The sequence below is a fragment of the Heterodontus francisci genome, chromosome 2 (genome assembly GCF_036365525.1).
Source record: "Heterodontus francisci isolate sHetFra1 chromosome 2, sHetFra1.hap1, whole genome shotgun sequence".
In the NCBI taxonomy this organism is placed as follows: Eukaryota; Metazoa; Chordata; class Chondrichthyes; order Heterodontiformes; family Heterodontidae; genus Heterodontus; species Heterodontus francisci.
This window is the reverse complement of record NC_090372.1, coordinates 110,043,240-110,187,418: the sequence shown is the minus strand read 5'-3', so window position 1 is coordinate 110,187,418 and position 144,179 is coordinate 110,043,240. Positions and strand designations below refer to the sequence as shown.

Here is a 144,179-nt window from a genome sequence, read left to right as displayed (position 1 = left end):
TCCAATTTTCCTTTGAAATCATTGAATCTGCTTCCACCACCCTTGCAGGCAGCGAGTTTCAGGTCATTAACACACCCTATGTAAAAAAGTTCTTCCTCATGTTCCCCCCTGTATTTCTTGCCTAAAACTTTAAATCTGTGTCTTCTAGTCCTTGTACCGTCAGCTAATGGGAACAGCGTTTCCTTGTCTACCTTAACCAAACCTGCCATAATCTTCTACACACCTCTACCAAATCTTTCCTTGACCTCTGTTGCTCCAAGAAGAACAATTGAAGCTTCTCGAACTTAACCTTGTAGCTAAGCTCCCTCATCTCTGGAAACATTCTGGTAAATCTCTTTGGCACCCTCTCAAGGACCCTCACATCTTCCCTAAAGTTTGGTTACCAGAACTGGATGCAGTACCCCAGTTAGGGCCTAACTTGATCTTTATAAAGGTTCAGCATAACTTCTCTGCTTTTGTACTCTATGCTTTTATTTATGAAGTCCAAGATCCCACATACTTTGCTAACTATTCTCTCAATATGTTCTGCCACTTTCAAAGATCTATGCACATGAACTTCTGTCCCTGCACACTCTTAAGAACTGTGTCATTAAGTCTATATTGCCTCTCCCTATCCCTTCTGCCAAAATGCATCACCTTATGCTCTATTAAATTCCATCTGCCACTTGTCTGCCCCTTCTCCTAGCCAATATATGTTCTGTTGCAGTCAATTGGTATCATCCTCACTGTTTGTCACACCTCCAAGTTTGGTATCATTGGCAAATTTTGAAATATCCAAGTAATTTGTATATATGAAAAAAAGCACAGACCCTTGGCGAACTCCACTATCTACCATCCTCCAGTTTGAAAAACAACAGTTTACCACGACTTGCTATTTTCTGTCCTTAAGCCAATTTTTTATCCACCAACCCTCCCGTGAGCCTCAATTTTGTTAACCAGTCTTTTATGTGGAACTTTGTCAAACATTTTCTTAAAATCCAGATAGACAACATCCACTGCATTCTGTTCATAAACCTTCACTGTTACTACATCAAAAAAATCAATTAGGTTCGTCAAACACAATCTGTTTTTTACAAATCCATTCTGGCTCTCCCTAATTAACTCAAATCTCTCAAAGTGCCAGTTGATTTTTTTCCTTTATTATTGTTTCTAAAACCTTATCCACCACCAGTGTTAAACTGACCAACCTGTAGTTATTAGGAATGTCCTTACTCCCTTTCTTAAATAAGGGTGTCACATTTGCCACTCTCCAATCCTCTGGCATCATCCCCAAATCTAGGGAAGATAGGAAGATTATGGTAAGCCCTTCAGCTATCTCCACTCCCACTTCCTTTAACAACCTGGGATCCAAGCCATTTGGACCAGGCGCTTATCCACTCTAAGCATAGACAGCCTTTCTAGTACATCCTGCCTATCGATTTCACCCATCCATTACTTCAACAATTTCTGCTTCTACCGATATTTTGTCAGTATCCACTTCCTTAGTAAAAACTGATACAAAGTACTCATTAAGTATTCTAGCCTAGTCCTGCATGTTGTTATGAACGAGGCGGGAGGAGTGCATTGTTTATTCTAGTCCCACTTCTCCACAGGTCACAACTTATTAAAAGAATCTTCCCACTTATTGATACAGGCAATCAGATACTCTATTTTTTTCCCCAGAATAGAACACACTAACCAGGTTTCTTTACTGAACAACAAAATGATAAGTTTATTATAAAACAAGTTTTAACTGGTAATGAAGTAAAACATAAACACAGATTTTAAATTTTAAAGTTCCGTTTTTACCTTAGTCCCTTCACACTCTCACACACACATATACATCGGTTAACTGAAAAAATAAAAGGGATTTTTTAAATTCAGAGTTCTGTTACAGACAAAAAATCATGGGCAGATTACTTGCTCATTTTTGAAGTAAACCGCAGATGAGATATGTTGTTCCAAAACTCGCATACCGTCTAACTTCTGAGTACACATAGACAGGCCACTGAGATTTTTAGAACAGTTCTTTTCAGGTGGCGTTGAAAAGTAATTTAGCGGGCTTTCTTCAAAGACAGGAAACAAAGGAATGGACTTCTCAGGGTCCCTCAGAGATTTTCTGGAAAGCGAGCTGGGTTGTGGTCTTCTGTCCTTCCTTCTGTCCTGACACTTCTTCAGTCAACTTGACTTTTTAAACATTCAGCAAGAATCGGGTCTCTTCCTCCAGAAAGTAAAACAGACACTGACTCACAACCAAAAAGCTTGTGAGTTTTCTGCCCATCCCAGGTGCTCTGTTGCTGCTGGGCATGTCCAATCAAAGGGGCGCTTGTCACTTCTCTTGCCCTGTTACCAGAGTTTCTATTCCAGCTTTAACTTGAGTCATGTGACAACCAGTAACATCGTTGCCAAATTAGTTCTTTCTGTGCCAGCTTGATTGAAAAACTGGTCCAACATTTATTCAGTTTAACTATAAATTCCTTAAAAATATTTTTACCAAAAAACAGAATTGCTTTCATAACAATCTCTAAATATATATTGCCTTCTTTCTCCCTAAAGGCCCCACCCCTCCTCTCACTACCCACTTACTATTTGCATGCCAAAAGATTTTTGTGTTCCTTTTTATGTTGATTGCCATACTATTCTCATATTCTCTCTTTGCCAGTCTTATTTTCCACTGCACTTCCCCTCTCAAATTATTGTGTTTGGCCTGGCTCTCACTTGAAGAATTCATCTGACATGCATCATATACCCTTTTTCGTTTCATCATATTTTCTATCTCCCTCATCATCCATGGAGCCCTGACTTTGGTTTCCCTACCTTCCCACTTGTTGGAATGTCTCTAGCCTGTATCTGAAATATCTCTTCCTGAAAGATTACCCATTGTTCCATTGCAGTTTTTCCATCAAACTTTGGTTCAGTTTTATTCTGGCTAAATCCCCTCTCATCCCATTGAAGTTAGCCCTCTTCCAATTTAGGAGGTCTACTTTAGGTTGTTCCTTGCTCCTCTCCATTACTAATCCATACGATGATCACTCTTACTCAAGTGTTCGCCCATAGCCGCTTGGTCCACTTGGCCCGCCTCATTCCCAGCATCAGATCCAACAATGCCTCCTTCCTAGTTGGACTGAGAACATACTGGTTAAGGAAGTTCTCCTGAACAGATTTCAGAAATTCCTCCCCCTCCTTTCCCTTTACTCCAACATTATCCTGATTGATATTCGGGTAATTAAAGTCCCTCAATATCACCACTCTATAGTTCTTGCACATCTCTGTGATTACCCTGCAGATTTGCTCTCTGTCTCTCTCACTATTTGGAGGCCAAAAGAATACCCCAATGTGATCAAACACTCTTTGTTTCTGAACTCTAACCAAATGGATTCTCAAGGAATCCTCAAGGACATCGTCTCTTTCAAAAACTACAATGTCTTCCCTACTCAGTACTGCCATCACACCTCCCTTTTTTCTTTCTCTACCTATTCTACACATTTTGTATCCGTGAATATTAAGCGCCCAGTCGTCACCATTTTTAAGCCATATTTCCATTATTACCACTTCATCATATTCCAATCTGCTATTTGGGCTTGTAGCTCACTAACCTTTTTCACCAGACTTTGTGGTTTATATACATGCAGTCTAAACCTGTCTTTGTATTTCTCATAGTGCTTCTCTGTCTGCTCCTATCGAATATGGTACTATTTCCTTCTCCAACATTCTCACTCCTTTATGCATCTTATTCCTCTTTTCTACTTCTATTTGCTGGTGCCCACTGTCCTGCCAATTTAGTTTAAACTCTCCCCAACCACACTAGTGAATCTTCCCGTGAGGACATTGGTACCAGTCCTGTTGAAGTGCAACCCATCCTTTTTGAATAGGTGCCTCCTGCCCCAGAACTAGTCCCAATGCTCCAAGATTCCAAAACCCTCGCTCCTGCACCATGCCTCAAGCCACGCATTGATGCTCTCTATCTTCCTATTTCTATCCCCACTAACGCGTGACTCTGGGATTACTATCTTTGAGGTCCTACTTTTTAACTTCCTCCCTAGCTCCTGAAAGTCTGACCGCAGGACCTCAAGGACCTCAATACCTGCCTTCTCTATGTTGCTGATACCGACATGTACCACAACTTCTGTCTCACTCCCTTCCCCCTGCAGAATATTTGGCACCCTCAATGATGTCCTTTACTCTGGCACCAGGGAGGCAACACTCTGGGATGGATTTTACCAGCCCTGTGGGGATGGACTGGGAGGCAGGGGGAGCAATTATGGCGCAGGAACGTGGCAGGATGTCGTGCCTATTATCTTCCACTTAAGTGGCCAATTAAGGTCCTCTTCCCAATGCCATTGGCATTTTACCTGTGGTGGTGGGCCCTATACCACATGGGCAGACAACCAGGTAAACTCTGGCAGCTTCCCAGCAGGTTTTGGGGGGGTGGGGGGTTGCCCTCCTATTCAGATACGCTTTGGTGCACAGAGCGTCCACCCAGCAGCAATGTTTGCCATCGCAGTGATGGTGCTGCCTGCCCCCACCAGCTGCACCACCACCACCTCGCTAGGGCACACCTGACTGGCCCCAGGACCCCCAGACCTCACCTACTTGGTTGTGAGGGTGCACATCTATCGATGCATCCTCTTCTTCCATGTGCAGTCCCAGCAGTGGCATTCTCTCCCGGTGGCACTGCTGAGGCTGCTAAGCTGCCAGCCTTCCGATTGGCCAGCAGCTCCTGGGATGAGTGGGCAGCCTTAATAGAGACAGCCACCCCAGTGGCAGTCAATTAATTGGCCGCCACCAGAAAAATGCGACTTCAGGTCCTACAGACTGCTAAAGCAGGGTCGACACCACCTCCTTCTGCTTTCGGACCCACTGGCGGGAAGCCCGCCGCAATAACCAGATCCAGCCCACCATGCGGGACTCACAGTGACAGTTACAGAAATGCCTGTCTGTCCCCCTAACTATGGAATCTCCCATAATGACTGCATTTCTACATTTTGCTGCTCCCCTTTGTGCAGTCCCTTGTCCATTGGTGGGTGGCATGGTCTGGGACTGCACTCCTTCAAGGTGTCATCACTCCTTTCAGTCCCCAAAGCTGAATACCAGTTTGAGAGTGGCACACACCCTGAAGACTCCTGCACTTCCTGCCTCTTCCTACTCTTCCAAATGGCCACTGATCTACTAACCTGAACTCTGTCTGTGGGGTGGCTATCTCCTGAAACGTACAATCCAGGAAACTCTCAGCCTCTCTGATGCTCCACAGTGACTCCAGCTGCCCCTCAAGTTCAGAAACTCTGAGCTCAAGTTCAAGCAGCTGGAAACACTTCCTACACACATGAGGCTGGATTTTACCAAGCTCTCAACATCGTGATCCGTGGCGGTGGCGGGGGGGTGGGGTGGGTGGTGGGGTTACCTGAAGATGGCTCCTGATAAGGCCCACCACTGACTTCGATACTGGGAGGGCTTAGCCCGATCCTTCTGGCGGTGGCGAGGCTCCATGGCAGCTCCGCACCCCTGCCACTGGGCGATGGGACCACAATTTAAATATGCAAATCAATACAATTAATAAATTTGAATACACTTAATTACAATCTTGAGGGCCCGCTGCGATCTTCGGTGTGGTGACCAGCACCCCCGCACCTTTAGATCCCCGTCCGGGGCAATGTGGCGCCACACTGGTAGGGAGGGGGGAGGAGGTAAGGTTGTCAGTGGGGGAGGGGGAACAGGGTCAAATACATGTAATGGGTGTAGGGGATGGTGGGAAGGGCTGAACCAGAAAAGTTGTGCTGTTTTGAGGGGGAGGTGAAGGTCAGATGTAAAAGGTAAGTGGTTGGGGGTGGGGGGGCAAATAGTTATTGTAATTGTTATTGAGGGGGTGGGGAAAGGGCATTAGAAATGTAATTCATTTAATTTTGGGGGGCATATTTCTTTGTAAATGTAAATATGCTGGGATTGAGGGGGGGAGGGCCTCCTGGCTATTTAAATGAGCCGCTGCGCTTGAGATTGGGGCAGCTCTTTGGCATGTGGCCCGCACAGGTGTGCCGTCATTTTGTGAGCTCACTGCCGAGATCAGCGGCAGGCTCTTAAAATCCAATCCATGGTTCCTCCAAGACACATGAAGTGTCCTGAAGTTTCCACATGGCACAGGAATTACAAACAACAGGTCTCAGCTGGCCATCCATGGTCTAAAAAAAATCTCTACTCCATCTTTTAGAATCTAGGTCAATACCTCTTTAAGCTATTAATTTTTTTAATGCCTCTAGACCTGCTCTGTCCTAATATTCTTATTACTAATGCAGTTACTATTGTATTGCCCCCAATTTAAATGTTTGATTTCCTGGGTCCGAGTTTAGACCAATGCCTAGTTTAGACCACAAAAAAGGGGAATACTCACCAAACAATCACTTACCTGCTTTCCTCTGACATCACACATTTATTTTTCGAATGTGGTCCACCCACTCTGAAACTAGCTTTTTCTATCTACTCTGCTCTCGCTGAGTTCTGACTCCTCCTGGTCTCAGGACAATTCTACCACCACTCTTTCTATCCACTCTGGTCTCGCTGAGCACCCGCTTCTGCTGGTTTCAGGCCTGCTCTGTCACCACTCTTTTATCTGCTCAGTCTCGCTGTTATGTGCACAGATTTTGTTTCTTGAATAATGTAGAAATGACACCATACAAATGGAAGATACATAAATTGTTCAGCTTAAATGATGTGATAATGACATGATGAAATCACACATCTCATTTCCCATCGTTACTCACTCAATTATGTGCAGTTATGTTCTCCCCTACATAAAATGGACATCCAGGGTTGCTAGGTACCAGAGAAAAGGTGAAGTGAATTTAAACCAGCCCACTAGCTACATTCTAAAGCTTTACCAAAACCTATTCCTCACACCATATCATTGATTTTGCTTTGCTACCGGCAATTTTTAACCTTTGTGCCTTTTGCTGTGGAGCTGCCATTTACTTCATTCCCCCACTTAGAGGGGGTGCTTTAACCCAACCTACAGTTCAGTGCCGTAACAAGTACTACAGTGCCAACTGCTGATGTTATGATATGGTGTTTTCCTCAGGCTTTCAGTGTGGCCATCATTGACATTAGTCAGAATTTCCTTCACAAATATTCCATCAACTGCAGCCCCTTCTTTATGGACAACAAATCACAAAGCTCTCATTCATGCAACTTTCCCAAAAACATGCACATCTTTAGTAATAACAACTTACATTTATATAGCACCTTTAACATAGTAAAATGCCACAAGGTGCTTCACAGGAGCATTTTCAAGCAATATTTGACACCCAGATAAGGAGATATTAACATAGATGACCAAAAGCTTGACCAAAGAGGTAGGTTTTAAGGAGCATTTTATAGGAGAAAAGAGAGGTGAAGAGATTTAGGGAGGGAATTCAAGAGCCTTGGGCCTCAGCTGTTGAAGGCACGGCCACCAGTGGTGCAGTGCTTAAAATTGGGGAAGCGCAAGAGACCAGAATTGAAGGAGCGCAAATATCTCAGAGGGTTGTGGGGCTAGACATTACAGACAAGGCCATGGACGGATTTAAAAACAAGTATTTAAAATCAAAGATAAAAACAGAAAATTCTGGAAATACTCAGCAGGTTTGGCAGCATCTGTGAAGAGAGAAACAGAGTTCATGTTTCAGGTCGATGACCCTTCATCAGAACTGGGAATGGTTAGAAGTGTAATAGGTTTTGAGGAAATCAAAGGGTGGGGGTGGTGGGAATAAGAACAAAAGATGAGGTCTGTGAAAGGGTGGAGAGCAGGAGAGATTAAATGACAAACGGTTTCATGATGGAAAGCCAAAGGGAGTGGTAATGGGACAAGTAAAGAAACAAAATATGTGTCTAGAGGAGGTGTGAATGGCAGGATAGCAGCCGTCCAAACGCAAAGTAAAGGAATTAAGAAAGAAATGAGAAAAAAAAAACAAATCAGCAAAAAACAAAACACAGAACAAAATGGGGGGCAGAGTTTATGATCTAAAATTGCTGAACTTAATCTAGAGTCCTGAAAGCTGTAAAGTGCCTAGTCGAAAGGTGAGGTGCTGTTCTTTGAGCTCACATTGAGCTTCATTGGAACACTGCGGCAGTCCAAGGACAGAAAGATCTGAATGTGAGCAAGGTGGAGAATTAAGATGACAGGCAACTGGGAGCTCAGGGTCACGCTTGTGGACTGAACAGAGGTGTTTGCGTTTGGCCTCCCCAGTGTAGCGGAAACCACACCGTGAGCAGCAAAAACAGTACACTAAATTGAAAGAAGTACAAGTAAATCTCTTTTCACTTAGAAGGAGCATTTGGGGTTTTGGACAGTGATGAGGGAGGAGGTAAAAGGGCTGGTGTTGCATCTCCTGTGCTTGCATGGAAAGGTGCTGTATGAAAGGGAGGGGGTGTGGGTGTTGGGGGTGGCTGAGGAGTGGACCAGAGTGTCACAGAGAGAGCAGTCCCATTGGAATGCAGGAAGGGGAGGGGAGGGGATGATGTATTTGGTGGTGGCATCATGCTGGAGGTGACAGAAATGGTGGAGGATGATCTTTTGAATATGGAGACTGGTGAGGTAGAAGGTGAGGACAAGGGGAACCCTATCATGGTTCTGGGAAGGAGGGAAAGGGGTGAGGGCAGAAGTGCATGAAATGGATCGGACACGGTTGAGGGCCCTGTCAACCATGGTGGGCGGAATCCTTGGCTGAGGAAGCAATAGAATGAAAGGTTACACCATCAAAACAGAGGCGATGGAGATAGAGAAACTGGAAGAATGGAATAGAGTCTTTACAGGAAGCGAAGTGTGAGGAAGTGTATGAGGAAGCTGTGAGAGTCAGTGGGCTTTATAATGAATATTGGTTGACAGCCTGTCCCTAGAAATGGAGACAGAGAAGTCGAGGAAGGGAAGGGAAGAGTCAGAGATGGACCATGTGAAGGTAAGAGAAGGGTGGAAATTGGAAGCAAAGTCAATGAAATTTTCAGTTCAGGGCAAGAACAGGAAGTGGCACCAATACAGTCATCAATGTGCCAGAAAAAGGAGGGTGCCCGAGTAGGACTGGAACAAAGAATGTTCCACCTATTCCACAAAAAGGCAGGCATAGCTAGGACCCATGCAGGTACCCAAAGCAACACCTTTTATTTGGAGGAAGCGAGTGGGGTTGAAGGCGAAGTGTTTCCAAGTGAGAACAAGTTCAGCCAGGCGGAGGAAGGTGGTGTGGATGGAAACTGATTGGACCTCCATTCAAGGAAGAAGTGGAGAGCCCTAAGAGCATCCTGGCAGTGGTTAGAGGTGTAGAGGGATAGGGCGTCCAAGGTGAATAGGAGACGGTTAGGGCTAGGAAGCTGTATTTCCAGCATTTTCTGGTTTTATTTCAGATTTCCAGCATGTGAAGTATTTTGCTTTTGTATTTAAAATCAAAGTGTTGTTGGACTGGGAGTAAACACAGGTCAGCCAGTATGGGGTGATGGATGAACGGGACTGGTGTGAGCAAGGATTCGGGAAGCAGAGTCTTAGATGAGCCCACAGTTACAAGGATTGGAATATGGTAGACCAGCCAGGAGAGCATTAAAATAGCCAAAGCTAGAGAGGTAAAAAGCTGTAATATTCTTGACTAACTTAATGGTACTTTAAGTGAAATTTGTGGTTGAGATTTGTGAAAGCTGTTCAAATCGGGGGACATTGACAGTTCAGATAAAAGGCAAAGTGCTTTTTGCTTTTGCCAGTTGTGCAGAAGTCTTACCAGCATGTTCTGCAAGGCCAAAAGAGAAATGCTGCAGGCTGCTTCCCACAGATAAACAAAGTCACTGTACTTTAATGAAAAACATCACTTTCAGGCTGTGGTATATCTGGCCGAGGGTCCCTTGCGTCGTGGGTTGAAACAACAAGCAGCCGTACTTCAAAGCTGTGCTTTGCTTTGATGCAAAGTTAGAACCTTAGTGAAACTTTATGTTATGGTAAGTCTGATAAGAAATGAAACTGGACACAAAGAACACAAAGCCAAAATGTCTGTTCCAGCAGGATTATAAAACCCAACTACAGCTTATTTAAGTGGTGCAAAGTTTACTTGGAAGCTACAAGAAGATAACACAAGCTAATATTGATTGATGATGTCAGGGTTTATCTTCTATTGAAATGCAAATAACTTCAGCTATGTGTGTTTTTCTGTGCATCCCAGAATCAGATAAACTCTGTCTTTAATTCACCAAGCAACAACTTGCAAGGAGTCAGCAATTTGGGGGACTCTGATTGTTTAATTATCTTGCTGGTCATGGAATGTGAGATCAGGAAAAGAAGTTTAAGGAAGATGTACAAAAACCATGGTTTGAACTAAGAATTAGATGTCCCATTGGACAATTGTAGCTGAAGGTAGATTTTGCTAGGACAGTATGGCCCTGTCAACGAAACATCCATGCTCAGCTTGAAGAAAAGGGTATAAAGATCATGTAAGGAATGATTTGACACTGCAGCCGATCAACCTGGTCAGTTACTGAAGAGTATGGTCAAGGGGAGGTGACTGCTCACTGGCTGATTGTATGTATAATTTATTGTAATGTATTTGTGCTTAACAGGTGTATTATATTGCTAACCGGTGTATTGCATTGCTAACGGGTGTATTGTATTGCTATCTGGCATTCCTACCCAGCCAAGTAAAGACATTAATGTTTAATTTGGACTGTGAGTGTTGTCTCATTGTTTCTCATGATTCATGTATCTGAACCATAGAGTAACCTGTCAAGGGTAGAAGGTTATGTCTTACAGAGATAACAAAGGCATGGAAGAAGATTTCAACAGCAGATGATCTGAGGCAGTGGCAGAGTCAGGCGATTTCATGGAGGTGCAAGTAGGCAGCCCTGGTGATGGAGCAGATATGTGGTCAGAAACTCACCTCGAGGTCCAGTACAACACCAAGATTGCGAACAATCTAGTTCAGCTTCAGACAGTTGCCAGGGAGAGGGAGGGAGTCGGTAGCTGGGAAATGAACTTTAGGCCCCCAAAATTTTATTGGCAACCCATACTGTGTGAGTGTGTCCCAAACTCTTATCACCATGATTTCCTTTGGTCCCAGTGTATGATGCATGTAACTCTGGAGGAGTCAGCCATGGTTCAGTATGTAGCTCTCCACTGCAGACAATTTAGCACAAAAATCTAGGCTGACACTCGAGTGTAATACTGCGGGTGAGCTGCACTGTTGGAGGTCCTGTCTTGCAGATGTGACATTAAACTGAGGCCCTGCCTGCTCTCTCAGCTGGACATAAAAGATTCCATAATAATATTTTGAAGAAGTGATTATTTGGTCATTATCACATTGCTGTTTGTTGGAGCTTGCTGTGTTTAAATTGCCTGCTACTTTTCTGTATTACAAAAGTGACTACACTTCAAGAAGTACTTAATTGCAAGAGCTTTGGGACAGTCTGAGGTTGTGAAAGGCACTATATACATGCAAGCCTTTCTTTTTCTTTATTAAACCTAATTTAGCACTTCTCTTAGGTGCTGCCTGAATTGCATGAATGCAGTACATGGCTGGCTGATGGGTTCTGATAGGAGCATTGCTCAACTGATATGGCCCTCAGCTCACTGCAACTAAATCCTAGAATGATACAGTTGCTGGCTGTATCTCTTTTGCTGCTGCATGGGGAACCTGTCCTTGCTGCCTTTCTTTCACATATGCAGACTACAGAGGGGGTTGGTAGCAGGGTGTGCTCCAAAGACAATATCATCATCCTTTGCCCATCCCAGCCATGCCACTAGAACTGGGCACAGATTATTCATGGCCACTGATCTTCAGGAAAGCAGACTTAATAAAATCAGGAAAGTCCCATGTGATACAAAAGTAAAATACGGCAGATGCTGGAAATCTGAAATATAAATAGAAAATTCTGCATTTGTGGAGAGAGAAATAATGTTTCAGGTCTGTAACCTTTCATCAGAACTAGAGAAATAGAGTTAACTTTTCAGGTCTGTGACCTTTCATCAAGTCCCATGTGATGTTTCTTTGCAGCTTGTAACCAAGCCTGTCAAAGCTGGTTCAGATCTGCAATATGGTACCCTAAGTCTCCTTACCAGAAGTTTAAGTCGAGAGTGAAAAAATACCACCCATCCTTAGTACCACTGTAATGAAGGCCTCCAGTACAGATGTTTTTGAAGGCCCAAATGTGAGAGAGGTGACCGGCACAGCTGGGGAAAAAATCGCAAAATGACGACTCTGCACAAGAAGAGACTGAGAGGGTAAGTTTACAGGTAAACATCTAAGTTAACCTACATATAACTTAATCTAAATCAAGAAATTAGTTTAATAACAAAAAAAGGCTGAATTGAATCAGAGATCCTAGAGATGACGGAGCGGGAGCGTTAGGGAGAAAGGTAATAAGAACAACTAAACTACTGTCAGCTATCTTGGCGGGAGAATGGGAAACAGGATGCAGCATTAGAAAGGAGAAACAAGGTGCTCAAAAGATTGACAGAGATTGATAGCGTAAAAAGTAGTAAAGTATTGGGTAGGGTCAGAGTGAGATGGAAAGCAATAAGAACAAAGAACAAAGAAAATTACAGCACAGGAACAGGCCCTTCGGCCCTCCAAGCCTGCGCCGATCCAGATCCTCTATCTAAACATGTCGCCTATTTTCTAAGGGTCTGTATCTCTTTGCTTCCTGCCCATTCATGTATCTGTCTAGATACATCTTAAAAGCCGCTATCGTGCCCGCGTCTACCACCTCCGTTGGCAACACGTTCCAGGCACCCACCACCCTCTGCGTAAAGAACTTTCCACGCATATCCCCCCTAAACTTTTCCCCTCTCACTTTGAACTCGTGACCCCGAGTAATTGAATCCTCCACTCTGGGAAAAAGCTTCTTGCTATCCACCCTGTCTATACCTCTCATGATTTTGTACACCTAATAAGGTCTAAATTCGGTTTACTGTGCATCTATATAAATGCACAAAGTGTGGTAAATAGGGTTGGTGAGCGCCAGGTACAGATAGCCATATTGGAATATGATGTTGTGGCAGTAACGGAGACCCAGCTCAAAAAAGGGCTGGCCTGGGTACTAAATATTCCTGGATACAAAGTGTTCAGGAAAGATAGGGATGAAAAAAAGGAGGCTGGGTGAGAGTATTAATTGAGGACAATAATACAGTTCTGAAGAGAGAGGATCTCCGGGGGATGGGGGTTTAGGTGGTGGTAAAAGACAAAATTTATTTGGTTAGAGCTAGGAAACAATAGAGGTACCATTACACTGCTGGATGTATTGTATAGGTCACCAAATAGTGGGAAAGATATAGAGAAACAAATTTGCAGGGAAATTACAGAGACGTGCAAAAACTATAGAGTAGTGATAATGGGGAACATTAATTATCCTAATATAGACTGGGATAATAATAGTGTAAAGGGCAGAGAGGGAGAAGAGTTTCTGAAGTGTATTCAGGAAAATTTTCTTGATCAGTATGCTTCTGGCTCAATGAGGAAGGAGGAATTCCTGGATCTGGTTCTGGGGAATAAGGTGGGTCAAATGGATCAAGTGTCAGTAGGGAAACATTTAGGGATCAGTGATCATAGTATCATAAGCTTTAGGTTAGCTACAGAAAAGGATAAAGAGCAATCCAGAGTAAAAAATATTGAATTGGAGGAGGGCTAATTTCAGTCAGGTGAGAATGGATCTGTCCCAAGTAAATGGGAATCAAGGATTGGCAGGCAAATCTGTAACAGAACAATGGAATGCCTTTAGATGAGATCGTTCGGGTACAGTCGATGTACATTTCAATGAGGAGGAAGGTAGGAAAAACAAAGCCAGAGCTGCCTGGGTGATGTATGTGATAGAGAGTAAAATGATGCAGAAAAAGGATGCATAGACAGATATCAGGTTGATGATACAAGTGAGAATTAGGAAGTTCAGAGGGGAAGTGAAAAAGGAAATGAGAGGCAAAGTGAGAGCATGAGAAGAGACTGGCAGCTAACATAAAAGGGAAACCAAAAGTCTCTTATCGGCACATAAATAGTAATTGTGTAGGAAGAGGAGGGGTGGGGCCCATTTGGGACTAAAAAGGGAATCTACGCATAGAGGCAGAGGACATGGCTGAGGTACTAAATTAGTACTTTGGATCTGTCTTTAGCAAGGAAGAAGATGCTGCTGAAGTCACAGTGTAAGAAGAGGTACTTGTGACACTGGATGGGCTAAAATTGATAAAGAGAAGATATTAGATAGGTTGGCTGGATTTAAAGTTAATAAGTCACCAGGACTAGATGGGATGCATCCAAGGATACTTAGGGAAGTAAGGGTGAAAATTATAGAGGCACTGTCCATAATTTTTAGTTCCTCATTAGCTACATGGGTGGTGTCAGAAGACGGAAGAATTGCAAATGTTACACACTTGTTCAAAAATGGGTATAAGGATAAACCCAACAACTGCAGGCCAGTCAGTTTAAGCTCAGTGGTGGGAAAGCTTTTAGAAACGATAATCCTGGCCAAAATTAACAGTCACTTGGACAAGTTTGGATTCCACAAGGAAGACCAGCACAGATTTGTTAAAGGCAAATAGTGTTTAACTAACTTGATTGAGTTTTTTGATGAGGTAACCGAGTGGGTTGATTAGGGTAATGCGGTTGATGTGGTGCACATGGACTTCCAAAAGGTTTTTGATAAAGTGCCATATAATAGGCTTGCCCTAGACCTGGGTGTACAGACCACAATTTCAAAATTTGCAGATGACATAAAACTTGGAAGTATTGAAAACTGTGAGGAGGATAGTGATAGATCGGTGGAATAGGCAGATACGTGGCAGATTAAATTTAATACTGAGAAGTGTGAAGTGATGCATTTTGGTAGGAAGAATGAGGAAAGGCAATATAAAATAAAGGGTGCAATTTTAAAGAAGTGCAGCAGCAAGATCTGGGGCATATGTGCACAAATCGTTGAAGGTGGCAGGGCATGTTGAGAAAGTGGTTAAAAAGGTAAACGGGATCTTGGGTTTTATAAATTGAGGCATAGAGTGCAAAAGTAAGGAAACTTTGATGAGCATTTATAAAACACTGCTTCAGCCTCAACTGGAGTATTGTGTCTAGTTCTGGGCATGACACTTTAGAGAGGACATGAAGGCATTAGAGAGGGTGCAGAAAAGATTTACTAGCATGGTTTCAGGGATGAAGGACTTCATTTATGTGAATAGATTGGAAAAGCTAAGGTTGTTCTCCTTACAGAAGAGAAAGTTGAGAGGAGATTTGATGGAGGTTATCAAAATCATGAGGGGTCCAGGCAGAGTAGATAGAGTGAAAGTGTTCCTATTGGTAGAAGGGCTGAGAACCAGAGGACATTAATTTAAGGTGAAAGGCAAAAGAATCAAAGGCGGCGTGAGGAAAAACATTTTTTGCCAGTGAGTGTTTAGGATCTGGAATGCACTGCCTGAGAGGGTGGTGGAGACAGATTCAATCATGGCTTTCAAAAGGGAATTGGATAAGAACCTGAACAAAAAAAAAATGCAGGACCAGAGGGGAAGGGCAGGGCAGTGGGACTAACTGAGTTGCTCTTGCAGAGAGCTAGCACAGACACGATGGGCTGAATGGCCTCCATTTGCACTGTAACCATTTATGATTCTGTACAATATACTCATAATGCTACTAATGGACTCCTTCACACAAGCTAGTACTCAGCATAGTGCCTGATAGAGCCCCGAATGCCTGCGCCAACATGATTCCCTGCCAGCATTGTTCTTTTAAATGCATGCTCCATGAACGGCATATCCCTAAGCTTATCAGTCATGGCTATTGCCCCTCTGACCAGCCATGTCATCCTCTTTAAGTGCCTTCATTAACTACTCCTGCTATTTCATGCTCTTTGCCACCCATACACTCCCCTCTCGCTTACCCCCTACTTCCCTGAATGGATATCTGTGAGCTTTTGCTTGGGATGGCAGATTAATGGTGTGTGCTGCCAACTACAGGCATTGCTGCAAACTGAAGGCTGTATATCTTCGAGATGTGCTGCAGCAAGAAGAGGGAAAAAAGGAACAGACAATACAATGGTTTCCAATTCCAGTCACTGTGGCATGAGTATTTCATGATATGCTTCACCGACAATTAAAGTAGAGTGCAATTTGAAGAGAAGCAGAATATCCTGATGCTCTCGTATCTGACATATGGGGCTGAATTTTACGTCGCCCCAGCAGGTCGGTTGGTGACATGGGGGCGGTGTAAAATTGAGCAGGAGGCCCCCGCCTTCCTGCCCCGCTCCGCCTCCGGCCAACTTTACGACAGTCAGGCGGGGGGGGGGAGGAAATGGCCTGCCTGCCCGAGGCCAATCAAGGCCCTTAAGTGGCCACTTAAGGGCCCTCCCCCGCCCCCTCCCCACCCCATGGGTATTTTACCCATGGCAAGCAGGCGTGCTGGGGATGTGAAAGGCCACTCAGCGATAGCTGCCGGCCTTTCCATGCGCCGGGGCGGGTCCCATGGCAGTCGATTGAGAACTACCCCTGCCTCCCAACCCACCCCCGGAACCCAAGACGCCCCCTCCTCCCCCCAAATGACCACCCTAGCCTCACCAGGGCACAACTGATCCCCCTGGTGAGGCATGCCCAACTTACCTTCCCTCCTGGCTCTGTGTCGTCAGCTGGGCTGCAGTCCCAACAGTGGCCACCGCTCCCGGTAGAGCTGCTGGGACTAAGAGCTGCTGGTCCGCTGATTGGCCGGCAGCTCACTGAGGCGGGACCTCCTCCCTCAGGCGGGTGGAAGTCCTGCTTCGGGACAATTAAAGCCCGGGGACCCGTAAAATTGGGGACAGATCTCCGGGCTAGGTGGAAGCGGGTTTCCCATCTGTCCAAGGCCTCTGACCTTGAGATCTCCAACACCCACTTTGGCCTCCTTCATGATTTCTAATATTTCCTCCTCATTCCAGCTTAGCTTTCAGGAAGGGGTCTAATCTTGTCACAGTTCTCTCTCAATTGTTACAGATTGTTGACTCCTTGAAAAAATTCAAAATTTAAGAGTAAACTATTATTATGATTTATAGTAAAACTCAGGAAACTACTAGTAGTAGTTTCAGGTGGTGTCTTTCATGATAAATTCGATGTAATAGTTCAGAAAGCTTGTTCTCAAAAATCAAATGTTAATCTAAAGGTTAAAGAATAAATTTATCTTCATTTGTACTGAACAGAGACTGTGCTTTTTGATGGAGGGAATTTTTTGTGTTCATCAACGTGAAGGATGTCACCATTGGGGAATAAAACATTTTTCCGCTTTGAGTACCAGAATTAGCATCACACACTCCCAAGTCAAACATAACAGCCCAGAATTTACTGGAGTAGGGCATCTCATGACTTTTTTTGCACCCTTCATCTCAAAGACTTTTTGCCCTGTAAGTTGCTGGAAGTGTGAGCTGATAACAGCGCAGTGAGGGCAAAAGTGCAGCTGGGAAAATGGTGATTGACAGGACCAACAGGGTATCTCCTTAGCCAATGAGAATAAAGGTTTGAGAAATAAATAGTGGAGGGATTGAGAAGGAGGGTGCTTTAGAATTCAATGTCAAATAAGGTACAGAAAGAGAAATAACAAGAGGGAAAGAAAGATTGGATTAAGACAGAGAAAAAGAGACTAACAGGAAAAGTTGTTAAAAATTCTAAAATTTTTAAATCTCCAATATTAGCACTTTTAATTGTTCACTTTTGGGGCCGGAGAAGTTGATTGGCATTTAGTAATAATTATCACATTGTTACAAAGGTACTTACACTATTAATTACTAGACTTAACTTCCTGTCATGAGTTTAATGGGTAATGTACCAATGAAAAGAAGAAAAAAAAGCTTGCATTTATATAGCACCTTTCACAACCTCAGGATATCCCAAAGTGCTTTACAGACAATGAAGTACTTTTGAGGTGTAATCACCATTGTAACTATGTAGGAAACATGGCAGCCAATTTGCACACAGCAAGCTCCCACAAACAGTAATGTGATAATGACCAATCAGTTTTTTGCAATGTTGAGGGATAAATATTGGCCATAACACCAGGGATAACTTCCCCGCTCTTCTTCCGAATAGTGCAATGGGATTTTTTACACCCATCTGAGACGCTGAAACTCGGGGTGAGGTCAAGACTGAGATGTTGTTTCCATGAGACTAATGACAGAGTGGTGCAAATCATCCAGCAACTTGTGGCAATTCACAATTCATGGAACATCTCTTCCTCGCCTCAGATTGCTGGCCAATTTGCACATTAATACGAATGCCTTTTTTTCACCAAATTCCAGCCCAATGTTAACTGAGGGGACACCCTTGCCATCAAACTCTCTCAGTGCATGACTAGACTCCCTTCTCATTACCAGGTGCAGAGAGAACACTGGACACAGTTGATTAAAATGGAAATATTGTATTAGAATGCAGGAGTCAGTTAGCACACTCCAGAAACAACACTAGGGTTTAAGTCAAAAATAATGGAAATAAGACAATTACTTGGCTGGATGTAAAGTAACATTTTCAGTAACTGGAATATGTTTGGCAGCGCTGTTACTTCTGATAATAGTTAGAAGGAGAGAGAAAGGGAAAGAAGAGGCTGTACCAGCAAAAGGAAACGAGAAATCAGAAGGAGTGTATCTGAAGCTATATCTTAGGGTGAGCCATAGGCCATCAAATAGATTCCACAAGGATAGCCTATCAATGCCCTCGCTGCTTTTCCTCCCAGGGTAGCTGTCTCCAGACCTTCACTTTGATTGCATTATTTCTGTGATTGCTTCATTCAGAATTGCAGGAATCAGGGTTTTGCCTGGCACAACAGTCTCATCAACACTTATTTCCCTGACATTCTCATAAAGGTGACTAGGTGGATGAATGCCTATTTGAGGTCAAAGGGGTAATTGACATCATATTCCAAACACTACACTTGAAATATTTCATCTTTTGAAATGCTTTGTTTTTTAAAATTTAAAAATTCATTTCACATAGTATGGTGTGACATTTACATTTTCTCCCTAGTCTTTTTTTGAATATTGAGACTTTGTTTTCTTAGGCATAGATGCAATAGTGTTTAGTTTTTGGTTTTATTGCAGTCATTTGAAAAGGCGCCTGAACAACAAGAAAATGACGTAATTTACCTATCTTTTAAAATAAGCACATGCTATTCTGTTCTGTGTGTAGTTAATAAGTAGTATAAGTTAATAAGTCTGAATTGAATTAATACTATTAAGGTTAATTGACCTGCTTAAGTTGAAGAACTGGAAATTTCATTTGTTGCCACAATGAACTTTCAAGTTTATTATGTCATGTTTTGGAGGAGTCTTCGGTTCCGGACAGAGGACTCACTCATATAACATTGGCAGTTTTGATTTTAAATATTATTGCAGTGAATTGGAATTTGGAATCATCTTTGTTAAAAAAAAACATTTAAAAAGGAGTTTAGTTCTTTTCCATTAAAAAAAAGGTTACGTAAAGCGACGCAGCGGAGAATGCTTTGCTCCGCCCCCTTGGAGACAAGCAAGAAATTAACCCTGCTGCAACCATCCTTATCAATGAGACAAAGTGCTTGAGAAGGAGAGATAGTTGCAAGCACTTCTGTCTTTAACGTACAAAAGGTACAACCAAGTCTGGGCATAAGAAATTGGGTTCGATAAACAAAATTAAATTGATATGAGTGGTTATTTAAAGCATTCAAAGGGAAATTTACTGTTATTTGAATTTGGAATAATCTGGGATGTCAAAAATCCAGTTTAATTTGGCAAGTTATTTAAGGAATTAAAATGTCATCGAAGGTAAAAAAAACATAAACAATATACACTAATGTCTGGAATCAAATGGAAATGTTTGATTTCTGTTTTAAGGAATTATTAATATTAATTGTAAAGGTTCTCCAGGGCTCAAAATGAGAGAGAATTATAATTAATGGGAATTGGCAATCAGATCTGGCTGATGCAAGCGCTAATAAAGGAATTCTGGGGATAAACAAATAGTGAAATAAACAGCTAATTTCCAAGAAGCCTCGAATTTTCCAGTGAAAGTCAGGAAAGTGTAGATAAGACTGGCAATTGATAGTTTTCTCTTGGAGATATGAGTTTTTAAGAGAGCTACATTTGAAAGTCTGGCCATAACCTGAGACATCAGGACCCTGCAGGGGGAGGTAAGCAAAGATCTCAGATCACCACCAGCAACCCCCCCCCCCGCCCCCCCCTTTTCATCACCGCTGAAATTTGGTCTTTTGATAAAATCACCTGAGAGTTCAGAATATGTGGCATGACAGTGGAATACCAGTATAAGTGTGCAGATGTGATTTGTTATTTTGAAAGCAGCGGAAGCATTTGTGGCATTTTTCAACTTCAAAGGCGAGCAACCCTAAGGATACCAAAAGGATTGAAAAAAAATAGATTAAAATGGAGTGTGGTTTTTTTCCGATCAGAGAAGGAAAAGGTTTTGTAAAGTGACGCAGCTGAGAACAATAGGAATAGTCTTTTGTCAGCGAGCCTGTCTGTCACAAATTGGAAACCTGAGCTGTGAAAGATTTTCTGATCATTTAAAAGAATGGTTAAACATCGTGCCCAATGCAGACCAGATTTCTGTTAGGTGCTCTGAGTCAGCCGAAAGCCCTGCCAGGAGTACAAAGTCAGAAAATGATGTCTGTTATATCACCTGAATTTTAGGAGTGTATCGCAAATCATGCTCTGATGTCAGCGTTCTTCCCGCGTGGTTGCGCCATGGCTGAGTCCCTGCGATATTTCGCACGGGGGCTCATTTAAATGAAGGGGGTGGAGCGGCTGCCCCCAATGACGTAGAGGGGCGGCCACTCCGTCCCCGACAACGGTGTCCAGCGCCACTGCGCAGGCACCACTGTGCCATTTTTAAAGGGCTTCAGGACTTTCACTCTCATTTACATTTTTAAAGTCCCATTTCAAAGAATACTGCAGAATACTTTAATTTCACTATGATTCCCCTGTCACAGAACCACCCCCCCCCACCCCCCCCCCCCGCCAGCTGAGTCTTCATTTAATAATTTGACATATCCCCAAAACAACACCGTTTGATATTCTGAACTTTCCCCCCCGACTTCAGCACCTTTGACCCTCAACCCCTTCCCATCATCCCCACAACCAATAACAACAGTTTTCCCTGCTGCCCCCATCCCCCCACTCCTCCCCTGAGAATTTCACTCCTCCCCACCAATGTCTCACCTCGGTTCCCCAAACGGGGATTTGACAGCACGGGATTCCGGCCACTGGCCAGAATATCGCCGTGGGATGGCTGACCGGTCCAGGTAAGTTATTTAACATTTATTTACATTCATTATAATACGCAAATGAAGGCTCTGCCGCCATGCGGCGGAGGCGGTGGGGCTGTAATGAGGTCTCACTGCTGCTGGTAAAATGCAGCAGAGCCTTCCCAGCATTGGAGGTTTTGGCGGGCCTCTCCCGGAGGAGTTTTCTTGGGCCCACCATCATGACCCCTGATTTCGGAGGGCGTATAAAATTCAGCTCTATGTATCACCATATATTTTAGGAACATCTAAACAGGTTGGTATACAAAACAGAATACATTTTAGAAATACAGCATATTACAACATATAATTAAATGTGACTACACTTCAAAAGTACTTAATTGGCTTGTGAAAGATGCTATATAAATGCAAGTCTTTGTTTCTTTATGTACGTGTAAATGTACTTTTCCCCACAGGGGCTGCTGGATAGAGATCAGAATTGGGTATCCAGTCTGTTGTTTCACCCTTCTTAATTGAAAGTGCTGAGGTCAATTATAATTTCTACACAGTACTATTCCAAATGATTTCAGCTTATTTGGCATGCAGTATTAAGTCTGGGATTTTTCTGGTCTGCATAGCTCAGTACTACACCTTGCAGTGTGTTCAAGAGAGCCCCAAATTGTGTAAATGAAAGTTAAATAGTTGTTTGGCCTGAAGGCACATATAACAAATATTACTTGCATCGCCATATCGATGTCAATACACATCAACATTGTCTTCATAAAATTAGATATTGAATGAAAAATAACTGTACAAATATAACAAAAATGATAGTGAATATCGATTTTAATTAGAAAACTAGTTTATTTTAATTCCCAAATGTTTATCTATCATTGGAAGATTTTTTGTGGGGCATATATACCAGCAAGTTGGGTTAGCAGAGTAATCCATTTAATATTCCAGAATGGGCCAGAGATTAATTTTGATTTTGTCGGTAATTAGCTACTGTTTAGATTTGTTGTGTCTGTATAAAGTCTGAATTTATATAAACTTGCTACATAGAAAAATCTTCCGTCTTCTTGGCATGAAAGTCACTTTATTTCTCAACAATTTAAATGTTGCCACATAATTACTTTAGTCGTAGTGAACTGAATATAGAGTCATAGAGAGATACAGCACCGAAACAGGCCCTTCAGCCCAAAAGGTCCATGCCAACCATCCATTTATGCTAATCCTACATTAATCCCATTTCCCCCTTATATCCCCACCTTCCCTCAATTCTCATACCACCTACCTACACTCGGGGCAATTTACAATTTACCTATCAACCTGCAAGTCTTTGGCATGTGGGAGAAAACTGGAGCACCCGGAGGAAACCCACACGGTCACAGAGAGAACTTGCAAACTCCACACAGGCAGTACCCAGAAACAAACTCAGCTCGCTGCAGCTGTGAGGCTACGGTGCTAGCCACTGCACCACTATGCTGCCCTGTATATATCATGCTCCAGTATCCACCAAGCTGTTACCCTTTGACTCATTAGGAGGTTTTTGGGGAGCAGAAGTTCTAAATCTATTCACAGACTAGATCAAAATGATTGCTCAAAATTGTAGATTTTACAATTTTTGGGGATTTTTTTGAAGAAGGTCACATGTTCAGTTGCAAATATGTACTGACATTCTTCCTGCTGCAGTCTACAGTGACAGGCTTACTGTCAGTAATCACACTCTAATCAATCCAAATTAGAATAACTCAATCCACATTAATATCCCATGTACCCTTTTCTGCCAGCAACGTAGAAGTGGAGAGAGACTCAGACCATTCGATATGAATAGACAATACTTGCACAAAAATAACTGGAGCAGGCTTGCTTGCTGTACCAATTCAAAAATAGAATACTTCAAATATCAGGAGAAATGAATGAAACTGAAACTGTTCTCTGCTTAGTAATTTGACAAGATATTAACATAAAACATGAAAACTCCCCCCACTTCGTTTTACTTGTCAAAAGAAAAGCTGTGCTCATAGCTATTGTAATACAGATTTTAAATCTGTTTTCTTTTCACTGGCTGTCTCCCAATTTCTAATGTATTGAGGGCATTCTATTCACGAGGATACAACTGATTTTACTTTATCCATCATTAGATAAATAGCATCATCACAAGCAGATATTTTCTTCCCTGCACCTCAGGATAAAACTTTTGGCTACCTTGTTTCCTGGAGGCAACATTTCATTTGTACTTTCTCCATGTATCATTTTTGGGCCTATAAAAGCACAGGATTGAAATAACATCACTGTAAAAAATACAGTAAAAACAGAATATTGTATTGCATAGTTTGTGCTCACATTATATCTATTTCATGTTAAATTAATCTCTATTTTATTTTGTGTTGTATTATGAATAATTTGTCACAGAAATCCAAAACCAATAATTTTGCATTATTCTTGCCCTTAACCTTGTCGATGGTTGAAATAAAAAGTCATCCAGTGAGAGACAGAATGGCCCCAGAGAGCAAGTACAACAGCATCTCAAAGGGAATATTTTGGGTGGAGGAAAAATACAATGGGTAACAGCGAGTAATTTGCTAGCAAGGAAAATAATACAGACTATAGTCTTATTCAGTCCTCAATTAGATGAAAAGTATGAGACATTTTTACCATCTACTTTATTTTTTCATGGTATGTCGGCGTCGCTGCTGCGGGCGGCACAGTGGCGCAGTGGTTAGCACAGCAGCCTCACAGCTCCAGCGACCCAGGTTCAATTCCGCGTACTGCCTGTGTGGAGTTTGCAAGTTCTCCCTGTGTTTGCGTGGGTTTCCTCCGGGTGCTCCGGTTTCCTCCCACAAGCCAAAGACTTGCAGGTTGATAGGTAAATTGGCCATTAGCAATTGCCCCTAGTATAGGTAGGTGGTAGGGAGATATAAGGACAGGTGGGGATATGTGGTAGGAATATGGAATTAGTGTGGGATTAGTATAGATGGGTGGTTGATGGTCGGCACAGACTCGGTGGGCCGAAGGGCCTGTTTCAGTGCTGTATCTCTAAAACTAAAGGCCAACATTTGTTGCCCATCCCTAATTGCCCTTGAGAAGGTGGTGGTGAGCTGCCTTCTTGAACTGCTGCAGTTCATCTAATGCGGATAAACCCACAGTGCTGTTCAGGAGGGAGTTCCAGGATTTTGACCCAGTGACAGTGAAGGAACGGCGGTATAGTTCCAAGTCAGGATGGTGTGGGACTTGGAGTGGGACTTGCAGGTGGTTGTGTTCCCATGCATTTGCTGCCCTTGTCCTTCTAAATGGAAGAGATTGCATGTTTGTAAAGAGCTGTCGAAGGAGATGTGGTCAGTTGCTGCAGTGCATCTTGTATATAGTACACACTGCTGTGCGTCGATGGTGCAGGGGATGAATGTTGAAGGATGTGAATGGGGTGCCAATCAAGTGGGCTGCTTTGTCCTGGATGGTGTTGAGCTTACTGAGTTTTGGAGTCGCACTCATCCTGGCAAGTGGAGAGTATTCCATTACACCCCTGACTTGTGCCTTGTAGATGGTGGGCAGGCTTTGGGGAGTCAGGAAATGAGTTACTCACTGCAGAATACTTAGCCTCTGAACAGTATTTATGTAACTACTCCAGTTAAATTTCTGGTCAATGGTAACACACAGGATGTTGATGTTGGGGAATTCAGCGATGCTAATGCTATTGAATGTCAAGGGAGGATGATTAGATTCTCTCCTGTTGGAGATAGTCATTGCCTGGTACCTGTGTGATGCGAATAGTATTTGTCACTTAACAGTCCAAGCCTGAATGTTGTCCAGGTCTCACTGTTTATGGACACGGAGTGCTTCCATATCTGAGGAGTTATGAATGGTGCTGAACATCGTACAATCATCAGCGAACAACGCCACTTCTGACCTTATGATGGAAAGAAGGTCATTGATGAAACAGCTGAAAATGGTTGGGCTTAGGACACTATCCTGAGGAACTCCTGCAGTGATGTCTTGGGGCTGAGATGACTTGCCTCCAAACTCAACCATCTTCCTTTGTGCTAAGTATGACTCCAACCAATGGAGAGTTTTCCCCTTGATTCCCACTGACTTCAGTTTGGCTAGGGCTCCTTGATGCCACACTCAATCAAATGCTACCTTGATATCAAGGGAAATCACTCTCACCTCACCTCTTGAGTTCAGCTCTTTTGTCCATGTTTGCACCAAGGCTTTAATGAGGTCAGGAACTGAGTGGCCCTGGCAGAACCCAAACTGAGCATTGGTGAGCAGGTTATTGCTGTTTAAGTGGCGCTTGATAGCACTGTCAATGACACCTTCCATCACATTGCTGATAATCGAGAGTAGACTGATAGGGCAGTAATTAGCCAGATTGGATTTGTCCTGCTTTTTGTGGATAGGACATACCTGGGCAATTTTCCACATTGTCGGGCAGATGCCAGTGTTGTAGCTGTACTGGAACAGCTTGCTAGGGGCATGGCTAGTTCTGCAGCACAATTATTTAGTACTATAGCTGGGAAATTGTCAGGACCCAAAGCCTTTGCAGCATCCAGTGCCTTCAGCCATTTCTTGATGTCATGTAGAGTGAATTGGATTGGCTGAAAACTGATATCTGTGATGCTGGGGACCTCAGGAAGAGGCTGAGATGGATCATCCATTCAGCCCTTCTGGCTGACGATGTTTGTGAATGCTTCAATCTTTTCTTTTGCACTGATGTGCTGGGCTCCCCCAACATTAAGGATAGGGATATTTGTGGAGCTTCCTCCTCCTGTTAGTTGTTTAATGTCCATCACCATTCATGACTGGATGTGGCAGGACTGCAGAGCTTTGATCTGATCCGTTGGTTATGGGATCGCTTAACTCTGTCTATTGCATGCTGTTTCCACTGTTTGGCATGCAAGCAGTCCTGTGTTGCAACTTCACTGTGTTGACACCTAATTGTTAGGTATGCCTGGTGCGTGCTCTCCTGCACACTTCATTGAACCAGATTGATCCCCTGGCTTAATGGTAATGGTAGAGTGAGGGATATGCCGGGCCAAAAGGTTACAGATTGTGTTTGAATACAGTTCTGCTGCTGCCTCACAGCGCTCAATGATGCCCAGTTTTGAGCTGCCAGATCTGTTCTGAATCTATCCCATTTAGCATGTTTTATTGCAACATTTAAACTAGACTGACATGACGGAGGGTATTCTCAGTGTGAAGAAGGGATTTCATTTTCACAAGGATTGTACAGTGGTCACTACTACCAATACTGTCATGGACCCTTGCATCTGCAACAGGTAGATTGGTGAGGACAAGGTCAAGTCGGCTTTTCCCTCTTGTTGGTTTCTTCACCACCTGCCGCAGGCCTAGTCTGGCAGTTATGTCCTTCAAGACTTCGCCTTCTCGGTCAGTAGTGGTATTACCGAGCCACTGTGGATGATGGACATTGAAGTACCCTACCCAGAGTACATTCTGTGCCCTTACCCCCCTGAATGCTTCTTCCAAGTGGTGCTCAACATGGAGGAGTACTGATTCATCAGCTGAGGGAGGGTGGTAGGTGGTAATCAGCAGAAGGTTTCCATGCCCATGTTTGACCTGATGCCATGAGGCTTCATGGGGTCTGGAATCAATGTTGAGGACTCCCAGGGCAACTCTCTCTCGACTGTACACCACTGTGCTGCCAGTCTGGTGGGTCTGTCCCACTAGTGGGACAGGACATGGCCAGGGCTGGTGATGGTGGTGTCTGGGACATTGGATGCATGGGATGTCAGGTTGTTGCTTGACTCGTCTATGGGACAGCTCGCCCAAACTTGGCACAAGCCCCCAGGTGTTGGTAAGGAGGACTTTGCATGGTCGAAAGAGCAGGGTTTGCCAATGTTGTTTCCGGTGCCTAGGTTGATACCGGGTGTTCCGTCTAGTTTTATTCCTTTTCAAGTATTGTGTCACGGTTTTGTACAACTGAATTTTTTGCTAGGCCATTTCAGAACGCAGTTAAGAGTCAACCACAGTGCTGTGGGTCTGAAGTCACATATAGGCCAAATTTCCTTCCCTGAAGGACATTAGGGAATCAATAGTTTTCAATTCCAGATTTTCATTAATTAATCAAATTTAAATTCCACGAGCTGCCGTGGTGGGATTTGAACCGATGTCCCCAGAGTATTAGCATGGGTCTCTGGATTACTAGTGCAGTGACGTTACCACTATGCTGCCATCTCAACCAGTAGAATACACTATTCAGTCTAGGTGTTAACAACATTGGTCAGTTTAGCTTAAGAACACAAGAAATAGGATAGGAGTAGGCCATATAGCCCATAAAGCCTGCTCCATCATTCAATAAGAATGTACCTGATCTTGTACATAAACTCCATTTTCTGCCTGATCCCCATATCACTTGATTCTCTCAGTGCCAACAAAAATATCAATCTCAGTCTTGAATATACTCAATGGCTGAGCATTCACAACCCTCTGGAGTAGAGAATTCCAAAGATTCACAAACCTCAGTGATAGAAAATTCTCATCTCAATCCAAAGTGGCCGACCCCTGATCCTGTGATTGTGAGCCCGAGTTCCAAACTCTCCAGCCAGGGGAAACAGCCTCTCAGCAGTTATCCTGTCAAGCGTACTAAAATTTTTATATGTTTTAATGAGAGCAGCTCTCATTCTTCTAAACTCCAGAGAATGCAAGACAATTCTGCTCAATCTCTCCTCATAGGACAGTCAGCGTAATTCTTAGCACACTGAGGACAAAAGACGTCCTGCTTAACACACAAATGAGTAATGTGATATATGAATTTCAATGCCAGTATTAACTTCAATGAATTTCAATGCCAGTGTGATGCTAGGTATATAGGCCGTACATCCCAAAGACTGGTGGATCGTATCAAACAACATGTCCCTTCTGCTGTTCACAACGGGCAAGGTACAGGCCGTACCCAACCAATCCGTTCTTGCAAAACTCAAAACACAGGGCTGAAGTTTATCAGTGCGCCACTCTCCACGGCGCGTGCTGCACAGTTGGTGGCCTTCCGACCCAGAAGTGCCGCCGCACAGCCCCCGTGATATTACACGCGGGACCTTATTTAAATGGAGGGGGCGGAGCGGCCACCCCTGATGACGAAGAGGGGATGGCCGCCACATCCCCGGCAACGGCATCCAGCGCCACCGTGTAGGCACCGGCGCAATTTTTAAAGGGCTTCAAACCCTTCTGGATATATTTGAATATTTAAAGGTGCTGGTGTGATAACAAAAATTTGTAAACATATAACTTAACTTTGAATCCCCCTCCCACCCCTTTCCCCCACTGAGTCCTCAATACATAAATTGACCTATCCCCCCAAAAATGCACTTTTTAAAATTCCAAACTTTCCCCCTCAACCCCTTCCCACCATCCCAACAACCAATAAGAATAATTTTCCCCGCTCCCCCCACCCCCCGCCCTGATAATTTTATTCCTCCCCCCTCCCCACCAGTCTCTCGCCTTGGAACTCCAATGGCTGCCAGCGGCAGGTAAGTTAATCTGCTATTTAATTATCCTGCTTTTAATACTTTAATGAAGGCCCTGCCGCTTGGCGGCGGGGGATCACAACAAGGCCTCTCCGCCGCCGCTAATATCTGGCAGGGCCTTCTCAGCATCGTGGGTCGTGGTGGGCCACTCCCGCTAGCATTTTATGGGCCTCCTCACCACAACCCATGGCATCGAGGGGCTGGTAAAATTCAGCCCACAGTGTCCAACTTTAGATGTGATTCCGCGATTGGACATTTGCTAAATAATCCTCAGTGTGCTAAGAATTACGCTGACAACCAATGTAAGATTGTCAGCAGGGCTCACAGTGTGGTGCATTTGCATGTACTGGAAGCTACATATATTATTACACAGGGCCCTGTTCTTTGCAGACAGAAAGAACATGTACAAACATTGTGCCTGTTTCAGCTAAACAAAATAAGTGGCAGCCATTCACTGGTTGATTCCTCAGGGCAATGCCTTGACCAATCAGAGTCAAGTTGCCTGGTTTAAATTTCAAACAAAGCTCGGCAGTTAACTGTCACTCACCATAAACTGGTGCATTCTCCATGGCAATGCCTCTACCAACCAGAGTTCACTTACCAACCAATCAGCATTCTCTTCTCATACAGTATAAAGTTGTTGTTTTCCCTTACATTGGTATTCTTGTGGATTGTCCTGATGAGTGCAAGATGAAACACTTTGACAACATGCCTCTAATTTCAGCAATACTCAAGGAAAATAAGGAGATGGCAGATGAATTGAACAGGTAATTTGTATTGGGCTTCATGATACAGGATACAAGTTACATCCCAGAAATAGCTGTAAATCAAGAAATGGAAGGGAGGGAGGAACTCAGGAAGATGCCAATCAGCAGGGAAGTGGTACAGAACAAATTGTTGGAGCTGCAGGCTGACAAGTCCCCAGGTCCTGATGGACTTCATCCTAGGGTGTTAAAAGAAGTGGCTAGCGAGATAGTTGATGTGTTGATTTTAATTTTCCAAAATTCCCTTGATTCAGGGAAGGTTCCATTAGATTGGAAAATAGTGAATGTAACTCCTTTATTCAAAAAGGGAGGGAGGCAGAAAGTAGGAAACTACAGGCTAGGGAAAACGTTAGAAGCTATTGTTAAAGACATTATAGCAGGGCACTTAGAAAAATTCAAGGTTATCAGGCAGAGTCAACATGGTTTTGTGAAAGGGAAATCATGTTCAACCAATTTATTGGAGTTCTTTGAAGAAGTATCATGTGCTGTGGATAAAGGGGAACCAGTAGATGCACTGTCCTTAGATTTTCAGAAAGAATTTGATAAGGTGCCACATCAAAGGTGATTGCAGAAAATAAAAGCTCATGGTGTAGGGGTAACAAATTGGCATGGATAGAAGATTGGCTGGTTAACAGGAAACAGAGAGTAGGCATAAATGGGTCATTTTCTGGTTGGCAAGATGTAATAAGTGGTGTGCCACAGGGTTTCAGTGCTGGGGCCTCAACGTTTTACAATTTACATAAATGACTTGGATGAAGGGACCAAAGGCATGGTTGCTACATTTGCTGATGATGCAAAGGTAGGTAGGAAAGTAAGTAGTGAAGAGGACGTAAGGAGGTTACAAAGGGATATAGATAGGTTAAGTGAGTGGGAAAAGATCTGGCAAATGGAGTATAATGTGAGAAAATGTGAATTTGTACATTTTGGCAGGAAGAATAAAAAACATCTTCTCTAAATGGTGAGAGATTGCAGAGCTCTGAGATGCAGAGGGATCTGGGTGTCCTAGTGCATGAATCGCAAAAGGTTAATATGCAGGTACAGCAAGTAATTAGGAAAGCTAATAGAATGCTATTGTTTATTGCGAGGGGAATTGAATGCAAAAATAGGGAGGTTATGCTTCAGTTATACAGGACATCGGTGAGACCACATCTGGAGTACTATGTACAGTATTGGTTTCTTTATTTAAGGTAGGATCTAAATGCACTGGAAGCAGTTCAGAGAAGGTTTACGAAACTAATACCTGAAATGGGTGGTTGTCTTCTGAGGAAAGGTTAGACAGGCTAGGGTTGTATCCGATGGAGTTTAGGACAGTAAGAGGCGACTTAATTGAAACATATAACATCTTGAAAGGGTGGATGTGGAAAGGATATTTTCCCCTTGTGGGAGAATCTCGGACTGGGGTCACTATTTAAAAATAAGGGGTCGTCCATTTAAGACAGAGATGAGAAGAAATCTTTTCTCTCAGAAGGTTGTGAGTCTTTGGAAATCTCTTCAAAAGGCAGTGGAAGCAGAGTCTTTAAATATTTTTAAGGCAGAGGTAGATAACTTCTTGATAAGCAAGGGGGTGAAAGGTTATTGGGGTAGGTGGGAATGTGGAGTCGAGGTTACAATCAGATCAGCCATGATCTTACTGAATGCTGCCCCAACGAGGGGCCTAGTGGTCTGCTCCTGCTCCTAATTCGTATGTTCGTATGCTTATGATATGTAGGCTAAACTGAATGCCTATCTTTAGAAGAGAACTATAATTCCATGCTTGTCAAATGAACATTTCAAGCAGATAATTTAAGGAGCTGTGATCTGAAAACCATTTGCAGCGCTGTCCCTCAACAGAGAAAACGGCTTTAACAATGTGGGAGGAGTGCAAGACTGTTTTCATGATTAGGTCCATACTTTGTATTTCACTCCCATGGCAGAAATGTAATTGATTTCTTAACAGTTTAAGTAGCTCTGGGCACCTGTCAGGGAAGTCCATTGACCCCTACCAGCTTGTCTTAAAGTTTTATCTCAGACAATCCAGAAATATCTTGTAATCTACTGGTTATGATGATTGGTGCAGCTGTTGGCCTGTTCAATAGCTCCCTTGCTTTTGCCTTCAATATCCTCATCTGCACAAACTCATTTGCGATCTTCTAATTCGTAGAATTACATATACAGCACAGAAACATGCCAATCAGCCCAATTAGACCATTATGATCCTCTCAAGCCATATCCCATCCTTTCTCATCTTAACTCCATCAGCACAACCCTCCATTCCCTCTCCCTCATATGCTCACCTAGCTTCCCCTTAAATACATCTGTACTATTTGCCTCAACTACTCCCCATGGTTGCTAGTTTCATAATCTCACCACTCTTTGTGTAAGGAAGTTTTTTTTAAATTCTCTATTTGATTTCTTGGTGACTATCTTATCTTGATGGCCTCTAGTTCTGCTCTTCCCCATGAATGGAAACATGCTCTGTCTACTCTCTAAAATGAAATCATAAATCCAATTCATATCACTGCACCCTCAAGTCTGAGGGCCACAGAATTGAGTACATTTGGTGGTCAATGGGCCTGATTATCTTCTACTAAGTTGGCCCACCTTAAACAATAGCGCATCTCTTTCTGTATGACCAAATTCCCCTACTTATTCCAGGATCAGCCTTGAAAGTAAGGATAATCTCAAAGTCACCTTCTCCTTTAGAGAAAAGAGGGAAGAATAAGCAAATAAAAGCACTTGTATCTCGCACATTCTGGAAATCAACCATGTAATATTTCTCCATGTGCACACTTTTTTGTGAAATCCAAAAAGACTAAAACAGATCATGTAAGTTGGCGAGGTTGGATAGTCATTTCATGCTTTTTTGTATATGTATTTTACAGATCTAACAAGTAAAGATGATGTAATAAACACAGAACAGCCTTAAAACAACATTCCAATGTGTTGGATATTACATTATGAACAAAATTATTGATTAATAAAATGACCAGTTTGACATTCTGATAGCTACAGCATAATGTATGAAGATGAAAACTGAATCAAATTCTGAACCTAAAATGACACAAAGTGTGTTAATTATATGACGCACCGTAGAAAAAAAACATTCAATTACTGTCTACTTTCGCAATGATCACATTGTGAAAACGAAGTTTGCAGCTCAATCATGTCTCTTACAGAAGGTTTGATTGTGTAAATAAAACTCAAGCTAAATATTTTTACCTATAGGAAAATAGGTGGCTATTTCTGTTAAAAACATGAAAATTCATTCTATTTAGGTCAAGCAGGAGGGAAACATGTGATGATGCTATTAAAAATTGTCCCTCTGGTGGATTTAAGAGAACAGCCCTCAAGTGAATGACTGCGGGGAAGTATGATTCACAGACAGAATTTTTGCCTGCATCTTCAATTCTCTTCCCATCTACTCCACATCTGCCAGAAATCAGTGACACTTCATTTAGCTTTCCCAGTGACTTAAGGAACAAGTTGGAGACATGGATCCTAGTCACCATACCACAAATGAAAATGACGTATTATGACATGAAGTGAGAAAAAGAGGGAAAAACAATGATCTTTATGTGATCTAGGCTACTTCAAACACCATCTCTGTGCTCAGAGCAACATGAATAGTTAAGTGTCCCAAACACAATTAAAGAGATGCTGACAAAAATGAATTTGTTCGCATCAGGGAAGGAGCCCGAGAAAGAGCATCAATTTTTTAATACTAGGGTTCAAAAATACTCTAATGGGCCGGATCTTGCTAGGAAAAAGACAATGTGCAATGACACACATCATTATTATTGCGCAAGTCAGCAGTTTGTCAGATACCCCATGAATTGCGAATCTCCAGAACTTGCTGGCCAATTTAAGCCTCTTGCTTTGTACAAACTGCATTCCGCCCTTAGCCTCCCTATTATTTTTAAGAACTTGCTGGAGTTGCACATTAATTTTCCATTAAGTTTACAGCAGAAAGTTAGAACTGGAACTTAACAGCACAAGTATCCTTTTAAACAAATAATAATTGTTAATGCAATGCTAATCAATCTCTGGCCCAGAAAGGTAATAATTTAAACTGCTAAATATTGCAATAGTAAATTGTTGATTGAGATGTTAAAAATGTCTAATTTTATTTAATTTTTCTTACATTTTTCTTTTTTCTCTCTCTCTTAATCCAATCTCTTTCTGATTTGGCTCTAATTCATCCACTCTAATTCACCTTATTTCTCTGGAGTTCCTGTTTCTTTTGCAATCCTTAACTCTCATTGGTTAAGGAGATTTACTGTATGCTTGCCATTCACTAAGGTCCCAGATACCCTATTGTTTTGCCGTGCTGTTATCAGCTCATACTCCCAGCAAGTTAGGGTACAAAATATTTGAGCTGAAGGGTGCAGAATAAGTTAATGCCACGTGCCATGAGATGTCCTGTTTCAGTAAGATCTGGCACATTATGTTATCTTGTTTGCCTGGAGTTTTAACTTGTTTACCTTTGGGAACCAGGAGTTATCTTTACTTGGAAGCTTTACCTGTAATTATTTAACTCCTTTGGGAGGTTAAATAAGTTAGAGAGAATTCATGACAATATACATCTTACGTCTGTTGGAATATTTTATACTTTCATGCACATTTTTGCATCCTGGAGTTTAAATACTGTATACCATATTTTTGTAACCTACATGAACCTAAAATCCCATGCTACTTCAAGTTCACTGATTTGAAAGACTAGATGTCTATAAATGACCCACTTAAATCAGATAAATATGAAAATATTCTATGTAAAGTTTACAATTACAGTAATATATGTGTATTCTAAAAAAAAGAGTGAAGCAAGGAGAATTTCAAAGTTTTATTGACATGATTGATCCATGTTACATATGTGCAATAGGCACAGCAAGCACATTTGATCATAATAGGAATTTTTTTGTGTTTCCAAAAATCAAGCTTAGTATAAAGCAGGTTTCTGAGCTTTAAACTCTTATTAAAAGAACACATGATCAATAAATGTAATCATTTAAAACACAATATGTTGTGCATCTGACTCTGAAAGATTTTGGCATTTCAGCAAAGATAGTAAGGCATTTTGGAAATCATTTAGAAGTCAGGGCCATTCTTCTTCAACTGTTTATAATCAGTGTTGACTGCAATAAACTGTCAAAATAAGAATAAAACAATCAGCAGGCATATTTCTCAATCATTTCACAGTTCATTTATTATGTTATGACTATTGCTTTATTATTTAGTTTTCTTAAATGCATGAGCAGAAGTAAATTTACTTCCAACAGTGCAACTGTAAGTAAATATTTTCAACAAATTCTCTCTCCACCAAGTTACCTTGTATTGCTGATTATAACCCAATTTATTCCATGGTTCAGGGTTGTTCTTTTTGTCCCAGCTAAAGGAAAAAATGAAAATATATAATTATATAGAATGATAACACAGGCCATTCGATCCATCATACCTGTGCCAGCTCTTTCAGAGAGCTATCCAATTAGTCCCACTTCCCTGCTTTCTCCATAGTCCTGCAAATGTTTCCATAAAGTATTTATCCAATTCCCCTTTGAAATTTATTATCGAATGTGCCTTCATCCATCCTTTCAGACAGTGAATTCTAGATCATAACTCGCTGCATAAAACCTTTTTCATTTTCTAATTTTCAAAATATTTATTCATTTATGGGGTTTGGAGTCACTGGCAAGGCCAACATTAATTGCCTATCCGCTAGCTACCCTTGAGAAGTTGATGGTGAGCTGCCTTATTGTGGGAAGGTACTCCCACAATACTGTTGGTTGGGGGTTTGGGGGGGGGGGGGGGGCGGGGTGAGGGGAGTATAAGGATTTTGACCCAGCAACAACGAAGGAACAGTGATATATGTCCAAGTTAGGATGATGTATGATTTGGAAGGGAACTTGGAGGTGGTGGTATACCCATGTGTTGACTGCCCTTGTCATTCTAGGTAGTAGAGGTCATGAGTTTGGAAGATGCTGTCCAATAAGCCTTGGCAAACTGTTACAGTGTGTTTTGTAGATGGTACACTGGTGGTGGAGGGAATGAATGTTTAAGATGTTGGATGGGGTGCAAATCAAGTGAGCTGCTTTGTCATGGATGGTGTTGAACTTCCTTAATGTTGTTGAAGCTGCACTCATCCAGGCAAGTGGGCAGTATTCAATCATATTCCTGACTTATGCCTTGTAGATGGTGGAAAAGCTTTGGAGAGTCAGGAGATGAGTCACTCGCCATAGAATACTCAGCATCCAACCTGCTCTTTAGCCACAGTATATATGTGGCTGGTTCAGTTAAGTTTCTGATCAATGGCCATTCCCCAGAATGTTGGTGGGAGATTTGACAATGGTAATGCACTGAATGTCAAGGGGAGGTGGTTAGACTCTCTCTTGAAGATGGTCATTTCTGGGACACGATAGTGCAAATGTTACTTGCCACTTATCAGCCCAAGCCTGGATGTTGCTGAGGTCTTGTTGCATGAAGTCAAGGATTGCTTCGTTATCTAAGGAATTGTGAGTGGAACTAACACTGTGCAATCATCAGAGTGTTCCCACCTCTGGCCTTATGATATAAGGAAGGTTATTGATGAAGCAGTTGAAGGTGGTTGGGCCTAGGCCACTACCCTGAGGAACTCCTACAGCAATATCCTCGGGCTGAGATCATTTCCCTCCAATAAACACATCCATCTTCATGTTGCATCTGGTTCTCTGTCCTCCAGTTACTGACCCTTCTGGCACTGGAAACTGTTTCTCCTTCTTTACCCTATCAAAACCCTTCTTGATTTTTAACACCTCTATCAAATCTCCCCTTAATCTTCTCTGCTACAGGAACCACTGCAGTTTCTCTAATCTCTCAACGTAACTGAAGTCTTTCATCTCTGGTACCATTCTAGTAAATTTCCTGTGCACATTCTCTCAGGCCTTGACATCCTTCCTAAAGTGTGGTTCCTAGAATTGGAGATAATACTCCAGGTGAGGCCTGGCAGTATTTTATAAAGGTTTAGTATAACTTCCTTGCTTTTGTACTCTATGCCTCTATTTATAAATCCATAAATATAGAAGAAACTAATATAAGCTATATGACTTCACATACCAGACATCAGGGCTGAACACTGCCAGACGTGACAGGTAAAGCCCAGCACCAGTCGATCCAAGTCCGATGAAGAAGAATAGAGGAATCAACTAAAGTAATAAAAATACATAAATATTACTTTTCTCTCTGGTGGAATAAAATTGTTTAAAACAGTTCTTTGAACAAACGGTGCTGTTTACACTTCACTATTAAAGGAGTCCTATTATCAGTTTTTAAAACAAAGTATTACAATTGAATAATTAATACTTTTAATTTAATTGCTGAGTAATGAAAACTAAAAAACTAACTTGAAAGAGTTACAACTTTTGCAAAGGTTATGCAGCCTTGCATATGAATTCAGAACCCCTTACAACATTGGGTTTAGTAACTCCTCCAGGCTAGCTAACCAAATAATTTTGCCATTATTCACTCTATTCTCTCTAAAATATTTCAACGTTTACCCTCTCCTGGAAACTGAACTTATTGGGGCAAGAGGGAAAAAGGAGGACTGGAAATTTGTGGCAAACTGTCAGTGGTTCCAGAAGCATAGAATTTAAAGTACAGATTGCAGCCATTCAACCCATTGGACCTGCACATAATCACAGAATTGTTACAGTGCAGGAGGCGGCCATTCGGCCCGCACCAGCTCTTCGAAAGAGCAATTCATTTAGTGCCATTCCCCGGCCTTCTTCCTGTAACCCTGCATATAACAGTCTAATTCCCTTTTGAATGCTTCAATTGAACCTGCCTCCAACACACTCTCAGGCAGCGCATTCCAGATCTTAACCACTCGCAGCATGAAAAAGTTTTTCCTCATGTCACTTTTGCTTCTCTTACCCATTACTTTAAATCTGTGTCCTTTCGTTCTCGATTCTTTTACGAGTGGGAACAGCTTCTCCTCATCTACACTGTCCAGACCCCTCATAATTTTGAATACCTCTATCAAATCACCTCTCAGCCTTCTCTTCTCCAAGGAGAACAGTTCTAACTTCTCCAATCTATCTTCATAATTGAAGTTCCTCATTCCTGGAACCATTCTCGTGAATCTTTTCTGTACTCTCTCCAATGCTCTCACATCTTTTCTAAAGTGCGGCACCCAGAACTGGATGGAGTACTCCAGCTGAGGCCCAACTAGTGTCTTATATAAGTTCAACATAACTGCCTTGCTCTTGTATTATCTCTCTTGGTATTTCTTCATGGACAAAGATTTTGGGAAAGTTGTACTCAACAGTTGCAAGCCCGCTGATGGCTAATCCGGCATATCCATGACCGTTAGATTCTCCCACAGCGGGTACAAGTGAAGGTATAGTCGCTGCTGGGCACAAATGGATCTATCCTTCTCCTCCTTTTCTCTTTCATGCTGGTTCTTTGCTCAGTCTCAAAGGTGTCTGTAGCCCTCTTGATGTAGCATCTCCAAGCATCACGATCTATGGCCTGCACTTCCCATTGGTGATGGTCGATGTGGCACACAGAGAGGGACTTCTTCAGGGAGTCCTTGAAACATTTGCATGGGGCCCCACTGTTCCTTTTACCAGTGGTCAGCTCTCCATACAACACGATCTTGGGCAGGCGACTGTCATCCATCTGGGCAATGTGACCCTCCCAACGCAGTTGGCTTTGCAGGAAGATAGCCTCGATGTTGGTGATGTTGGCAGTTTCCAGGACTTCAATGTTTGTGATGCGGTCCTGCCAGTGGACCTTGAGGATGCTGCGGAGGCAGCACTAATGGAAGCGCTCTAGAAGGCATACATGATGGCAGTATAGGATCCGTGACTCAGTGCCATACAGAGGGGTGGTGAGGACCATGGCTTTGTACACTTTGAATCTGTGCTCTGAGACTGTGGTTGCTTCACACTCGTTTGTAGAGTCTGCTGAATGTATTGTTTGCTTTTGAGAGTCTATTGTCCACTTCCTTGTCTATGGTGGCCTCAAACAAGATGACGGTCCCCAAATAAGTGAATTGCTTGACGGCATTCAGCTCGGTTCCCTCGATGACAATGCTTGGTGATCTATATTCTTCTTGGGGTACAATCTGATGCAGGACTTCAGTTTTCTTTAAACTGATTTTTAGTCCAAAGAGTTGTGCCACCTCGGAAAAACGTGTTGTTATATGTTGCAGGTCTGACTGACTGTGGGCCAGGAGAGCAGTCATTGGCGAAAAGAAGTTCACGGATGAGGTTTTCTTGTGTCTTTGTGTGAGCCTGAAGACGCCTGAGGTTGAAAAGGCCTCCATCAGTCTGGAAGCGTATGTAAACTCCCTCCTTAAGGTCTTTTGTTACCTGCTGCAGCATCATGCTTAAAAAGATGGTGAATAAGGTCGGGGCCAGCACACATCCCTACTTCACGCCACTGGAGATGGGGAAGGGACTCGAGAGGTCGGTGTTTTGCTTGACTTGTCCGTACTGATTTTCATCAAACTGTTTCACAATGGCCAGGAACCTGGGTGGGCATCCAAGTTTTTCAAGAATTTTTCAAAGTCCATCTCTGCTCACAGTGTCAAATGCTTTGGTTAGGTCTACGAAAGTGACGTACAGGCCTTTGTTTTGTTCACAACACTTCACTTGTAATTGTCTGAGTGCAAATATATTGTCTGTGGTTCCTCTCTTTGCTCTGAAACCACACTGGCTCTCTGGGAGGTTTTCTTCCGCAATGGTAGGCACAAGCCTGTTCAGAAGTATTCTAGCCAGGATCTTCCCAGCAATAGAAAGGAGGGTGATCCCACGGTAGTTGGAGCAATCTGATTTTTCTCCTTTATTTTTGTACAAGGTGATGATAATGGCATCATGAAGATCCTGTGGAATCCTGCCCTGTTCCCAGCAGGCCATGAAAAACTCATGAAGCTTGGCGTATAGGGCAGGGCCACCATGCTTCAAGGCTTCAGGTGGAATTCCATCAGCTCCAGGAGCTTTGCTGTTCTTCAGCTGGTTGACGGCGGTCACAGTTATCTCGAGAGTTGGGCCCTCATCCAGTTCTTCTTTGACAGGCTGTTGTTGGATGCAATTGATGGCAGTATCATGCACTGTGCACTTGGTGCTGAAGAGAGTTTCAAAGTGCTCTGACCAGCGATCCAGGACTGACTCCTTGTCATTGTGTAGGGTCTTGCCTACCCCTTGCTCCTCAAGGGGTGTTGGGTTTGATGCGCTGGTCCATACACAAATTTTAGTGCTTCATAGAAACTACTTATGTCGCCAGTACCAGCGTACAGTTGAGCTGCAGAAAAGCAGCTGTCCATAGCCAACACCTTCTTTAAAAAAAAAATCACTTCAAGACCGCATGGATGCATCCTCGCTCTAAACACTGGCACCTGATAGATTACATCTTGGTGCGCCAGTGTGACCTAAAGGAAGTCCTGCATTCTAGAGTCATGCCCAGTCCTAACTATAATATAGACCACCGGCTTAACTTCCACTTCAAGCCTAAGCCCAAGAATGTCCAGGACTACGTGCTGAGGGACGCATGAAAACTTGGGGCAGCCGCAGCAAAGGCTCAATGGGGAAAGACCACTGTGTAAGGTCCCCCCACCAAGCTGAACCGAGGGTTGGACCCATGGAAAACCCCCCGAACTGTATCGGGAAAATTTTCATTTGCTGTAAATGTAAAAATGTAATTGGCATGACAAATGTGAAATGGAAGGGTTGTGAAGCAACTCATGATTGTATTGAAGGAAACTTATCTCTCTTGCAATGTTTGTATTTTTTGGTGCTGTTTGAAACTGTTTGGCAGTGTAATTTTTACAGATTTTTATGAATAAAGTATATTTTGGAAATTTAAAAAAAGAACAGGCCGAGCGACAACCTAACAAAAGAAATTTCAAGTCATCAACCTGCAAACCTGCAGAGATAGATATCAAGCAACCTTACAGACTAGACTGGAACATCCTGATCTCACTGCTGAATGCACTCCAGAAGAACTCTGGGAACACGTCAAAGCTGTCATACTGGATACTTCCAACGAGGTCACTGGACCCAGCACCAAGAAGAATAGGGGCTGGTTTGATGAAAATGACAACGAAATTCAAGATTTGCTAAAAATAAAAAGGTCAGCTCATCAGGCTCATCTGGCTCAGGCGGCCAGCCAAGAGAAAAAGACAGCCAACCGTCAAGCATGCAGCACCCTTCAATGTAAACTGCAGAACATCCAAAATTACTGGTGGATAGAACTTGCAGAAAAAACTCAACTGTACACTCTTGTACTCTATGATAGAGGCCTGCTACCCGATCTGAACCCGACGGGACCCGACAACATGTGTCGGGTTCGGGTCTGGGTCGGGTCGGGCCCACCTTCCAGGGCCGGGTTTCGGGCTCGGGTCGAGTCAGGCTGAGTCCAGATCGAGTCGGGTCGGGTCGGGCCGGACACACAGGGTAAGTCCTCTGCTGATAAGTATTAAGAATAAAAAAAACTTACCTGAGCTGGGAGTCCGGGACGAAACTGAGTCTGCGCAGAGAGCGAGTGACGTCACTACGACATCTCGCGCGTGCGCTGCAGCTTCTTGCAGTTTCGATGTCAGGAAGGTAGGTAAAGGGATGGTTGGGTCGGGCCGACTAGTGGCGGGTTCGGGTCGGGTTGGGCTTGGGACAAAATCGGGGGGCCGGGTCGGGCTCAGGCCCGCTGTGGTTCGGTCGGGTTCGGGTCGGGTTCCTTTACCTGACCTAAAGCAGGCCTCTACTCTATGCCCCTATTAATAAAGCCCAGGATACTGTATGCTTTATTAACTGTTCTCTCAAGCTGTCCTGCCACCTTCAATGACTTATGCACATACACACTCAGGTCCTTCTGCTCCTACACTCCCGTTAGAATTGTACCCTTTATTTTATATTGTCTCTCCTTGTTCTTCCAACCAAAATGAATCACTTAACATTTCCCTGCATTGAACTTCATATGCCACCTATCTGCCCATTCCACCAACTTGTCTATGTCTTTTTGCAATTCTACACTATCCTGCTCACAGTTCACAATGCTTCCAAGTTTCGTAGTATCTGCAAACTTTGAAATTGTGCCCTGTACATTAAGGTCTAGATCATTAATATATATCAGGAAAAGCAAGGATCCCAACACTGACCACTGGGGATCTTCACTACAAACTTTCCTCCAGCCCCGAAAAACATCCATTAACCACTACTCTTTGTTTCCTGTCACTCAGCCAATTCCGTATCCATGTTGCTACTGTCCCTTTTATTCCATGAACTATAACTTTGCTCACAAGTCTGTTGTGTGGCACTGTATCAAACGCCTTTTGAAACTCCATGTGCACCACATCAACTGCATTGCCCTCATCAACCCTCTCTGTTTTCTCTTCAAAAAACTCCAGCAAGTTAGTTAAACATGATCTTCCCATAAGAAACCCATGCTGGCTTTCTTTAATTAACCCGCATTGGTCCATGTGACTATTTAATTTTGTCCCGAATTATTCTTTCTAGAAGTTTCCCCACCATCACTGTAGTTGCTGGGCTTGTCTTTACACCCTTTTTTGAACACGAGTTTAATGTTTGCAATTCTCCAGTCCTCTACACCACCCCCAAGTCTAAGGAAGACTGAAAAATTATGGCCAATGCCTCCACAATTTCCACCCTCATTTCCCTCAGTATCCATGAATACAACTCATTTGGTCCTGGTGCTTTATCCACTTTAAGTGCAGAAAACCTATCTAATATGCCCTCTTCATCAATTTTAAAGCCTTCTAGTGTCTTAATTACCTCCTCTTTCACCATTGCCTGGGTTGCATCTTTTTCCTTGGTAAAGACAGATGCAAAGTATTCATTTAATACCTCAGCTATGCCCTCTGCCTCCATGTATAAATCTCCTTTATGGTCCCAAATTGGCCCAACTCCTCATTTTACCACCCTTTTATTATTTATATGTCTATAGATAATAAACCTTGGTAATACAAATAAACCCTGCTACTACTAATGTTAATAACCCTATCAATAGTAATAATAACCTTACTACTGCTGATACTAAACTTTACCAATACTAAAATAAAAGCAAAATACTGCGGATGCTGGAAATCTGAAACAAAAACAAGAAATGCTGGAATCACTCAGCAGGTCTGGCAGCATCTGCCAGACCTGCTGAGTGATTCCAGCATTTCTTGTTTTTGTTTACCAATACTAATCTACCTTACCACTAATATACCTTACCAATACTGAAATATTAACAATAGTAGTAACAATCTCACCAATAGTAATAAATCTTATTTAAAAATAAAACTCATCAGATACCAGCTTGTGATTAATACTTAATATATTTATCGTTTTTAAATTCCCAGTTGTTTAGACTGACTTCCTAAGCAGCAAATACTCACCAGCCAATCAACTCACCGCTTTCCTGTGATGTCACGTTTTGATTTTTTTTTTTTCTCTCTTTTTCAAAGTCCTGCGTGTAGAGGTAGGTTCCTCACAGGTCTGCTACTGCTCCGGACTCTCTCCAGGTAAGTGGAAGGCCCTGAACCGGGGTCTAGATTTATTCTCTCCCTAGTAGTTTCCTCACAGGTCCGCTGCTCCCAACACACACTTCAATTTGACACTAATCCAACTTTCCTGCCTCTTTCCCATATCGTTTTTCAAATACTTATTCAGTTTCTTTAAATAATATTGCTTCAACAGCCATTTGTGTAAAACAATAACAACTTATATTTATATAGTGCCATTAACATAATAAAACATCCCAAGACATTTCACAGGAGCATTATAAAACAAAGTCATTCACTTTCTGCATTGAAAGCAGGTTTCTAACTTCTGCCATTTGTTCTTCAAGTTGTAATTTGGAATCTATGCTCTCTAGTTACTGATTTTTTAATGAGTGGAAACAATCCTTCGCTAATTGCTCTTTCATAATTTTGAAAACCTCTTAGATACCCCCCACCAACCTTCTCTGTTCCACGGAAAATGATCCAATTTTTCAAGTTTGTCTTCATAATTTTAAACTCTGATCCCTGGTGTTGACTGCTCCTGTTCCTTGGCATTAATGGTTAGATTTTGTGGACAGCAGTGAACTAATGGTGCCAGTCATTCATTACAGCTATGCTTGCACCTGCACACAGAAGGCTTAATTTTATTATGCCGACACTGGGCACGGCGGCGATGTGCAAAATGGTGGCGGTCCTGCCTTGATGTCAGCGGCTGCACCGTGGTCATTTAACATAACAATCATGTGACGGGGTAGCAATGGCGACGCCGTTCGCTGTGTCACTTGATGCTGAAGCAGGTGCTGGTTCTATCTTTAAAAGGCTGCCAGCCCTAAATTTGCACTAGTGTGCTTTTATCAATGTCTCCCTGTGGGTTCACTTCTGTGTTGCTTAATTGTTTTTGTTCTCTGCAAACAGCCCCTGGGCTCCCTCCTCCTTCACAGACAAGCCACTTGCAGAGTTTTCCTACCCATCCACTTCCCCTAGATAACACCAGTAATGTTACTTACCCTCTCAAGGCACCGAGGATTCTCAACTCGGTGGCACCAGCTTTTTTAAAGATGCGAAACTGAAGGCAGTTGAGTGCCACATGTCTAATACAAGATTGCGAATGCCTGGTAAGATTGCAATGAATAACATTCAAATGTATGCTAAATTGTATTTATATGTGAATGATCATGCTGTCATGTCAGGGCAGAAGTGCTGCCATGGCACTTCATCGCCTCCAACAGAATCAGGAAGTAGCATCATGGCCTCTGGTTTCTTGGCAGACGTTTCCACATGGATTCTCCGCGCCACCCCCAACACCCACCGCCTGAAATCCTGCCTTTCACAGGATCATAAAATCCAGCCCAGACTTTCTATGAGCTTTTGCACTGGAACTTGCTGCGATTTGAAATCTATTTCAGTGCAGCACCCTTTTACAAGGGATCTGAAACCTGTGTGAACAGGGCAAGCAATTGTGTATCTCCTTAACTAATCAGATTAAAGAATGGTTAATGAGATGTGTAGACTAAAGCAGGAAATGCAAGCTGGAATGTTTAATTCAATGCCAAATCATGTACTGGAAGCGAGAGAGAAAAAGAAAGATGGGATTAAGAGAGCGATGAAAGATATGGAAAAGAAAGCGAAAAAACATTTAATTTTTTAAACCTGCCAACAATAAATAAAATCTGATGGAATGAGACTACACATTTATAAAAGTTAATTTTCAGTATCAGAGAGTTGTTTCACAGTAATTAAGGCTCATCTTTCTTTTTCTTTTGGGCCTCCTTATCTCGAGAGACAATGGATACGCGCCTGGAGGTGGTCAGTGGTTTGTGAAGCAGCGCCTGGAGTGGCTATAAAGGCCAATTCTGGAGTGACAGGCTCTTCCACAGGTGCTGCAGAGAAATTTGTTTGTCGGGGCTGTTGCACAGTTGGCTCTCCCCTTGCGCCTCTGTCTTTTTTCCTGCCAACTACTAAGTCTCTTCGACTCGCCACAATTTAGCCCTGTCTTTATGGCTGCCCGCCAGCTCTGGCGAATGCTGGCAACTGACTCCCACGACTTGTGATCAATGTCACACGATTTCATGTCGCGTTTGCAGACGTCTTTATAGCGGAGACATGGACGGCCGGTGGGTCTGATACCAGTGGCGAGCTCGCTGTACAATGTGTCTTTGGGGATCCTGCCATCTTCCATGCGGCTCACATGGCCAAGCCATCTCAAGCGCCGCTGACTCAGTAGTGTGTATAAGCTGGGGGTGTTGGCCGCTTCAAGGACTTCTGTGTTGGAGATATAGTCCTGCCACCTGATGCCAAGTATTCTCCGAAGGCAGCGAAGATGGAATGAATTGAGACGTCGCTCTTGGCTGGCATACGTTGTCCAGGCCTCGCTGCCGTAGAGCAAGGTACTGAGGACACAGGCCTGATACACTCGGACTTTTGTGTTCCGTGTCAGTGCGCCATTTTCCCACACTCTCTTGGCCAGTCTGGACATAGCAGTGGAAGCCTTACCCATGCGCTTGTTGAATTCTGCATCGAGAGACAGGTTACTGGTGATAGTTGAGCCGAAGGTAGGTGAACTCTTGAACCACTTCCAGAGCGTGGTCGCCAATATTGATGGATGGAGCATTTCTGACGTCCTGTCCCATGATGTTCGTTTTCTTGAGGCTGATGGTTAGGCCAAATTCATTGCAGGCAGACGCAAACCTGTCGATGAGACTCTGCTGGCACTCTTCAGTGTGAGATGTTAAAGCAGCATCGTCAGCAAAGAGGAGTTCTCTGATGAGGACTTTCCGTACTTTGGACTTCGCTCTTAGATGGGCAAGGTTGAACAACCTGCCCCCTGATCTTGTGTGGAGGAAAATTCCTTCTTCAGAGGATTTGAACGCATGTGAAAGCAGCAGGGAGAAGAAAATCCCAAAAAGTGTGGGTGCGAGAACACAGCCCTGTTTCACACCACTCAGGATAGGAAAGGGCTCATCACACCATTACAAATTCACTTACACTAGAATGGACAAGCCTTACTTTTTACCAGCCAGTTTAGTGGGCAAGTATCGCAACTTCACACCCTTCCATGTGTTTCAATGTCAAGTTTCTGAGCAATATACTGTTACTGCGAAGCTTCTGGAGGAACAGGGCAACTTGGAGAGTAACTTCCTGACAGGCTCACCATTATTTTTAACTGCAAAGTGTGAGCCAATAGTACTGCGATGAAATGTCATAAAACTGTACACAGTTTTCCAACTGCAAACTAACCAATGTCTTGTACAAATTCAATATAATTTCCTTCCTTTTATATTCAATGATCCTAAAGATCTATGCATCTGCACCCCAGATCTTTCTGTTCCGATACTCTGTTAAGTATTTAAGAATTTAGGAGACATTTCATTTCACTGTTCCTCCCCCCGCCAAACGTACTACTTCATATTTCTCTGCACTGAATTACAGTTGCCACCTATTTGCCTAATTTGATAAGCTGCCGTCTTCCTCCATTCACCTCATAGGTCCTCACAGTTTACCACCCCAATTTGCTATCATTAGCAAACTTTTTGATATAATTCCACTTGTGCCTATGTTCAACTCACATATAAATAGAAAATATGAGCTGATCAAAGAGTTTCAGCAATGTTTGTGAAGGGAATGGTTGATTAATCTAGTTTAATTTTTTTGACAGTTACTAATGGTGGATAGGGGAGCATCTATGGGTGTTGTCTATATGGACTTCCAGAAGGCATCTGACAATATTCTGCACAACAGATTATCAACAAAGGTAAAATTTCCTAAAATCAGAGGTAACCTAGTGCCAAAGGGCAATAATTGGTTGGAACATAGGAGATAGGGGCCAGAATTTAACACCTCCCCCCCCCCCCCCCCCCCGAAGCAGGCTAGGAAGTTGGGGGGGGGGCGTAAAATCGGGTGGGAGGCAGGGGGTGCCATGTCTGTTGCCTACCCGCTCCGGCTGCTATTTTAACAACAGCGGGGTAGGTGGCAGGTGGCCCACCCTTAGGCCAATTGAGGCCCTTAGGTTTTTGACCGAGTATGGCATCAAGGAGCCCTAGCAAAACTGGAGTCAATGGGAATCAGGGGGAAAACTCTCTGCTGGTTAGAGGCATACCTAGCACAAAGGAAGATGGCTGTGGTTGTTGGAGGTCAATCATCTCAGCTCCAGGACATCACTGCAGGAGTTCCTCAGGGTAGTGTCCTAGGCCCAACCATCTTCAGCTGCTTCATCAATGACCTTCCTTCAATCATAAGGTCAGAAGTGGGGATGTTCGCTGATGATTGCACAACGTTCAGCACCATTCGTGACTCCTCAAATACTGAAGCAGTCCGTGTAGAAATGCAGCAAAAATGGGCAAATGGAAGAAAAACTTCCCCAAAGAACCACATGTTTATTGGGATACCAAAAAGTGGGTAGTTAGAGCAGCACTGGCACCAAGAAAAGACGGGCTGTATTACATTTTAGGATTTATGAATGAATGTGAACGAATGAGAGAGAGAGAGATGCATGCTTTTTTCCTGTATCTTATATTTTCTCACAAGACCCTTTTTAATGAAATGTGCTTTTCTCAAATCGCATTTCATTCCGCTGGGTGTGAAGGTGTTGTGCAGACCCCCACCTACCAAGAATGAGGCATATTAATGTTGTCATATGAACATTGATTTTAAACTGTTGCTGGAGTGAGGAAATGACTTGTTAAACAGATCAGCCGTGGCTGGAAAAAACATTTACATACTAGCAGACAGTGCTTGTGTAGACAAAGGACCATTCCTTGACACATTCAACCCACAATGGACTTTATCACCAGACACTGAAGGTAAGGAAGGGCATTCCAGCGACTGCTAAGGTGATATAATCCACAAAGCCAGGACTGGTTAAACCAGCTGGTCACATGACTAACTGGCTGGTCCAGGGTTTTTTGAAGTAGCCACAGACAGTTTGAGCTCCTGGACTGAGAAGACCTCTCCTGTCTGCTCCTATCTCTTTCTCACAAGCCTCTGGACCCACTGAAGACATGTGAACCTCAAGAAAGGAAAGTCTCCTACGTCGAACAAGGTTTAAGAAGAATACTGGGCCCCAATGAAAAGCAAGACCTACCTACAATCAAGGACTTTCCAGCGAGCTCAAAGAACAGTAACCAAAATCATCTTTACATATTGCCTCAAACTCAAACTTTTCCACTTTACTTCTTCTGCTCTTTTCTGTCTCTATCTGCATGTGTGTATCGCGTATGCATGCCAGCATGGGTGCATCATGTATCCGTAGGCGTTAACCAAATTAGAGTTTAAGTTTAATAAATTTCAACTTTTCTTCTTTAAACCTAAGAAAACCTGTTTGGCTGTTTTTTTTGCCTTACAATTGGAAAGCAGTGAATAAGGATTCACCAAGGGGGAGTTTAAAAACAAGCTGTGTTTAAAATTAAACCCTGTTACGGTAAGACCAGGTGAAGGCTGAGAGGGAACCCTGGACCCCTTCTCACCTGGTCATAACAGAAGGCTAATGGAATGTTGGCCTTTATCTCAACAGAGTTGGAATTCAAAAATGAGGAAGTGATGATCCAGTTATAAAGCCTTGGTCAGGCCTCATCTGGAGTACTGTGTTCAGTTTTAAGCATTGAACCTCAGGTAACATAACATGTACGGGGCACAGCATAGATTCGCCAGAATATCGGACTTAAAGAGTTAAATTATCAGGACAGGTTTCATAAACTTGGATTGTATTTCCTTGAGTTTAGAAAGTTGACAGGTGATCTAATTTAAGGTACTTAAAATCCATAAAGGCATTGGATAGGGTATATTTCTTCTGGAAGAGGAATCCCAAATAAGATGGCATTATCATACAATTAATTAGGCTATTCAGGAATAAATTCAGAAAGCATTCTTCCACAGAGTGGTGGAAATCTGGAGCTCTCTCCCCGAAAAGACATTGCATGCTAGATCAATAGATCATTGGTGGGGAAAGGTATCAAGGTATATGGTGCATAGGCTGATAAATGTAGTTATGATACAGATCAGCCATGATCTAACTGAATGGCATTACAGGCTCCGGGGCAGAATGGGCAACTCCTGTTCATATGTTATAATTTTTAGGTCTGCCTTATATCACGTGTACCAGAAGTGCGACAATGGAAAAAATACAGACTAAATCTGAAGAGTTATAAAAATTGACTTTACCTTTTTAAAAAATGGAAAATGCTGCTAAAAATGGCCACTGAAGGTAAACAACGTGGCTTTTGTATATTCAAACTATCTGATAGGGACAACGGAATAACTTTTGAGCTGGGAGGGGTCAATTACGCCCATCCTGAAACATTCCTGAATTGAATAGGTTCTTCTGAAACATAGAAGGTATAAAGTGGAAACATCATAACCAGATTATTCTCATCCTGAGCCCATCAAGAGATGCTTTTGAATTGAATGGGATCTTCTGAAACAAAGAAATTGTGAAGTAGCCACATTCTAAGCCATTGTTGGTCACCACAGGGAGGCAGATTCACATCTCCCAATAGAAACCATTTTTGACCTTACAGATAGCTTCCTGAAGAGAGAGAGGGAGACACCCAGAAAGAAGCATCACCAAGAAGCTTGTTTCCAGCTAAGGGGCTAGGAAAAATCCAGCAGGCCAGAAGGGAAGTGCCCTGCAGTAGCATTCTACATCTTTACTTATGCAGCAGTAAATTAGAAGTGATCCACTGTCTTCAACTGAATTTTCAACCAAGAGGGAGACCTCCAAACACCTCAGGCCTACAACTGACGAGAACTTGACTTCCAAGAGAATTCAACAAGTTTAACATGACCCCCGAAACCTACCCCACTTAAAACCACTTACCCCTTTTCCTCTCTGTCTCTTTTGTGTGTGTGTATGCGTGCCATGAGTGAATGTGACAGTGGATGTGGTTGTGACAATTTCAGGATAAGGCATATTGCTAAATAAATATTAATCTTCTGTTTTAAGTCTAGAAGAAAACCTGTCGTCGTCTATTTATTTAAACCCTTATAACCCAAAAATATTTGCTGCAGTCAGTTGGGCGTTTAACAGTGGGAATCACCCACACCCCTCACCACGTGGCCGTAACACTCATGTATTTTCCCAGGTGCAGCAGTGCTGGTTACTCCTTCAAACATCGTACATTCAGAAGTGTGCCCATCCTAGGCAATATATAATTAAATTATAGCATAATAGGTGAGTACAACAATAGAACCCCCTTGTCGTCTGAACTAGGTATCATGGCCGCAAAATTCGGCTCCATAGAACCCATATTTTCAGCACTACAGGTGCCATTTTGGTTGCAAAATGACGCCACACTGCGCACAAGCACTTTCAGCATGGCTAAAGACAGATACCAGTTTGATGAGGGCATTAACGCAGACATTTGAAGCGTGCGCCGGAAGTATGCAGAATAGGCAGAAGATCATTGCTGACAACGTGTACTGCTGATTTGACACTAGTGGAACCATTTTGGACCTTGACACCCAGCTAACATCTTCTCAAATACACACAGGTGAACATGCATTCAGCAGCAAGAAGGAGCCTCCACCAATTATATTTAAAGGGATCACCCACTACTTTCAGGTTAGTTGCTGATTGATTTCCACAGGCTCTCTCCGAGTTTGTACAAGTGCTGTGAGTTTTCTACAGCTATTTAAAGTTGGTGAATTCAACAGGGAGTGATTTTTGTACAAGGTGAAAGTTTTGGTTCTGACTTTAAGGGTTCTGGTCAGAACTGTTGCTCCCAGTCATGAGTGCCGTAGTTACCATTGCCCTTGGCCTGCAGCATGACAGGGAGATTGAGCAAAGGAAACACAAAGGAGGACAAGCTGCTCACAGAGAGAGGAATAAGAGGGGGAGAACGGCTCTCAGCAGGAGGCCTTATCCATCCAGGGAGCATTTCTCTTGCATCAACATCATCGATGAATAGTGTGTGCAACATTTCTGTTTTACAAAGGAGCTGCTTATGAAATTTGCCACCTCCTGGGATGCAGACCTGCAGCCTCAGAGCAGTGCATGGACGGAATTGCTGGGGCTGTCAACTTCACATCGGGATCCTTCCAGGTTGGACTAGGCGACATCTCTAACATTTTCCCATTTGTCATCCACTGCTACATAAGGGAGGTGACTGACGCTCTTTATGCCAGGAGAGGGGAGTGCATAGCGTTCTCTCTGGCCAGAGAGATGCAGGTGGACGATGCACGTGGTTTTGCCAGGATAGCCGGCTCCCCCATGGCTCAGAGTGCCATCGACTTAGACGTGGCTTTGCTTGCACCACATCTAAATGCAGAGATGTATTGCAACTCCAAAGGGTTCCACTCCCTGAATGAGCAGTTGGGTGCCACCATGCTCAGCACATCATGCAGTGGATTCCCAGTACTCTAACAGCAATCATTCTGTGCCAGACCACTGTAACATTGGTATTTGAGGCACCATGTCAAACCAGAGGGTGGCTGCAGAGGGTGACAAGGGATATCTGCTGACCATCTGTCTCATGACTCCAGTGCGCAAACCAAACACATGTGGGTAACTTGCATATAATGAGAACCATGCTGCCACAAGAAACATCATCAAGCAGACTATTGGAGTTCTCAAGCTATGGTTCCACTGCCTGGATCTGTCTGGAGCAGCCCTATAGTACTCACCAGAGCATGGTCTTGATTCGTCGTGGTAGGCTGTATCCTGAAAAACCTTGCCATCATGAAGCCACAGCGTTTGCCACCAGGTATACAGTAAGCAGCTACGGAACAGGAGGAAGAAGAGGAGCAGCAGGAATAATAGGAGGCAACCAACATATTCCCTTTCTGAATAGACTGTCCATGATCGGCTCATCTGACTGCAGTACCAGTGAACATGACCCAATTTCCCATTCAACATCAGCCCCACACCTAACCTTCCCTCTGTCACTGTACATCAGTGGCCCCTTGGCCACAATGTTGAAATAAAAGTCACCACAAAACAACCATTCCAAACCAACTTTATCAAACAAGTAAACCAACGTTACACAAAAAAGTTAAATAATCACCCTTATGATAGGTGTGGGTTGACAATGAGTTTTGTTTTGGCAACATTCAAGGACAGGCAGAGTCTCTCGTATGCAGATTTGAAGAGATTGAGAATGGCTTGCAAACCTGGTGCAGAGTGGATGACACTGCAGATATTGCATACTGAAGATCATGTATATCTATGCTGGTCAGTTTAGTTTTGGCACGGAGGTGATTGAAGTAAAAGAGTTTTCCATCTAGGCAGTACTTAATACGCACACCAGAGGGCAGTTGATTATTGACCAGGTGAATAGTCACCATCAGGTAGACTCTAAATAGTATGGGGGCTATCACAAAGCCTTGCTTGACCTCGGTCTGGATTTTGAAGGTGTCTGTTTCAAATCTCCCACTCAAGACAGTTGCAGTCATATCATCATGGAGCAATTGCAAGATTGTGATGAAGTTTCTTAGACATCCAAATCTTTGGAGCACAATCCACAAAGCCTCACGATTTACTGAGTCAAATACTTTGGTCAGGTTGATGAATGCAATGAATAGTTCCTGGTGTTCTCAACATTTTTCTTGTATTTGTCTGGCAACAAATACCATGTCAAAGGTTCCTCTGGAAGGTCTAAAGCCATACTGTGTCTCTGGGAAGATTTCCTCAGCCACAGTAAGTAGGCAATTCAGGAGAATGCATGTTAGGATTTTCCCTGCTACGGACAAGAGGGAAATACCTCGATAGTTTCCATAGCATGATTTATCTCCCTTCTTGAAGATAGTTACAATTGTCGTAGTCCTGAAGTCAGGGGCCGGGGGAGGGGATGGTGGATGGGGGAGGAGTTCTTTTTCCTCCCAAATCCGTAGAACGATGCATGGAGTCTTGATGTGAGCAAATGCCCACCAGCTTTAAAGACCTCAGCTGGAATACCATTAAGGCTGGAGGCTTTGATGTTTTTCAACTGCTTGATTGCTTGTTGCAGCTCTCCCATTGATGGTGGTTCACCCATGGATTCTACCACAGGGTACTGGGGGAATAGCCTGAAGAGTATCAGCTGCCACTGTGGATTCACGGTTGAGGAGTTGTTGAAAATGTTCTTTCCAGCGTTGGCGGATGACATTGTCATCCTTAAGAAGGGAGACACCATCCTGTGCATGAAGGGGATTTTGTGCATTTGACCTTGGTCTATAGATGGGGTCTTGGTGGCTTCAAAAAAGCTTTGCATGTCATGATGATTGGAATATTGTTGGATCTCTCAGGCTTTCTCTTCCCACCACTTGTTGTTTGTATTCTGGATTTGTCTTTGGGTGTCAACCTTGAGTTGTTGGAATGCTGCCTTCTTGACTTGCAACTTTGGGTTGGTCTGCTAGTTCACATATTTCAGCATTATTTTCGTTGAAACAGTCCTGGTGACGACGATGCTTGAACCCAATGGTCTGGACATAGGAATCTTATACAGCTGACTTTATTTATTCCCATTGTTCTGAAATTGAATTTGCTGTGTGAAGATTTTCCAGATTGGTTGTGGGCTGCAATTGGAATTCCTCGCTTCAGTTGGGCTGCTTTATGGCTGAGACATTGATCTTCTTCCTCTTGGACTTTGGGTCTTGGTGCTAGGTGAATGCTCATCATGACTGAACAAGTCGATGATTTGTCCAGTGGGCATCAGTCCCCCACATGGATCGAGTGATACAGACATCACTTAGATCTTTGACTAGAACAATGACATAATCTAGAAGTGCCAGTGCTTTGATCTAGGATGCCTCCATATGGTTTTGTATTTGTCCTTCTGTTGGAAGAGGGTGTTTGTCATAATGAGGCTGTGCTGAGCACACTTTGTCAGCAGGAGGACACCATTTGCATTGGCTTTTCCCAACGGTTTCTCTCCAGACATCGGAGTCACGGCCAACCCTGACATTAAAGTCCCCCAGAAGGATGATCTTTTCTTCTTTTGGGATTTCGGGATGGCAGTGAAGACTTCAGCAAGGTCAGAATAGAACTTTGCCTTAATATCTTCATTGGAGTCAAGAGTTGGGGCATAAGCGCTGATGAAGGTGGCATATTGATTACGGCTGAGCTGTAGGTAAAGTATAAAAAGCCTTTCATTTATACAATTGGGGAGTTCTGGCAGTGCATCCAAGATCCTATTCCAGACTCCGTGAACACGAAGGTTTCTGTCAGCCTTTCCTTTCGAGTAGAAGGTGTATCCCCCTGCTTGTTCATTCAGCTGCCCCTCCCCAGGAATTTGAGGGTGGCGATGTCAATTTGGAGTCTTGATAGCTCACATGATACAATTGCAGTTCTTCTTTCTGGCCAGTCACTCTTGAGATTATTCATGAGTGTTCTCACATTCCAAGTTGCAAAATTTAAAGTTTTCTTTCTTTGACCACAAAGATGGTGATCCCACAGGGTGTGGTCCCCAGCCAGGAGAAAGTGGGACAGCCTATTTTTAGGGCACCTTTTCTAGCACCGCCCTCCCTCCCCATTTGGGGTGAGCAGAGGACTACTCAGTTACAGATCCTACTGCCCAAAGACACCTCTGTCCCAACACAGGTGTCCAATGACCTTCATGCATCTGTTGTCTGTGTGCAGATTCCTGACTAGGGACTCCCAGGTTCATAGGCCTGTCCCCGTTGCCAATTCTCCATTGCTACAGGACTTGGCAAATGGATCCTGGGGAGCTGTCATTGTCCACATGATCTTGACAGGTTGGTGGTCAGATTTTGGTGACGTGCTGAACCACGATGACTGGGACCACCTTGCTGCTGCAGCCCTCTTCTGCCTTCATGGCCAGTGAGACACACCATCTTCCTTTGCCTGTTCTGCCATTGAGGACTTTTTGGACCACACTTTGTCTGCTACCTCCCCCCTGACCCTACCATGGATCGTTGGAGTGCACAAGCCTCTCCACCCCGCCAAAGTGGTGATCCACAAAGGGTGGTGTCAGCAGTTGTAAAAACTCCCATCAACCCACACTTGGTCAGCCAAATACTCCACCTCCCATATATGCTGAAGGGTAGACTCCGGAATACGTCGAGCACTTCCCATACCTTGGCAACCACCTCTCTCAAAAGGTCACCAGGGATGAGGAGATCCAACACCGGATCAACTGCGCCAGCTCAGCCCTCGACAAATGACAGCAGTGAGTGTCTGACTACAAAGACATCCGCAAGTCAACAAAAGTCCTTGTGTATGGAGCGGTTGTCGTCACAACACTCCTGTACTGCAGTATGACCCTGACTGTGCATCAGTGACACATAAGAACGCTCGAGAAATTCCACCATCATTGCCTCCGCGGCATCCTTCAAATTCAATGGGAGGACCGTCGAACCAATGCTAGTGTCCTTCTTGAAGCCAGGTCTACAAGCAAGCTTTGAACTGCATAACCTCGGCATGGGCAGTAGCAGTCTGGACTGGCTTTCGGGCTGACAGGTAAGACACTGGCAGATTGGCAGTGTGGGATAACTTTCTTATTCTGGCTTAATTTTCTTTCTAGAAAAGTTCTAACTGCAAACAATGACCTCCTGCATTTTAGGCTTCAGTTCTGGGCCCTAGGCCTATAACTTAGTCACTTGGTTAAAACATGTCAGCACGCGCATGTGTCTCTTTATTCCTATACTCATGTTATTTATAAGTGGAATGGTAGGCCATCCTACTCCTTTCCTATTCAAGGATTTGGCAGTCGGCCTATCAATGAAACTGATCACCCTTCTGCGAAGAATATCTCAGCAGACACTGGTATCAACCATAGAATCACCCCACCATAAGATTTTTCTGAATTATCAGGCCATAGACAAAGTAACAAATATCTCTGGTCATCATAAACCATAATAATAGATGACTCATTATCACAACAAACCTCCTCAGATTACAGTATTTTTAAAAAAGTGCAAATTCACTTTTTTAAAAACATAACTTACTCTCAAATCCTCCCCGTGAAAGGGCAGATGAAAAAGTATGACAGAAAACCAGGTGAAAGAGGTGAGTATTGAGCTAGTTTTTAAAGGTTATGAAAGCTGGAGTTTGTAGTATGGTTATGTTTCAAAAACTGAGATCTTTAATGCAGTGTAAAATTGAATCGGAGGAGACATGTGACCTCACACCAATTCTACCCAGAAATAAGCCAGGGATGAGAACCAGGAACCCAGATCAAAGACTCCTTTGAAATCAGGGTGGAAGGTTGTAACACCTAAAGGAAATGGCTTTCGCTCTCCCAGACTCTCAGATTGTAATAGGGAGACAGGGGCTCTAAAAATACAAATTTAAATTGTAATTTTTAACACCTGGAAACAAAGTAAGGCTCAGGTGATTTTGCTACGGTCAGACTTATGGACTAAAAGGCAAACAACTATTGACTTTTTTCTCTGGGTGAATTCAACAAGCTTTCCTAGATCTGGAGGCAGGCTGAAAGGAAAAAAGGAAGACAGTAAGCAGTGATGTGCGGTCTAGAGAGAGCAAGAGAAAAACAGCTGCTCTCAGATCACCAATACAGCAAATAGCTGCTAAGACTTGAACCCGATTCGTAATTTGATGTTTGCGAACGAGAAAAGATCAACAGGGTCACCAGAGATTGCCATATTAACGGAAGACAAGTTGAATGTGTTTGGAAGAAGTGAGCGAAGAGGACATTGGCTTTGAGAAGGACAGAGATCTAACCCATTGCAACTTGGAGGAGTTTGGGACTTTTAATTGTAAGGATACCTTTCTCGTTGAGAACACTGTAACATATAAAAAGGGTGTGGGGTTTTCGAGTGTGTTAATAAATTAGTGGGAAATACCTTTCTCTGTAATTTAATATATTAGCTACCTGCTAAGTACTGTTCAGTTAATGTTGATTTTTAGTTGAATTGTTAGAGTAAAAGTCTTAAAATGTGAAACCTTATGCAATTCTTTAATCAGTTCATATCTCTTGTTTTAAATTTAAGTCTCTATTGAGGTCTTAACAAGGTGAATAAGGTAAGAGGCAGAGCAGTTTAAGGACATAAGTACAATAGAAATAGGCCTCCTCCTGAAGTCCACACCATCACAGATGCCAGTCGTCAGCCAATTCGATTCACTCCATGTGAAGAAATGAATGAAGGCACTGGATACTGCAAAGGCTATAGACCGTGACAACATTCTGGCAATAGTAGTGTAGACCTGTGCTCCAGAACTTGCCGCGCCCTAGCCAAGCTGTTCCAGTACAGCTGCAACACAGGCATCTACCAGGCAATGTGGAAAATTACCCAGGTATGTCCTGTACACACAAAGCAGGACAAATCCAACCCGGCCAATTACCGCCCCATCAGTCTACTCTCGGTCATGAGTTAGGAATTCAAGCGGCACTTGCTTAGCAATAACCTGCTCAGTTTGGGTTCCATCAGTGCACTCAGCGCCTGATCACATTACAGCTTTGGTTCAAACATGGACAAAAGAGCTGAACTCAAGAGGTGAGGTGAGAGTAATTGCCATTGACATCAAGGCAGCATTTGACCAAATATGGCAACAAGGAGCCCTAGCAAAACTGGAGTCAAAGGGAATCAGGGGGAAAACTCTCCACCAGTTGGAGTCATACCTGGCATAAAGGAAGATGGTTGTGGTTGTTGGAGGTCAATCATCTCCGCTGCAGGACATCACTGCAGGAGTTCCTCAGGGTCGTATCCTAGGCCAAACATATCCAGCTGCTTCACCAATGACCTTCCTTCAATCATAAGATCAGAAGTGGGGATGTTCGCTGATGATTGCACAATGTTCAGGACCATTCACGACTCCTCAGATACTGAAGAACTCCACGCAGAAATGCAGCAAGACCTGGACAATATCCAGGCTTGGGCTGATAAGTGGCAAGTAACATTCATGCCACACAGGTGCCAGGCAATGACCATCTCAAACAAGAGAGCATCTAACGATCTCCCCTTGACATTCAATGGCATTACGATCGCTGAATCCCCCACTATCAACATCCTGAGGTTACCACTGACCAGAAACTGAACTGGAGTAGCTATATAAATACCATGACAAGAGCAGGTCAGAGGCTAGGAATCCTACTCACCTCCTGATTCCCCAAACCCTGTCCACCATCTGCAAGGCACAAGTCAGGAGTGATGGAATACTCTCCCTTTGCCTGGATGGGTGCAGCTCCAACAACACTCAGGAAGCTCAACACCAAGCAGGATACAGCAACCCATTTGATTGTCACTCCCTCCACCACCAACGCACAGTGACGGCAGTGTGTACCATCTACAAGATGCACTGCAGCAACACACCAAAGCTCCTTAGACAGCACCTTCCAAACCCGTGACCTCTACCACCTAGAAGGACCAGGGCAGCAGATGCATGGGAACACCACCACCTGCAAGTTCCCCTCCAAGTCATGCACCATCCTGACTTGGAACTATATTGCCGTTCCTTCACTGTCGCTGGGTCAAAATCCTGGAACTCCCTTCCTAACAGCACTGTGCATGTACTTACCCCACATAGACTGCAGCGGTTCAAGAAGGTGGCTCACCACCACCTTCTCAAGGGCAACTAGGGATGGGCAATAAATGCTGTCCTAGCCAGCGACACCCACATCCCATGAACAAATAAAAAAAAGAACAGGATTAGGCCATTCGGCTCCTCAAGCCTGCTCCGCCATTCAATAAGATCATGGCTCATCTGATTGTGGCCTTAACTCTACTTTCCTGCCTGCCCCCATAAACCTGGACTCCATTTGTCAATCAAAAACCTGTCTAACTCAGCCTTGAATATATTCAATGACCCAGCCTCAACGGCTTGCTGGGGAAGAGAACTCCAAACACTAACAAATTCCAAAAACAGTAAGAGTGAAGCAGCTGAATGCTCTGCCACCAATGGTAGGATGAAAAGGGAGGATGAAATGCACAAAAGGCCGGCTCTACCTCACTGCTCCCTCTCTCGACTTCTCCACTGTTGCTAAATTAACAGACTGCATATCCGACATCCAGTACTGGATGAACAGTAATTTCCTCCAATTAAATATTGGGAAGATGGAAGCCATTATTTTCAGCCCCCACTCTGAATTTTGTTCCCTAGCTACTGACACCATCCATCTTCCTGGCAACAGTCAGACACTAAACCAGATTGTTCGCAATCTTGGTGTCATATCTAACCCAGAGATGAGCTTCTGGCCACATATACTTGCCATCAGTAAGACTGCCTATTTCTACCTCTGTAACATCACCCGACTTCCCCACCACCTCAGCTCATTTGATGCTGATACCCTCGCTCATGCCTTTGTTATATCGAGACTTGACTATTCCAACGCACTCCTAGCTGGTCTCCTACTCTCTACCTCCATCAACTTGAGGCCATCTAAAACTCTGCAGCTCGTGTCCTAACTCGCACCAAGTCCCATTCACCTATCACCCCTGTGGTTGCTGATCTACATTGGCTTCTGATCAAGCAACACCTGGATTTTAAAATTCTCATCCTAGTTTTCAAATCCCTCCATGGCCTTGCCCCTCCCTATCTCCATAATCTCTTCCAGCTCCACAACCCTCTGAGATATCTGCACTCAAACTCTGGCCTCTTGAGCATCCCCGATTTTAATTGCTCCACCATTGGTGGTCGTACCATCAGTTGCCTAGGACCTAAGCTCTGGAATTCCCTCCCTACGCCTTTCTGCTTCTCTCACTTTCCTCCTTTAAGATGCTCCTTAAACCCACCTGATTGACCAAGTCTTTGGTCAACTGACCTAATCTTATGTGGATTGGTGTCATATTTTATTTTATTTTGTAATGATCCTTTGAAGTGCCTTGGGACACTTTATTGCATTACAGGGGCTATTTAGAATCATAGAATGGTTACAACACAGAAGGAGGTCGGCCCATCGAGTCCATGCTGGCTCTCTGCAAGAGCAATTCACCAGTCACACTCCCCCACCTTTTCCCCATAGCCTAAATATAAGTTATTCTATTTGCATTTGTAGAGATAAAATGCATCATATTTTACAAAAATAGCTTCTAACTTTCTTAGTGGTTCAGTGTGCAAATATATCATAATCATGGAATGTAACTCACTGTTACCATTTGATAATCTTCATAAAAACCTTCTGATGTGAGCTTTAGCCCTGCACAGTATCTGAAGGTTTTCTGGTTGATACTACTAAACAACAACAACTGCCATCAATGTTTATTTGAACAGCCTCTTGTAATGCAATTTGCATTTATATAGCACCCAGAACATAAAACAAATTCCAAGGTGCTTCATGGAGGTGTGTGAAAATGGGCACCAAGCCAAAGGAGGAGATTGCAGAAAGGATGTCCTAAAGCTTGGTCAAAGAGATGGGCTTTAAGGAAGGTCTTAAAGAAAGGGTGGAAAAGCTTTGAGAGGGAAATCCAGAGAGTGGAGTTAAGTGGTTGAAGACACAGCTGCCAATGGTGAGCTGAAGGGGGAAATGCTTGAGATCAGGCTCAGAGGAATGGAGAGTTTGAAGGAGTTGTAGGGTTGGAGGAGGTTACAGGGATAGGGAGGAGAGAGGTCTTGGAGGGATTTAAACATGGGAATGAGAATTTCCAATTGGATGGAGTTGTAGGGGGCAGTCTTGGAGCCAATGTAGGTTAACGAGAATGGGGTGGATGAATTTTCTGAGGCAGTGGCTAGGGAGGGATGGATTCTGTGGCAAGGAAATGGAGTTTGTAATGAAGGTTGAAAAGGATAGCTTTGGTCTTCTGTTTCTGCAGGAAGTTAAAACTCTTCCAGGGCTGGATGATAGAGGAGCAGATTGGTGGGGGATGGGAGGATGTAGGGGAAGGGGGAAGGAGAGGGTAACAATTATTGGGGTACTAATCTTTCCCTTCAATAACTCTCACTAAAATATTACTGTACTTTTCTACAGTCTCTCAGTAAGGTTCTACGTCATACATCTTAACTGATCATAAAAATTACATTCAAAATTCAAAACAAAAACAGGAGATGAAAGCTGTTTACTTCAAGGCCTATTGCATTTACTCACCATAATGTACAGGTAATAAAGAGATTCAAGAAAGGTGTAAATAAAATTCTAACGTAAAATCATATTCTCTTTGCATTCCTTCCGCTGCCCAAAAAATTGGAGTAATATAGATTCTGCTGATTGAGGCAGAAAAACAAGTGTGTGTAAGTTTAATCAGTAAGTTATAATGACAGAGCCAACATTATTCTTGAATTGCACCTTTTAACTCCAAGAACCTCAGATTTCCCTTTAATGTTACATGTATTCCTGCCTCCTAACTGGATAAAATGTCTTTTCTTCCTCTTCTTCTTTGGCCTCCTGGTCTCAAGAGACAATGGGTAAGCGCCTAGAGGTGGTCAGTGGTTTGTGAAGCAGCGCCTGGAGTGGCTATAAAGGCCAATTCTAGAGTGACAGACTCTTCCACAGGCGCTGCAGATAAAATTGGTTGTTGGGGCTGTTACACAGTTGGCTCTCTCTTTGCGCTTCCGTCTTATTTCCAGCCAACAGCTAAGTCTCTTCGACTCGCCACTCTTTAGCCCCACCTTTATGGCTGTCCGCCAGCTCTGGTGATCACTGGCAACTGACTCCCATGACTTGTGGTCAATGTCACAGGACTTCATGTCACGTTTGCAGATGTCTTTAAAGCGGAGACATGGACGGCCGGTGGGTCTGATACCAGCGACGAGCTCGCTGTACAATGTGTCCTTGGGGATCCTACCATCAGCTACTAGAATTTTAGACTTGGGTAAGGCTGACTTTACCGGGATGAGACAGAGACAGAGACAGAGACTGGTACGGTAAACTGGGTAGATCTGTTAATGGGTCAAACGACTGAAGAACAGTGGAGAATATTTAAAGAAACATTTAACGAAATACAGAGCGAGTATATACCCCTGAGAGGAAAAAGCTCCACTTCACAGAAAAAACAGCCATGGACAACTAAAGAGATTAGGGATAGCATAAAACAAAAAGAAATGGCTTACAAAAATGCAAAACGCAGCACAGATCCAGCCGAATGGGATCGATACGAAGACCAGCAAAGGGTCACAAAGCAGCTTATAAGAGCTTCTAAAAGAGATTATGAAAGGAAACTTGCAAGGGGCAGCAACATCAGTAAGAAGAAATTTTATAGTTAAATAAAGGGAAAACAGGTGGTCAAGAGCAATGTAGGCCCACTAAAAGCTGAAACTGGAGATATTGTCATTGATAATGGGGAAATGGCAGACATGTTGAACAATTACTTTGCCTCAGTATTTACAATTGACAAGGAGGATAACTTGCCAGAAGTCCCGAAAAAATTAATACCTGATAGGGGACAGGGACTTAATACAATTAACGTAAGTAAATCATCAGTAACAAGGAAATTAATGGAACTGAAGAGTGAGAAATCCCCAGGACCTGACGGTTTCCATCCGAGGATGTTAAAGGAAGTAGGGGAGCACATTGTAGATGCCCTAATTATAGTCTTTCAGAGTTCCCTAGATTCAGGAGTGATCCCTCTGGATTGGAAAGTTGCACATGTCACTCCACTTTTTAAGAAGGGTGAAAGGGGGAACCAAGGAAATTACAGACCAGTTAGCCTGACATCTATGGTGGGCAAGTTGCTGGAGTCTATAATCAAGGATAGGGTGAATGAACACCTAGAAAAATTTCAGTTAATCAGGGACAGCCAACATGGATTCATGACGGGAAGGTCATGCCTGACAAATCTCATTGAATTTTTTGAAGAGGTGACTAAGGTAGTGGACAGGGGAGTGTCCATGGATGTTATTTATATGGACTTCCAGAAGGCATTTGATAAAGTCCCACAGAAGAGACTGTTAACTAAAGTAGAAGCCCATGGAGTTGAGGGCAAATTATTGACATGGTTATAAAGTTTGTTGAGTGGTAGGCGACAGAGAGTGGGGATAATGGGTAACTACTCCGATTGGCAGGATGTCACTAGTGGTGTCCCGCAGGGATCTGTGTTGGGGCCTCAATTATTCACATTATTCATGAATGACTTGGATTATGGCATAGTAAGTCATATATCCAAATTTGCTGATGATACAAAGTTAGGCGACATTGTAGACAGTCTAGATGATAGTATAAAATTGCAAAGAGATATTGACAGACTAGGTGAGTGGGCAAAACTGTGGCAGATGGATTTCAATGCAGGCAAGTGTGAGGTTATCCATTTTGGACCAAAAAAGGATAGAGCAGGGTACTTTCTAAATGGGAAGAGGTTAAGTACAGTGGATGTCCAAAGAGACTTGGGGTTCAGGTGCATAGATCTTTAAAGTGCCATGAGCAAGTGCAGAAAATAAACAAAATCGCTAATGGAATGCTAGCCTTTATATCTCGAGGATTGGAGTATAAAGACACAGAGGTTATGCTGCAGCTGTACAAAACCCTGGTTAGACCCCACTTGGAGTACTGTGAACAGTTCTGAGCACCACACCTTAGGAAGGATATATTGGCCTTGGAGGGAGTGTAACGTAAGTTTACAAGAATGATACCTGGACTACAGGGGTCAAGTTACGAGGAGAGATTACACAAATTAGGCCTGTTTTCGCTAGAATTTAGAAGGTTAAGGGGTGATCTGATTGAAGTCTTCAAGATCTTCTTTGGCCTCCTTATCTCGAGAGACAATGGGTAAGCGCCTGGAGGTGGTCAGTGGTGTGTAGAGCAGCGCCTGGAGTGGCTATAAAGGCCAATTCTAAAGTGAAGGCCTGTTTTCGCTAGAATTTAGAAGGTTAAGGGGTGATCTGATTTGAAGTCTTCAAGATATTAACAGGAAAAGACAGGCTAGATAAAGACAGACTATTTCCACTGGTTGGAGATTCTAAAACTAGGGGGCATAGTCTAAAAATTAGGACCAGACCATTCAGGAGAGATGTTAGGAAGCACTTCTTCACGCAAAGGGTGGTAGAGGTTTGGAACTCGCTCCCACAAACAGCAGTTGAAGCTAGAACAGTTGTTAATTTTAAATCTGAGATAGATAGATTTTAGTTTAGCAAAGATATTAAGGGATATGGGCCAAAGGCAGGTATATGGAGTTAGGCCGTGGATCAGCCATGATCTCATTGAATGGGACAGGCTCGAGGGACTGAATGGCCTACTCCTGTTCCTATCTTCCTATGTTGCTATCTTCCATGCGGCTCACATGGCCAAGCCATCTCAAGCGCCGTTGGCTCAGTAGGGTGTATATGCTGGCCGCCTCGAGGACTTCTGAACTGGAGATACGGTCCTGCCACCTGATGCTAAGGATTCTCCGGAGGCAGCGAAGATGGAATGAATTGAGACGTCACTCTTGGCTGACATAACCTGTCCAGGCCTCGCTGCCATAGAGCAAGGTACTGAGGTCACAGGCTTGATACACTCGGACTTTTGTGTTCTGTGTCAGTGTGCCATTTTCCCACACTCTCTTGGCCAGTCTGGATAAAATTTAATACACACAAAACTTGCACATGTGAAGTATTACCCATTAGCAAAGGTGAAAAAAATATTTATGTACAATTGGTGACAATACACAGTCAAAGTATCAAGCCAATGTATAACTGTTAGCATCAAGTCTTAAGTTCTTGGATAAAGTACCACATAGTAGTCTCGTGACTAAGGTCAGAGCATGTGGAGTCAGGGAACAGAATGGTTAGCAAACTGGCTGCCAAACAGTAAAGAAAAGGGTAGGGGTTAAAGGTATTTACTCAGACTAGTGGAAAATTGGGAGTTGTGTTATACAAAAATCAGTGCTGGGCCAATGTTCACTATTTACATCAAGGATGCAGACTCAGAAGTACAATTTCAAAATTTAGAATTACACCTTTTTTTTGGGGTGGGGTAGAGGCGGTAGATTTAAAACTGAGGAACACTGTGATAAAATACAAGATAAAGTTAATAACCTTGCAGAATGGAAAGGTAAATGGTGAATTAATTTCAATGAAGGGAAGTGTGAGGCAGTGCATTTTGGCAGGAGAAATAACGTTCTATAATCCTTGGAAAATTAAGTCCAAATGGTATAGAGGAGCAAAGAGATATAGGGGTACAGATTTACAAATCATTAAAAGTAGCGATGCAAATTAACATACCCATAAAAATTGCAAACAAAGCACTGGGGTTCATTTCCAGAGCAATACAATTGATGGGTTTAAAAGTGGATAAATCCCCAGGCCCAGATGAGATGTATCCCAGGCTGTTATGTGAGGCAAGGGAGGAGATAGAAAGGGTTCTGACACAAATTTTCAAATCCTCTCTGGCCATAGGAGATGTGCCAGAGGACTGTAGGACAGCAAATGTGGTACCATTATTCAAGAAAAGTAGCAGGGATAAACCAGGTAATTACAGGCCAGTGAGTCTAACATCAGTGGCAGGGAAACTATTGGAAAAAATTCTGAGGGACAGGATTAATCTCCACTTGGAGAGGCAGGGATTAATCAAGGACAGTCAGCATGGCTTTGTCAGGGGGAGATCATGCCTAACAAACTTGATTGCATTTTTTGAGTAGGTGACTGGATGTGGAGATGAGGGTAAAGCAGTTGATGTAGTCTATATGGACTTCAGTAAGGCTTTTGATAAGGTCCCGCATGGGAGATTGGTTAAGAAGGTAACAGCCCATGGGATCCAGGGCAATTTGGCAAATTGGATCTAAAATTGGCTTAGTGGCAGGAGGCAGAGGGTGATGGTCGAGGGTTGTTTTTGCGATTGGAAGCCTGTGACCAGTGGTGTCCCGCAGGGACCGGTGCTAGGACCCTTGCTGTTTGTAGTGTACGTTAATGATTTAGATGTGAATATAGGAGGTAGGATCAGTAAGTTCATAGATGACACAAAAATTGTTGGTGTCGTAAATGGTGAGGAGGAAAGCCTTAGATTACAGGACGATATAAATGGGCTGGTAAGATGGGCAGAGCAGTGGCAAATGGAATGTGATCCTGAGAAGTGTGAGGTGATGCATTTTGGGAGGACTAACAAGGCAAGGGAACATACAATGGATGGTAGGACCCTAGGAAGTACAGAGAGTCAGAGGGACCTTGGTGTACTTGTCCATAGATTGCTGAAGGCAGCAGCACAGGGAGATTAGGTGGTTGGGGAGGCATATGGGATACTTGCCTTTATTAGCCGAGGCATAGAATATAAGAGCAAGGAGGTTATGATGGAACAAAAACAAGAAATGCTGGAATCACTCAGCAGGTCTGGCAGCATCTGTGGAAAGAGAAGCAGAGTTAACGTTTCGGGTCAGTGACCCTTCTTCGGAACTGACAAATATTAGAAAAGTCACAGATTATAAACAAGTGAGGTGGGGGTTGGGCAAGAGATAACAAAGGAGAAGGTGCAGATTGGACCAGGCCACATAGCTGACCAAAAGGTCACGGAGAACAGGCAAACAATATGTTAATGGTGTGTTGAAAGACAAAGCATTAGGACAGATTAGGTGTGAATACACTGAATATTGAACAGCAGCAAGTGCAAACCTGAAGAAAAACAACCTGAAAAAAACAGTGGGTAAGCAAACTGAACAAACTAAGATGAAATGAAATAAATGCAAAAAAAGATTGTAAAAAATGTAAAAAGGAAGAAAAAATAACTAAAAATGAAAGTAAAATGGGGGGCTGTCATGCTCTGAAATTATTGAACTCAATGTTCAGTCCGGCAGGCTGTAGTGTGCCTAATCGGTAGATGAGATGCTGTTTCTCGAGCTTGCGTTGATGTTCACTGGAACACTGCAGCAATCCCAGGACAGAGATGTGAGCATGAGAGCAGGGGGGAGTGTTGAAATGGCAAGCAACCGGAAGCTCAGGGTCCTGCTTGCGGACTGAGCGGAGATGTTCCGCAAAGCGGTCACCCAGTCTGCGCTTGGTCTCCCCAATGTAGAGGAGACCACACTGTGAGCAGCGAATACAGTATACTACATTGAAAGAAGTACAAGTAAATCGCTGCTTCACCTGAAAGGAGTGTTTGGGGCCTGGGATAGTGAGGAAAGAGGAGGTAAATGGGCAGGTATTACACCTCCTGCGATTGCAGGGGAAGGTGTCCTGGGACAGGGACGAGGTGGTGGGGGTAATTGAGGAGTGGACCAGGGTGTCGCGGAGGGAACGATCCCTTCGGAATGCTGACAGGGGAAGGGAGGGGAAGATGCGACTAGTAGTGGCATCACGCTGGAGGTGGCGAAAATGGCGGAGGATGATCCTTTGGATATGGAGGCTGGTGGGATGAAAAGTGAGGACAAGGGGAACCCTGTCACGGTTCTCTCACCTTTACATGGTCCATCTCTGACACTTCCCTTCCCTTCCTCGACTTCTCTGTCTCCATCTCTGGGGATAGGTTGTCTACCAATATCCATTATAAGCCCACTGACTCCCACAGCTACCTCGACTACACTTCTTCACACCCTACCTCCTTGTAAGGACTCCATTCCATTCTCCCAGTTTCTCCGTCTCCGACGCATCTGCTCTGATGATGCTACCTTCCATGACGGTGCTTCTGATATGACCTCCTTTTTCCTCAACCGAGGATTTCCCCCCACTGTGGTTGACAGGGCCCTCAACCGTGTCCGACCCATTCCCCGCACCTCTACCCTCACCCCTTCCCCTCCCTCCCAGAACCGTGACAGGGATCCCCTTGTCCTCACTTTTCATCCCACCAGCCTCCATATCCAAAGGATCATCCTCCGCCATTTTCGCCACCTCCAGCGTGATGCCACTACCAGTCGCATCTTCCCCTCCCTTCCCCTGTCAGCATTCCGAAGGGATCGCTCCCTCCGCGACACCCTGGTCCACTCCTCCATTACCCCCACCACCTCGTCCCCGTCCCAGGGCACCTTCCCCTGCAATCGCAGGAGGTGTAATACCTGCCCATTTACCTCCTCTCTCCTCACTATCCCAGGCCCCAAACACTCCTTTCAGGTGAAGCAGCGATTTACTTGTACTTCTTTTAATGTAGTATACTGTATTCGCTGCTTACAGTGTGGTCTCCTCTACAATGGGGAGACCAAGCGCAGACTGGGTGACCGCTTTGCGGAACATCTCCGCTCAGTCCGCAAGCAGGACCCTGAGCTTCCGGTTGCTTGCCATTTCAACACTCCCCCCTGCTCTCATGCTCACATCTCTGTCCTGGGATTGCTGCAGTGTTCCAGTGAACATCAACGCAAGCTCGAGGAACAGCATCTCATCTACCGATTAGGCATACTACAGCCTGCTGGACTGAACATTGAGTTCAATAATTTCAGAGCATGACAGCCCCCCATTTTACTTTCATTTTTAGTTATTTTTTCTTCCTTTTTACATTTTTTACAATTTTTTTTGCATTTATTTCATTTCATCTTAGTTTGTTCAGTTTGCTTACCCACTGTTTTTTTCAGGTTGTTTTTCTTCAGGTTTGCACTTGCTGCTGTTCAATATTCAGTGTATTCACACCTAATCTGTATTAATGCTTTGTCTTTCAACACACCATTAACATATTGTTTGCTTGTTCTCCGTGACCTTTTGGTCAGCTATGTGGCCTGGTCCAATCTGCACCTTCTCCTTTGTTATCTCTTGCCCCACCCCCACCTCACTTGTTTATAATCTGTGACTTTTCTAATATTTGTCAGTTCCGAAGAAGGGTCACTGACCCGAAACGTTAACTCTGCTTCTCTTTCCACAGATGCTGCCAGACCTGCTGAGTGATTCCAGCATTTCTTGTTTTTATTTCAGATTTCCAGCATCCGCAGTATTTTGCTTTTATTTTAGAGGTTATGATGGAGTTGTATAAAATGCAAGTTATGCCACAGCTGGAGTACTGTGTACAATTCTGGTCGCCACACTAAAGGAAGATGTGATTGCACTGGAGAGGGTGCAGAGGAGATTCACCAGGATGTTGCCTGGGCTGGAGCATTTCAGCTATGAAGAGAGACTGGATAGGCTAGGGTTGTTTTCCTTAGAGCAGAGAAGGCTGAGGGGGGACCTGATTGTGGTATACAAAATTATGAGGGGCATCGATAGGGTCGAAAGGAAGAAACTGTTTCCCTTAGCAGAGGTGTCAATACCAGGGTGCATAGATTTAAGGTAAGGGGCAGAAAGTTTAGAGGGGATTTGAGGAAAAATCTTTTCACCCAGAGGGTGGTTGGAATCTGGAACACACTGCCTGAAGGGGTGGTGGAGGCAGGAACCCTCACAACATTTAAGAAATATTTAGATGAGCATATGAAACGCCATAGCAAACAAGGTTACGGGCCAAGTGCTGGAAAATGGGATTAGAATAGATAGGTGCTTGACAGCCGGCACAGACACAATGGGCTGAAGGGCCTGTTGCTGTGCTGTATAACTCTATGACTAAGAGCAGACAAGTTATATTATGCTTGTATAGAACATTGGTTTTACCACTCTTGGAGTACTGTGCACTGCTTTGGTCTCCATATTACTGAAAAGGATATAGAGGCCCTGCAGAAGATGCAAAAAAGATTTACAAGGATGACACCAGAACTGAGAGGGTATCCCGATCAGGAAAGATTGAACAGCCTGAGCCTGTTTTCTCCAGAAAAGACAAGGCTGAGGAGTGACCTTACAGAAGTCTTTAAAATTATGAAAGTGCTTGATAGAGTAAATGTAGAGAAAATGTTTCTGCTTGTGGGGAAATCCAAAATTAGAGGCTACACAAATAAATCCAGTAAGGAATTAAGAAAAACTTCTTTACCCAGACAGTGGTTGGAATGTGGAATTTCCTTCCACACAGAGTAGTTGAAGCAACTTACATAGATGTATTTCTAGTCAAGTTATTTATGGCACAGAAGGAGGCCATTCGGCCCATCAAGTCCATGCTGGTTCTTCACAGAGCTATGCAGTCAGTCGCACTCCCTGGGGAAGTTAGACAAGTACATGAGGGATAAAAGAATAGGAGAGTATGCTAATAGGGTTATATATAGTAATATGGGAGGTGGCTTGTGTGGAGCATAAACATGGGCATGGACCACTTGGGCCAAATGGCACATTTCTATGTAAATTCTATGTAATCTTCTTGCTTTCTTAATTCCCAATCTGCCTGCATGCCATGCATGTTGTACAGTAGTTTCTACTGGCTAATGTATTATCTAACACAAGGGAAAAGAGGCAGATCTGTCCCAACAGCCAATAAGTCATAGTAACTGCAAGTCCAAGATTTGATGTAAGACAAGCAATTTGACACTACTGGGAAGGATGCTCTTTTCCAGCCAGCACAGGCACAATGGGCCGAAAAGCCTCCTTTCGTGCTGTAAAACTTTCTAGCTTCTATCTGCGTACATGTCCAGCCTAACCCCTTCTTCATGTCACCAATTCCGTCCACTTCCCTGCCTGTCCCTGCCTCAGCTGATCTGCTGCTGAAACCCTCATCCAACCTTTTGTTACCTCAAGACTTGACTATTCCAATGTACTCCACGTTAAAGGCACAGTTGTTGTTGTTTGCTTAGGCTGAAGTAGGCTGTACAAAAGCTTGTTTTTTCAGACCCAACATATCCTTTCCATCACCAAGACTACTTACTTCCACAATGCCAACTCCATCTTTCACTTACTCCACTACCATCAAAAACCCTCACTTAAACTTGTCATCTCTAACCTTATTTTTTTCAATGCCCTCCTTGTTGGCTTATCAACCTCTTCCCTCTGAATTGTCCTTAGCTATTACTCTCATCCTTGTTGCCACCCAATCCCCCAAAAATTCTCATTTCAAAATTCTCTTCCTCGACAAATCACTTCCCAGCTTTGCCCCTATTGTATCCTTGTCTTTTATCAATCATACATCCCCTTCTGTGCTCTCCAAACTGCTGACTTTGGCCTGCTGGTCACACCCCTCCCATCCAGCTTTGACGGCACAGCATTTTGTTGTATTGGCAATCCTTCAGCAAACCTTTCTTTCGCTCTAACTCTGTCACTGCCTTTAAAAGCCAGATTTGATGAAAGATAAATACTTGAAATGCCATAACTTGTCTTTTTATTCATCCTGACTGACCTGCTCTGTATTTCCAGCATTTTTGGTTTTTATTTCAGATTTCCAGCATTTGCAGTTTTTCCTTTTTCTCAAAACAAATTTATTTGACTAAGCTCTTGGTTGTCTCTCCTAATCCTCCCGCAAAGTCTTGGCATCTGCTCTTTTTCTGCTCTGTGAAGCATGTTGAGATTTTTTTTCTAAGTTAAACACTCTATATGAATGCAATCTTTTATTTGTGTTATAGAGTAGAAATCTAAGAAAGATACATCAATTTGTAGTTGATATGAGTTTTCAATGGCATATGCTACTCTGCTTAGTATTCTAGTAAACAATATAAAGTTGAAGCAAAAGTCATATTGAAAATATTACTAAGCTTCACTTTTCCTTTTTTTTGGGTGGGGGGGGGGGGGGGGGGGGTGGTGGTGAGGAATAGGGAAGAAAGAGAGCTGAAGAAAAACAATTAACTATCAGACTGAGGTTTGACCATATCCAAACCGCTAATGGGCAATTATATGATACAATGAATATTTCCTTGACTAAGCTGGCTTAAAAAAAGCAAGTAAGTTTGCTCACAAACTGATTTATCAAGATCACGTAATCAATCACCCATTAATTTTTTTCCATTGTTTTGACTTGCTTTGTTTATAGAGTTTCACATTTTTAAAATAATTTTGGGAAACACGTTTGTATTGGGAGTAGTTTGGTATTCCCAATCAGATCATGAAAACTGTATCTCATGGCCCTTTGGAGATAACCATCAACACCTTGCAACATCCTTAATAAAGGATGAACTATTAAATTCATGAGGAGTTACAATTCCACATACGACTAAAAGCACAATAAACATTTTAGCCTCATAATTGAATACTGATTAAAATTTCTGTATTCAAATTGATAAATCAGTTCATTTTAACATTTAGGCGCTATACAAGAACAGTGTCAACAGACCAGCAAAATCTAAGTGTGAAATTATAAAACGTGGTCCCAAACAAGTGTACTTGTACACCTTTTTTGACCATTTAAAAGGTTAAGGACACTCCATGATGTCATATTTCAAGTGTTTCTAGCTATACCACACTCTTGAGGAGTTCTAACATTTCTGGTCAAATAGGGATTGATTTCTTGCTCAAGTGACATCAGCAATGACTGCCAACGAACAACATGGGAAATAATATCTCTTTTATTCTGATGTGGGCTGCGCTGATCACGAATGGCCCAGAATTTGCGGCAGCAGTGCATCTCACAACGTGTGCTGTGAGTTGCATTTTTTCCTCACCCTTTAGCTACAATAATTTTTATGCTGCAAACTGCTTGAAGTGCAAATTGATAATGGCGTATGAGGACAATGAGGCCTTTGGGATGAATAAAATTTAAAGACAGAGAAAGAAACAAAAATGATTGAAAAGGAATAGGGTGAATTAGAGTTAAATTAGATACTGAAGGAGAAATGAAGAGAGGGAAAGAAAGATGGCATGAAGAGAGATAAAGAAAAAAGTGACAGAAAAGTAAGAAAAACTTTAAAATTTTAAAAATCTCTAGTGTCACAAAAATGTGCTACGTTGAATGATTATTATTTTAAATCCACTGGCTGGAAACCTGAATTAAATTTAAACGAGAAAAGAAACCGATAAAAGGTGACTCTACTAGCAGCTAAATTCTAATGCATTTAAGTGCAGAGGAATTGTCTGCACAGTCCCAGCAAGAACAATGAACTGAGGAATCTGAGTGAACTACCTATCCTCCTCCCATTAGCAAGACATTGCCAACATTTGGACATTAACCTGGTGAAGACAAACAATTCAAACCTAATCAAGTGAACAATGGGTCCCTGGTTGAAACTACTGGAAAACATTCTGAGGGACAGGATTAATCTCCACTTGCAGTGGCAGGGATGAATCAAGGATAGTCAGCATGGCTTTGTCAGGGGGAGATCATGTCTAACAAATTTGATTGAATTTTTCGAGGCAGTGACTAGGTGTGTAGATGAGGGTAAAGCAGTTGATGTAGTCTACATGGACTTCAGTAAGACTTTTGATAAGGTCCCGCATGGGAGAGTGGTTAAGAAGGTAAGAGCCCATGGGATCCAGGGCAATTTGGCAAATGGGATCCAAAATTGGCTTAGTGGCAGGAGGCAGAGGGTGATGGTCGAGGGTTGTTTTTGCGATTTGAAGCCTGTGATCAGTGGAGTACTGCAGGGACCAGTGCTGGGACCCTTGCTGTTTGTAGTGTACGTTAATGATTTAATCGTGAATATAGGAGGTATGATCAGTAAGTTCATAGATGACATGAAAATTGGTGGTGTTGTAAAGCCTTACATTACAGGACGATATGGGCTGGTAAGATGGGCAGAGCAGTGGCAAATGGAATGTGATCCTGAGAAGTGTGAGGTGATGCACTTTGGGAGGACTAACAAGGCAAGGGAATATATAATGGATAGTAGGACTCTAGGGAGTGCAGAGGGACCTTGGGGTGTTTGTCCATAGATTACTGAAGGCAGCAGTACAGGTAGATAAGGTGGTTGGAAAGGCATATGGGATACTTGCCTTTATTAGCCGAGGCATAGAATATAAGAGCAGGGAGGTTATGATGGAGCTGTATAAAATGCTAGTTAGGCCACAGCTGGAGTACTGTGTACAGTTCTGGTCGCCACACTATAGGAAGGATGTGATTGCAGTGGAAAGGGTGCAGAGGAGATTCACCAGGATGTTGCCTGGGCTGGAGCATTTCAGCTATGAAGAGAGACTGGATAGGCGAGGGTTGTTTTCCCTCGAGCAGAGAAGGCTGAGGGAGATGGCGACCTGATTGAGGTATACAAAATTATGAGGGGCATCAATAGGGTAGATAGGAAGAAACTTTTTCCCTTAGCAGAAGTGTCAATAACCAGGGGGCATAGATTTAAGGTAAGGGGCAGGAAGTTTAGAGGGGATTTGAGAAAAGATGTTTTCACCCAGAGGGTGGTTGGAATCTGGAACACACTGCCTGAAGGAGTGGTAGAGGCAGGAACCCTCACAACATTTAGGAGGTATTTCGATGAGCACTTGAAATGGCATGGCATACAAGGCTACGGGCCAGGTGCTGGAAAATGGGATTAGGATAGGTGCTTGATGGCCGGCACGGACACGATGGGCCAAAGGGCCTGTTTCTGTGCTGTATAACTCCATGACTCTAAGATAGCCACTCCAATTTGCATCACTGTACTCCACATTCCAATGCATTTGGGTGGAGACAAATTCTCTGCACAGTCCCAGCAAGAACAATGACCTAAGGAATCTGAGTGAACAACCTATCCTCCTCCCATTAGCAATTAAGGTCATCACTTGGACATTAAACTGGTGGAGACGAACCATTCAAACCTAATCATGTGAGCAATGGGACCCTGCTTGAGAACGGAATTCCTAGACATGGACTGATTAAGCTGCAAGAGGGAATGCAAACTGGTAGCCATCATGCTGAATCATTGGATGACCGTCATGTGACAGGCCCACAATCTGTGTGCTTAAGCTGGTGTTTTCTCTGCAGCAATCAAACAAGCAGCTAGAGACTGACAAGAGAAGACTGAAACTGGGGTTCCTCCTTTCTCTCTCACTCTCTCCAATCCACCTTGCAAGCTTCGAACCCTGACTGCTGGCTGAAACCACCTATTTTTTTAATTCATTCATGGGACGTGGGTGTCGCTGGCTAGGACAGCATTTATTGCCCATCCCTAATTGCCCTCGAGAGCGTGGTGGTGAGCTGCCTTCTTGAATCACTGCAGTCCATGTGAGGTAGGTACACCCACAATGCTGTTAGGAAGGGAGTTCCAGGATTTTGACCCAGCGACAGTGAATAACGACGATATAGTTCCAAGTCAGGATGGTGTGTGACTTAGAGAGGAACTTGCAGGTGGTGGTGTTCCCATGCATTTGCTGCCCTTGTCCTTCTAGTTGGTTGAGGTCGTGAGTTTGGAAGTTGCTTTCGAAGGAGCCTTGGTGCGTTGCTGCAGTGCATCTTGTAGATGGTACACACTGCCGTCACTGTGCGTCGGTGTTGGAGGGAGTGAATGTTTGCAGATGGGGTGCCAATCAAGCGGGCTACTTTGTCCTGAATGGTGTCAAGCTTCTTGAGTTGTTGGAGCTGCACCCATCTCGGCAAGTGGAGAGTATTCCATCACACTCCTGACTTGTGCCTTGTAGATGGTGGATAGGCTTTGGGGAGTCAGGAGGTGAATTACTCACCGCAGGATTCCTAGCCTCTGACCTGCTCTTGTAGCCACAGTATTTATATGGCTACTCCAGTTCAGTGTCTGGTCAATGGTAGCCCCGAGGATGTTGATAATGAGGGATTCAGCGATGGTAATGCCATTGAATGTCATGGGGAGATCGTTAGATTCTCTCTTGTTTGAGATGGTCATTGCCTGGCACGTGTGTGGCATGAATGTTATTTGCCACTTATCAGCCCAAGCCTGGATATTGTCCAGGTCTTGCTGCATTTCTACATGGACTGTTTAATATCTGAGGAGTTGCGAATGGTGCTCAGACTTGTGCAATCATCAGTGAACATCCCCACTTCTGACCTTATGATTGAAGGAAGGTAATTGATGATGCAGCTGAAGATGGCTGGGCCTAGGACACTACCCAGAGGAACTCCTGTAGTGATGTCCTGGAGCTGAGATGATCAACCTCCAACAACCACAACCATCTTCCTTTGCACTCGGTACGACTCCAACCAGCAGAGTTTTTTTCCCCTAATTTCCATTGACTTCAGTTTTGCTAGGGCTCCTTGCTGCCATACTCGGTCAAATGCTGCCTTGATGTCAAGGGCAGTCACTCTCACCTCACCTCTTTAGTTCAGTTCTTTTGTCCATGCTTGAACCAAGGCTGTAATGAGGTCAGCAGCTGAGTGGCCCTGGGGGAACCCAAACTTAGCATCACTGAGCAGGTTATTGCTAAGCAAGTGCCGTGTGATAGCACTGTTGAGGACACCTTCCATGACTTTACTGATGATTGAAAGTAGACTGATGGGGCGGTAGTTGGCTGGGTTGGACTTGTCCTGCCTTTTGTGTACAGGACATACCTGGGCAATTTTCCACATTGCCGGTTATATGCCAGTGTTGTAGCTGTAGTGGAACAACTCGGCTAGGGGCGCAGCAAGTTCTGGAGCACAGGTCTTCAGTACTATTGTCAGAATATTGTCAGTACCCATCGCCTTTGCAATATCCAGTGCCTTCAGTCGTTTCTTGATATCACGCAGAGTGAATCGAATTGGCTGAAGTCTAGCATCTGTGATGCTGGGGACTTCTGGAGGAGGCGAAGGTGGATCATCAACTCGGCACCTAAGCATATCGCTGCTGCAAACAGAGACTCTTTGAAGGAAACCTTCTGCATTGCTTCTCCAGGAGAACTACTGAATCAGCCGTCCACATCTGCTAAACGGAAGCCTCAGGACCACCAAATTCAGCTTGAAGCCAGCTGAGTCACCAACCTCCACAGACTGTATAGCCCTTTTTATTTCTCTGGAGAGAGAGAGAGCAGTTAAAGCGGTGATTTAAAAAGCGCGCCAAAGAGTCGGAGGCTGGAGAGAGAGAAAGACAGCAGCGAGAGTGAGAACGGCGCGGGGGGAATATTTGAAAAGTGACATTGAGTGACGGCACAATCAACTGAGAAAGCAGGGAAACAGAAAGCAGCCGGGGTGAGTAGACCAGTAAGCTTTTAATTTAATCTCAAATATAAAATAAGACTTAATTGATTCATTAGTATATAAATTAAAAACTAAAGCGGATTTTATAATTTATCATGCAAAGTGATAGAAAAAGACCAGCAGGGAGTGCATTCGTTCAAGTTAGGACAACTTAGTACAGAAGCTGTATTAAGTATTATTAGGGTTTATCAGTACTCATAAGGTTTACTAGCAGTAGCAAGATTTATCAGTATTGCCAAAGCTTTATTCACATTTGTAAGGTTTATTACCAGGAGGAAGGTTTAGAAATCTGTGTAATCAAGAAAAGTATAACATTAGTTGTAGGTGGTACTATCATTTGATAAGCACAGTAAATTCTACTGCACATAGGAATTATTCTAAGTTAATTAAGAAAGTAATTAAAGTAAATTAACTAATAACACAAGTAACAATGGAAGGACAGGTGTTATGTTGCAGCTGTGGTAAATGGGAGCTTTTGGATGCCAAGGCGATCCAGGACAAAAACGTCTGCAGAAAGTGTAAGCAGCTAGAGGAATTCTGGATCAGGATTATTGATCTGGAAGCTGAACTGCAAACACTGTGCAACATAAGGGAGGGGGAGAAATACCTGGACACTTTGTTCCAGAAGACAATCACACCTCTTAGAACAGGGTCATCTGCTTTGCTCAGTACTGAGGGACAGGAGGATGTGACCATGAGTGAGGCAGGTAAAGGGAACGAGCAGACAGTAGTGGAAGATCCTCAGAGTTTTCAATTGTCAAAAAGGTTTGAGGTGCTCTCAACCTGTGTGGACGAAAGCGAGGTCTGCAAGGTTAGTGAGCAGACTGGCCATTACACTGTGGTACAGGAAGCCATTCAAGTGGGGGGAGCAAAAAGGAATGTAGTGGTAGTAGGGGATAGTATAGTGAGGGGGATTTGACACTTCAGTGCAGCCGAAAGCGTGAATACAGAAGGCTGTGTTGACTTCCCGGTGCCAAGGTTTGGGACATCTGCTCAGGGCTTGACAGGAACTTGGAGTGGGAGGGGGAGGATCCAGTTGTTGTGGTCCATGTAGCAATCAATGACATAGGTAGGACTAGGAAAGAGGTTCTGCTTAGACAGTATGAGGAGCTAGGCACCAAATTGAAGAGCAGGACCTCAAGGGTAATAATCTCTGGATTATTACCTGAATTATGTGCCAATTGGCAGAGGGCACATAAGATTAGTGAAATGAATACATGGCTCAAAGACTGGTGTGGAAGAAGTGGATTTCTGTTTGTGGGGCACTGGCACCAGTACTGGGGAAAGTGGGGACTGTACCACTGGGACGGTCTGCACCTGAACTGTGCTGGGACCAGTGTTCTAGCAAATGGTACAACTAGGGAAGTAGAGAGGGCTTTAAACTAAACAGGGGGGACGGAGAGGGATCAAGCTTGGGTAGATGTAGCAAATCACAGGGTAGAGTCAAGGCAGGAGAGCATAACAGTAGTATGGGAAATGAAGGTCAGAGAATGGCAGGAAGGGACAGAGAGAAAAAACCTAAGAACACACCAACAGTCAAGTCTAGATGTTACAAATGGAACAAAAAGACAAAACTAAAGGCTCTGTATCTGAATGCAAGTAGACGAACTGATAGATCATATTTATTTACTTCACTGTGCGCTAATAGCCATTACGGAGACATGGCTGCAGAATGACAAGGATTGGATCCTCAATATTGAGGTTGGTTGATGTAAATGGGTGGTTGTTGGTCGGCACAGACTTGGTGGGCTGAAGGGCCTGTTTCAGTGCTGTATCTCTAAATAAATAATATTCAAGAAGAATAGGAAGCTCGGTAAAAATGGAGGGGTAGCACTGTTAATCAAGGATGTCATTGGTGCAATAGTTAGAGATGACCTTGGTTCAGGAAATCAGGATGTAGAATCAGTTTGGGTGGAGATAAGGAATAGTAGGGGAAAGAAGTCACTAATGGGAGTGGTCCACAGGTCCCCGAACAAGAACCACAATGTAGGACAAAGCATACAAGAAGAAATAATGTGTGCTTGCGATAAAAGGGTGGCAATAATCATGGGTGATTTTAATCTACATATAGACTGGAAAAATCAGATTGGCAATAGTAGCTTGGATGAGGAACTCATAGAATGCTTTTCAGATAGTTTCTTAGAGTTCTGGAACCAACCAGAGAGCAGGTTATATTAGATTTGGTATTGTGTAATGTGACAGGATTAAATAATGACCTCAGAGTAAAGACACCTCTAGGTAGCTGCGACCATAATAAGATTGAAATGTGCATCCAGTTTGAAAGAGAGGATTTGATACAAGACGAGCATTTTAAACTTAAATAAGGGCAACTATGTGGGCATGAAAGCTGAGTTAGCTGAAGTGAACTAGGTTACTAGGCTAGGAGACAGATCAATAGAGAAGCAGTGGCAGATATTTAAAGGAATATTTCAGAATACTCAAAATAAGTATATTCTTACTGTAAGGAAAAATTCCAAGGGGAGGACCCACCATTCATGGTTAATTAAATAAGTTAAGGAAAGCATCAAACTTAAGGAAAAAGCATATAATTGCACAAAAATGAGTGGCAGGTCATACGATTTGTCAGAATATAAAGAATGGCAGAGAATGACTAAAAGGTTAACAGGATAAAAAATTTAGAGTATGAGAGTAAGCTAGCTAGAAATGTAAAAACGGATAGCAAAAGTTTCTACAGGTATTTAAAAAAGAAAAGAGTAAGTAAAGTGAGTGTTGGTCCTCTGGAGGATGAAAATGGGGAGTTAATAGTAGATATTAAGGAAATGGATGAAATGAACAAATATTTTGCTTCCGTCTTCACTATAGAGGATACAAAAACATTCTAGTAATAGCTGTAAATCAGGAAGTGGAAGGAAGAGAGGAACTTGGTGAAATTACAATCACCAGGGATGCAGTACTGACCAAACCGATGGAGCTGCGGGCTGACAAGTCCCCGGGTCCTGATGTGCTTCATCCTAAGGTCTTAAAAGAGGTGGCTAATGAGGTAGTAGATGCATTGGTGTTAATTTTTCAAAATTTGCTAGTTTCTGGAAAGGTTCCATCAGACTGGAAAGTAGCAAATATAATCCCTCTATTCAAGGTGGAGGGGTGGGGGAGGGGGGGTTGTGGGGAGACAGGAAACAGGTAACTACAGGCCAGTTAGCTTGACGTCTGTTATGGGGAAGGTGTTAGAATCGATCATTAAGGCGGTTATAGCAGGGCACTCAGAAAAACTCAAGGTAATCAGGAATAGTCAGCATGGTTTTGTGAAAGGGAAATCATGCTTAACCAATTTATTGGAGTGCTTTGAAGGATTAACATACGCTGTGGATAAAGGGGAGCCCTTTGATGTACTCTACTTGGATTTCCAGAAGACATTTAACAAAGTGCCACATAAAAGGTTATTGCGCAAAGTAGGAGCTCATGGTGTAGGGGGAAATATATTAGCATTGATAGAAGATTGGCTGGCTGGCAGAAAACAGAGTATGCATAAATGGGTCCTTTGCTGATTGGCAGGATGTGACGAGTGGAGTCCCGTGCTGGGGCTTCAACTTCTTACAATTTATATCAATGACTTAGATGAGGGGAGCGATGGTATGGTGGCTAAATTTGCAAATGACACAAAGATAGGTAGGAAAGTATGTTGTGAAGAGGACTTAAGGAGGTTGAGTGAGTGGGCAAAAATCTGGAAGATGGAGTATAATGTGGGAAAATGTGAAGTTGGCAGGAGGATAAAAAAGCAGAGTATTACTTAAGCAGGGAACGACTGCAGAATTCCAAGGTGCATTGGGATCTAGGTGTTCTAGTGCATGAGTCACAAAAAGTTAGTATGTAGGTACAGCAAGTAGTAAAGAAGGCAAATGGAATGCTATCCTTTATTACGAGAGGGATTGAAAATAAAAGTAAGGATATTATGCTTCAGTTATACAGGGTATTGGTGAGACCACATCTCGAAAACTGTGTGCAGTTTTGGTCTCCTTATTTAAGGAAGTACGTAAATGCATTGGAGGTGGTTCAAAGGAGGTTTACTAGATTGATATCTGGAATAAACAGGTTGTCTTATGAGGAAAGGTTGGATAGACTGGGCTCGTTTTCACTGGAGTTTAGAAGAGTGAGGGGAGACTTGATTGAAGCATATAAGATCCTGAACAGTCTTGACAAGGTGGATGTGGAAAGGATGTTTCCTCTTGTGGGTGAGTCCAGAACTAGGGGGCACTGCTTTAAAATTAGGGGTTGCCCTTTTAGGATAAGAGAGGAGGAGAAATTTTTTCTCTCAGAGGGTTGTGTGACTTTGGAATTCTTTGCCTCAAAAGGTGGTGGAGTCGGGGTCATTGAATATTTTTAAGGTGGAGGTAGATTCTTGTGAGGCAAGAGAATCAAAGATTATCAGGGGTAGATGAGAGTGTGGAATTCAAGTCAGAAACAGATTAGCCATGATCTTATTGAATGGCAGAGCAGATTCGATGGGCCGAATGGCCTGCTTCTGCTCCTAATTCGTATGATCGTATGGACTCTAATTCAACCAATCTATCCTTCCCACTCTGTAAGCTATTTGTGAGTGTGTGTGAACCTCCAGTGTGTGAGAGAAAGTTGGAGTGTAGTTTATTTTACTTCGATTCGTTTTACAATAAAGCTAACCTCTTTTTGTGCAACTCAAGAAAACCTGTCTGATTGGTTCTTTTTATGATCATAGCACGTAAATAGCTAAACACTCACAGAATTGGCAAGTATATCCAATTTAAAAAAGAAATAAACCTGTTGTGGTCAAACAAGGAGAGGGAAAAGAGAGGAGCCCTTTGACCCCTCCTCACCTGATTGTAACACCTAGGAACCTGCAGAACAGAGACACCACAATTTCAATTGCTCCCTGTCTGAGTTTCCAACATTGTGTGGCACATCAGGACCATTGATCTCATCATTAACTGAGTCCTTACACTGTGGAATAGCAGCCCTAATTTTCTGTGGCAAGTTTAATTTGTATTTGTGGCCCAAACCAGCTATTTCTTGCCACACATGCGGAGGCTGAAGGCATCATCATGTTTTTGCCAGGCTAACGGTGGAGTAGTGCAAGTCATCCAGAAATTTGTGCTGACTTGTAACTCACTCCATATCTCCTCACTACAAATTGCTTTTTTTTTTACACACTAAGAACGGTGTACGCCATGAATTTACTGTTATTTTGCCAGCAAATTCTGGGCCATTTGGTTCCAGACCTCATTATAGCCTTGGCCCAAACATGGACAAAAGAGCTGAATTCCAGAGGTGAGGTGAGAGTGACTGCTCTTGACATCAAGGTAGCATTTGACCAAGTGTGGCATCAAAGGGCCCTAGCAAAATTGAAGTTAATGGGATTTGGGGGAAAAACTCTCAACTGGTTGGAGTCATACCTAGCACAAAGGAAGATGGTTGTGATTGTTGCAGGAGTTCCTCAGGGCAGTGACCTAACCCAGTCATCTTCAGCTGTTTTATCAATGACCTTCCCTCCAACCTAAGGTCATAAATGGGGATGTTCGCTGATGATTGCACAGTATTCCGTACCATTTGCAACTCCTCAGGTACTGAAGCAGTCCGTGCCCACATGTAGCAAGACCTGAACAACATCCAGGCTTGGGCTGTTAAGTGGCAAGTAACATTTATGCCACACAAATGCCTGGCAATGACCATCTCCAAAAAGAGACAATCTCCCCTGGCATTCAACAGCATTACTATTGCTGAATTTCCCACCATCAACCTCCTTGAGGTTACCATTGACCAGAAACTTAACTGGACCAGCCATATAAATACTGTGGCTACAAGAGGTCAGAGGCTGGGAATTCTGCAGTGAATAGCTCGCCTCCTGACTCCACAAAGCTTGTCCACCATCGACAAGGCAAAAGTCAGAAGTGTGATGGAATACTCTCCACTTGCCAACAACACTGAGGAGGCGCAACAGAATCCAAGATAAAGCAAACCCGCTCGATCAGCAACCCATCCAACACTTTAAACATTCATGATGCAAAGTGGCAGCAGTGTGTATCATCTACAAGATGCACTACAGCAACCCGCCAAGGCTCCTTCGACAGCACATTCCAAACCTGTAGCCTCTGCCACCTAAAAGAACAAGGGCAGCAGACGCATAGGAATACCACCTGCAAGTTCCCCTTCAAGTCATACATTGACCTGACTTGGAACTGTATCGCCATTCCTTCACTGCCGCTGGTTGAAAATCCTGAAACTCCCCCCGTAACAGCACTGTACCTGGACCACACAGACTGCAGCAGTTCAAGAAGGCAGCTCACCACAACCTTCTGGAGAGCAATTAGGGATGGGCAATAAATGCTGGCCTTGTTAGCGATGCTCACAATCCAAGAACTAATTATCAAAAATGAAGTACCATCCAAGTAATTAGTAGTCTGAAATGCCAGCTCTCCTCAGACTTGACATGATAAAATTAAAATTCAAAAATGTTGGCCAAAATTATCTGGCTTATGTTTAAAACATGTTCTCTCGCTTCAAAGACATGTGCACTTTCTTTTAAAATGTTACCATACTACATCTGTATTCTACTTCACAGTCCTTCTTAAACAAGTTCTCTTTATTATTCCCACTCTGTGGGTGGGTAACTGATGTCTGTGCAATATCTTCTGGAAGGTGAACGCATGTGGACGTTGGGTATGGCCAGGCTCAGTTATGATAATCTGCCCTTTTCAAGTTGAATATTTTGACAACATTCCCTTTGGAGCTATAGATAAGCTAATTACTCATTTCTGCTGTGAGTGCATGATTATGGAATTAGCCTTCATGTTCTAGCATAAACTACTATCTTCAGGAAAGCAAGGGGAGAAAACAGGAGAATTAGACAGTACCCTTAAAGCAAAACTTTCAATTTCATTTTTCCAATGTAAATCCCACATCTAAATTATTAAAGTCTGCTGAAGTTTCCACCAATAACAGAACCAAAATTCAAGGGCAGGTGAGTTGAGATCTTGAGTACATGTAAACCCTGTTACTTATCTTCTCCAAATGTCATGAATTATAGCAGCGTAGGTATATTCTATTTTCCCTTCAAACTGACAATCTTTTTTTAACTCCTCCTGTACATCAAATAAAATGGTTGAAGAGTACTGAGGATCACAGGTAGGCCATTCAGCCACTTGATTCGGTTCCACCATGCAATTAGATCATGGCCAACCTGTACATTAACTCCATTTTCCCACCTTTGCTACATATGCCTTGATACCCTTAACGAACAAAAAACTATCAAAATCGTCAAAGCTCCAATTGTCCCAGCATCACAATCTTTAAGGGGAGAAAATTCCTGATTTCTGCTCTCCTTTTGTGAAAAAATGCTTCCTCATTTTGCTGCTGAATAGTGTCATGCTCACCAGAAATGCCGTGATGAAAATACAGAACCAAACTGAAGTTATTAAAAAAAAATTGACTTTTCCTTTAAAAAGTGGACAATGTGCTGCAAAATTGCTTTTCTACATTCTTCCATTCCCCTATATTTTGTAAATTGGAGGATATAACCTTCAGGAATATTGTCAGATGGGACCTGTATATTCAAACTGTCTCACTGTCTGTTAAGGATAAAAGGACACATTCCAGGTTAGGAGGTGTCAATTACACCCATTCTGAAACCATCAAGAGATATTCCTGAATTGACCGAGTACTTCTGAAACAAAGAAGATGCGAAGTAGCCATATCCTGGTCCATTATGTGGTCACCACAGGGAGGGGGACATGTGTCTCCTAACAGAGGCTAATGCAAGATTTTTTGCCTTAAAAGGCAGCTGTCTGGAAAGAGAGAGAGATCACAAGAACATCACAGAAAGGAAGTCTAGCCAGTGGCTACAGAAAGGCCAGCCAAAGCAGGAAAGGAGCCCTGCTGTGAATTCTACACTTCAACTTGGTGCAGCAGAGAACTGAAATTGACCACTGCCTCCAGTCTGAAATCTTAACCATCAGAAAACTACAAACACCCAGGCCTGCAACTTTAAAAAGAAACTGTCCACCGAGAAGATTCAACAGGTTTATCATGAACCCCAAACACCTACCTCCCTTCAAACTACTTACCTTTTTCCTCTATCTATCTATCTAATTTTGTCTGTGTGTGTGTGTGTGTGTGTGTGTGTGTGTGTGAGAGAGAATGCTTGCATTGGTGAGGTTGTGACCATTTTGGGAATGAATATTGGTCAATAAATAGTTAATCTTCTGTTTTAAACCTACACGGAAACCTGTCACTGTGCATTTATTTGATAAATAAAACACAAGGGTTTAAAACCCTTATAAAAAAAAACACTTGCTGTGCTTTGTTGGGAGGTGAAAAGTGGAAACAAGCCAGTCTGTAACAATAGCCTCTCTTTATTTTTAACCTATTGCCCCCTCATTCTTCCCCAAAAGATACTTACTCAGGGCCAGATTTTGTTCTCATCCCGACGGTGGGTCTCGTGGCGGTGGGGTGGGGTGGGGGTGCTGGAGAATTGGGGTAAAATCTCCTGCTATGGAACCCGACATCGGGAATTCCAGTTCCGATTCTCCTGGGGGCGGGTTAGGCCTGCGACGACCTTTTGTGGCTCATGAAGGAAGACCCCCACCGGGAACAACTGTACCCCCATGACATCCCTCCCCCTAGAATGTACGTCCACCCCACCCACCCCCCTTGCCAGGGCTTTCTAGACAGGCCCTGGCAACCCCGCCTTGCCTACCTCTTCTCCAGGGTTCCAGCGCTGGGCCTGGCTCTGAGGCCTCTGCACTACTGTCAGTGGCCACTGCACCCGGTGGCGCTGCTGATACTACTGAGCTGCCGGCCTGTGATTGGCCGTCAACTACTGCGGGCAGAACCCCCGTCCCTATTAAATCTTTAAAGGGATGGAGATCCAGCCTCCTTAAACTTTGACAGTAAAAGACTGGAGGAACGCTCCAAGGGCTGAAAAATGCAGAGGCGGGGCTCCCCTGTCTTTTCAGCCCGGCACCGGAAGCCCTGCGTCCTGCACAAAATCCAGCCCTCTGTATCTGTCAAATTCTTTTTCCATTTTAAACACCTTGATCTGATCATCTCTCAAGCTTCTAAACTCAAGGGAATACAAGCCAAGAGTTTGGAACCTGTTATCATTTAACTCCTTAAGCCCCGTTTACATTTTGGTGAATCTGTGTATACCCATTCGTAGGCCAATTTATCTTTCCTTCAGTTCACAGAATTGAACACTGTATTCCAGATTAGTTCTGACCAAGACTTCCTCTCATTTGTATTCCAGCCTTTGAGATAAAGGCCAGAATTTCATTAGTCTTTTTGACTGCTTGGGGAAACCCAGTTCTCTGTTCCTCCAGTTTCTAGCTTTTCACCATTTATAAAATATGACCTGTCTAGTAGCTTTTAATGATATGTATTTGGACTCTCAAATCTCTTTGCTCTGATATGGCTCCTCGCCATTTAGAAAATAGTTGTATTTATCTTTCTTAGGTCCAAATTGGATGACCTCACAAGTGACCACATTGAACGCTATTTGCTGTAGTTTTTCCCACTTATTTAATTTATGACCCTTTGAAGCTTTCTGCTCCTAGCTACACTACTTACGGTCCCTCCTAACTTAGGGTCATCTGAAAACCTGGATGTCCAACTTTATTCCTTCATCCAAGCCAGTAATAAATATGGTGAAAATTTCAGGCCCCAGAACAGATCCCAGGGGAACACCACTTGTACATCATGTGAATCAGAGTACTTGTGCAATATTATACCTTTAACAAAACTCTCCTAATAGGCATTGAATACTGTAAACATCAATGAGGGAAAAGTAAAGCACCAACACTTCTAAATGATTTGAATAGGACAGTTGGATAACACTAAGTGGTTTTTAGGCAAATTTAGTTCCTGGAAAAATCATGAAAATCTTCAGTGAAAATCTCCAATTTAACACCATCATGCTGCCTGCCACTACCAGATGCAGCACAAACATTGACACAATTTTGCAGTTTTAACCTGTTGCTGTCTCCACATTTCACTGCTGCCTGTATCCTATCCCACACTGGGGTCCACTCAACTCTCACTCCCATCCTTGCTGGCCTACATTGGTTCCCTGTCCCCAACGTGTCCAGTTTAAAATCCCTTCATGGCTTCACCCTCCCTACCTCCAGACCTACAACATTCCCCCCCACACCATCCACAAACTCTCCATTCCTATGACTTTCTGTATGTCCCATCAAAATCCCACATTCACCTTGCTAATTCCCCTACCTCACTTCAAACAGCCACCTTAAAACCTACCTCTTTGATCAAGTTTCTGGTCACACCTCCCAATATCTTGTCCATTTCCAACATTTTCTGTTTTTATTTCAAATTTCCAGTATCCTCAGTTTGTCTTATACTTCATCTTTGGGTCTATTTATTTATACGAAGAAGGCATACAGGATACTTGCCTTTATTAACCGAGGCATAGAATATAAGAGCTGGGTGGTGGGTTATGCAGGAACTGTATAAAACACCAGTTAGGCCAAAGCTGGAGTACTGTGTGCAGTTCTGGTCACTGCACTATAGGAAAGATGTAATTGCACTAGAGAGGGTACACAGGAGATTTATGAGGATAAAAACAAGAAATGCTGGAAATACTCTGCAGGTCTGACAGCATCTGTGGAGAGAGAAACAGATTTAATGTTTCAGGTCAGTGACCGTTCATCAGCTCTGCTTCTCTCTCCACAGATGCTGCCAGACCTGCAGAGTATTTCCAGCATTTCTTGTTTTTATTTCAGATTGCCAGCATATGCAGTATTTTGCTTTTATTATATTAGATTGATGAGGATGGTGCCTGGACTGGAGAATTTTAGTTATGAGGAAAAATGGGCAGCGCAGTGGTTAGCACCGCAGCCTCACAGCTCCAGCAAACCGGGTTCGGTTCTGGGTACTGCCTGTGCGAAGTTTGCAAGTTCTCCCTGTGACCGCATGGGTTTCCGCTGGGTGCTCCAGTTTCTTCCTACAGCCAAAGACTTGCAGGTTGATAGGTAAATTGGCCATTGTAAATTGCCCCTAGTGTAGGTAGATGGCAGGAGAATTGAGGGAAGGTGGGGATGTGGTAGGGAATATGGGATTAATGTAGGATTAGTATAAATGGGTGGTTGATGGTCGTCACAGACTCGGTGGTCCGAAGGGCCTATTTCAGTGCTGTATCTCTCTATGACTCTCTCTCTTTCTAAGATTGGCTAGGCGAGGGTTGTTTTCTCTGGAACAGAGGAGGCTGAGGGGAGACCTAACTGAAGTGTATAAAATAAGAGATTTAGATAGACCGGATAGGAAGGCCCTATTCCCCTTGGTTGAGGAATCCTGTAACCAGGGGGCATAGATTTAGGGTAAGAGGTTGAGAGAGCATTTGAGGGGAAATTTTTTCCACTCAGAGGGTGATGGGGATCTGGAACTCATTACCTGAAAGGTTGGTAGAGGCATTTAAAAAGTACTTGGATATGCACTTGAAGTGCCATAAACTACAAGGCTATGAACCAAGAGCTGGAAAGTGGGAATCGGCTGGATGACCACCTGTTGGCCGGCACAGACACGATGAGCTGAACGGCCTCGTTCCTTGCTGTAAATTTGTATGATTTTATGATACTTTGAGATATTTTCTACAGACACAGAAACCAGAGGAGGTCATTCAGTTACTGAAGCCTATACCGACATTCAGTTGGATCATGACTGATCGGGACCTCAACTCCACTGTCCCAGCTCTGCTCCACATTCCTTGAAACTCTTGCCTGACAAAAATCTATCAATGTCAACCCTGAAAACGCCAATTTCCCACCATCCACAGCTTTATCTACTTAAAGGTGCTATATACAGACAAGTTGTTCTCTTTGGGAGTAACAGTTGCCATGTGTAAGTGACTGATTTGTGACAGGCCCTATTCTCCACCTCCCCTCAATTCCCCGGGATTTAAAGCCCACTGGCATGTTGTTGTTGCTGCACTTTGTACATTGACCCCGCCCACCGGGCAGCACGTGCCGCACCAATGACGTCACGCAGGCACACAAAAAAAAAGTTTGAAATGTGAAGAAAAGGCAGTTGTGCTGAAACCGCGGTTTTTACTCACACTCGGGTGCCTTTTGGCTTGAGTTACCATAAGCCGGAACATTGCGGCGGGTCCGTTTCGGAGAACAGCGGCAAGGCTACTTCTGCTGCTATCCGTGGGCTGTCACTCCTACACCTGTCACCCCCACCCCCCAGGCTAGGACCCACAGGGAGCTGCCCAACACACTGCCCGGGCTAGGGCTCGAGGTGAGAGAGAAGGAATGGCCGGAAAGAAAGTGACCTTCTGCAACTGTAAGAAAGATCAAAATCACAGCACAAAACACATTTTAACATAATTTGAAAAAGAGGATAGGCTGCTACAATAGCAATTCAACTCTGCTCAGCAGCTGTTTTAGTTTGACCCTAAGGGCCCTGCCAACGACCTACAACGGGAATATTATTCAGAGATACCGCTGTGGAGGCCGGGCTCGGAGCGGGTCAGTGATTGGACTAGCCGGCCAGTGGGCGTGACCGTTCAGTGACTGCATTGATTGACTGAGCCAGAAGCTGAGGGGGTGGCAGGCAGCAAGGGGCGTGTCTTGAAGGGTAAGGGCACCACAGTTCATTGATCTCTGCTGCTTGATTTGTTTGGAGGAAACAATTGGATTGCACATTTCATTTTAACATTATTAGTCGATCATGTTTCCAACAGTGACAAATTTACAGCAGAGGTGCAACCAAAAGAAGGAGCTCAACAGAGTCCAGGATCAAATTTGCATCCGACTACTCATTGTGCCCTGTTAGTGCTGCAAAGTAATGACAACAACAACTTATATTTAAATTACGCCTTGAATGTAATAGTGTCCCAAGGTGCTGCACAGCAGTGTTAGGAAGCAAAATTTGACACTGAGCCAGATTAGGTGAACTTCGAGCAGATGGCCAAAAACTTGGTCAAACTTTAAGAAGCATCTTCGAGAAAGAAAGAGTGGTAGACAGGCGGAGAGCTGGAGGGAGGTAATTCCAGAGCTTACCTTCTAGGCAGCTGAAGGCACGGCCTTCAATGGTGGAGCAATTAAAATCGGGGATATTTAAGAGGACAGAATTAAATGACCACAGATATCTCAGAGTTGTGGTTGTGGAGGAGATTACAGGGATAGGGAGAGGCGCAGCCATGCAGGGATTTGAAAATAAGGATGAGAATTTTAAATGCAAGACAGTGCGTAACTGGGTGCTACTGTAGGTCAGTGAGCACAGGGGGGATCTGTGAATGGGACTTAGTACAAGTAATATCACGGGCAGCAGAGTTTTAGATAACCTCAAGTTTACAGAGGGTAAAATGTGGGAGACCAACCAGGAATATGTTGGAGTAGTCAAGTCTAGAGGTAACAAAGGTATGGATGAGGATTTCAGCAGCAGATGTGCTGAGGCAGGGGCAAAGCCAGATGATGTTAGGGAGGTGGAAATAGGTGGTCTTAGTGATGGCACGAATATACGGCTGGAAGCTCATCTCAGGGTCAAATATGACTAATGTAATTAAGGTTGCGAACAGTTTGGTTTAGTCTCAGATAGTTGCCAGGGAGGGGGATAGTGTCGGTAGCAAGTGAACAGAGTTTGGAGCAGGGACCAAAGACAATGACTTCAGTATTTCCAATATTTAATTGAAGGAGATTTCTGGCCATTTGATGTCGGATAAGCAGTCTGATAATTTAGCAACAGTGGAGGAGTCGAGAGAGGTGGTGGTGAGGAGCTGGGTGTCGTCAGCGTGCATGTGGAAACTAATACATTTTTGAACGGTGTCACTGACGGGCAGCATGTAGTTGAGAAATACGAGGGGGCCAAGGATAGATCCTTGGGGGACACGAGAGGTAATGGTGCGGGAGAGGGAAGAGAAGCTGTTGCAAGCAATACTCTGGCTACGATTAGGTAGGTAAAAATGGAACCAGGCAAGTGCAGTCTCACCCAGCTACATGAGAGTTGAGAGGCATTGGAGGAGGATTGTAGTGTATTGTTCATTTGATACATAGTGTATAGTTAGTTGATTTGAGGCCACTGTATATTCTTAGTGTAGTATGTGCAGTGTGCCACTAGAGGGAGTCAATAATAAAGTTTCAGTTTACAGCAGCAATCCAGAAGGTAGTGCTGTGTGTTTCCACCGGAGATTTACAATACCAGATCCACAATGAAAGGTTTTCCAATGACTGAAAGGACAGAATCTGCATTTACTTCACAGCCAGGTATAATTCACTGTGCTTTCAGTCGTGAAATCCAGGTAATGCTGGTTGGATTTTGTGCACAGCAGGTCTTGTATCTTTGTGCAGCTAATGGCAACTCATTGTATATTAAAGATTTGGACATAAATGTTGGGGGCATGATCAAGAAGTTTGCGGACAACACAGAGATTGGCCATGTGGTAGATAGCGAGGAGGATAGCTGTAGGCTGCAGGATGATATTGATGGTCTGGTCAGATGAGTAGAAAAGTGGCAAAAGGAATTCAACTTGGAGAACTTGTGGGCGACACAGTGGCGCAGTGGTTAGCACCGCAGCCTCACAGCTCCAGGGACCCGGGTTCGATTCCGGGTACTGCCTGTGTGGAGTTTGCAAGTTCTCCCTGTGTCTGCGTGGGTTTTCTCCGGGTGCTCCGGTTTCCTCCCACAAGCCAAAAGACTTGCAGGTTGATAGGTAAATTGGCCATTATAAATTGTCACTAGTATAGGTAGGTGGTAGGGAAATATAGGGACAGGTGAGGATGTTTGGTAGGAATATGGGATTAGTGTCGGATTAGTATAAATGGGTGGTTGATGTTCGGCACAGACTCGGTGGGCCGAAGGGCCTGTTTCAGCGCTGTATCTCTAATCTAAAAAAATCTAAAAGTGTGAGGTGATGCATTTGGGAAGGTCAAACAAAACAAAGTATTACATGATTAATGGGAAAATATTGAGAAGTGTAGAGGAAGTAAGGGACCTTGGAGTGAATGTCCACAGATCCCTGAAGGTAGCAGGACAGGTCAATAAGTTCATTAAGAAGGCATAGGGAATCCTTTCCTTTATTAGCTGAGGTATAGAATAAAAGAGCAGGGAGGTTATGCTGGAACTGTACAACTCATTGGTTCGGCCACAACTTGAGTACTGTGCGCAGTTCTGGTCACCTTATTACAGAAAGGGTATAATTGCACTAGAGAGGGTACAGAGGAGAAGTATGAGGAAAGATTGGATATGCTGGGGTTGTAGTCCTAGGAACAGAGAAGACTGAGGGGAGATCTGATTGAAATGTACAAAATTTTGAGGGGCCTGGATAGAGTGGGGGTGAAGGGTCTATTCACTTAGCAGAGAGGTCAGTGACGAGGGGGCATAGATTTAAAGTGATTGGTAGAAAAATTAGAGAGGAGATGAGGAAAAACTTATTCACCCAGAGGGTGGTGATGGTCTGGAACTCACTGCCTGAAAGGGTAGTTGAGGCAGAAACCCTCAACTCATTCAAAAGGAGTGTGGATATGCACCTCAAGTGCCATAAGCTGCAGGGCTATGGACCAAATGCTGGACGCTGGAATTAGAATAGGTGGATCATTTTTCGGCCGGCACCGACACGATGGGCCAAGTGGCCTCTTTCTGTGCCTTAAACTTTCTATGATTTCTATGGAGGGCAGCCATTTTGTCTCATACACCAACGCAAGAGTAGTTTGATAGCTTAAACCTTAGAGAAGAATTTATTGCGAGATTGTAGCACCCCACAAAATGTGCATTCGTTTCTTCCACCTGCCATTATTACTTTTGAGAGCGTCTGTGTGATTGTGCCTGCAGAATGCTAACCTGGATCCTTGATCACACAATATTGCTGCACTGATGATCAAGATGGCGACATCTATGCCCAACCTATCACATTTTGATGTTCACTCCAAGCCCCTATCTGTGTTCCCTCATTGGTAGAAGTGGCTGCAATGATTCGAGGGTGCAATGGTGGGCTTTGGAATCACTGATGATAAGAGAAAAAAGGCCTTACTTCTCCACTATGGAGGTGAAAAACTGGAAAATGTTTTTGAGACACGCCTGTGTAAAACGAGGAGGACTCGGTAAAAAAAGTGCAGTAACAACTTATTTCATGCCCAAGAAAAAGACAATATACGAAACAATTATTTTCTGATGAACCAAGCAAGAAGCAAATGAGACAATTGTTCGATATTGCACACAATTGAGACAACTGGAAACCAAATGTAACTTTGGAAACGTCGAACAGGAATTCAAAATGCAAATAATTGAAGGTTGCCTCTCTAGTCAAATATTTAGAAAAGTACTCGCGAAAGACAGAAAGCTGTCAGAACTGCTGAAGTTAGCAAGATCACCATCCCTTTCAGAGTCCAAAGCTGTTGAAGTTAAGGCTACCAACAGCAACTGCCACACTTCAAGCTCAATTCCTGTGAACAGTGTTCGCTGCTCATGTGCCAGGCAACCACCAGCAAAGCATCGGCAGCAATCTCACAAACCTGATCATGACTTGTCCAAGCAATGCTTCTACTGTGGCGGTGCTTATCTACACCAGACAGTATGCCCTGCTGCTGGCAAGCAGTGGAAAACTTGTGGGAAACTCAACCATTTGCTCGCATTGGTTGCTCATCAGTGAAATCAACTGTTAAGATCAATACTATCAAAAGGTTACCATACCAAAAAGGGAGAGAATGTAGCCAATGTAGAGGTAGATGAACCTGAATATACTTTTGTGCTCTCTTCCAGACACATGAACCAGCTACACATGAGAGTGACCATTGGCTGCTCGAAAGTAGATGCTCTCATAGGTACAGGAGCATCTGTCAACATCATGGGAGATAAAATGTTCAACAAACTTCAGGACTGCCCCATCCTTTGCAAACCAGGGAATACAAAAATCTTTCCCTATAGCAGTAACAAATGACTGTGTTACAGTCAAGTGAGGAGGGGTCGAAGGGCTTCCCTCTTTTCCCTCCTTGTTTGAGCAGAACAGGTTTAATTCTTTCTTAAAGTGGATGCACTGGTCAATTCTGCAGGTGTTTGATTACTTACTTGCTATGATCATAACAAGAACTAATCAGACAGGTTTTCTTGAGTTTAACAAAGAAAGAGGTTAACTTTATTGTACCAAAACTGAACTAATAAAAATAATACACTATGCGTCAACTTTGACTCACACACACACACACACACACACTCCAGAGGTTTACACACACGAATAGGTTACAGAGAGGGGAAAAGTAGATTGGTTGAGTTAGAGTCCGTAGAAAAAGGGGTATACAGTCTGTGGGGTTTGGTGATTCAGCTGGCTTCTAACTGAATTCAGTGGTCCTGAGGCTTTTAGTTTGAAGAGGTAAATGACTGGTTCGGTGGCTCTCTTAGAAACAACGATGCAAATGATTTCCTCTAATTGTAGCTGGAGTATGCAAAGGTGGACAGTCAACAGGCAGAGTTTGAAGCTTGTAAGCTGAAATAAAGAGAAAGAGGGGCCCCCAGTTAGGTTTGCATGTGTCAGAGTCCAGAAGCTTCTCTTCTGCTGCAGAGAAACACAAACTTAAAACCAAAGATGGGGAGGGGCTTGTCACATGGCAGTTACTCAGTGATTCAAACATAGCAGTTAGCAGTATTTCCTGCTAAAAAGACTTCCTGGGTCTTGGGTCTTGCTGGGATATGAGTAGCCATTTTGTCCCCCTCCTCACAAGCCTTGCAATGTAGGATACAATGTTGCAAATTAGGTGACCATCCTAAGCTGCCAGCAAAGTCATCCTTTTTTATCTGTTCCCTTCTAAATTTCTTCAAAAAATATGAATTCAGATCTCCAGTCAGTGAATTATAGAAAATTGTCATTTAACAAAGCAAGTTGGCGTGACAACTGAAAGTTTTTGGGACTTTTGAAACACCAGTCAGATTCAAAGACACCAGGACAGATGTTGTATTCTATGTCATATCTGATGAAAGTGACACACACATCAATTTCCAAAGAGCAACAGATTTGTGAATGAGTGATGTCACAAATGCAGTTCCTATATATATACCAACAACATTCTTGAACTGTATGCTGACTGCTTCATGGTATTATGAAAGTGCTTCCATTTTAAAAAAATATATTTTTTGAGGACTTTTGTTAAAACAAAAGATTCCATGGATATGTTTTTTTAACCAAGTTCACCAAAAAGACACCAGATATGTTGTTTGAAAATGGCCTCTGCTGGAAACCACCTGTGATTTGGGCTCAGTAAACAACAGAACCCTTGGTGACTTGGGGAAAATGGTTACAGAGAAGCCACATGTCAAGGTTTATGGAGGTCAGGAGGTCGACTCTCTGCTGGGGTTTGGATTTTGTTTTCAGTTTAGTTGGGATGTGAACTGTTTGAAGCCAGGTGCTGTTTTCCTGCCTAGGAAAAAGAAACCACCCAGCTCACCTCTTGCTTACCTCTTTGAAGAACTCCTGCAACAACTCAATGTGGGAGAACTAAAATCCCTGGTGCTGCATAGGTCATGAGAAGCTGAGAAAAAATCCTGCAATTCAAGTGTGTGCTGGCAGAAAATCCTGATGCCACATTTCTCCTAGAAAGCCAATTAGAATCATTCTCAACATCTCCAGAAAGGACTGCTTCTGAAACAATCCTAGTGACCTGTCTCCCTGTACCTGGATGCCAGACCAAAAAAGGGACAATTGACTTCCTTCTTTACATGACCATGACAAAGGAACACACTGCCACTGGCTGGGATTTTTTTTTTATCATGTTGGCATTCACTTAACTATGATAGGATAGACCTAACTTGTCACTGGAACATTTTGTTGCTCCTATGGCTTCTGCAATGCTAATCCAGATGTATTGTTTATTACAGGACATAGGAAGGTCAACTGCCAAACTTGGAATCTCCTGAGAATTCCGACACTCTTGGCCTGCCTGAAATTTTCATTGAATTTGAATGTATTTTACTGCCAATTATAGACTTTACATTTAACTTACCGGAGCCCACGAACTACATTCAGTCTCAAGGTTCTGCTCAGTGTTCATTTTTTGTCTTGGGTGGAATGTTGTAGGGTATTTGGTCCATTATGGGAAAAATATTTAGCTGATAAATTCTTTATGTCATAGACTATCACAATGATATTTTAATAAATATATATATATATGTATATATAGTATTTTTGTACATACAGTTGTTGCAGACAGGAACTGAACACTTTGCATAATGCATTTTAAGATTCAGCAAATCAACAGTTAAACAAATGTCACCTTTGGGAGTACTGTGTAGAGTACTATTACAGTTTATAATTATTGTAAGGTATTAATATGTATTACCGTTAATTCTAGTGGCGATGGTAATAAAATCAATTACTTGTTATGATCCCTGTGGAGATCAACAAACCAAAAGAATCGAATTTACTGAACGACCACAATAAAAAAAAACAAATGGACAAGATTTCATTTTTATAACTTAATCATAATCTAATAATAATAATCAAACCAAAATCAACATAAGTTAAACATGAATTAACAGATAAATCCCAGTCAATATATATATTACAAATTACACATTAACTGTCAGATACAACAGAGATAGATCTCACATATTTACTGAGCAGTCCACTCAGCATAAATGGCACCAATTACAACCACAAAGCTCTGAACTTCCTCAGGTAGATCTCCAGCTCCTGTCTTCCAAGATGCAGCCACTGATTCTCTTTTAACCAAAACTCCATGGGTATGGTCTTCAGCAAAACGGCGCATTACTCCAGAACCTCTTCAGCTCTGCTCATGGCAGTCTTGATGGCTTGGATCCACCAGTATTAACTTAAGTGATGGAAACAGCTGCAGCCAATCACGTCTGTCCATCACCAGCTCCTGGACCCAGCATTCACTTTCTTCAGCTTGCTTGCATTCCACCCCTGTGTGATCTGAGCTTGAAAGGCTCAGTGTCCTTTTAACCTGGTTCCAACCAGTTTCTGTTTCTCCAGAAACCTGAAGTTTCACTTCCCTTTCAGTTAGGGTATGTTTAAAAAAAAAACAAGCTTTGCAACCAGGGTCAGGCACTTAACAAGTCATTTGACAAGTCATCTGTTCAGACAACAGCTTGCATATGCTGCCCCACTAATCTCGTAAAACTGCAGATTCCACCACAAAACAAAAAGCTAATATGTTTAAAAGATGTATCAGAAAGAATTCAACGATTTGAAGCTGAGAAACGTTATCCTGACACTAACTTTTGTGATATTTTAAAGAAACCGTTTTACTGATGATCACTTTATATTAATTATTTCAAATATTTTGAATACATCAGGTGAGGAATATCAGTAATTAGGGATTAATCCATTAGTGGAATCAAATTTACAGCCATGGCAATATAAATTAAGTTTCAAAATTAGATTATAATCATGAAATCTTGCTACTGCACTGCTTCCACTGAGATTTAGTCAAGATGGTGGCCCACTGGTGGAGTAACAATCCAGCTCCAATATAACTGCTGGAGTTGATACAATTGACCTAAATATCACAGACAGGCAATGAGGTTAAGCTGCGATTACCCAGGTTCCACATGTCTAGTTGCTAGCAAGGAAGAAATTTACTCATATTAGGAACAGAGAAAAGATTTCTTGTAGGTCCATGAACAATGGCACAAACCCAAGTTATAAACTGCCGCACCCTTTGCGAGATACCTTTTAAACCACTGCCCTCATGCACACACTCTTCCATCGTATTTAAACTACATGCAAACTTTTGACGGTGAGGATAGTAGCTGAGGAGCAGTAAACAGATGCTGAAGCATCAGGACTAAGTGTTCAGCAGTTGTTAGAAGTCAGCAGCCAGTGATGTCAAAAGTACCATTCACCCTATGTTTTTCTACATCAAGTAATACAGATGCATGAAAATGCGATACAATGGATGGATTATAGACTGCTGACAGCTTTCTGGAAAATAGTGATTGACGTGCATAACGATGTTTTTGTGGTCAGATATCAACTGAACATTAATTGAGTTTAAAACCTTTCTCTTCATGAAGGCTATGAGTTAATAGGAAGAGCTCTGATACCCACATGTTTTACTCTTTGCATTTGAGGGAATCATGCCACCCATACAAGATGTGCTTCCTGTACAACTGATACTTCCTTTCCACAGGAAAAGTATAAAGGCATCACCCCTTGCAAACAAAGGGGTGAATTTTAACTTGCAGGAGTGTGTGGGTTTGGAAGTGGGGGTTGGTTAAAAACACAAAAATTGACAGCGCTGCGTTCCGCATTTGATTGCAGTGTGTTCGGCTGTTTGTGAGCAATCTCCTTGGGAGAGGCGGGTTGTCAATTTCAGTATGTTAAGCACTCAATTACAGCGATATCAATATGGTTTTTGGAATTTAACTATGGAAGCAAGGGTTTCCTTGGTGAGAACATAAGGGCAATTGAAGGGGCTGATGACATGACAGGGAAATAAGCCAATCAGTACTGAAATCACATTGCTGCTTGATTGTGTGAAAGGCTTTGTTGACAGTACTTGTGCTGCGAGGCTAGTTTCACAATTTTAGAAGGGTTTTGCACATCCGATCACCACTTTGGAGCTGTGATCTGTCAGATCAGCATGGGTGTTGCTTATGCAGTTTTACTTTGATCCTTAGATGAGGACCAAAATGATCTCCATCATCAACAGCACCAGCAAGAGCATCAGCAGATCTGCCACTCCACAGGCGAGAGGGGATGTGCAGAGTGATGCAACTGCAGGACGCCATACCTGCAACACCGGATGGACAGCAGAGGATAAGCTTCCATTTCCTACATTACAAAAGTACTTCATTGACTGTAAAGCGCTTTGGAAATTTTGGTGGTCGTGCAAAATGCAAATCTTTTTGACATGTCAAAACACCAGTGTCACTGGGGGGCTTAGGGTCTCTTGTCAGGTGGTGGTAGACATTTGCAGCCTGCTGGAACAAAACTTGCAGTCAAGTGGACCTAGTTTTTATTTTTTTTTAAGGTGGCCTTTATTCCTCAGGCCCCCTTTATTTACAGTTTTAAAATAACTTTATTAAAACCAGATAAATAAACAAAAACTCAAATTAAAATGCCATTCTCGGCGTCGACAATGCACTCCAGTCCCTGCGGTGCCCACCGGTGGCTGCACTTCACCATTGTTGGTCAGTCACCACCGCCCTCAACTTCTTTGTCTCAGGCTCCTTCCAGGGCTCTGCCAGAGACATTTGCAGGATCTCTCAGTCAGTAGTCCACAAATGCATAAGACAGTTGCTGATGCCTTGTTTGCCAGTGCAGGCAATTATGTCAACTTTGTCACTAATGCAGACTTAGCAGCTGACTGCTCAGAGACAAGGGATGCCCATTTAAAACATGGCTGATGATACCTGTGAGGAACCCAACCACAGTCATAGAGTTACACAGCACAGAAACAGGCCCTTCAGCCCATCGTGTCTGTGCCAGTCATCAAGCACCAATCTATTCTAATCCCATTTTTCAGCACTTGGCCCGTAGCTTTGTATGCTATGGTGTTTTCACGTGCTCATCTAAATACATCTTAAATGTTGTGAGGGTAGCTGCCTTTACCATCCCTTCAGGCAATGTATTCCAGATTCCAACCACCCTCTGGGTGAAAATTTTTTTTCCCTCAAATCCCCTCGAAACCTCCTGCCCCTTACCTTAAATCTGTGCCCCCTGGTTATTGACACCTCCACTAAGGGAAAAAGTTTCTTCCTATCTACCCTATCTATGGCCATTATAATTTTGTATACCTCAATCAGGTAACCCCTCAGCCTTCTCTGCTCTAAGGAAAACAAACCTAGCCTATCCAGTCTCTCTTCATAGCTGAAATGCTCCAGCCCAGGCAACATCCTGGTGAATCTCCTCTGCACCCTCTCCAGTGCAATCACATCCTTCCAATAGTGTGGCGTCCAGAACTGTACACAGTACTCCAGCTGTGGCCTAACTAGTACTTTATACAGCTCCATCATAATCTCCCTGCTCTTATATTCTATGCCTCGGCTAATAAAGGCAAGTAAGCCATATGCCTTCCTAACCACCTTATCTACCTGTGCTGCTGCCTTCAGTGATCTATGGAAAAGTACACCAAGGTCCCTCTGTACTTCCTAGGGTCCTACCATCCATTGTATATTCCCTTGTCTTGTTAGTCCTCCCAAAATGCATCACCTCACATTTCGCAGGATTAACTTCCATCTGTCACTGCTCTGCCCATCTTACTAGCCCATCTATATCGCCCTGTAATCTAAGGCTTTCCTCCTCACTATTTACAATACCAATTTTCATGTCATCTGTGAACTTACTGATCGTACCTCCTATATTCACATCTAAATCATTAATATACACTACAAACAGCAAGGGTTCCAGCACCGATCCCTGTAGTACACCACTGGTCATAGGCTTCCAATCACAAAAACAATCCTCGACCATTACCCTTTGCCTCCTGCCACTAAGCCAATTTTGGATCCAATTTGCCAAATTTCCCTGGATCCTATGGGCTCTTACCTTCTTGATCACTCTCCCACGGGGGAGAGGGATGGGGACCTTATCAAAAGCCTTACTGAAGTTTATGTAGACTACATCAACTGCTTTACCCTCATCTACACACCTAGTTACTTCCTCAAAAAATTCAATCGAATTTATTAGACACAATCTCCCCCTGACAAAGCCCTGCTGACTATCCCTGATTAATCCCTGCCTCTCCAAGTGCAGATTAATTCCGTCCCTCAGAATTTTTTCCAATAGTTTCCCTACCACTGATGTTAGACTCACTGGCCTGTAATTATCTGGCTTATCCCTACTACTCTTCTTGAATAATGATATCACATTTCCTGTCCTCCAGTCCTCTGGCACCTCTCCTGTGACTAGAGAGCGTTTGAAAATTTGTGTCAGAGCCCCTGCTATCCCCTCTCTTGCCTCACATTGCAGCCTGGGATACATCTCAACCCAGAAGTGATGCAATGAAAGCGATATGACAACCAGATGTGTCATTGTGGAAGCCATCGGCATGATGAAGATGCATGTCAGGTGCCTGGACATACCTGAAGGTGCCCTTCAATACGCACCAGCCGGGTTCTCCAGAATGGTCATGGCATGTGCTGTGCTCTGCACAACAATGCACAGCAGCGAGGTTTAAAGCTGCAGGAGAAACAAGGCACAGAGCACAAAATCTACTTCAGATAATTCTGAGGAGGATTTGGAAAGTGATGCAGCTAAGGCAGCTGCACCACACATTGATGCCCTCATTATTGTGACGTTTGCTTAGGTTCCACCAGTCCATATATCTGACAGCCACATGCAAAAGCCACTTCCACACCGCCACCCCCACCACCTTCCCCCAACACAAAGCAGTTCTGCAAACAACCAAGCATTCTTCTCACAAACACCACGCCCCCCGCCCCATTGTTTGGTGTCAATTTTTGTCTCACCATTCATCACAAATGAAAAGGCTACTTGCCAGGCAGCAACCAAAAATAGGAAATTCAGGAAAGTGATGGAAGCAAATTTTTATGCAGCTCAAAAATTAAACAGAAACTTAACAGTCCTGCATTCGCAGAAACCATGTGCAAACCCTTGTGTAACTACAAATCTTCTCTCTTTCTCTTCCTGGCACTTCCACAAGGTGCAACCCCTGTTGCTTCAGCAAAGGTAGATGCAGGCTGCTCAGATCCCTGCTCTGATTGCTGAGACACTTTTGGCCAGTGTCCTCTGGGTTTTGGAGCCATGAGGGTCCCACCAAAGATTGCTCCACCTGCACCGATGTAGGGGCAGACCCGACCATTAGAACATGAGACACCATCTGGGGAAAAGGGTGAGAAGTGGAAATGCTTTGAGCCAAGTTCCCACTTCCATGTCCCTTTCACCATCATCTCTCTCATGGCCCACCCACACTTCACTGCTAGCAATGACCTGGAGTGCAGTTTGCTGCAGATCAGTGAGGCAATGAATGGCCAAGGCTAGGGTATCATAAAATGTATTTAAGGTGGCTTTCATAGTGTGCAATTCATTGGTAACAGCCTGCATGCACTCGTGTGTTTGCCATATTTGATGGTTCAGGCAGGTGGTCACTCTTTCTGTGGACAAAGATATCTTTTGCAAAGGCCTGTGAGATCACATCACTCATGCTTGAGACAAACTCCCCTAGTCTCTCTGTAAGCATACACTGTGCAGCTGAAAACACCTGACAGTACATTGCACATTTTAGGCTGATACTCAGAAGTATATGGCAGAATTTTCCAAGCCACGCGGAGGTGGCTTCCTGTGCATGTGGGGAGTTAAATCCCCTGAAATTGACGTCGGGTTGGGATCCCGACATCTTCCCGCCTTCTTCCGGCTTTCCCCGGGGTAGGTTGTGAGTCCAGTGGGGAATCCCCTTGGGTCTGGTGGGAAAGCAATTTAGCCAATTCAAAAGGCAATTAAGAGCTTTTTAACCCTGGATTCCTTCTTTTCTAATAGCACGTGGAACCCACGCTGTTTCTGCACCTCGCCAGAGAAAGCTGATGCGAGTGCACATTGTGAAGAGCGTCTTCAGAGAAATTGACAAGCTGGGAGGGCTTTGATCAGTTACAATGAAGAGCTGCAGCCATGGCCAGATGTTCAAAGCATTTCTTCTCTCAGACAGTGCAATCACTGACAGGTGATTGTCAATTTCCTGGAAGTCACTTTACTGTCTAGCACTACACTCACCTTCAGCTACACTTCCCAGTCTTCAACACATCATGGGAGCAGATTATGCAGCTCCACTGTTGGATCCCATCAGTTACAAAGAGCGACGAAGCCGACCGTAACTTTTGGAAACTTTATTGCAGTATATGGTTGTTACATTGCAAGGTTACAAGCAAAACAAAAGAACATGTGCTCACTACAGCAAGCCTTTCTTATAGTTATTGAAACAAAACTAGTAACGCCGCCCCCCCCCCACCCCCACTTGTTTCTGAGCGGTTTGCAGACTTCTGTTATCAGTGCATGATTGGTTCATTCGACTCAGCATTTTATTCTTGCATTTTATTTCACTAGTTTCACATCTCCCCTCCTTGAACTGTTAGGCTGATTATTAAACAATAGGCTACTATTAAGCTATCTGCAGCTGTCTTGTTAGCTTCTGCTTGTTATTTTTTATAAATTAGCTCCACAGCTTCACAGTTAGTCTGTTAGCTGATTAGTTAGTTGATTAGCTTACTTTTAATCTGTTCCCATAGTCCCCCCTTTGATTCTTCAAACTCCTTTAAGAATCACTCCATTAATCTCACCTAGGTGCCTTTAATGGTCTCTACTTTGACAGATGTCAGAGGTAGTTTCTTTACACAGAGAGTAGTAGGGGCGTGGAACGCCCTGCCTGCAACAGTAGTAGACTCGCCAACTTTAAGGGCATTTAAGTGGTCATTGGATAGACATATGGATGAAAATGGAATAGTGTAGGTCAGATGGTTTCACAGGTCGGCGCAACATCGAGGGCTGAAGGGCCTGTACTGCGCTGTAATGTTCTATGTTCTATGTTCTACTTGTCTACAAACAGCCTTCAACACCCGGAGGGGTTACGCTTAATACGTCGCCCGCTTGTGCCACAAGAGGGGCCGGTGGGAGCTCTGTAAAGGCATAAGCTTGGCAGGGGCTTCAGTTACTTGTTTACAACAGCACTTAATAAGCAAAACAATAAAGTACAAAGTTATGATTATAACAAAGAAGAAGATCAAACCCTGTACCATTGAGGTCCCTATTGAGCCCAACCACCCGGTCACCCAACCCCATAAGGTGGGGGTTGGGGGTTATTTGAGTTTCTCTATCAACGTGCATTTCCCTGGACACTCGATTAGTTCCCCAAAGTGGAAAGTTTTGGTTAGTCAAAAGTAAGCAGATACTTAAAATGTATGCAAAGAGGATAATACAAATTCTGAACATATTGGCAAATGGTAATTGTCCTGATGCAGAAATCAACAAGCGCATGGGAAAGGCTTCTACTGCCATGTCCAGACTGGCCAAGAGAGTGTGGGAAAATGGCGCACTGACACGGAACACAAAAGTCCGAGTGTATCAAGCCTGTGTCCTCAGTACCTTGCTCTATGGCAGCGAGGCCTGGACAACGTATGTCAGCCAAGAGCGACGTCTCAATTCATTCCATCTTCACTGTCTCCGGAGAATACTTGGCATCAGGTGGCAGGACCGTATCTCCAACACAGAAGTCCTCGAGGCAGCCAACATCCCCAGCTTATACACACTATTGAGTCAGCGGCGCTTGAGATGGCTTGGCCATGTGAGCTGCATGGAAGATGGCAGGATCCCCAAAGCCACATTGTACAGCGAGCTCGCCACTGGTATCAGACCCACCGGCTGTCCATGTCTCCGCTTTAAAGACGTCTGCAAACGCGACATGAAGTCCTGTGACATTGATCACAAGTCGTGGGAGTCACTTGCCAGCGTTCGCCAGAGCTGGCGGGCAGCCATAAAGGTGGGGCTAAAGTGTGGCGAGTCGAAGAGACTTAGCAGTTGACAGGAAAAAAGACAGAGGCGCAAGGAGAGAGCCAACTGTGTAACAGCCCTGACAAACAAATGTTTCTGCAGCACCTGTGGAAGAGTCTGTCACTCTAGAATTGGCCTTTATAGCCACTCCAGGCGCTGCTACACACACCACTGACCACCTCCAGGCGCTTACCCATTGTCTCTCGAGACAAGGAGGCCAAAGAATTGTCCTGATAGCAGGTTGGTGTTTAGTCATGTGTCGCTCGCTTGACGTGAGAGGCGTGTATCCAGGCTTTCTTCCCTTCGACTTTAACTGCTGCCTGGGTGGTCAGCAGCACCTGGAAAGGTCCTCCCACTTGGCGCCCAATGGTTCTTTATGTATTTTCTTCACGTAGACCCAGACCCCCGGGACGATGTCATGCCCTCCTTCTGGTGGGTCACCCCAAGCTGCCGATACCTGTGAGGAAGCAGAACTGATAGCATTTTTTAGGTTCTGACAATATTCTAGTAGAGTGTCACTCATCAGGTGACAATCAGCTTTTCGCAAATCAATTCTTCCCGGCAGAGACATGGGTCTCCCTGTTATTATTTCAAATGGACTCAGTCCCGTAGTTCTGTTCGGAGTCGCCCTAATGCTGCACAGAACTATCGGCAATGCCTGGGGCCATGGTATTCCTTCTTGGTGATACTTGGATAGTTGTTGCTTTAGGATCAGGTTCATTCGTTCCACTTGGCCTGTGGACTGTGGGTGGTGAGGAAAGTGTAAATCCCACGTAATGTACAGTAGCCAACAGACTTCCTGACAGACCGTGCCTGTAAAATGAGTCCCTTGGTCAGAATCAATGCTGACCGGTACTCCCCATCTGGGGATGTAGTCCCTACACAAGACCTTAGCGGTGTGGCTGGCCGTGGCTCTTCTGGCTGGGACGGCCTCTACCCATCTGGAAAATCTGTCGACAATGACGAGAATGCCGGTGTATCCCTGGCAAGGTGGGAGAGTGATATAGTCGACTTGCAAGCACTGGAATGGGCCGGCTGGAGCAGGAGCTCTCAGTTGAGGTATTATCGTGGTGGGTCCTGTATTGTTTTTCTGACAGACCACACAGCGGTCAGCCACCAACTGGGCGTGTTTTTTGAACCCCCAACCCCACCAGCTTTTCTGGAACCGAGCCGTCATCTGTTGCGGGGCCAGGTGCCCCCAGGAGTTAATCTGTTGGGCTAAAAAGGGCATGAGCACCTGTGGCGCCTTTGTCTCCAGATGCCGTCTTCACATAGCTTGATCCCTGCCTCTATCCATGCCCATTTTTCGTCTCTGGAGCACTCGCCCTGCATCATTTGTAGATCTTGTGCCAGACTGGGTGCATCCAGTTTACATATTTGCGTCCCTACATCCGAAGAATCACCCTGTGAGGCGGCTCCCTTGTCTGTCTGGTCGGCTCGGGTGTTCCCCTGCGCCTCTATGGTATTATCCTTCGTATGGGCTTTACATTTCAGAATGGATACCTCTTGTGGCAATTGCATGGCCTCTAGCAAGTCTCAGACCTCTTTCCCATTTCGGATAGGTGTACCAGCAGTGGTGAAAAATCCTTTTTTGCGCCACAGCTGACCAAAGTCGTGAGCAACTCCGAAGGCGTATCGTGAGTCCGTATAAATATTAGCCGTCTTTCCCGCCGCTATCCGACATGCCTCCGACAGGGCCTGTAATTTGGCCTGTTGGGCTGACGTCCCCGAGGGCAGACATCCCGTCGCCACGACTTCGTGTCGGGTTGTAATTGCCCAACCCGCTTTCCGGGTACCGTTGTCAACAAAGGAGGTGCCGTCTGTAAAAAGGATTAAATCTGGATTGTGCAATGCTTCCTCCGCCGCCAGGGTCAATTCCTCTGTCTTTCTCATAGCCTCCACGCAATCATGCTCTTCCCCCTCTTGCTCCCCAGGCAACGGGAGCATATTTGCTGGGTTTACCGGGCTGGCTCGGACTATATGGAGGTTGGAGGCCTCTAGGACCGTTGTCCATCGCGTCCATCTGGCTGCTGTCACTTGGGATACTCTATTCATGGATAGCAATGTGTGGACGGTGTGTAGACACTTGACTATTAGCCTTTGATCCAATACCAGACCTGCAGTAGCCATCACAGCTTGGCATGTAGCTTCCATAGCCCTTAGGCAACTGCCCCATCCTAGGGCTATGGTGTCCAGTTTTCTCGAATAGTATCCAATAGGTCTCTGTTGGTCCCCATGCTCCTGTGTCAATATGGCAGTCATATATCCCTCTTTTTCATGTACAACCAGGGTAAACGGTTTCCCATTGTCGGGGATTCCCAGGGCTGGCGCTGAGCACAAGGCCCTCTTTAAGCTTTCGAAGGCCTCTTGTTGTTCTGTGGTTAGAGTAACTGATTCTTTAGAGGCCCGCTTTCCCTTCAAGAGATCAGTTAATGGTTGGGCCAGCTGTGTGTAGGAGTCGATCCAATTTCTGTTGAAGTTACACAAACCCAAAAAAGACCTAAGCTCCTGGATAGTGGTGGGCTGTTTGGCAGTCTGAATGGCTGTGGTCCTGTCCTGGTTGAGTTTCCTCTTTCCTTTCGAAATCTTTTGTCCCAAGTACACGACCTCTCCTTGGGCTATTTGCGCTTTGTCAATATTGGCCTTGTGTCCTCTCTGAGGAAGGTGGTCCAGCAGGGTACGCAGATCTTGTCCGTGATGTCCTTCCATTTCAGAGGCTAACAGGATGTCGTCCACGTACTGGATGACCGTGGAGTGCATGGGAGGTAACTCCCTCAAATGGTTTTGTAGGGCCATATGAAATATTGTGGGGCTGTTGTGGAAACCCTGTGGCAGCCAGGTCCAGGTGTGCTGTTGTTGTTGAACGGTAAAGGCGAACCACGGTTGGACCTCGGGTGTCAGTGGCAACGACCAAAATCCATTGGCCATGTCGATAACAGAGAACCATTCATGTTCCGGCCTCAGGGCATTGAATACTGTGCAGGGGTCAGCTACCAGAGGAGCCTTTTGATCAATACACTGGTTAGCCCTTCTATAGTCAACAGTAAGCCGCCAGGTCCCGTTTGGTTTCCGTACTGGCCACACAGGGCTGTTGGAGGTACTGTGTGTCTTAACCAGCACGCCTCGCTCCTCTAGCTGTCTAATTACAGGTAAGATTCCTGCAATAGCTGTTGGACTAATGGGGTATTGTTTAGTACAAGGCTGAGCAGATCCCGTAAACGTTGCCGGTTCCATTTGAAGTAGTCCACAATCGTTCTTATCCCGAGCCCATATTGGGTGCTCCCTCAGCTCCTCCTCCTTCAAACTTCTGATAGACCATGTTACCTGGCCGCCTTCAAAATGCAATGAGGAGTTCAGGTGAGTAAGAACGTCCATACCCAGAAGGGCCTGGTACACCGGACCTATCCAGACTGATGTTATCAGTTCGTGTGGGCCAAGATCAATGGGTATGGGCTGGGTTTTCCTGATCACCAACCCATGGCCACCGACTCTGTGGGCAGTCTTAACTTTACCGTCCATCGGTATGGAGTTCCCGTATCGTTGAGGTAGGCACGTCAAATAGGCTCCAGTATCCAATAGGCAGTCTATGTCTTGGTCGCCCACCTCGCAGTTATATACAATCCATCACGTAACTCCTTCTGTTGCTGGGGCATCAACTGTTTGAGCTTCTCTAGGAGGTCATTACCATCAGGGGATGGACCTGTTCTTGGTGCCAGATTGTATCCTTGCCGTCCTCTGCCCCGTCCCTTTACTCTACACGTCTTAGCCCAATGGCCTTCCTTTCCGCAGTAGTGGCATGCCCCGGGTCACTTATCAGGGCCTTTGGGCATCCAACCCGCCTGCAGGGCTCAGAGCTTTGCTCCCGCGTCCCTGTCCAGCTGACTGCATTGGTCAACCACTGTTGCGAAGGATATATCTGTGCCGTCCCAATTTGGTAGGGTTACCTTCAACATCTTTGATAGTTCTGGTTTTAATCCCGCGACAAACACCGACTTCAGAGGTGGAAAGCGGGAGTCGTCTAGTGCCTCTGGGGCAAGGTCCGTTATCCCCGAGTATTCTGACCAAACAGATCTAAACCTCTCTTCGTACTCCCGCACCTCTTCGGTACCGTGTTGGTGACAGGCTATAATTTTATTCCAATCCGTCTTTGCGGGACAGTACGCACGCAGCCACTGTCTAATCGCAGCCCATCCGGCATCTAGTTGTTGCTCGTCCTCGCCCAAAGCAGTTTGGACCTTTCGGTTCAGCTTTTGCCCCGCTCGCCCGGGCACCATGATGGTCAAAATCTGTACCCCGTCCCACGGGTGGAGGTGGTAAATTCCCTTCAGACATTCCAATTTTTCCCATATTTTCTGGCCCCCTTTTTTGGGTCAGGCAATTTTTCAGACCATTTGTCAATTTTCTCAGGGTCCGCCGGGACGTGTACCCAGTGTGTCTGGTGCTCAGACGTGATCACCTCGTTACCGTCTGTAGTCTTCTTTTCCTGCTTGACCTTAACACGTTTCTGTTTAAGGGAGGGCGAGCCGCGCAAAAGGAAACTCATCATCTGAATCACTTTGATCACTGGAGGACTCAGATTCCTCTATACCGGCTTCGCGCCGTTGTGTTTTCTGTAATGTTTTTTGTTATGAGTCCAAGTTCGGGATACAAGTGGGATGGTGGAGGTCCGCGGGGTCCGCAGGGTGGTCCCGGTCCCTTCGGTTCGGTCGCCTGTTCTTCCCATAATTGTTTCTTAAGTTCTTTTAATTCGGTTTCTAACTTTTCCGATTTAAGTTTGTCCTTCCTCAGTTGTTCGCAAACTGCCTTCAATTGGTCCTTCGCACTGGTCAGATCGTGGTGGCGTTGAGTTTGTTGGATAATTTCATTGTCGGATCTGTCCCATTATGGCTAAGGACCATTGGGTCCATTCTTTATCCTTTAAACGAGTCGTTTTTCCCCAAGCCCTCTTCATATCTTCCAGGGACCACTGTCCCTTGGAGGCACCGTATTTCTGTTCAGTTTCAGTACAGGTTTTAGCCAAATGAAACTGTTGTTCTATATATCTTCGGAAACGTCCGGTGGGGCCCACCCGCCTTTGACGGTAGTTGGTAACTGTCGGTTGCCTTCGTCGATCATTGTATCGATTCGTTCAGGGAGTGAAGGGGGTCTCGAGCCATGAGGCTTTTCTGCTGATCCGGTGTGAGCAGTCAAACACTGCCGAGTCAGACGTCTATGAAAGGGGCCTCGAGCCTAAGAAAAGTTCAGGATCGCGTGGTGGTGAACCGAAATCAGACAACGGCCGAGGACCTTTAAATGTAAAGAGGAGTCCTTACCTCCGGGACGCCGATATAGATCCGATGTCTAGGGCTTCAGTTTTAATCCTCCAGCGATCCTGCCGACTACGCCAAGTTGTTGGATCCCATCAGTTACAAAGAGAGATGAAGTCCGACCGTAACTTTTAGAAACTTTATTGCAGTATATGGTTGTTACATTGCAAGGTTACAAGCAAAACAAAAGAACAAACAAAAGAACAAAACAAAAGAACATGTGCTCACTACAGCAAGCCTTTCTTATAGTTATTGAAACAAAACTAGTAACGCCGCCCCCCCCCCCCCCCCCCCCCACCTTGTTTCTGAGCGGTTTGCAGACTTCTGTTATCAGTGCATGATTGGTTCATTCGACTCAGCATTTTATTCTTGCATTTTATTTCACTAGTTTCACATCCCCCCTTCTTGAACTGTTAGGCTGATTAAACAATAGGCTACTATTAAGCTATCTGCAGCTGTCCTGTTAGCTTCTGCTTGTTATTTTTTATAAATTGGCTCCACAGCTAGTCTGTTAGCAGATTAGCTTGCTTTTAATCTGTTCCCACATCCACTTTCCATCTCTGCTGAAGTGCAACAGCAAAAGCCACACCACTGCCAGCAGCAGCACCAGCTGCCTTCTCCTCAGCCACATGTACTCCACAAGGCAGATGGGATGGACTAAGCCCACAAAATTCCACCCGTTGGTCCCTGAGATTCAGCATCCGCATCCAGCTGAGTAGAGCTTGGAGGTTCGTGCACCCTCTGACAGGGGTCTCCACCATCTACTCTTGCTCACTTGTGATGTATAAGTCATCAGGTGAAAATCCAACTAACTTCCTCACCAATCCCACCAAAGTGTGAGTATCTGGGCTGATGCATGGTCTGCGTGTGACCTCCTCTGAGGAGTTGTCGTGGTCTTCCAGCACCACCTCGTCTGAGGCACTTGATTGCCCTTTGGGAGATTAATGACATGAATTTGAACTGTCAAGGTAAGATTGTTCCAAGTAATCATTATACACATGATATTTCACTCACTGCTGACATCAAGTCAATACGAGTGAGTGTTGTATGTCATATGGCTGCTTGATATTTATTTATTATTTTTATTTTAGAGATACAGCACTGAAACAGGCCCTTTGGCCCACCGAGTCTGTGCCGACCATCAACCACCCATTTATACTAATCCTACATTAATCCCATATTCCTACCACATCCCCACAATTCTCCTACCAATACTAGGAGCAATTTATAATGGCCAATTTACCTATCAACTTGCAAGTCTTTGGCTGTGGGGGGAAACCAGAGCACCCGGCGAAAACCCACGCAGTCACAGGGAGAACTTGCAAACTCCGCACAGGCAGTACCCAGAATTGAACCCGGGTCGCTGGAGCTGTGAGATTAGATTAGAGATACAGCACTGAAACAGGCCCTTCGGCCCACCGAGTCTGTGCCGAACATCAACCACCCATTTATCCTAATCCTACACTAATCCCATATTCCTACCAAACATCCCCACCTGTCCCTATATTTCCCGACCACCTACCTACACTAGTGACAATTTATAATGGCCAATTTACCTATCAACCTGCAAGTCTTTTGGCTTGTGGGAGGAAACCGGAGCACCCGGAGAAAACCCACGCAGACACAGGGAGAACTTGCAAACTCCACACAGGCAGTACCCGGAATCGAACCCGGGTCCCTGGAGCTGTGAGGCTGCGGTGCTAACCACTGCGCCACTGTGCCGCCCTAATTTAATTCTGTTCCCAGGTAGCCCCCATCTTCCATCTCCAAAAGCCAAGCTCGCTGAAACTCTACTGATGTCCAGTGCCTCCTCCTCCTCTGTAGCTGTCAGTTGCATGACGGCTGGAGGGCCACCTTTGGTTCTCTGCAACTGCCTCCTGCAAGGAGGGAAGGAAAAGACCTATGACTGAGAGTAATGGAATGTATTGAACAGATGGATTGAAGGTGATTATGAGGGAGAAGCATGACATTTCATAAAGATAAGGCTGTGTTAGTGGTAGATGGAGAGATGGGGATATGATGACAGAGAAGGATGAGTGCATTTGTGTTAAGTATGTGCGAGGAGTTTTTAAAAATTCTTTCATGGGATGTGATGCCACTGGCAAGGCCAGCATTTGTTGCCCATCCCTAATTGCCCTTGACACCTGAGTGGCTTGCTAGGCCATTTCAGAGGGCTGTTAAGAGTCAGCCACATTGCTGTGGGTCTGGAGTCGCATGTAGACCAGACCAGGTAAGGACAGCAGATTTCCTTCCCTAAAGGACATTCTAAAGGACATTAGTGAACCAGATGGGTTTTTACGACAATCGATGATAGTTTCATGGCACCATTATTGAGACTAGCTTTTAATTCCTGATTTTTATTAATTAAATTTAAATTCCACCAGCTGCCATGGTAGGATTGAACCCATGTCCCCAGGGCATTACCCCAGGCCTCTGGATTACTAGTTAATTGACATTACCACGTTGTCAGTGTCTCCCCAGTGCTGTGATGTAGGGTGAAGAAAGTGAGTCGGTTGGCAGGATACACACATCAGGTTGTAATTGAATGTGCCACTGTACTCACCTTTCCTGCTCTGCTTACATCATTAAACTGTTTTCAGCATTGAATCTAGGAGCGTGACACTCCACTTCTGCTACTGACCTCTTCTGCTACCTTAGGTGTCAGCCATGGCTCAATTGGTAGCGTTCCTGCCTCTGACTCAGAAACCTAGGCTGACACTCCAGTATTGTAGTGAAGGAGTGCTGCACTGATGGAGGTGCTATCGTTCAGATAAGACATTAAACTGAGACCCTCTCAAATGAATGTAAAAGATCCCATGGCACTATTTTGAAGAAGAGCAGGGATTATCCCTGGTGTCCTGACCAATATTTATTCCTCAATTTACATCAGCAAAACAGATTATCTGGTCATTATCACATTGCTGTTTATGGGAGGTTACTGTGTGCAAATTAGCTACTGTGTTTCCTACATTACAACAGTGACTACACTTCAAAAGTACCTCCTTGGCTGTAAAGTGCTTTGGGATATCCTGAGATTGTGAAAGGCTTTCTTTTCTTTTTTTCCAGCCACACTGACTTAGTTTCAATAATAGGCTTCTTCCTCCTGTCAGTAGGGAAGAGCATCACCATACAGACCCCAGCATCTCATTCAGACAGGCATCACTAAAACAAGGTGCAGCCTTTGAGCATGTGCATTTCATTCTGTGTTCTTCCCTGAACACCAGAATCCATTATGTTTCATGTTTGCAATGTCCCCTTAAATACTGGAATTGAAATTGACTCATAAGAGTCATCATCATGCCTACTCAATCAAATTGGTCAGGAAAGTTGAAAATAATACGTTAATGCAGTGACTGGGTTAAAAAGCCTCTGACAAATGTGCCGCACTTACTTGCTGGTTTCTCATACACTATCAGATCCACCTCTAACCTGCTTCCAATGCGTCAGCAACTTAAAATCCAGCCCATAGTGTTTGTCACTTGCTTGATACTTGTTCAGAAAAAGAAAAAAAGACTTGTATTTATATATATTATATATAGATATAGATAGATATGTATATATATAAAACCACTGGACGTCTCAAATCGCATTACAGCCAATTAAGTACTTTTGAAATGTAGTCACTGTTGTAACGTAGGAAATGCAGTAGCCAATTTACACACAGCAAACTCCCATAAATAGCAATGTGATAATGACCAGATGATCTGCTTCTGTGATGTTGATGCAATCTGCTTGATATGAGAAATGTCTCCTGGAATAGTTTGGAAGGATACAGCTTCAAAACCAATTAATACATGTCGCAAAATGTAGCTAAGTGAACAGTAACTTGACTTTTTTTTGAGAAAGCTTAATTAAAAGCTTACCTTTTTCCTTTAGGAGACCTACTTTAGCAGTGAATTACAGGGACTCACTCCCACTGCTCCCAACTTTAATGGGTAAGACTTGTGCAGCGGCAAAATTAAGAGGTTGAAAATGCAATTATCAATAACATATCAAAGGTCTTACCTATAGCACACACATAACATTACATTTACACTTATTGCCTATTATGCTTTGGGCATCACACTTTGACATATGTGGAACTTTGCTAGCCTTGGATTTAAGTATCTTAATGAACCCATTTCCATTTCAGTAGTACCATGTCATTATTTTAGTCCAAATGACACCTTAGGCCATTGAACATATGATGAGTCAGGCATATGAGGTGGCAGGCCCAATTTTATGACATTGGAATGCAGCATGGGAGGCCTTGCCAGTGCCTCAAATTGTACTCTAAATAGTGATAAAGTTTTCCTAATGACTATTATAGGTCAACTGCAAACTCTCTTTAAAATGATGTTGCACCCCAGCTTAGTGGCTCGGTCAATTTTTCCCATTGCTTTTTAGCTCTTGCCATCAGTAGGGTGTCTGTGACAGACATGCTATCCTAAGCCAGAGGAGCATTTTCGCAGATGAATCTTTCCCCTCTTTTTTGTGCTTCTAATTTGGGTTTGAGTTGCAGTGGAAGTTGTCCAGAATTACTGTTCATTTTCATAATAAAGCAAATATCTCTAAATTGTATTGGCACTTTACATTGTAGCATTTTAGGACCAAAAATAATGTCTAAAAGGTTCACTTTCTCACTGAGGAATGGGTGTTTCCATTTTCAGCATGAAGGATTCATACTTTCACATAGAATAGTTTCTAGCTCTCAAAAAATGCTTTTACTTCACAATTCTAATTTCAGGAAAGAGGCTATACTGGCCTCCCAAAGCTGCACACAACTACATGCCTATCCATATGTAGAAGAGAGTGGCCCTGGGGGCACAGTCAGTGAATCCAGTGGCAGTTCAGAGGACCCATTAGAAAGTGTGTCTCCAGTGTCATCTGATGTAGTAAGCTTGTGCTTTCATATTTCCTACTGCAGTCACAGGCATTCTGTATCAAATTTGAGCATAGTTTTGTTTGCAAGCCATTTCCAGGATTTAAAAATGCTGCCAGAAGTCTCAATCCAAATGCTAGACTTCCACTTTGGCACCAAATTTAAAAAGACAATGCCAGTCCCACTGCCCATCTGCTGCAGTTGCCTCTTTCTTCCCCAAGTCCAACTTTGCTGTCAATTTACTGCTTCCCCACTGATCTCTATTCCACTTGCTCCCTTTTTATTTTTTCAGATGCTCCTGTGTCACATTTTGAAATTATTGTCTATCTGGCCAAGAGGGATTTTGGATTAATTTAAATTAAGAGTATGCTATTAAATTAAATTCAGCTCAAGTTATTAAGATTGCAAAACACATGTTGTGAAATTTGATCTTTGAAATGTTTGATTCTGTCAACAACTTAATTAAAATTAACCAGAACATTCTGGATTTCCAAATTACAGTTATATTATTACTTTTCAAAAACTTAAAAAAACTCAACCAACTGGTAATTAATCAGATGAATTATGTTGCAAACTTATCTGATTCCTGATGAGAACAAACATTTATGCAATTTATAACTGATTGTAAATTATGTCTCTTTTTTTTTATTCATCATGGGATGTGAGCATAGCCAGCAAAGCCTGCATTTGTTGCACATCCGTAAGTGTCCTTCAGAAGGGGCAACATTTGAAAGAAATGAAGTACTAGGGTAATGTCCAATAGAGCAGGACCAACACTGAAGTGCTTGGTTCTACTCTGAAAATAAGGTTATTCAAAGAGACTGGCACCTTTATTAATGACCTTCAAATGTAGGAAAAGTCAAATAGCAGTTTAGTCACAGTTGTTGAGAAGATATATCATAAGACCAAGTCATGAACAAAGGAGGGCTTAAGAATATATATAAAAAAATTATCCTGTTCCAGAATCTAAAGGAGATTGGACTAATTGGGCTGAATTCTATAAGCCCGCCACGTCCCCAGCAACGGCGTCAGCTGCCTGTGTGCAGGTGCTGATGCCATTTTTAAAGGGCTGTTAGCCCTACTGGCAATTTTAAATATTTAAAGAAATATTTATTGAAATGAAAAATATATATTTCTTTGCCCCTCTCCCACGCCCCCAATAACAACTAAATTCATTATTTTCCCCCTCCCCCCCCCACAAAAACACTTACCTTTACCATCAGACCTTCCCCTCAATTGCACAAACTTTTAACTACAACCCTTCCCACCATCCCCTACACCCATGACATTAACTTGACCCCACACTCCCGCACTGAGAAACTTACCTCCTCCCTCCTCCTCTCCAATGTTCCGCCTCGTTTCCCTGGATAGGGATCCAAAGGCACAGCAGTGCCGGTTGCTGGCGTGACGATCGCAGTGGGACAGGCCCCACCAGCCATGGATCTCAATGTCGAGGGATCTATAGAATCAAGCCCATTGTTTCTATTTTACAGGTGCAAAATGAGCACAAGGCACAAGAATGCCTGAAAGACGTTCAACCTGATATTGGGTTGGGCCATTTTTCAACAGTCTCAGGAGGCTGCCTAAAACGAGCATTAGGCCTCTTACATAATTAAGTGAGGGTACTACACCTGTTTTACGTTCCCAGGCAGAAATCTTCAGCAGCCATTGTGGCAGTCAAGAAAGCTAAGTTTTACAAAAGAAAAAAAAAATCATTCATAGAGAGGCAGGAAGAGCAAGAATGTTCTCCATGACCCCAGAGTATTGTGATTGTTCCCATTCCCACCCCCCACAAAACTCTCAGAATTACTGTAGGGCTGCTGCCAGTAAAATAAGCAGCCCAAAATTCAAAAAGCTGAAATGGATGAGCTGCCTGTGAAGGTACAATAGGCACTAGCAGCTCACCAAACTTAAATGAAATGTGGCCCATGACCGAATTTTGAACTGCCTTTGGGCCTCACCGTCGCATGATTGCCTGCATAGCATTGATTCTAGACCTGAATTAGGCCCAGAAGAATTTCCACCCGATGGAGTTTGCCTCAGCATTGTAGGGTCTGCCCATTCCTGAGCCGATGGTGGGAGAACAGGAGCTATAATTTTACATTATTTTATAAGAATGCTGTCAACCATTGTTGCTATGAGACCCTTTCTGCTCTATCTCTTCAGCATTTTTCATTTGCATTTAAGTTGCAACTAATCACAGTGGCGCAGTGGTTAGCACTGCAGCCTCACAGCTCCAGGGACCCGGGTTCGATTCTGGGTACTGTCTGTGTGGAGTTTGCAAGTTCTCCCTGTGACCGCGTGGGTTTTCGCCGGGTGCTCCGGTTTCTTCCCACTGCCAAAGACTTGCAGGTGATAGGTAAATTGGCTGTTGTAAATTGCCCCTAGTGTAGGTAGGTGGTAGGGAATATGGGATTACTGTAGGGTTAGTATAAAATGGGTGGTTGGCACAGACTCGGTGGGCCGAAGGGCCTGTTTCAATGCTGTATCTCTGAATAATCAACATTAATGACCTTGCTGCATCTTCATCATTCAAAAAGGCTGAATTTTGCCTCTGATATGATTATAATTCATTTTAGTGGGCTATTCAATTTATTTAAATGATCAGTCATAAGAAAAGGATTTGTACAATAATATTTAAGTGGGCTTAATTGTAGAAAAATGTACATCATTTGAGGAAGCCCGAATTCGTTATCTTGGTATTTCATAATTGCTATTTTGAAGACTGATGGTGCACTAACAGCCAAAGTCACTATATGCTCTAAAGTAAATGCTATTTATGACATTTATTATTGCAGGTTTTCAGAAAGTACTAAGTTACAAATAAAGCTCAGCTAAATGTTCAGTGGCTATTCATCAATTTGTTATATTTGCATTCATTTGCACATTGACAAACACTACGAGAACAGGTTGTAGCTTAATTGCTTCATTATAACATTAAATACAGGAGACTTTAACTTGCATATATTCAGGTAATTTCAACTTTGAAAATCATTTAATTGTATACAGTGTTGATGCAAAGTGATTACATAGCATTCTTTGATATTCTCATGAACTTGAAAAATTAATTACTTAGTGATTTCAAGATATTTGGCAATGTGGCCCTCAATTTGTGGTGCTGTGGGTTACCTGGTTAATTAACATACCCCAGGGGCTACTGCAGCATAGGTGGACAAGAGAAGAACTGAGGCTGGGGCTTGGAAAGAAGCAGGAGAGCTTGGAGCTGAAGTTGGAAGCCAGCAGTCTGAAAATAACATTGGCAAACTGTATTGTGTATCAACTGTGTAGCAGCACACATCAGTTTGCGTAGAAAATAATGCATATATTGCAATTATTGTTTATTCAAATTTTCAGTGGATCTGAATTGCAGTCAGAATTGGTAAGAAAGAAGTAACTTATTTTATAAATTTTGTCATATTGGTTTTATATTGTTTTGAAACTTAAGTGGAAGGAATTAAAAAATATCAAATTAATATATCTGCCATCTCTCTTTATTCCATCTCTGCCGGAACCTTGAAAGAGAACTTTAGATTTCAATCCATTGTGTTCTGACACAAATCAACTTGCTTGTGCACTATTGAGACGTTCCCTGACTTTGTGGAATTACAAAGAAAGTTACTTAACATATGGAGGTGGGAAGAAAGGTTAGGATGGAGCCCAGGACCGAAGGCCAGGAAGTGAACCATGGGCTGGAAGCCAGAGGCATGTTGTGACCTGTGATTAAATGGTCAATTGTCAATATGCTCTTTCCTCAGGCATTTTTCCTCCTCCTTCAAAACTATTATCACACCCTCCTTCGAAGGACCATTAATGATTGCCGATCTCCAATTCCCAATGATGTTCTTTGCGACTGGGAATATAGGAACAGAACTATGCCATTCAGCCCCTCGAGCATGATCCGCCATTGAAATAAATCATGGCTCAACCGTACCTCAACTTCACTTACCTGCCACTTCCTCCATATCCCTTGATGCCCTTAGCTAACAAAAATATATGAATCTCAGGGCAGGATTTTCCCACAGGCTTTGGGACCCAGACGTCAGGACCAAATGGGGTTCCTAAGCCCGCACTTGCCAGGAGCCAGGCCAGGGAAGCTATTTTCCCAGAGGCAGCTTCCTAATTGGCTGCCGCTGCACTCGCTGTCCTATTAAAGATGGCAGGGCTCCCGATGCTGCTGGTCCAATCTCAGAGAGAGTTTAGCGCTGCTGAGGCAGGTAGAACAATGCAAGGACCCCTCAAAATGCAGGCACCTTTGGAGGGGTGCAACTAATTAAATTTTTTAGAGGAGGGAAGGTGGCAGGCCCTGTGGAGCAAAAGGGAAAACCCTCTGGGGAGATTGTTGGGGCCATGGGGGCAGCCTTGCATTCTGCGGCCCCATCAATGAGGCATGGAGCCTCCAACTCCGATGACCCCCCAGCCTGCCTCAATTAAGTTGGTGGCCTCCCCACATGGTGGGGGGGACCACTCCACTGCCAACAAAATGCCAGTGGGCCCTCTAAATCGCCCCTAATTGGGCCCATAATTATTTAAATTGGCTGCCTGCCTCCATTCAATGGGCAGCTGCTCCACATCATAGCCATCCCTAGGAAACTTCCCTGGTGGGCGGAATGCATGGGGAGCCATTATTATGCTATATCATTCTCTGATTCCATGAAGATATAATGAGTCGGAAGTGTTTCCAACTTAATACTGACAAGATTGAAGTCAATCACAAACTCCACACCCTAGCTCCTGATTCCATTCTCTTTTCTTGCTTCTTCCCCAGACTGAGCCCAGTGGTGCACAACATCAATGATCTGTTTGATTCAAGGAGCTAGAGTCAGAGGAGCATTTCTGAGTGGTTGATCTAAAGTCACAGCCTTGCTGGTCTAGTGCTCATCTATGCATGTTATGATGAATCCCAAGCAATAGCTCTGACTGGTACTGGCGAATCTAGGAACTGCTACATGTGGTTATTAGACTGGGGAGGTGGCCCAAACTGGGTGACTGGGGTATAGACAGGGTATGAAGCAGGAACAGGGAGACAATGACCTAAGGTTTGGTGGGAGAGGGGCAGGACCCAGGACACAAAGTTGAAGTAGAGACAATGTAATGTGGCCTAAGCAAGGAAGCAACTCAGTTGAATTAATGACATTGTGGGAAGGTGGCAAGGCCTTGAGCCCGAACTAGAGTAGAGAGGGTGTGCAGAAGGGCTTTGAAGACCAAGGAAGAAGCACAGGAGGACTTGAGGCCTGAGGTTGAACTGGGAGGACTTGCAGCAGGCATGAAGCCAGACCAAGGTGTGTCCATGCCCCAAATATGGAAGGGAAGAAGGAGGTTGTAGGGTAGCTTTGTGAGGCTGAGCATCTTTGTGAAGCAGGTCAGGGAGAGTATTCAGCTTTTGAATCAGGTAATGGGAGCTGCAACTGCAACCAGGCAGTGGGAGTTTAAGATGCCTTGCAGGCTCATTCAGTATCAAGAATTGCAGAATCGGTTGGTTTCCTAAGTTCTGAACCACCTACTCTTTTATTGTTTAGAAGCAGTATTCTGCAAAAGCAATTAGAATATTACCTGTTCTATTATAGAGTCATAGAGTTATACAGCACAGAAACAGGCCCTTCGGCCCATGGTGTCTGTGCCGGCCATCAAGCACCTATCTATTCTAATCCCATTTTCCAGCATTTGGCCCATAGCCTTGTATGCTATGGCGTTTCTAGTGCTCATCTAAATACTTATAAATGTTGTGAGGGTTGCTGCCTCTACCACCCCTTCAGGCAGTGTGTTCCATATTCCAACCACCCTCTGGGTGAAAACATTTTTCCTCAATTCCCTCTAAACCTCCTGCCCCTTACCTTAAATCTATGCCCCCTGGTTATTGACACCTCCACTAAGGGGAAAAGTTTCTTCCTATCTATGCCCCTCACAATTTTGTTTCCCTCAATCAGGTCCCCCCTTATTATTAAAGTAGCTGGCATGTGAACAGCGACCCCCTCACTATGGTGGGAACTATTAGTGGGCCAGGTCAGAAATGGATGTTCCTTTTGTATGAAACTCCTTTCATGATTGCAGTAATGATAGATAATGAGTTCTATCTATTACCTGAGAGAAATTCACATCCATCAGAAGTACAACCACCTGAAGTATTAGCCAAATATATTTAACCTGACAAGATTCTTGTCATAAGCAACCAATTTACAGAAACTACATATACATCAGTTATATGCATGACTAGAAAATTAAAAAAAGATATAGAGACATGATAGATAAGAGGACAGGTTTGAAGTATATTCCGAACAGCATTACCAGGTTGAATGTTTGGTAAGAATGTATTGGCAGATGATGAGGGAACTTCAGTCAAAATTTACGAAATGAAGTACTTCCTGTACTTATTAAAGCTACACTACCTCCACTTAGTTGCCATGTTTTCCATTGCAAGGCAATGTTTCCTTCGATCCTTTCCAGCACCCGCCAGGCACTGGGGCTTATAGCACTGCACAGTGCAGGTTACTTCACAATGTCCAGTTCTTTAGCCTGAACAAAACCTACATTTCCACTGGCATCCACAAGGCGGGTTGGAGGCAAAATGAGGTCTGCGGGAACAAATAGCAGTAGCTCTCCCAGACCAATTTTTCCCAGTGGGAGAGTGGAGGGAGGTCCAGTCCATAGAATTTAACTTACTTTATTAACTAGGCTCCATTGTACGCACCAGGACTCATTGGATCCATAAATGCATAATATTTGGACATTCCCAGATTAGACAATGTTTCGGAAGGTTATCCAAGGTGATGCCATCACAGCTGATCCCCAAAATCTAGCCATATTCAATTCCTAACAAAGGCCACGGTATAATGATCATCAGCAGGAACAAAGGTGATCCAGTGAATCTGAGGCCAACTGTAGCAAACCTATTGCTGCTTGACGAAGATCAATACAGAGCTGTTGGGTCAGGAGTGCAGTGGGGGGGCAAATGAAAGGCGTAACCTCTGAAATCCCTGCTCTGGATGGCACTGCTATTCATCATCTTAAGCAGTTTTCTCCAATTGTTAATACACATTTGATGTTAGCCATAAAGCACCCTTCACTTGTATAGGAATTACTATGAGTGGTAATGGGGGCAGATGATATATTGAGCTGATGCTGCCGAGTGAGCGGGAGCCGCTGCCGGGACCATGTGGCCGCTCTTCCTCCTGTTCGCCGCGGTAGACGGGCTCCCTGAACACAGCCATGTGGCCTTCCTGTCCAGTTGGCCAAGCTTGGCAACCACTGGTAGGGTCTTCATCACCATTTCTTTCCCGGATTGCCAGCCGTTCACCCTCTCTCTGCAGTGAATTCCTCTCCCAGCCTTACACGTCCACCGTCCTGGACGCTGCCATCTCGGCTTTTAATGGTAGGAGCTGATGAAATGTTTTATTACCTGCACCCCCTCCCCCCACCCCGCTCCCAGCTCACCCCCTCGCACCCCCTTTCCCTCACCCCCCAACCCCCTCGTACTATCTTCTCCTCGCACCCCCTTCCCCTGCACCCCTCTCCCCTACCCCCTGCAGCCCCCTTCCCAGCTCCCCCCACCCCTTCCCACTGCACCCCTCCTCCCCGCACCCCCTCCCCCCCTGCACCCCCTTCCCCCCACCTCCTCCCACCGCCATCCACCTACCCCTGTGTAGGGGCCCTAACAACCCCATTGCCTTGTGGGCGTCTCGGGAGAGACCAAGGCTAAGGGAGTAAACCCTAACAGAAAATCCGGAGCGGAACCCCGAAGGTGGTCATGTGTCACCTTTGGCATGTTTCCGGCAGTTCCTGCAGCCGTACCGGTGCCAAACGTCGTGCTCTGCACTCCTTTGGACCCACCAGGAAGGCCGAGAAAGAGGTTTTGATGCTTGGGCAACTCACAACCTCCATACATCCGCCCAGGCATGCGCCATGGAGAGTTCACTCCATAGTCGCCTCACAGCGACCAAATCAACACGGAAGGCAGCAGTTACGGGTTATAAGTCCAGCTCAATTGGCGTAGAGATTGGGCGCCACGGGTTGCCTTTGTCGGTGGGAGAGGTCATCGCATCTCACTGGACAGCTACCGGCGGCCTCAAACCGGGCAGCCCCCGGTCAGTAAGGTTCTGTCCCACCACAGTCCACCTGCTGCAATGGGTGCTTGGAGCTCAGGGTCATTGCCCGACAAGTGGACTGTAACACTGCACCAAACAGCATGACCAAAAAAGGAAAGAAGGTACCAGCCCTTCGTTTTGCAAGCTGAAACGTCAGAACTATGTGTCCTGGCCTGACGGAAGACCTTACACAAATCAACGATTCTCGGAAGATCGCCATCATTAACAACGAGCTCAGTAGACTCAATGTGGACATTGCAGCACTTCAGGAGACACGCCTCCCTGCGAGCAGATCTCTAAGAGAGCAAGACTACACCTTCTTCTGGCAGGGTAGGGATCCTGAGGAACCAAGACAGCATGGAGTGGGCTTCGCCATCAGAAACCCTTTGCTCAGCATGATAGAGCCACCCTCAAATGGCTCGGAACGCATACTGTCCATCCGACTGTTTACCACCTCTGGTCTAGTACACCTATTCAGCATCTATGCTCCAACACTCTGCTCCCCACCTGAAGCTAAAGACCAGTTCTACGAGGAACTCCATAATATCATTAGTAGCATCCCCAACACCGAACACCTGTTCCTGCGGGGGGACTTTAATGCCAGGGTTGGTGCCGACCACGACTCATGGCCCTCCTGCCTTTGGCTCTATGGCATTGGTAGGATGAATGAGAATGGACAGAGACTGCTTGAGTTGTGTACCTATCACAACCTCTGCATCACCAACTCATTCTTTCACACTAAACCCTGTCACCAGGTTTCTTGGAGGCACCCAAGATCACATCTTTGGCACCAGCTGGAACTCATCGTCACAAGGTGAGCCTCTTTAAACAGCGTTCAAATCACACGCAGCTTCCACAGTGCAGACTGCGACACCGACCACTCCCTGGTGTGCAGCAAGGTTAGCCTCAAACCAAAGAAGCTGCATCACTCCAAGCAGAAGGGCCGCCCGCGCATCAACACTAGCAGAATTTCTTATCCACAGCTGTTACGTAAGTTTCTAAATTCACTTGAAAAAGCCCTTCTAAACACTCCCACAGGGGATGCAGAGACCAAGTGGGTCCACATCAGAGACGCCATCTATGACTCAGCAATGATCACCTATGGCAAACGTGTGAAGCAGAATGCAGACTGGTTTCAATCTCACATTGAAGAGCTGGAACCTGTCATAGCTGCTAAGCGCATTGCACTGCTGAACTACAAGAAAGCCCCCAGCGAGTTAACATCCATAGCACTTAAAGCAGCCAGAAGCGCTGCACAAAGAACAGCCAGGCGCTGCGCAAATGACTACTGGCAACACTTATGCAGTCATATTCAGCTGGCCTCTGACACTGGAAATATCAGAGGAATGTATGATGACATTAAGAGAGCTTTTGGGCCAACCATCAAGAAGATTGCCCCCGTCAAATCTAAATCAGGGAACACGATCACTGACCGACGGAAGCAAATGGACCGCTGGGTGGAACACTACCTAGAACTGTACACCAGGGAAAATGTTGTCATTGAGACCGCCCTCAATGCAGCCCAGTCTCTTCCAGTCATGGACGAGCTGGACATACAGCCAACAAAATCGGAACTCAGTGATGCCATTGATTCTCCATCCAGTGGCAAAGCCCCTGGGAAGGAAGGCATTACCCCTGAAATCATGAACAGTGCCAAGCCTGCTATACTTTCAGCATTGTACGAACTGCTTTGCCTGTGCTGGGACGAGGGAGCAGTACCACAGGACATGCGCGATGCCGATATCATCACCCTCTATAAGAACAAGGGTGACCGCGGTGACTGCAACAACTACTGTGGAATCTCCCTGCTCAGCATAGTGGGGAAAGTCTTCACTCAAGTCACTTTAAACAGGCTCCAGAAGCTGGCTGAGCGTGTCTACCCTGAGGCACAGTGTGGCTTTCGAGCAAAGAGATCCACCATTGACATGCTGTTCTCCCTTCGCCAGCTACAGGAGAAATGCCGTGAACAACAGATGCCCCTCTACGTTGCTTTCATTGATCTCACCAAAGCCTTTGACCTCGTCAGCAGACGTGGTCTCTTCAGACTTCTAGAAAAGATTGGATGCCCACCAAAGCTACTAAGTATCATCACCTCATTCCATGACAATATGAAAGGCACAATTCAGCATAGCGGTGCCTCATCAGATCTCTTTCCTATCCTGAGTGGCGTGAAACAGGGCTGTGTTCTCGCACCTACACTGTTTGGGATCTTCTTCTCTCTGCTGCTCTCACATGCGTTCAAGTCTTCAGAAGAAGGAATTTTCCTCCACACAAGATCAGGTGGCAGGTTGTTCAACCTTGCCCGTCTAAGAGCGAAGACCAAAGTACAGAAAGTCCTCATCAGGGAACTCCTCTTTGCTGACGATGCTGCATTAACATCTCACACTGAAGAGTGTCTGCAGAGACTCATCAACAGGATTGCGGCTGCCTGCACCGAATTTGGCCTAACCATCAGCCTCAAGAAAAGGAACATCATGGGACAGGACGTCAGAAATGCCCCCTCCATAAATATCGGCGACCATACTCTGGAGGTGGTTCAAGAGTTCACCTACCTAGGCTCAACTATCACCAGTAACCTGTCTCTCGATGCAGAATTCAACAAGCGCATGGGAAAGGCTTCCTCTGCTATGTCCAGACTGGCCAAGAGAGTGTGGGAAAATGGCGCACTGACACCGAACACAAAAGTCCAAGTGTATCAAGCCTGTGTCCTCAGTACCTTGCTCTACGTGAGCGAGGCCTGGACAAGGTACGTCAGCCAAGAGCGACGTCTCAATTCATTCCATCTTCGCTGCCTCCGGAGAATCCTTGGCATCAGGTGGCAGGACCGTATATCCAACACAGAAGTCCTCGAGGCAGCCAACATCTCCAGCATATAAACCCTACTAAACCAGTGGCGCCTGAGATGGCTTGGCCATGTGAGCCGCATGGAAGATGGCAGGATCCCCAAGGACACATTGTACGGCGAGCTCGTCACTGGTATCAGACCCACCGGCCGTCCTTGTCTCTGCTTTAAAGACGTCTGCAAACGCGACATGAAGTCCTGTGACATTGATCACAAGTCGTGGGAGTCAGTTGCCAGCGATCGCCAGAGCTGGCGGGCAACCATAAAGGCGGGGCTAAAGCGTGGCGAATCGAAGAGACTTGGCAGTTGGCAGGAAAAAAGACAGAAGCGCAAGGAGAGAGCCAACTGTGCAACAGCCCCGACAACCAATTTTATCTGCAGCACCTGTGCAAGCGTCTGTCACTCTAGAATTGGCCTTTATAGCTACTCCAGGCGCTGCTTCACAAACCACTGACCACCTCCAGCCGCTTACCCATTGTCTCTCGAGATAAGGAGGCCAAAGAGAGAGAAAGAGGTAATGGGGGTGGTGGGGGGAGGGGAGTGCTGTTGCAGCTTGCTGTCCCAGTTTTTGTTCCCTCACTAAAAGGAAAACCATTTGCCAAACCCCTTTTCAAGAAAGCACTTGGCATTGACAACCCTGCCAACTTTACCAATGCTTTGATATTACACCATTGTTTTCATACATATTAAATCGGCATCGAAGAGAGAGACATCTTTCCCTCAGTCTTCAATATCCATCAAATTGTTTTGCTGGTCCCAAAGTGCAAGCCTCACATTAACTTTGCTTTATCGTCTATATCCCATTCTGTAAAACAGAAGCTCCCATATCACATTATCAACTTGTCTTCCTACTTCTGAACATTTGTGTATCTGAACTTTCAAGTCTGTTGCTCTAATCCTTTTGAGATTTTACCATTTATTGTGTATTTCCTTACCTTAGTTTTTCTCCTAAAATGTATCACCTCAGATTTCTCTGCATTAAATGTACATTCTCTGACCTGCTCTTGTAGCCATAGTATTTATGTGGCTGGTCCAGTTAAGTTTCTGTTCAATGGTAACCCTCAGGATGTTGATGGTGGAGGAGTCAACAATAGTAATGCCATTGAATAACAAGGGGGGATGGTTAGATTCTCTCTTGTTGGACATGGTCATTGCCTGGCACTTGTGTGGCACAAATATTACTTGTCATTTATCAGCCCAAGCCAGAATGTTGTCCTGGTCTTGCTGCATGCGGCACTGACTGCTTCATTTTCTGAGCAGTTACGAATGGGACTGAACACTATGCAATCATCAGTGAACATTCCCACTTCTGACCTTATAATGGAGGGGACGGTTATTGCTGAAGCAGCTGAAGATGTTTTGGCCTAGGACGCTACCCTGATGAACTCTTGCAGCGATGTTCTGAGATGATTGGCCTCCAACAACCACAACCTTTGTAATAAAAACAGAAAGTGCTTGAAATACTCAGCAGATCTGGCAGCATCTCTGGAGAGAGAAGCAAAGTTAATGTTTCAGGTCTGTGACCTTTCATCAGAACTGGCCAAGGTAATGTAATAGGTTTTAAGCAAGTGAAGGTTGGGGGAAGAGAACAAAAGGGAAGGTGTGTGATAGGGCAGAGGACAGGAGCGATTAAAAGACAAAGATGTCATGGGACAAAGGCAAAGGGAGTGCTAATGGTTCTGGTGAAAGACAAAGCATTATTTGTTTCCTTTGTGCTTGGCATGACTCCAGCCAGTGGAGAGTTTTCCCCTGATTCCCACTGACTTCACTTTTACTAGGTCTCATTTTATTGCACTCCCCTCCCCTCTGGAATGCAGCTCTTTTTATTTGGATCAAGGCTGTAATGAAGTCTGCGGCCAAGTGGTCCTAGCAGAACCCAAACTGAGCATCAGTAAACAGGTTATTGGTGAGTAAGTACCACTTGATAGCACCGTTGACAACACCTTCCATCACTTTTCTGATGATGGACAGCAGACTAATGAAGCATTAATTGGCCGGATTGGATTTTTCCTGCTTTTTTTGGACAGGACATACCTGGGCAATTTTCCACATTTTCAGGTAGATGCCAGTATTGCAGCTGTACTAGAACAGCTTGGCTCAGAGTGCAGCTAGTTCTGGAGCACAAGTCTTCAGCACTACACCCAGGTTTTTATCGGGGCCCATTGCTTTTGCTGTGTCCAGTGCTTTCAGCCGATTCTTGATATCACGTGCAATGAAGCAAATTGGCTGAAGATGCTGAGGACCTCAGGAGAAGGCCAAGATGGATCATCCACTCGACACTTCTGGCTGAAGATGGTTAGAAACCCTTCAGACCTGTATTTTGCACTGATGTGCTGGGCTCACCATCATTCAGGATGGAATGTTCGTGCAGCCTCCTCCTCATGTTAGTGTTGTTTAATTGTCCACCACCATTCACGACTGGGTGTGGCAGGACTGCAGCGCTTTGATCTAATCCATTAGTTGTGGGATTGCTTAGCTCTGTCTATAGCACGCTGCTTCTGCTGTTTAACATCTTTGTAGTGCTGTGGTGTAGCTTCACCAGGTTGGTATCTCATTTTTAGGTATGACTGGTGCTGCTGCTGGCATGCTTTCCTGCACTTCGCATTGAACCACAGTTGGTCCCTTTGCTTGATGGTGATGATAGAGTGAGGGATATGCCAGGCAAGACCCTCATACATCCAGCAAGGCCTCAATGGGTTAAATGGCTTCCTTCTGTGCTGTAATGACTCTATGATTCTATTTTATGCAGATTGTGGTTCTATGATGTACATAGGCCCTCAATGATATTTTAACTGCTGTGGCCACCCCCCTAAGTGAAATCTGGTCTGCAGGCCCCACAATGAAAGTCTGATCTGCTACTGCCCTGGCATACCCTTTTCCCACCTGAGACCCTGACAAAAAACACTCTCATTATGACTTACAAGAATGCTGGTGAGCGGACTCCAGACCACTTGATCTTCAATAGTAAACACTTAGAGGAGGCAAATCACCAGTACAGTACAATAGCACTGTGGAGCAAGTGGTTGCAAAAGAAGGGGAGATGAAGTGTAAAAATGGAGTAGTAAAAAGGCATTCCATAGTCAGGGGAATAAACAGGCACTTTTGTTGCAACAACCAAGAGTCCAGAAAGGTATATCAACTTTTGGAGGCCAGGGTAAGGGATATAGTGGAGCTGGTGCAAAAGATTTTGGAGAGAGAAGGGAGCAGTCAGAAGTTGTAGTTTATGCTGAAACGAATAACACCGGAACAAATGGAATTGAAGTCTTGCAAAGAGTTTTAGGAATTAAGAGATAGGTGGAAGAGCAGGCTCTCAATATCTATTTGCTTATTCAGCTTTTTATACTGCCCATTTCAGTGGCCTTTTCTGGTAACATATTCCACAACCACATTACCCCTGTGTTTAAACAACAAAGTTCAGCAAACTTCCTGTTTTAGTTCTAATCTCTTCATGTTTATTTTGTGTTTCCTGATATTTGTCCACTTTGTCATGGTAAACAAATTGCCTGGATCAATTTTGTAAAGTTGAGTAAAGTTCAGTTTATTCAACTAATGCACCCCTTTTCAAGAGAACAAGTCTGATTTCCTTCACTTTTCTCCATAATTTCTGATACTTAGAATCATCCTGGTTTATTTTCTCCATATACCCACAAGTACAATAACACTCTTCCTATCATTAGGTGGCCTGAACTGCATACAGTACTTCACATGGGGTTTGACCAATGCCGTATGCAGCAATAATATAGCCCCTTCTGATTTGTGTACTTTTTAATGTTAATGCAACCTAATACCTTATTTATCTTTTTTTATATTTTAGTTAAGCACTAGGCTGATAGTTTCATTGGTTCCTATTCTATAACAACCAGATATCTTTCCTGATTGGCACGATGTGTGAGCTTTCGATTTTAAATGTATTACCTCTTTTCGTTCCTTGTTGAAATTATGAACATACAAAAATGATGGACAGGAAAAGACCAGCTGGGTCATTGAGCCTGTTCCATACAGCTATTATACTTCATTATTTTTAACTGCATCTGTCATCTACCAGTTCTGTTACCTATTAGCCCTGTAGCACTCTGAAAATTAGACAGATTCAAAATGCAGACTAATTAAGATCTGTGTGACAACCATTGGGAAAATTAACCAAAGAAATACTTTATAAAAGATAATTCAGTCCAAAAGCTCTTTGCCATTACTTTATGCAGCTGTAAACTGTACTACAGTCGTATTGCAAGGCATCCTGGTGGTCTACTGGCATATTTTGAATTATTCCCCACTTCTAATTTCACAAGTTAAGCAAGTTACCTATGACTCTTGATGATCAGTTCCTTGCTCTTTGCAGCAGTATTAATTATGCAGCATGATGCATTCCAGTTACTTAGCCAGAATATTTTCATGTTGAAGTTCCAGACGTTCGTCAAGTAATTTGACATTAGCAATATTTCTACATTAAATACACAACATGGACTTGCATTGTTTTCTTTTCTTTTCCTACATGCTTAACTTTTAGACCACTTTTTTAGTTTGTTGTTTGCAACTGTTTCAGAGCAATATTTATAATGTGCAGAATGGTTCCAGATTAAGTACATTAAAAAGTGTTTTCACAATCTGTTTATTTGATAGAACTTGCACCTAGGTCTGCTGTGATTGTTATTACATCATGTTTTGACTTGTGGAACTGCACATGGGATAACACCAAATGCATTCACTTTTAATTGTGTTACTACAAGCAGCCAAATATGGAAAATCTTAGAACAGAATCCATTAAAGTCCTGCTTGGGTCTGCAAATGAAACCCGACCCGAGCCCAACAGAACTACATCCGACTCGAGTCCGACCCGGCCCGAGTCCTTTCATTTTTTCCCACACCCGACCCGACCCGACCCGACCCGACCACCAGAATATAATTAACTTTATTGAAGAGGTTGTGCTCTACCTTGGATGGAATCGCTCACTACAGACTAGAGCGGAGTGTTTCCCGCCTTGACGTCCTGGCTGTCACTGTGTCTGACCCGGCCCGGCCCGACCCGAGCCCGAATTCCGGACCTGGAAGAGCGACCTGACCCGACCCGAACCCGACACATGTCGTTGGGTTCGGGTCGAGTAGCCGTGCTCTAGAATCCATTACTGATACCTGAGGAACTTGATAATATCTTCCACAATACGCCCAAACCTACAATCACATTCTTAATTTTATTTCATATTTTGTGACTTGCATCTTATATAGCATTTTTCACAACATCAGCAAGTCCTAAAAGCACTACACAGCCAATTAACTACATTTGATGTACAATCACTTTTATAATGCAGGAAAACTAATCTCAATTTCAAATTGCACATAGAGCTGGTTTTTAACTTTTCGACTTGCTGGCAGCGGGGAAGCCTGGCAGTGTGTAGGGAACCCGGAAGTTGCGAAGTGCATTTGTCACTGTTTTTTTAACCCAGCCACTGCTGACTTGCAGGCTTACTGACCAATTAGCACGAGGGGGCGTGATGATGACCTACATAAGTTTACTTCAGCTCAACTATTCAAAGGGGCCCTACAAGCCCTACATTGTGTAGGTGTTCAAACAGACATATCCTGGAGCAATGGACTCACAACTTTGCAAGGCAGCAGCACATTTTGCTGATGCCTCCCTAGAGATGGTACTGTGGTCTGTAAGGGTCTGCAGGGAGATTCTGTTCCCTGCTAACAGGAGGATCAAGCATGCCACAGAGAACAGGAAGGCAAGGTTGGAAGTTGCTGAGGAGGTCAGCAGCAGCAGGAGTGTGATGCCACGCTCCTGGATACAGTGCCAGAAGAGGTTTAATAACCTATTCAGGGCAGGAAATGTGAGCGGCATGGCACATTCAAGTGCGTTCTGATGTCCGCCTTACCTCAACCCCCGCCTCACTCTGCCTTCCTAAGCCTACTTCTGCACATCACTCCGCATTCTAACTTACCTTGCAGGCGTACCCATTCCTCTTTGTCTAGGGACCACCTCACATTCCCATCTGACCATCCACCACTGACACTCACCCTCATCTTAATGCACTGTCACACCTGACAGTGACCTTCCACAAATGTTGTCCTCTCAACACATTCCATTACTCTTACTCATAGGTTCCTTCTTTCCCTCCTTGCAGGAGAAGAAAGCACAGAACATCGGGAAAGGCAGAGAATCAAAGGTGATTTACCATCAATCTCAATTAAAATCTATTGTGGAGGACATGCTGGAGATCAGCAGAATCTCGGCATGCATGGTGTTTGGAGATGGTGAGATGGGGGCCTCCCAACTACCTAGTGACGGAATTAAATATCATACAGCTGCATTGTGTACAAGACTTACTCATGTTGACTTGATGTCAGCAACCACTGAAATATGATAATGTGTACAATGATGACTTAACACTCTCTCTCCTTGTTATAATTCATGTCTTTCATCTCCTACAGGCCCGTCGAGCGTCCTGCAGAAGGTGGTGCAGGAACAGGATGAAGACTCCTCATAGGAGGATGTGCCATCACGGGACTAATACTGGCCATGCACAAGCTCAAATCCTCACACTATGGTGGGACTGGTAAGGAAGATAGTTGGGTTTTCACTTGGTAACTCACACATCACAAGTGAGCAAGAGCAGGGACAGCAGTGGAGAGTCCACGTCAGAGGGTGCAGCTTTGTTTAGCTGGATACAGATGCTGAGCCTTGGGGGCTATCGACAAAGAGGACACTTATGGAGTAGCAGCAGAAAATGTGTGAGGTGCTGTCAGCCTTTTCAGCTCAACTGCGCACAACTGGATCAAGAAAGCATGAGTGCCATGATGTCTCAGACCTTCACGCTGATGTCTACATCCATGGAAAGAGTGGTCATCTGCATAGAACCTCAGATGTGGCAGTCAACCGAGTGTATGCTGGCCCTCACCAATGGCTTGCATACTTGGGGATGAATTTTATGTGACCGCAGCTGATCTCGGCAGCAGGCAAAAAAAACGGCATGTTGTGGAGCCGCTATGATTCTAAGTACGGCGGCTTGGAGGGGCAGGCTGTCCGTCCCTGGCAATGGCGTCAACTGCCTGTGCGCAGGCGCTGATGTCATTTTTAAAGGGCTGTTAGCCCTACCAGCTAATTTAAATATTTGCAGGTAAAGTGAATTAAAATAAATACATGCATTTCTTTTGCCTCTCTCCCATTCCTCCAATACCAATTAAATTAATTATTTTCCCTTCCCCCACAAAACACTTAACTTTACCATCTGACCTTTCCCCTCCAAACTGCACAAACTTTCAACTACAACCCTTCCCACCATCCCCTACACCCATGATGTTAATTTGACCCTGTTCCTCCTCCCCCCGCTTACCTTCTACCCTCTCCCCACCAGTGTGGCGCCTCGTTTCCCCGGATGGGGATCCGAAGCCATGGGTGTAACGACCACCGGGCCGAAGATCGCAGCAGGACATCAGGCGGTGACGTGAGCTTCATTAATTGATTCATTTTAGTTTATTTAAATATTCAAATTGGGGTCCCATCATCGAGTGGTGGGGGGGCCGCCACAAGGCCTCGCTGCCAGCCGTAATATCAGGCCAGGCCCTCCTGGCGTCGGGGTGCATAGCAGCCCTCCCCCAGAGGCATCTTCAAGCCCCCCCCCGCCATGGAACCTGACGCCTGGGGGAAGAACAAAATCCAGCCCTTGGAATGTCACCTTAAACAGAATTGGTGAAAATCTAGCCTTGGCCCTTCAGTGCCTCACTGAAGTGTAGCAAAGTGCTGTCCACCTCTTGGATAACAGGGATGTGTAGGTGGGCCATGAAAGGGAAGTTGGAGAAATGCGACATGAAAGTGGGGACACTCTTCAAGCACTTTCATTCTGACCTCCTTATCCTATCCCCAGTCACAGCCCCACATGCTGCCTCCTGCTCTAATGACCAAGTCGTCCCCTCCACATGTGCAGGTTGGGCAGTTGTTGGCAGGGCCCTCACGGACTCCAAAACCCAGAGGATGTTGGCCAAGAGCATCTGAACAGTCGGAGCAGGGATATGAACAGCCTGCCTTGACTTCTGCTGAAGCCACAAAGCTAACACCAATGTAGCAGTAGTCGAAAAAGCAAGAGTAAGGAATTGTAGTCACAAAAGAGTGTTTAACACAGTGGTAGATTGTTAATTTTCTATTCAATTATTCTGTATGACAAAATGTATCTGTTTGCTCCAATTTCTCCTATTGCCCATTTTTGCCTGCTGTCTGGCAAGTGGCTTTCTGGCTTGTGAAGGATGATAAGAGTTAAAGACTAGTAATGGGTGTCTGTGAAAGGGATGTGTTGTTGATTGTGAGACTGCTTTGAGCTGGGGGTTGGTGAGGCCAAGTGGATTCAGAATTTGTCTGCCTGATGGGTTAGCTGCCTCAGTCTAACTGAATCGTGCCTGAATCAGGCAGTCTTGGCCATCCCTGGCAGCTATGTGTGTGGCTACTGATGCTCTCGCCACATCAGGCTCCTCCTCCTTTGAAAAGGCAACATGTGCAGCACCGACCTCTTCCTGAAGCTCCAGTCCTCACTGCTGCGCTATGTTGTGCAAGGAGCAGCACAACATTATCATTCTGGATAACTGGGCTGCTGCATATTGAAGGGAACCCCCAGATTTGTCCAGACATTTAAAGTGCCCCATCTTCAACATCCCGAATGATTTCTCTATCACAGTGCTGGTGATCAGGTGACTTCTATTGTACCTCTCCTGGACTTCATTTTCTGGGCTCCTCATGGATGTCATCAGCCAATTCTGTAGAGGATAACCCTCAAGAGCCATGTGGTGACATGTGAGATGCACTTTTGATCAGCTGATTGCTAGATTCTGCAAATATCAAACGCAGAGCTCTGGAAAAAGTCAGATAAAAGAAATTAAGGGTAGTGGTGACCTTGCCAGCCACTGGTAATGCATGCCCGAATGGTCTGCTTGGCAGAAGGTCTTCTTCCAGGCGGTTGCAAATGTTAGCGACCACCTCAGGTGAAACCTGAGCTTTCTGCTGCACTGCTGCTTGATCATGTCCAAGAAGCTTATCTTCTGCCTATAAACCCTGTGTTGGGGGTATTGCCTCCCAGAAGCTAGACCTCTGTGGAGCGGCAGGTGGTTGAGGAGAAGGCTGCTGCTGCTCCTATTACTACTGCTCCTGCTGTTGCTCATCTTGTTCCTCATCTGATGTCCAAGGTAGAGCTGCATAAGCAGCTCCCATGCTGAACTGAAGGTTGACAGCTGGGAAGCATAGATCAAATGCAGTAGGCTCCGAAGTAGTGGAAATCACCTCAAAAGTAGTGACAGGACGTGCTCAGAACAAGTTCTGAGAGCAAAAGCCTTTTACCTAGGCAAGGTGTGAGGTCTCAGTATTCAGAGTATTTCTTGCCTGTCACTTGTTCAGGCCCCTCAAATCCTGCTGTCCTCTTGCCTTGACTCCCCTTGCGAGTTCCATGAAGCTCAGGAAATCTGTGCACATTAGTTAAATTCAGAAATCCCAATTAAAGCAGCTGATAACGAAGTATTTGCAATATTATAATTGACAACCCACCTGCCCCACAGGGGATTTCCTGTGCAGATTGCGCTAAGGTTTAAGGTGGAAGTTGGTGGGCTGCTGCCGGCTTCCCAACATGTCTGCAATTTCAGCCCTTTTAAAATTACTCGTTCACTTAGAAACCTGCTCACTTTTTCCTGTTAAAATTTCTCCCATTGTATCCGTCCACTATCTCACTAATTCTCCCTTAATAGTTTTAATGAGCTGCTCTTCCAGCAGAACATTTCTTTGCTACCTGAATATCTTCAGCCTCTGGATCATCGAAGTATAACCTTCCTTTGTGAACCCTAGACAAGTGTGAGCACTACTCTTCCAAAGAAATTTCGGGGATCATGTACACACATTACTAAAATGTATTAGTCATATACCAAAAATAATGAAAAAGGCTAATGGAATGCTAGCCTTTATATACTATTGGGCTAGAATATAAAGGGAAGTTCTGCTACAGCTAGATAAAGCCCTCAATAGACCACATCTGAAGTTCTGTGAACAGTTCCAGGCACTGCACCTTAGAAAGCACATACTGACCACAGAAGGAGTTACACAAACTAGGCTTGTATTCCCTGGAATATAGAAGGTTAAGAGGTGATTTGATTGAGGTTTTATTTTTAGGATTTTGCAGGGAATGGATAGGATAGATAGAGACAAACTTTTCCTGCTGGTCAAAGAGCCTAGGACAAGCAAACATAAACTTAAAATCAGATGGAGGCCATTCAGGAGAAAAGTTAGGAAACACTCATGCAAAGGGTGGTACAAGTGTGGAATTGTCTCCCACAAAAAGCAGCAAGTGCTAATTCAATTATAATAGGATATGGAGCCAAGGCAGGTGGATGGAATTAAGATGCAGATCAGCCATGGTCTCACTGAATGGTGGAATAGGCTTGAAGGGCTGAATGGCCTACTCCTGTTCCTGTGTTTGTATGTACCCTGCTAACACAATCAACCACATTGCACTTATTCAAGTTGGTTGCCTGTAAAATCCCTCAATATCTTCAAAATCAATCTGTGTTATTTTTAAATGTAGCAATCTGTTCTGACAAATCCAAAAACAAAGCATATTCTTATTTGATACAGTATTTACACACACACTGGCCTTAGATTATATAGTACACTGGTGTCTTGGCTGTTTATGTCTATTTTTCGATAAACATTTTATAGATACATTTTGCTAAGGTTAAGAAAGGTGAAGAATTTCTGATTGGTGTGTAGAGAAGCTTTCGTGATCAATATGTCTCCGGTCCAACAAGGAAGGAAGAAGTATTGGATCTGGTTCTGGGAAATGAAGTCAGGAAAGGGGTTTGGGTTACAGTAGGAGGTCATTTAGCTGACAATGACCACAACATTTGGACTCTTGGAAAATAATGATATGTTTAGACAGAATCAACATGGATTTATGAAAGGGAAATCATGTTTGACAAACCTGATGGAGTTTTTGAGAATGTTACTTATAGCATAGATAAAGGGGAACCTGTGGATGTGGTGTATTTGGATTTTCAGAAGGCTTTTGAGAAGGCCCCACACAGGACGTTGGTAAACAAAATTAGAGCACATGGGATTGGGGGTAATATACTGCTATAGATTGAAACTGATTAACAGACAAAAAGCAGACAGATGGCAGGCTGTTACTAGTGGGGTACCACAAGGATCAGTGCTTGGTCCCAGTTGTTCACAATCTATATAAATAATTTGAATGCGGGGACCAAATGTAATATTTCCAAATTTGCTGATGACACAAAACTAGGTGGGAATGTAAGTTGTGAGGAGGATAGGATGCAAGGAGGCTTCAAGGGGACTTGGAGAGGCTAAGTGAATGAGCAAGAACATGGCAGATGGAATATAATGTGAATAATGGTAGAAAAGACAGAAAGGCAGAGTATTTCTTAAATGGTGAGAGGTTGGGAAGTGTTGATGTCCAAAGGGACCTGCCTGTCTTTGTTCATAAGTCACTAAAAGCTAGTATGCAGGCGCAGCTAGCAATTAAGAAGGCAAATGGTATATTGGCCTTCATTGCAAGGGGATTTGAGTAGAGGAGTAAAGATATTTTGTTGCAATTGTATAGAGCATTGGTGAGACCACACCTGGAGTACTGTGTACAGTTTTAGATTTTTTAGATTTAGATTTAGAGATACAGCACTGAAACAGGCCCTTCGGCCCACCGAGTCTGTGCCGACCATTAACCACCCATTTATACTAATCCTACACTAGTCCCATATTCCTACCACATCCTCACCTGTCCCTATATTCCCCTACCACCTACCTATACTAGGGGCAATTTATAATGGCCAATTTACCTATCAACCTGCAAGTCTTTTGGCTGTGGGAGGAAACCGGAGCACCCGGATGAAACCCACGCAGACACAGGGAGAACTTGCAAACTCCACATGGGCAGTACCCAGAATTGAACCCGGGTCGCTGGAGCTGTGAGGCTGCGGTACTAACCACTGCGCCACTGTGCCGCCCCCTTATCTAAGGAAGGATATACTTGCCATAGAGGGAGTGCAGCAGAGGTTGACCAGACTAATCCCTGGGTTGGCGGGATTGTCTTATGAGGAGAGATTCCAGAAACTGGGCCTTTATTCTCGCGAGTTTCGAAGAATGAGGTGATCTCATTGAAACTTACTCAATTCTTACAAGGCCTGATGGGATAGATGTGGATAGATGTTTCCTCTGATTGTTGAGTCTCGCACCAGGGGACAGTCTCAGAATAAGGGGCAAGCCATTTAAGACTGAGATGAGGAGGAATTTCTTTACTCAGAGTGTGGTGAATCTTTGGCATTCTCTACCCCAGAGGGCTGTGGTAGCTCAATCATGGAGCATGTTCAAGACAGAAGTTGATAGATCTCCAGATAGTAATGACATCAAGGGATATGGGGATAGTGAGGAAAATTGGCATAGAGGTAGATGATCAGCCATGATCTGTTTGAATGGTGGAACAGGCGAGGGGCCGAATAGCCTACTCCTGCTCCTATTTTCTATTTTCCTACATGATTTGGTTTACAGTATTTATAGAAAGACCAGAAAATATCAAAAGTAAAAATACTCAACTGGGGAAGTACTAATTTCAGTGATTTAAGAAGGAACCTAGCACAGGTAGATTGAAAAAGACGATTTCAGGGTAAAGTAGTAACAGAGCACTGGAAGAGATTCAGGCGAGAGATAGTTGATGTACAAACTTGGCTATTACTTTGAAGGAAAAAGGTAAAGCATTCAAAGCTATTGCATCCTGGACGACAAGGGAAATAAAAGTTAAAAAGAACAGAAAACTGAGGTTTATCACAATAGTCTGGAGCAAGTTTCAAGAGCCAGGAGGATTATGGAAAGTGCAGGATGGAATTGAAAAACTTAATACGGGAAGTAAAGAGAGGTGATGTGGAAAGATTAGCAAGTAACATTAAATTGAACTCTAAAACATTTGCGAAACATAGGGGAAAAACTTAGATAAGGCTAGTTTTCAGGCGCGGGGATCATGATTCATGATTACCCCATGCCCAGTCCTGTTGAGGCAGGCAGCATGCAAACTTGTGCTGCCTGCTCCTCAACATGATTGTAGCATGCAGCCCAGTGTGAAACATGCTGCTGACTGGTTGGCACGCTCAACAGGAGCGATACACGATGTACAGCCAGCCTGCATTTCTTAAAGGTAGCCTGCCCCTCTTAAGAGGGAGGTGCACTCAGGCTGCAGCAGCTAACGGAACAGTCTCAGGAAAGCTTTGATGGAAGGAAGACAATTGGTAATGGAGCAACAAGCCAGAGATCAGATTCTTGGACGTGGCGCTGAAGATCTTGGTCCAGGAGGTCGACAGGAGGAGAGAGGCCACATGGGGCCAGGAGGTCCTCAAAGCATACCCTGTGAAAGCAAAGGGAGCAGTTGTCCAGGGAGGTGAATTCCCAAAGACTGGCTCCAAAGATATGGCTGCAGTACCAGATAAGTTCAGTGATCTCACAAATGCGGTCAAGATCAGTGAATGCATCTTCAAAGGATATCTACCCACCACACAACCAACCTCTCACACTACTCAATGCACCAGAGCCACATCACTCACCCATCAGCAATCAGAACTCATGTCTAACATGCAGATGCTCCACCTCACCCTCCCACACTTACTAATGCTGCTAGCCTCATATTTGCCTCCCACAGATTCCACATACCTCCAGCTATTCAGTTATGACAGGCACAACACCCAAACAAATTTCCACACACTGGCTGACCTTCTTCCCTCTCTCTTGCTAGACAAGGTCACATATAACTGCAGGGAGCGGCAAAGAGTCCTTTGAAGGAGACAGTGATCTGCATCATAGGGCTGCAGACACTAAGGCTGTTGCATCCGATGTCGCCTGGAATATTCAGGATGAAGGTATGTTCCTGACTTATGCATCTTCTCAAATCCCACTTCACCTTCATCTTGCTAATTAGTATGAAGTGCAACCTGCAGATGGTGTGGCCATGGACCTCATGCTTTCCACTCCATCACCCTTCCCTCAACCCAGACCTCCCCTTCTGCATTTTTACCTTCAGATACCCAAGATTTGTCACCTGGCCAGTCAGTGCAGTCTCACCATGAAGGTTGCAAGCAACAGCAGACCTCTGATGAAGAAGAACTGTCACTTGATCTGACACTTTCAGCCACTAGCTGAGATACTGGCACTACACATGCATTAGAGGGTAGTATAGATTTGGGATCAGCATGTGGTGAGTCACCAGGCAAGAGTGGGCTGCAGCCAGGGCTGGGGGAAAGGCTAGCATGTGTGCCAGCTCACTGGAAGGCAAGGTCGCAGACAAGTTCTGCTGCAGAGCACTTAGATGATGATTTCAATATGGCGGTGTACAGGAGAATGCTGATTGGCATGCACACAGAGACACTTGATGGATTGGCAGGCCTGCAACAAAGCCTGTTGTCACTGTCAAGGAGCATGAAGGCGTCTGACTCCAATTTTGCGCAGGGCTTTGTGCAGAGCTTGGAGTCTATCCGTTCCAGTATGGAGGTGGTGGCCAACACTATGACAGCACTTGTGGACGCACCCATAACTTTTGTCCACGTTTGGACCGAGGCTCTAATGAGGTTAGGAGCTGAGTGAACAAAAAAGCTGAATTCCAGAGGAGTGACGAAAGTGACTCCCCTTGACATAAGGCAGCATTTGACCAAATGTAGCATCAAGTAATCCTAATAATATTGAAGTAAATGAGAATCAAAAGAATAATGCTCCAGTGGTTAGAGTCATAACTAGCACAAAGAAAGACAGTTGTAGTTGCTGGAGGCCAATCATCTCAGCCCCAGGACTGCAGGGGTTCCTCAGGGTAGTGTCCTCGGCCTAATCATTTTCAGCTGCTTCATCAATAACCTTCCCTCAATGATACGGTAAGAAATGAGGATCATATCATAGAATCATACAATGGTTACAGCTATTTGGCCTGTTGTCTCCGTGCCAGCTCTTTGCAAGAACAACTCACCTAGTTCCACTTCCCTGCCTTTTCCCCATTGTCCTGCAAATATTTTCTCTTCAGATAATTATCCAGTTCTCTTTTGAAGGCCTCGATTGAATCTGCCTCAAACACACTCAGGCAGTGCATTATAGATTTCCACATGTCACTGTTGCTTCTTTTGCCGATCACCTTAAATTGGTGTCCTCTGGTTCTGGATAGTTCAGCCAATGGGAACACTTTCTCCCTATCTACTCTATCCAGACCCCTCATGATTTTGAACACCTCTATCAAATCTCCTCTTAATCTTCTCTTCTCCAAGGAGAACAGCCCCAGCTTCTCCAATCTATCCATGTAATTGAAGTTCCTCATCCTTGGAACCATTCTTGTGAATATTTTCTGCACCCTTTCTAATGCCTTCACATCCTTCCTAAAGTGTGGTGCCCAGAACTGGACACTCCATTTGAGGCCGAACTAGTACTTTATACAGGTTTATCATAACTTCCTTATTTTTGTACTCTGTGCCCCTATTTATAAAGCCCAGGATCCTGTATGCTTTATTAACCGCTTTCTCAACCTGCCCCGCACATATGTGCACATATACTCACAGGTCAGTCTGCTCCTGCACCGCTTTAGAATTGTACTCTTTAATTTATATTGCCTCTCCTCATTCTTCCTACTAAAATGAATCAGTTCACACTTTTCTGCATTAAATTTCACTGCCGCTTGTCCACCCATTCCACCAGCCTGTCTACGTACTCTTGAAGTTCTACAGTATCCTCATCACAATTCACAATCCTTCCAAGTTTTGTGTCATCCGCAAATTTTTAAATTGTTCCCTGCACACCCAAGTCTAGGTCATTAAAATATATATCAAGAAAAGCAGGTGTCCAAACACAGACCCCTGGGGAATCCCCATATGCCTTCCTCCAGTCTGAAAAACCATTCATAACTACTCTCTGTTTCCTGTCACACAGCCAATTTCATATCCATGCTGCTACTGTCCCTTTTATTCCATGGGCCCTAACTTTGCTGACAAGACTGTTATCTGGAACTTTATAAAATGTCTTTGAAAGTCCATGTACACCACATCAACTGCATTACCTTCATCAACCCTCTCTGTTACCTCATCAAAAAACTCAAGCAAGTTGGTTAAACACAATTTGCCTTTAACAAATCTGTGCTGGCTTTCCTTAATTAATCCACATTTGTCCAAGTGACTACTTTGTCCCAATTTATCATTTCTAAAAGCTTTCTCACCACCGAGTTTAAACAGACTGGTCTGTAGTTGCTGGGCTTGTCCTTACACCCTTTTTTGAACAAAGGTATAATATTTGCAATTCTCCAGTCCTCTGGCACCACAGCTAAAGATGATTGGAAGATTATGGCCAGTGCCTCTGCAATTTCCCCCCTTACATCCCTAAGTATCCTTGGATGCATCTCATCCGGTCAGAGTCATCGAGTCATTTACGACACAGAAGGTGGCCATTCGGCCTATCAAGTCCACACCAGTTGTCCACGGAGCTATGCTGTCAGTCCCACACCCCAGCTTGATCTGTGTAGTCCTGCAAGTCTATTTCTCTCAGGTGGCCATCCAACTTCCTCTTGAAGCCATTGATTGTCTTCATTTCCACCCCCTTGTGGGCAGTGAGTTCCAGTAAAATTCCTGGTGACTTATTAACTTTAAGTACAGCTAGCCTTTCTAATACCTCCTCTTTATCAATGGTTAGCCCATCCATTGTCTCAACTATCTCCTCTTTCACCATGACCTCGGCAGCATCTTTTTCCATGATAAAGACCCAGGAGGTTCGCTGATGATTGCAGTGTTCAATTTCATTTGCAACTCCTCCGAGAACTCTCTTCCTAACAGCACTGTGGGTACCTACGCCACATGGACTGCGGTGGTTCAAGAAGTCGGCTCACCATGACCTTCACAAGGGCAATTAAGGTTGGGCAACAATTCCTGACCTTGCCAGTAATGCTCACATCCCACAAAAGAATTTAAAAAAAATAATGAAGCAGCTCGTGCCCGCATGCAGCAAAACCTGGACAACATTAAGGCTTGGGCCGATGAGTGGAAAGTAATATTCATGCCATGTGTTATGACCAAGGCGGGAGGAGTGCATTGTCTTTGTCTAGTTCCACTTCTTCACGGGTCACAACATATATTTAAATGTTTACATAGTTACCGATATGGGCAATTCTATACTCTATTTTTATTTCAGAATGAAATCCACGAACCAGGTTTCTTTAATAAACAACAAATTATTATTATTCAGTAAAGATGCAAAGCATTAACACACAGATTGAAATATGAAAGTTCCCTTTTAAATTAGCACAACACACATGCACACACACACTGGTTAAAGAAAAATAAAGAAGTTTTCTCTGCAGAGATCTCTTTACAAAAAAGACAAAACAAAATACTTTAGCCAAATACGTGTTAACTCTTGAAGGAAAGGGATAAGAAATGGAATTATATCAGTTGTCCCTTTTCTGGCATCCTAAATATGGGTAGACAACTATCGTTGGGATCTTTTTGAAGAAGTTCTCTTCAGGCGACATCGAGGATTAGTCTGGCGGGCTTTCCAGGTGAAATGCGGCATCAGGGGTTTCAGCTATCACACACTGGATTCTCAGGGTGTCTCAGAGAGGTGGAGAAAGGATGAGCTGGTGTCTTCTCTCTTAGTAGGCTGACCCCCAACTGACTCAAACCATCTTAAACAAAACCAACTCTTGACCACCGTAAATCTTGACATGTCACTTCTCTGTAAAGAGAACTCCCCCTAGTCGCCAAGGCTCCTTTTGTTTATTTAGCTTATGACATGTGACATCCAGTAAGGGTTGTTTTTAAACAGAAAGCTCAAGTCCTTCCAGTGACCTGTTTAAAAAAAACAAGTCCAACATCTCTGGAACGACTTCAGTCTTCCAAATAAATCTCTCCCCACAATCTTCAAACATTAGTCCTCAAAAATATTTAATAATGGAAGTACTTTCATAATACCTCCATCCTTGGAGGAATGAAGCACCATTTTTAAATGCGTGTCATTACAAAGAATGGGAAAAAAATAAAAGATGAAAAAAAAATTAGAACACATTTACACACTCAGTCTCTTTCACTCTTTACCTGTAACCAATACAGTTATGCCTTGTATCATCTAACTCAAAGCAAAGTTAAATTCTAGACAAAGCATCAGCAATTACATTTTTTCCCCACAATGTGGATAATCTTTAAGTAATAGAGCTGCAATAGTAAACTCTATTGAAATAGTCTGGCATTTTGTTTTTTGAATTTTTCCACAAAGGCAAGGGGGTTCTGATCCGTATATACCAGTGTCTCTCTGCAGTTGTGGTGGATGTATACTTCAAAATGCTTAAGAGCTAGTAGTAAGCCCAGGGTTTCCTTTTCCTCTGTTGAGTATCTCTTTTGGTTTTGGTCCCACTGACCCTTTTATGCCTGATTCATTGTCTTGTAATAGGACTGCACCGACCCCCAGGTCACTAGCATCAATTGCGACCTTGAAGGGCTGAGTGAAATTTGGGGCAGCCAACACTGGTTCATTGATCAAAATGGCTGTCAGCCTCTCAAAAGATGCTTGTCACTCTCCTGACTACATTACTTTGGCGTTCTTTTCTTGTAGCAAATCAGTCAGTGGAGCAGCCAGAGTGCTAAAATTTGGTACAAACTTGCGGTGGAAATCACACAATCTCAAAAACCTCATGATTTCTCGTTTAATCTTAGGGGCGAGGAACTTCATCAATGCTTGTACTTTTGCTGTTCTTGGCAACACTTATCTTTGCCCTATATGCCATAGGTAGGTTACCCGTGCTTTTGCAAATTCTCTTCTGGCAAGGTTTATGACCAAATCAGCCGACTCTAATTCTCTAAATAAAACTTCCAGTTGTTCCAAGTGGTCCTTCCAAGCGTCACTGTATACCAGCATATCATCAAGGTAAACCACACAGTTATGAACACTGGCCACCACTTGGTTTATTAGTCTCTGAAAAAGTGCTGAGACATTTTTTTAGACTGAACGGCATCACTCGGCATTGGAAAAGATCATCTGGTGTGATAAAGGCCGATATTTCTTCAGCTTGGGATGTTAAAGGAACGTGCCAGTATCCCTTTAACAAATCTATTTTGGAAAGAAATGTGGCACTGCCAACTCTGTCAATACAATCTTCCAAGCGAGGAATCAGGTAGGAGTCTGCCTTTGCTACTGCATTAACCTTTCTGTAGTCTATGCAAAATCTAGTTGAACCGTCAGGCTTAGGCTCGAACACCACTGGGGAACTCCAGCTGCTCTGACTGGGTTTAATTAGGTGGTTTTCCAACATGTATTGGATTTCTGCATTCACCTGGGCCTATTTGTCTGGACTAACTGATAAGGATGCTGTTTTATCGGAGAGGATTCTCCTACATTCACATCATGTATGGCTATGGTTGTGCATTCTTGTTTATCCCT

The 144,179-nt window shown here is 44.0% G+C and overlaps 1 protein-coding gene across 4 annotated transcripts; it reads right to left on the bottom strand.

Moving 5' to 3' along the window:
* Positions 1-34,173: 34,173 nt before the first annotated feature.
* On the bottom strand, positions 34,174-88,486 carry LOC137379820 (cytochrome c oxidase subunit NDUFA4-like). 4 transcript variants are annotated; one of them, XM_068051207.1, is made up of 6 exons: positions 88,346-88,433; positions 69,410-69,512; positions 60,727-60,842; positions 36,433-36,521; positions 34,672-34,732; positions 34,174-34,488 (listed from the first exon to the last, which is right to left on the bottom strand). In XM_068051207.1, the coding sequence occupies exons 3-6, from the start codon at positions 60,727-60,729 to the stop codon at positions 34,432-34,434; spliced, it is 210 nt and encodes a 69-aa protein (XP_067907308.1). In that variant the 5' UTR covers positions 60,730-60,842; positions 69,410-69,512; positions 88,346-88,433; the 3' UTR covers positions 34,174-34,431. The 4 variants fall into 4 exon arrangements, with proteins under 4 accessions (XP_067907308.1, XP_067907317.1, XP_067907323.1 ...); XM_068051216.1 differs by lacking the exon at positions 69,410-69,512 and having other exon boundaries at positions 60,727-60,839; positions 88,346-88,434; XM_068051222.1 differs by lacking the exon at positions 69,410-69,512 and having other exon boundaries at positions 88,346-88,422.
* Positions 88,487-144,179: the final 55,693 nt, after the last annotated feature.

Excerpts from the sequence above, each read along its gene's own strand:
- LOC137379820 (XM_068051199.1), bottom strand. The coding sequence starts at position 88,387 with ATGTTCCGGCTTATGGTAACTCAAGCCAAAAGGCACCCGAGT. Across the intron at positions 36,522-88,345 it reads AAGCCAAAAGGCACCCGAGT|TTGATTCCTCTATTCTTCTT; the intron begins GTGAGTAAAAAC and ends TTATTACTTTAG. Across the intron at positions 34,489-34,671 it reads GTTATAATCAGCAATACAAG|TTTATTGCAGTCAACACTGA; the intron begins GTAACTTGGTGG and ends TTATTTTGACAG.